Source organism: Puma concolor, chromosome E3, assembly GCF_028749965.1.
Source record: "Puma concolor isolate L17-30 chromosome E3, mPumCon1.1.hap2, whole genome shotgun sequence".
In the NCBI taxonomy this organism is placed as follows: Eukaryota; Metazoa; Chordata; class Mammalia; order Carnivora; family Felidae; genus Puma; species Puma concolor.
The window spans coordinates 20,023,252-20,145,147 of record NC_141682.1 but is presented as its reverse complement, the minus strand read 5'-3'; the positions used below and the strand labels follow the sequence as shown (position 1 = coordinate 20,145,147).

At 47.2% G+C, this 121,896-nt stretch overlaps 1 protein-coding gene, 2 long non-coding RNA genes and 1 pseudogene across 9 annotated transcripts; 2 read left to right on the top strand and 2 right to left on the bottom strand.

Annotated features, from left to right (window-relative positions):
* Positions 1–1,485: 1,485 nt before the first annotated feature.
* XPO6 (exportin 6) lies at positions 1,486–106,419 on the bottom strand. Of its 7 annotated transcripts, none has more exons than XM_086692602.1 (24): positions 105,799–106,419; positions 73,999–74,089; positions 70,635–70,747; positions 69,633–69,830; positions 64,425–64,584; positions 62,400–62,495; positions 52,364–52,817; positions 48,917–49,043; positions 43,077–43,186; positions 34,048–34,156; positions 32,141–32,293; positions 30,986–31,055; positions 24,766–24,925; positions 21,714–21,806; positions 18,694–18,838; positions 16,559–16,705; positions 15,454–15,643; positions 10,696–10,851; positions 9,506–9,620; positions 9,151–9,322; positions 7,648–7,809; positions 4,981–5,079; positions 4,618–4,848; positions 1,486–2,187 (listed from the first exon to the last, which is right to left on the bottom strand). In XM_086692602.1, exons 1-24 carry the CDS (start codon positions 105,799–105,801, stop codon positions 2,086–2,088), a joined length of 3,456 nt encoding a protein of 1,151 aa, XP_086548728.1. In that variant the 5' UTR covers positions 105,802–106,419; the 3' UTR covers positions 1,486–2,085. The 7 variants fall into 7 exon arrangements, with proteins under 7 accessions (XP_086548728.1, XP_086548727.1, XP_086548731.1 ...); XM_086692601.1 differs by having other exon boundaries at positions 32,141–32,296; positions 105,799–106,418; XM_086692605.1 differs by having other exon boundaries at positions 32,204–32,296; positions 105,799–106,418.
* LOC112857434 (U2 spliceosomal RNA) lies at positions 58,116–58,240 on the bottom strand (annotated as a pseudogene).
* LOC147573035 (uncharacterized) lies at positions 59,127–71,263 on the top strand. Its single transcript, XR_015245599.1, has 2 exons — positions 59,127–59,294; positions 66,831–71,263. It is a non-coding gene; the product is annotated as an uncharacterized LOC147573035 (long non-coding RNA).
* Positions 106,420–116,235: 9,816 nt separating the features above from the next.
* Positions 116,236–117,741, top strand: LOC147573034 (uncharacterized). Its single transcript, XR_015245249.1, has 3 exons — positions 116,236–116,251; positions 117,246–117,406; positions 117,519–117,741. It is a non-coding gene; the product is annotated as an uncharacterized LOC147573034 (long non-coding RNA).
* Positions 117,742–121,896: the final 4,155 nt, after the last annotated feature.

Sequence of the window (121,896 nt, the reverse complement as noted above, 5' to 3'; positions counted from 1 at the left end):
GCCCACCTTACTCCCCACGGCCTCTCCTCTCCCACCCCAAATCCTGCCTCGAGTTCTGTCCAAGGGTACAGCTCTCGGGCGGCAGACCCCATCCCTTCACCCCTTCCATCTGCAAGGCATTCAAAAAGCCCTTTCATTGGCTCAGGCACAGACCACACTCTGGCCTCCCCTCACGGGCAGGTGAGGTGGTATTTATAGCCCAGGAATAATTGGATGTTAATTCTTTTCTGCAAAAGAGCGACTGGAGTTTCAATTTCCTCCCCTCCGAACTCTGAAGTGGGGCTAGCTGTAACTGGGAGGCCGTGACCGACACGGAGCAAGGGGCCACATCATGCGCACGCGGGCACACACACGTACCACCCAGGGCCCCCGGGCCCCTCACCCCTGCAAGTGGTCCTTGTAAAGGCCTCAGAAGTAGAAGCCCTTCCTCCCCAGTCCTACCAACAAACCAGTGGCCACTCTCACTTTGGGTGCGCAAGCCTCTTCCTGCCAGGTGTGGGATTCCACGTTAGAATCTAGCCGAGTCCAGGGGCGCCTGTCTGGCTCGGTCAGTGGAACCTGAGGCTTTTCATCTTGGGAGTTGTAGGTTCGAGCCCCATGCTGGGTGTAGAGATTACTTAAAAATAAAATTAAAGGGGCGCCTGGGTGGCTCAGTCAGTTAAGCGACCAACTTCAGCTCAGGTCATGATCTCACACTCCTCCTTGAGTTCGAGCCCCGTGTCGGGCTCTGTGCTGACAGCTCGGAGCCTGGAGCCTGCTTCCGATTCTGTGTCTCCCTCTCTCTCTGCCCCTCCCCTGCTCATGCTCTGTCTGTTTCAAAAATAAATAAAAACATTTAAAAAATTAAACATTTTAAAAAAATTAGATTAAAAAAAAATGTTGTCTAGTGCCGTCAGACTGGTCGCTATGACCCTCAAGGCAGGAGGAGCTGCTGACACGCTATCCCAGAAACTTCCAGACAAGAACCACTTCCACACGCAAATAGCGGCCGGGCAAGGCCCAGCTCTGACGCACCAACCGGCCCGAGGGCCACCCCGCTACAGCCTCCCTCCTCTCCCCTGCGATCACTGCCTCTCAGATGAGCCACCTGTTGAGACTTCCGCCTCTCTGCTGACCTCAGGCGAGACTTTGGGCCACAGAGGGGCAACTCCTGCCTGGGTGTCTAGAAAGGATCCATTCTCGAGGAGGAGAGGAATGAATGGGATCCCGTGCCTGAGGAGCAGGGGTGGTGGACCCCAGTGGACTCCACCCCCACCCCCGCCACCAGGTGACCTGTAAGAGCCAGCTCCTGCCCTCCGCCCCAGAGAACCGGGGGTCCCGTGTCCTTCGGCTGCTTCACTGAGAGGCTGTCCAGGCGGCCCTCCTGTGTGTGCGCTCCCCCGGCACAGTCCCACGCCCCTCACCGCCCTGCTCCGCACCAGGATGTCCTCCACCCGCACGCTGGCCCAGGGAGGCCCCGAGTGGAAAGACGCTCCCTGACCGGCGTTTCTATAACAACAACATAAGCATTTTATTTTTCATTAAGCTTCTTAGTTTCTTAGTATCACAATGGAATGATGAGAAAACGGGAACAAAAACCCACGAGTCTGCGAATCTCTGACAAAACGCAGAGACTTCAAGGCAATCGGAGGGGAGGGCGGGAGAGGCTGGGCAGAAGTGCCCAGATAGTCTCGCATCAGGCCTCTCCGCCGCCGGCCGGGCGGGGTGGGTGGGGGCGGAATGGTGAGAAGGTGACACTGTCACGAGCGGTCCCCGGCGCTTCTGCCTCACGGCTGGTGTCCTCGGGAGGTGCGCGGACGGCCCACAGGATTCCCCAGGGCCTCCCTGGTGCCTGGGCGCACGAGCCCCCCGCCGGCCCCTGACGTCCGGGGGCACCCCAGCCAGCGCTGAGGGGCACCCCGAAGCCAGGTCAGCTGGGTGGGCGGCGGGAGGGGGGCGTGGAGGAGCGGGGGGCAGGCAGCCGGTCAGGGTGTGGGAATCCGAGGAGCGGCGAGGCCCGTGAGGGGGCGCCTGTGGCGGCGGGCAGAGGGCGGAGGCGGTGCAGGCGCGGCAGCAGCAGGTGTGTCCCGTGGCGGGCGGCCGCGCCTAAAGCTTCACAGTGCCGGGGGGCAGGCTGTCGTTGCACAGTCTGTAGTAGCGCAGGTCGTTGACCAGCCTGTGCACGTTCTGGGTGAACGAGGGCAGGTCCTGGAAGGCAGGGGCACAGCTGCAGCCCAGCCCCACCCCGCACCCCGGCTCACCCCCAGCCCCCGCCACTTCCGTCCCAGCACGCTCGAACCTTCTACGCCTCCTAGCACCCTCCTCGCACCGTGTCAGCACAGGCGCTGCGGGAGAGCCAGAAGCGGAGCGAACGCCCCCCTGGCGCTCCCCATGTGCAGGCCTGCGCATCCGCTCAGGGACCCACCCCCTCGAACCCCACCCAAGTGCGCGACGCACGGTGCGTTCACACCACCGTCGTAAGGGTGAGGACAGCGAAGCGCAGAGCGATCGCGGAACTTGCCCCAGGTTACACAGAAAGCAGGGAGGGGGTCCAGACCGGACTCGCTCGTGCACTGGGGCACGCGTGCCAATGCACACCTCTCCTTCGCCACGGCCAAGCCACGTCCACAGAGTCCACCCCCGCCCGGGCCCCAGGCGGGCCCGACCAGTCAGCAGGGACGCATCGGCGGCACCCACGGGCTGCAGACACCCACCGAGAGGGCCCCTCGCAGCCGGAACCCAGACCCCACCAGAGGCCACAAGAGCACCGGGGGTCAGCCCCCTCATCTTCAGGCCGGGATCACCGGTGGCCAGAGCACAGGTCCAAATGCGGAGTGACCCCAACGGTGCCTGCCACAGAGCGAGTGTGCACGCCTTCTGAAAGCCCAGTGGCAGGGCGGGTTCCGGAAACGGCTGAAGCCACCGACAGCTCCCTCGCCCACCCACGCCTCCCCCCGCTAATCTGTCCTCTTCGGCCTCCGCTCAAAGCCTGCCTCTTCTAAAAAGGCCCCAGCTGCCCAGGCCAGCACCCCTGCTCATTGCTGTCGAGCCGCCCTCGGCTCCCCCTGTGCGTGGGCAGTACACACCGGCTCCCGAGTGAGAAGGCCCAGCCGAGGGATCCTGCTTCCCGGCTCTAGCGTTCCCGGGCTCTGAACTGCTAACTAACGGCTGACCCTGCGGAGCCTGGGCTCATCTGTGAAATAGGATTAACGACAAGACCTGTATACGTTTCAGAAGGCTGCTGGAAGGCTCACGAGAGCTGGGACATGTGACGTGGCCGGCCCGGCGTCATCCACGGAGGGCGCCGCCGCCTGTCTTCCCAGGGAGGCTCCTCTGAAGCAGGGAGGGACTGAGCCCCAACACCCTCTCCGGGGCCGAGAGGCAGCCAACTTCAGGTACAGAGGGAACTGGTGAGTGGAGGCACTGATTCCTTCACTCATCCTCCAGAAAACAAACCAAGGGGTGTCTCTTAGATCAGTGGCTCCCAAATGCCAAATTCAAATTTCCTGGGGGAGGATACAAGAATATGTTCCTGTGTGTTTCATAAGCATCCCAGGTGCACTGATGCATATATAGATTTGGAAGCCCGGCTTTCAATCGAGAAGTTGGCTGACAATGACATCACTAGAAACTGACAGTTAAATATCAGGATGTGGTCTCCAGGAAAAGGAAGGAAAAATACCCAAGTGGCTGAAGTGAACTTTAAGAAAAAGTTTAGGAGGGAACAAGACATCCCAGAAAGATTCCAAGACAAGGGAAAACAGGACCTGAGTCTAAGAAAGCACTATCCTGACACACGTCACAGATGAGACGGGCAAGCGGTGAGAGGAGTCTGCTCCAGCGAGAGCGATGTGTAAATCTGAACACTAAAGGGGAACCGTGGGCAGGCTGCTCCAGGGTGGGAGGCAAGGCAGGGACGCATGAGGACGTGGGAGAACGATTTCGTTTTGCCATGTGTCAGGTGGTGAAGGACGAAAAGGACTTGTTCCGTGGGAAGAGTTCCAGGAAAAGCCTACCGGGCAAGCGAAGAAACCTAACGGCTGAGAGAGGAAGCAGGGCAGGTGAGTGCCCAGGAGGGAGGCGCCGGGACAGAAGCCGGGTGCCATGGGACCCGGACACACGGGCAGCGCTGGCTCCGTGTGCACCCACAGCCACACAAGGTGCTGCACAGGGGGCCACAGAGCCCACCCTCCCACCACGTTCCCTGAGCGGGCAGCAAGGGGGACAAGGGGGTGTGCTGCAGGGGCTTCTCCGAGGACCCGGCAGCAGGTCAGCCCACACGGAACCGGGAGGCCTGGGGAGAGCCCAGGGGCCCATCTCGAACTCTGGGGACTCAGAGACTCCTGAGCACCAGTCTTCGCAGCCTGTCTGCGAGTTCACGACCCGTGAGGGAACAGTGTCCGGATCCCGGGGGAGAAGCACAAAGAAGCTGAGGCAGTCGGACTGCTGGGGCCGGGGCCCAGGGGCTGACGTGAAGAACACACACCGGGGGAGGCGTGTGCCCCTGCGTCCAGCCGCGGCAACAAGTCGTTCAGGAGCCACCGGCGGGTACAGACCACTGCCCCTTCCTCCCTGAGCAGGCCCCAGGCGTGAGAGCCCTGGCCCGTACTCCCTTTAGCCTGGCCTCTCTCTCCTCACCCGATCCATCTTGAAATTCCGCCCCAGCACATTTTTCTGGTTGGCATCCACACCATCACAGCTGGTCAGAAACTCTGGGAGGAAGGCTGCAAAGAAGCCGTCAAAGTCCACAGAGGCCATGTTGTAAATGGCAATGCCGATCTCCTCCTGCAGAAGGTCGTGGGACTTGTGAACCAGGACCTGTAGCAGCACGTTCACAAACTGAAACAGCATGGTGGTCCGGAAGATCTTCTGCAGACAGAGAGGCCTGGGTAAGCCAGGGCACGAGGGCCCGCTCTGCCCCTGGGGCCTTGAGGAGGGTGGGACTCCACCCGCCCCCGGGGCAGCTCTGACGAAGGGCCCTTCCTGAGAGGGGGCACTGACCTTGTGGTATAGCTTCTGCTTGGTGTTGAGAGTCTCCAAGTAGAAGAGATTTTGTTTAAATAGGTGGATATCAGGCTGGAGAAAGGACTGTCCGAAAGCCTAGAAATAAGACCACTGTGTTATAAGCACCATTTAAACCACCTCAGACCAGGCCCTCAAGGGCCCCCGCCCCACACCAAAAGAATGGGCGTGCCACAGGCAGTTCCTCATGCCCACCGCAGGGCTAGGGTATCCACTGCCTTGATTCTTCTGCTCAGATCTTGGAATGTTCCTGTGTAGCCTTAGCTCTTTTTTTTTTTTTTAATGTTTATTTGGGCGGGGGGGGGGGGGGGGGGGGGAATGCACGAGTCGGGGAGGAACAGAGAGACGGAGACACAGAATCCAAAGCAGGCTCCAGGCTCTGAGTTCTGACACCAGGCTCGAACTCACAAGCGGTGAGATCATGACCTGAGCCGAAGTCGGACGCTTAACTAACTGAGCCACCCAGGCGCCCCTAGTCTTAGCTCTTAAGTCCTCCCCACTGGGCCTCACTTCACATCTTGGTTTCACCTTGGCCTTTTGGAATAAACCTCCAGATCCCTTCATGGATTCTGCCTGTGTAGCGAGAAGCTGCCCACCCTCTCCTCGGCGTCCCAGCTCTTATAAACCACAAATCCTGGGAGGCTCCTTCAACCAGCTGCCTCTGCTTGGGGTTAAGCAACAGCAAAGTTTTAAACTGCTTTGTAATTTCTGGGCTATGAGCTATTAGTTCAAGGACAAAAAGAAACGCCCCCCCAGACCTGACCAAAACCACTCCCAAGCTGATGACGTATAAGCCCCCACCCCTAACAAGCTGCTGATTGCTCCGTCATTCTGACCCCAGGCCCCTGAGCTACAAGAAGGGGGTCTTATAATGCCTGCTACAGCAGTGACATCTCCATGATGCCCAATGTTTTATTTACTTTTTTACGTTGGGTTTACTGTAGTGTGACACAGAAAAACTCCCTCTTTCGGGGTGCACTGCTGTGTGACTGGTACAGGGTCATCTAACCACCATGACAATCAAAACACACATTTCCATCTCCCCCCACCCCCCAAAAGTGTCCCTGGTGTCTCCATTAGTAGTCAGCCTTCTCCCCTGCCCCTGGGCGACCACTGCTCATTCTCGGTCCCTCCAGTTTTGCCTTTTCCAGAATGTTATATGATGTAATGGAATCATATGGCATGTAGCCTTTTGGGTCTGGCTTCTCACCCAGCACAACGTGACCTATATTGGTGTTGGTGTAAGAATGTTCCTTTTTACTGTCAAGTAGCAGTCCATTATATGTGTGTGCCTCAGTTTACCCACTCACCAGATGATGGATATCTGGATTCTCTCCAGATTTGGGCAATTATGAAAAAAGCCACTATAAATACCTGTGGACACGTGGCATGAATATGTTTTCATTTATCTTAAGTAAAATGCTTAGACGTAGGATTGTTGGTCAGGAAACTGCCAGACTGTGAAGCCATCTTCCAAACTGGTTTTTACCAGTCCCGAGCAGGGGGCCAGCCATCACCAAGAAGGCTTAAAAGCAAGGCTGAAGAGGGGGATAGGAGGGGAGCAAACACTTGAATACTCCACACCCAAGGCCCCACCGGGGACAGAAGGGCAGCAGGAGACCAGGCGTAGGGCTCGTGCTCATCCAGACTCTCCACACTGGGAGCATGTGCCCGTGTGCCGACTGGGGCCTAAAGGGGGTAAGGGGAGAATCCCTCTGCCCATGCTGTGAAGAAAACCCTGCACTGAAACAAACAAAAGGAGAACCCTCTACTCCAACCTAGGCTTAGAACAAAAAGTTCTACGATCCAGTGCAGAATGAGGATAGTGCCGGAAAGCAGCCACGAGGCAGCCTGGCCGCCCTAGCCTCCCACGGCGGGAGACCACTTGCTTCACAGGGCGGTGTTCCACCAGAATAGTGCGGTACGGGCCAGAATGATCTTTTTTTTTTTTTTTTTTTTTTACTTTATTTATTTATTTATTTATTTGTTTATTTATTTATTTATTTATTTATTTTAATGTTTTATTTATTTTTGAGACAGAGAGAGAGCATGAGCAGGGGAGGGGCAGACAGAGAGCGAGACACAGAATCCAAACAGGCTCCAGGCTCCGAGCTGTCAGCACAGAGCCCGACGCGGGGCTTGAACTCACGAGCCGCGAGATCATGACCTGAGCCGAAGTCGGACGCTCAACTGACTGAGCCACTCAGACGCCCCCTGAATGACCTTTTAAAAATGCAGATCACTGGGTCCCTCTCCAAGGGGGAGTCTCCCCAAGAGACTCCACTCAGCTCCCAGTCAAGGAGGCATCAACAGCTGTGCTGACGGCAGGCAGTCCCCTCACACTTGGGAAACACAAGTGCCAGCTGCTGAGCATACGCTAACTCATCCAACCTCACAATAAACCCATCAGATAAGCAGCATTCTCCCCACTTGATAGATGGGAGAGACTGGGGCTCCAAGAAGTTAATTAACTTCCTAGGTCGCAAGATGTAGTAACCAAGCTTCGACCCAAGACGACCTGGCTTCCCCATATGTCAGGGAAGCAAACCAAGGGACGGCCAGCCAGTGGCCCCAGCTGGTGTCCAGGATGAGGCCTGTTCGTCCCGGGATCACAAGGCAGCCTCACCGGCTTTTCCAGCACATTACCTGCATGATGGCACTGAACTGAGGCTCATTCTCCATCTGCTCCTCAGCGATCCCCCTCTGGACACTGGCCAGGACAGTGGACTTGAAGAAGTACCTCCAGTTGTGATGGAGCGTCCGGAACAGGAGCTCAAACAGCTCAGCCTTCACATCAGGGGAGGGGCGCTGTGGAGACACACAGACCCTCAAACCTTCCCTTCCTGTGGCTCAGGGGGGCCACTCACAGCCTCGGCTCCGAGCAGCAAGGAGGCCCAGGCAACGCCTGATAACAGCAAGCAGAGTGTCAGTGTCCCCCGACACTGCCGTCTGGTCCAGTCCCCTTCAGGCCAGCAGTTCAAACCAGGTGTATTTCCGCAGAGACACGATGCCCGGGCCAGTGCCAGGGTCGGTGCCCTTTTTCTGAGGGAAACCCTCAGCCCTCTAAGCCGGGAAAAAACGGCTACCAGATGGCAAAGCAATGAGCAATATAGGTTTCCTGTTTAGAAAGCAGCTGATCCGATCTGTCACCTCTTCTTGGCTGTGTTGTTCCTTCCCCCAGGATAAAAACCGCTGTCCCAGCTAACCTGCTGACCCCATGCAAGACAAGTAAGAAGCTTTAAAGGCAGTTTTGCCGTCTACAGAAGAGGAGTCACAGAGCACCTGGAAGGCACAGAAAGCAGCGTCAGGGGACCTCGGAGGAGGCAGCGTGTGGTGCTGAGCGCTCTCTGGGCCTGTGTCCCCGGTCACCGGCAGCAGGGTTCTGGGAGGAGGGGAGGCTCAGCAGTATTTTCTAACTGAACCAAAAATCTCCAAGTCATTGGAGGGCATGCCAGGTCACGGTATTCCAGATGTCTCTGTAGAATTCAAAACTGTAAGCCCCAGATATATTTAATTCAGCCTTGATTAAAATTAAATTGGGACCAGAGGGCACGAGCTCCCATGGCAGGAATCCTTACAGGGCCCAAGCGTGTTTAACGATGCAAAGCAACTCACTCACTTAAGCCTTAGTTGGGGGACTTAAAAAGGTTAGCTCTTACTTAACTATCACATAAAATTTAGTTAAATTCACACTTATTCTGGATCTTGTCATGCTGAATGTAGGTTTTCTAAGGATGTGGAGTGTTTCTTTAACAACAAAACTTTTACATGGTTCCAAGCACTGGCCTCGTATCCTTGAGACCGGTGCATGGGCTTACTAGTATGTCTTAACAAGTACGTCTTGTTACGGTGTTTGCCGGAGAAAACCACGTATTCACCTAAAGTTAGAAGCTATTTGCCACGGAGGCTGATCTTACTCGCCGACCAGCCTCGCACTTAACCTGCTGTGTTTTCCCTAGACTAGTTCCAATTAACTCGACCAATGAAAAAAGACTGGACCAAGCTAAAGGCATTCTTTCCTGGAAAAAATTATTTTACAGAAAAATAACTAACAAGCGAGCTTTAAAACACTGCATTTTCTTCACTATCTCGTTCCCTCCTCGGCTGCAGAAGCGAGGCAGCACAGGGGACCACCCCAGCCCCTCATACCTCGGCAATGATGGGGTACACCTGCTCCATGCACAGGGAGATGATGCTGGGGAGAAAAGGCTTGAACACCTGGCCAGGCTCCTGGACCACCACCTGCAGGATCTTCAGGAACTTCTCCACCACCCGGCAGCCAGTGCTGCCTTCATGGAGGATGCTCTCAGCCAGCTGTTCTCTGCAGACAAGGGGAAGCACGCAGTAGCCAAAGAAATGCTCTCTGGGGGGGCCAGCATGAAAACCAATGCTCACGGCAAGTGAAGAGAAAGGAGCAGAAAGTCCTAGGTTTTGTGGCCAGCCCCACCCCTCCTTGTCCCCTGGGAGTCTGGAAGCCACGGACAGCGGGTTTGTGGTTGGTTACCTGGTAAACATGTTGAGGAAGGTCTGGATGATCTGCTCCGTGAAAGGCACGCCCATCTGTACTCTAAGGCCTCGGAACAGAGTGAGGAAGAAGCTCAGCATCTCGTCAGTCACATCTAAGCAGAGGCACAAAGCGAAAGGTCAGAGGCGCGAGCACACGAGGGTAAGTGGAAGCCCGGGGCCTGGCTGACCTCCTTTTTTCAATCTGCACTATCCTCTCTCCCGAAGGCTTCCTGCTGGAAGAAATTTCCCCAACACCATCGGAGCCGTGATGCAAAGCGGGAGATGACTGAGGACATGCTGGGACGACGGCTCTGGCCTCGCGAACCTCTGGCTCACAACGGCTCACTAGAGGAAGCGAAGGTCACCTCGAAGCCTCCCTCGCCAGCCGGCATCCAGCGACACCGAGTTTTCACTGCAGGTGGGCCATTTTGTGCTCACGCTGACGGAGCGATTCAACCGGGTCAACACCTGAGTGCTTCTGCCATTTGGCTCTCTGATCACTAATCCCCGCACTTGGGTCAGAGGTTAAGTGGCTGAAAATGGATAATGACTGTGTATTCAGGATGCGTGGCCCTCTATTATTAATGGTCCATTATCATTAATGGACCAATAATGGGACTAATTGCCGAAAACGTTGGTTACGTTTCCTCCGGCTCCACTGGCAGATCTCAACAATCTCGTACAGTGTTCTGGCTCTAACCTCACACACTCCGCTTACAAGAGGCAATCAGTGAATGCTTGCTGACTGACAGGCCCCAATAGTCCTCTCCGAAGACTGACGAGGCTGCTGTAAACGCTCTCCCGAGAGCCAGAAAGAGCCTCTATCGGGTGAGGGAAGGAACCAGGTCGGCAAAACCCACCTTGCCATCTAAGGAAATATGCGGCACTCGTGGGAAAAAGTTCCTTCCCCTCCTTTACAGACCCCCTGCACCTCATCCACTCGTGGCCACGCTGGGAGAAGGAAAAGACTTAGAAGCGAGCCCCAGGTAGACGCCCCAAGTGACTCCGGGCCACACGACACAGGCGCAAGGCCCAGGTGAGGGCTCCACGGGGCCTCAGCCCCTCTCCCCTGCCATGAGCGTCCCTGCCCTCTGCCTTCAGAACCCGGGCCCGCACCGCCAGCTCCTTGTGTTCTGTCGAGCCGAGCAGTCGCTGTGGGCCTTGCAGGCACCTGCCAGCAGCTCCTACCTGACTGGTGGATAAAAGCTGGAAAGAGGGCCAGGGAGACTTGCACAGATTCCTGCAGCGACTGGTAGCAGATCTGCCGGGACTTGGTGGACTCCCCGGAGATGCTGTCCACGATGTCTTCTAAGACACTGAGCGTCTGGTGGATAATCACTTTGGCTGCAAATCGAGATTCAGTGCATGTTATGACTTGTCGGAAGATAAAGCAGGGGGCCGGGGAATACCCGGGAGGGGGCGAGATTCGCAGAAGTATTCGGAGGGCAATCGCAGAAACCCTGCTGAACGAACACAAGTCTCTCTTCATGGGCTTCTCCACCTCTCCCGTCTCTCTCTCCCTACACCCTCTTCTTTCTTTTTTTTTTCCACCAGGACTCTGGCTGCCTGCTTGCTCAGATTTTTGCCTCTCTTCTGCCTCTGTCCACCAGAAACAAGGCCACCCAGAGGAAAAGATAAAACGTGGCCCCCAGTTAGGTGTCTAGATTCTAAGACGGTGAACAGACGGGTGAGACTGGGCGTCCCAAGGTAATCACCCCAGGCGAGAATGGACGGATGCAGATCCGACACCCCTTCCACCCGACGTGTACCTCCCCGCCTGGCGGGACAGCAGCACCCCGCTGGCCCACCTACTGCTGCTACGTTCATGAATAAACTGCCTGTTCGCCCCTTATCCTACTGGGCCTGGGGCCTGACAATATATATGATTATTATGGTATCATATGATGTTATCAACAACATACACTTCTAATGAGACCCTGATGTAAACACGATGCCTTCAGGGAACACAGAGAAAGCAGAGGTGGTGGCCAGCAAATGGGCAGGAGCTCAGAGGACACGGAAAGGGCCCTGATCAGAGGTGCCGGATAGGAATCACAGACGGGCACTTGACGGCCCTACACCCAGACAGGCTCCTTGTCAGTACACCGGGAATAGCCAACAGCCCCACCTTCACGGGGCTGCCGCGAGGATGAGAGACAAGGTTGAGAACGTGTCTAGCCCAGTGCCTGGCACATCGGAAGGTCCAGCACAGGGAAGCTGTCACCATTCCTCAGCACTGGTGGGGCTGGCTCCTCCCCTTAGACACGGAGCTTCCCACCAGCTGCCCTAAGAAGCACCCCCATGGCTCAGCCTGAGCTCAGCAGACTCAACGCTGGCAGAGCTCCAGAGGGCGGAACCAGAGCTGGGCTGAGGGCTGGCCTCTACCTGGTGGGGCTCCCTGGGTTGCCCTGGCCCCTCAAGCTCACCAGCCTCTGCGGCGGCTGAAGCAGCTTCCAGAGAAACGTAAAGCAGAAGGAATAGATGCTCTAGAGGAGCAGGTTTGACTCCTGACTCCACTAGATTCTGTCTCCTCATCTGAAAACGTGGACAGAGAGAGACCACCACCTCACTCAAAGGACTGAGCATGAAAGAGAAGAATGGCTCACGACGGGCCTGCTTCTCTAACGGCCAGCCACGCGGACCTCGGCAAGTGCACACAGGGCACACGCATCCCATGGAAGGAGCCACTCCCTCACAGCTGCTACAAGGACCGGGAACAGGAAACTGCACTCGGGTCAGACGTTTCTCCAAGACAACACAAGGCACAGGGAAAGCAGTTTAGGGGGAAAAGCCAGTAGAGTTAAGAGACCAAAACTTGACCTCTGATGTGTAAGGAAACTGAAATAAGAACCAAAGCGTATTCACAAAAATGTGTAAGAGCAAATGGAAAGCACCGTTAAATATGTAGTAACAGGAGAGATACATAAAGTGTGATACCTTCCATGGAATAGGATGCTATCAAATCATTAAAAACAATGCTTTTCAGAACAAAGGGGTGATGTCGTGCAGGACAAGGATCTGGAAGCATTCAGAACCAGATCTGACTCCCGATCCCACCACCTTCTCTCTGATCCTGAGCAACCTACACCTGCTGAGCCTGGTGGGGGAGGGCGCTTCACAATGGAGAGACTGGCAGGCATTGCTCAAAGCAAGTGATCCCAGAGGGCATGCCAAAATGGGACACACAGAAGTGACACAACGGGAGGTACACATCATTGCCCAGGTGGTATTCACACCCCAACTGCTGGAAACAATCAGACAGAAAAGATTATGGGACATTTTACATGGAAATGGGTTTGGACTCTTCAAAACTGTCAATGTCAGAAGAAACAAAAAACCAGGAATACTTTTCTATATTAAAAGACTGAATAGGGGCACCTGTGGCTCAGTAGGTTGAGCGTCCAACACTTGATTTCAGCTCAGGTCTTGATCTCACAGTTCGTGAGATGGAACCCCATGTCGGACTCTGCACTCACGGTGCAGAGCCTGCTTGGGATTTTCTCTCACCCTCTCTCTCTGCCCCTCCCCCGCTTCTGCACTTGCTCTCTCAAATAAACAAACAAACAGAGATGTGACAACCAAACAGAACACAAGCTCCTTGACTGTATCTTGGACTTTTTAAGAAGCAAAAAAGGCCACTTTGGTAACACCTGGGGAAAACCTGAACATGGTCTATGTGTTAAATGACATTACCGTAATGTCACAACTTGGCTGTATTCATGGTGTTTGGGTTACAGGAGAGAACACCTTGTTCTCAAAGACAAAGGTTAAGGTGTCAAGGATAAAGTGTCGGTAACTTCCTTTATTTAAAGGGCTCTGCTAAAAAGAGGAAGTGTGTGGGGAGGTGGGAGGAAACACGAGTGTGGCAAAATACTAACAAGTGGTAAATCCTAGTGAAAGATACACGGTTGTTCCTTTGCTTCATCCTTCAACTATTCTGTAGGTTTGAAAACTTTTCAAAGTACTAAACTGGGACGGGAAAAAACACTCCAGGCCTGGATTTGATCACTTGCGGCAGGAGGAGAAGACGAACCTCACAGGGCTGCAGGGAGGACCGCACGACGTAACGTACATGAAGTTCTGGGACCCCGCCTGGCACGCAGCGAACACCCCACAGACATTACTCTGAGTCTGTGCACCGTGGGAACCATGGGTTCCATTCAGCAAATAGTTCCAGCAGGTGGTGGCACCCGCTCTGCAGTGAAGCCACGGCCGCGGAAGCGTATGCCCTGGCCGACGAAAAGTGAGCGGAGATACAAATGATGGGTGTCACCTGCAGACCAGTGCTTTAAGAGCCACTGCACAAGCCCCCACGTCCCTGTCCCCATGTAAGCACAGACTGCGGGGCGGCCTTCAGCGGCCTGGGTCGCTGAGTCGCCAGGAAAATAAGCAGGACGTTCTCCAACCCCCGTGGCCCCAGCCGAACACGCAGTGTGAGCGAGAAATACATCTTTCTCCTGGATTAAGCCACTACGCTTTGGGCACTGTTTGTTACCACAGGGCAAACCTACCCAACCCATGCTGGCTGACTGACATAAGCACGTGTAAAATAAAGAGACAAAAGACCACTAGATTTTCTGAAACACGACTCCACACTAGCTGTGTGTAACCCCTGCGCCAATGACTTCCTCTTACCCGAGTTTCCCCAGGGGTAAAATCAGGATAATCAACAGTGCCTAACTCGTAGGCTGATGTGGAAATTCAATGAATTAGTGAATGTAAAACACTGAGAACCAGGACCAGGCAAACACCGGACCGTGAAGGCTGGTGCCGGCTCGGCCGGAGGTGTGATGGCGGGGAGAGGACCGCCCAGGCAAGGGCCCAGCGCTCAGTACACCCTCACGAGCTCCGCTGCTCCCATGCAGCTCCAGAACTAGAAGACATACTTTTTATTTTTTTTTTTTTTTTTTTTTTTTTTTTTTTTTAACATTTATTTATTTTTGGGACAGAGAGAGACAGAGCATGAACGGGGGAGGGGCAGAGAGAGAGGGAGACAAAGAATCGGAAACAGGTTCCAGGCTCTGAGCCATCAGCCCAGAGCCCGGCGCGGGGCTCGAACTCACGGACCGCGAGATTGTGACCTGGCTGAAGTCGGACGCTTAACCGACTGCGCCACCCAGGCGCCCCTAGAAGACATACTTAAACAGAGAATAAGGGTGACAATGAGAGAATTAAAAGGGTGACTTTCTAAAATACTAAAACCAATGAGATTTAAGAGTTTTCCCCTTCTTTATACCATTCTAATATTTTTGTACAATAAGCATTATGGTAATGTCCCTGATTATGAAAATGTTTTTTTAAAAAATGCGGGTATTTATTGCTATTTTTAACATTTGTTGACATTCTATGAATGATGTTATCCAATAATGTTCCAATACTTTCTCACTGTGAAAATACTGTATTTTTTTAACATGTACTATAAAATTTGTACATCAGAGAAATCTGATGCCTTCTACTTGAACTGAGTTCTCTTGATTCATTTTTCTCTCCCTTTTTAATATAAATAATTAAACTTGAAGTGCCATTTGTGAAGATACCAAGTTCTTTCAAAGCCTCTGAAATACATGCATTTGGAGAAAGGTTAAAAATAGTTTCAAAAGACAGTTCTTAGATCTGCTCTTCCCAGTGAATTGCTTTGATTGCTTATATAAGTATCTGAAAAGGATCAGTCCCTGTACATTTTTTTATCCAAGGAAGGCACCGTTGACGGTTTACTTATTTTTGACATTTTAACTAAGAGAAGGGGTGTCCCACATTCAGGAAATAGGTCCAGCTGACGCGTTCACAGAATTCCACAGAGAAGCGGCTTCTACCGCCGAAGGCTGGCTCTCCCACTTTGCAGCTGAGGGACTACGGACAGATGAACGAATGCCTCATCGGCCACAAAGGAAGACAGCGCCTGGCCTACCTGTCTCCCCGGGCCGTCCCCGGCTCTGGGACACTTACTGTCATCCAGTGGCATCTTCCTCTGTGGGGCCGCAGCACTGGGTTTCAGATCGCGATAGTCCCGTGAGAGCGCGGAGATGAGGCTGGCGTGGTTCATGGAACGTACGGGCCACTGCTGCTCATTCTCAGGCAGGTTTGGCCACGGAAGCAGCAGGATGTTAGAGAGGGCTCGGCACACCAACACCTGAGCCTGGAAGAGACCACCCCCCCCGCCCCAGGTATCCATCAGAGGGTTAAGAGCAACAGCCGCGGCACCGGACGCAGCCTGGGCACCCAGGGCACACGTGGAGCTCAGGCCTCCGGGCTCCTTTCTCACAGGCTGGGCCTAAGGCTTCGGTCCAAATCTAAGGTAAGGCAGGGAGGAAAGTGAAAGTGAAGCAAAAACACCACGCCTCGGTCCAGCGCGTTCCAGGCCCCATCCTGGAATGTCATTTCCCGGTGCTGTCACTGCCCCTCTACTCTGGTACCTGCAGCATTACAGGGTGGGGGAGTCACAGTCACTGCAGACGCTCGGTCTAACCAGTCCCTTAGCTGCTGGCTCCCAACACCCTCAGAGGAGCCGCTGAGAACAGGGCTGAGAGAGAGAGAGAGAGGCTGCCGGAGAACCTCTTACGATCAGTGTGCCTTTGGTGCCAGGTCAAAAGCAATACTCTGCCACCCCGGGTGCGCCCAAGTAACTGCTCCGACTCCCCTCGGACACCACCTGTGTCTTGTTGGTTTTTAAACTTCCAGCCTGAGCCTCCTGAAGGATTTTGTGAAAATCCTTGTCTGGAGCTTCTCAACCCTAAGAAAACAAACGTAACAACGGACTGTTTTAAACCAAAAGGAATGCAAAGAAGACGCTGACACCAGCCAAATCGCTGGCTCTCAAAGCAGCGCCACCTCAGCACCTATCGGGAGGGTCTTTTACATCCTAATCTGCACACCGCCCGACTGCGTCGGGAAGGGCCTGACGACAGAGCACGGAGGCTGCCCTAAGTGCCACCTGGGAGGAAACCGTCTCTGGCGGCACAGCCCGTAAGCTCCGAGTGCGAAAGAAAGGCCAGACTCCTCTTGCTCAGCCTCACGGCTCCAGGGCCCATGCAGCGTGGCCCTGGGGTCTCACCTTATCGACGAGTCGCTGAGCAGAGGCATCGGTGATTCTGTTGAACACTTTCTGCACCGCGGGGATGCTGATCAGAAAGACAGGCCGCACGGTGGTGGCCAGTGAGACCAGTAAGTGGCACGCAGATAGCAGCAACTTGTCTTGGACCTGGAGACAGAAGAGAACGTGTCGGTTCACTAGCTCTCCCGCGAGGCTGCGATTCGAAGAACCCTGACGAGGCAGTCACAAGCCAGATCTGCTGCCAGGCTGTCGTTCCACATAACTCAGGATCTGTGTCCAAGAAGTTTCCGGGGATGGCGCCCAGCAACGAGGCACGCTCCTCTGTGCCACGTCACAGCTCCTGACCTCACGCCGGGAGCGCCACCTCCAGTTCCTCCTGTCCTTAGTCGCTGGCACCTCTGGGTGCGATCGCTTCTCAGCTCCAAAAATTCCATGGCAGCCTCCTTGGCATGTCATTCAAACTACTCGGGATTGTTCACCTCACTCCTCCCGCTCCAACCAAGCCAACGTTTCCTCCACCCGCCTTCCAACACTCAACCGGTCACGCCAGGCTCTCCTGCTTCCTCCCCTCCTCGTGCCAATCAAAAACCTGGTTCAAGGACCATCTGCCCTTTTCAAATTAGCAAAAGAGAAAACTCTTTATAGATACGACGTAATGCTGGTAAGACTGGTAAAAAACAGCACACCAAAGAGTCACGGGCATGCAGTTACTTTCGAAAGAAATATTATTAGAATTTCCTAGAACCACACATTATCCCTAACCTTTAACCTTTAATCCCGCTTTAAGAAAATCACCTAAAAGGATAAAGCTAAGTGCATACGTGCATTTCAGAATGACCTATGGTGATTTTTTTCAAATGCAGGCAACATTAAAGTCCAGCAATGGCTGGATACATCATAAATTATATAAATCCCCCCTCGTGGGATATTGTAACTCATTTACAAATTACAATTACAAACTGAACAAAACCTGGGGCACCCGGGTGGCTCAACTGATTAAGCATCTGACTTCCGCTCAGGTCATGAGCTCATAGTTCATGGGTTCGAGCCCCACGTCGGGCTCTGTGCCGACAGCTCAGAGCCTGGAGCCTGCTGCAGATTCTGTGTCTCCCTCTCTCTCTGCCCCTCCCTCGCTCACACACACTCTCTCTCTCTCTCAAAAATAAACATCAAAAAAAATTTTTTAACAAGCTAAACAAAACCTTACGGAAATCAACACACTGTTAAGAGGAGGACAGAATGCTACGTAGGTTAAGACTACAAAAAGACAGGGCCCAGTTGGTTGCTTGCCCAACTCTTGATCTCAGCTCACGTCATGATCTCGTGGTTCACGTGACAGAGCTCCAAGTCGGGCTCTGCGCTGACAGCTCGGCGACTGCTTGGGATTCTCCTCCTCCTGACCCTCCCACACTTGCACTCTCAAAGCAAATAAACTTAAAAAAAAAAAAAAAAAAAAGACGAACACCTATATGCTCCATAATATAAACTGATGGTTTTCTCAAAGGACAGCTGAGTAGAAGCTGTCAAATTTACTTGGGTGCACCTTTGACCCGGTAAATCCACTTTCTGGAACCCATCCTACAAGGATGTACATACCAAGAACTAATTTCCATCAACAGGAGAATTATAAAACATTCCCACTACCAAACAGCAGTGTTTTAGAATGGGGGATTAAAGAGTACCATAAATTTTCGGTCTATAATTTAAACAGTGTTGAACTTCTTCACAATGAGCATGCATTCATGTGGGACTGAGGTTAAAAACTTAAGCTACCTTTGAGTTTATATGGACCACAGCTCAAAAGGAACATGAGACGACACGTGGTTCTATGGTAGTGCTGAGAATTATGGGTCTAACACCATGCGATATTTTGATTTTATAATAAGTGGGTATGTGGACAAAAGGACAAGGACTTAGATACAAAGTGTAGCCCTTGGGGCGCCTGGGTGACTCAGCTGGTTAAGTGTCCAACTCGATTTCGGCTCAGGTCACGACCTGGAGGTTCGTGGGGCCAAGACCCGCGTCAGGCTCCGTGGTAACGGTGCGGAGCCTGCTCGATGTTCTCCCTCGGCCCCCACCCCCCCCACCCCCACAATAAACAAACTTAAAAAGCGTAGCCCTTGCTGCCTTAGGACCTTGGTGCTGATCAGAGGTGTGACGGCATCCATGGTGGTGGAGACAAGCGTAACAAACTGCTGTGTGTTCTGCCGATGAGCTTCGCTGCAGTACTGCGCTAGCCAGTGAGAGTACGCCTGGAGAGCAGCCAGGGACTGGGCGTGCCTGCAAAGGGGAGAGAAGATGCGATTTCAAAGGTTAAGGTCAAGACATATGAGCATCAAACTTGTGTCCACAGCAAGTAAGGATTCCACTCATTGCCATTTCCGTTCTAAGACACGCGAGACGGCACAGAAATCACGTACTCGCTCAGGTAGGACCTAAAAATCAAAACTCATCATCTAAATGTTGCCACCACTGCCTGTGACACAGAAAGCAGTCAGTTCTCTGTGAAGCTACGGCTCCTTTTAGTGGACAACGAATTTTAGGAAACAAGAGCCTGGGGACTTAGGGGTCTCACCGCTCCTAGGACCTTTTAGGGGACAGGGCTAGGATTCAGGCAGACACCACGTGGAAATCAAACTGGTCGCCACCAACCGGGCGGGCAAGTTGACCTCAAGCGCCTCAGACAGGACACAAGAAGGGCACACCGCCACCTATCTAGTGTTCTCGCTAAAAATGTTGACCATCGATCTCATACAGATCAACAACCAGACAAATTTCGATTTTTAAGATTTTCCTTAGGAAAAAAAATTAAGAGGGTGCCTGGGTGGTGGCTCAGTCGGTTCAGTGTCTGACTCTTGATGTGGGCTCCAGCCATGACCTCACGGTTTGTGAGTTCAAGGCCCGCATCAGGCTCCGTGCTGACAGCGCAGAGAGCCTGCTTGGGATTCTCTCTCTCTCTCTCTCTCTCTCTCTCTGCTCCTCTCCCACTTGCACTCTCTCTCTCAAAATTAAGTGAACATTTAAAAACAAAAAAATTAAGACCTAAATCTCCCCCAAAACTCCGTTTCTCTTTCCCTCATCTGACTCTCCTCCTTTCCCTCCCTCCCACCAACATGTACAATCTGGGCAGCTGATCTAGATTATGGGAGAGAAATGTAGTATGGGATTCATGATTAGTTAGACACTGGATCCAAAGAAAGAAGGACACTTCTTAGGCAACTGGAGAAATTAGAGTATGGAAAAATATATACAGGGGCGCCTGGGTGGCGCAGTCGGTTAAGCGTCCGACTTCAGCCAGGTCACGATCTCGCGGTCCGGGAGTTCGAGCCCCGCGTCAGGCTCTGGGCTGATGGCTCAGAGCCTGGAGCCTGTTTCTGATTCTGTGTCTCCCTCTCTCTCTGCCCCTCCCCCATTCATGCTCTGTCTCTCTCTGTCCCAAAAATAAATAAACGTTGAAAAAAAAAAAAATTAAAAAAAAAAAAAAAAAAGAAAAATATATACATATACACTCTTAAAAACCCCAGATATTACGGTATCCATGAAAGTCTCAGAGTATTGATAATGGTATTATGGTTATGTAGGAGGAGGACCTTGTTCCCAGAGATATGTGCTCAAGAGTTTATAGGTGAAGTGACATGTTTGCAATTTATTTTCAGTTTACTTACAAAAAAATTGTGTGTGTGTGTGTGTGTGTGTGTGTGTGTGTGTGTTCACCTGTATAAACAAAAAGGAAGCGTGAGAAACAAAAGCAAATGTGGCAAAATATCTATAACTGATGAATCTAGCTTGAGAGTATAGGGTGTTCATTCTGTTTTTCCCCTTTTCTACAGGTGTGAACTTTTTCAAGCCGTTATTTTGTATTTTACATTTAGAATGCACTGACTGTTTTAACTTTTAGCTCTGAAAGTCGGCCTTTGGAGTCTAGGACTTTTAGTCAATCTATCAAATTTACAGAGCTCCATAAGGCTTAAAGGGAGGGGCTCCAAAACTTCCTGAAATTGTGTGCAAGATGTTGTGTTTATGAGCAAATTAGCATTTTTCTCGGCAGAAGCTTCACAGCTTTCTCTAATCTCAAAAAGGAAAAGTATATATATATATATATGTATACATGTGTGTGTGTATATATATATACACACACACACACACACGTATACACACACACACACACACACACACACACACACACACACACACTCTGAAAAAAAAACCTAAACCACTAAAGTAACACCTAAGACTCTCTTTCTATCATTTACCTAATTTGCAGCTTAAGAACTGCTCCGGAACAGGGGTCAGCAGACTTTTTCTGCAAATACCAGAGTGAAAATATTTTAGGCTTTGCAGGCCACACACACTCTGTCACAGCCACTCTGCCGCTGCGGCACAAAAGTAGCATAGATGATACGTAAATGGACGGGCCCGGCCATGCTCCAATCCTAATTTACAAAAGCTGGCAGTGGGCTGGATTCGGTACAGGCCATAGTTTGCCAATGCCCGCTCCGGTCCAGAGCAAGCCTTCCAGGCAGTGTGATCCCTGGGATGTGGCCCCGCCTCCAGTCTCCATTCTGCTGTCCCTTCCACAGTCACTTTCCTAATAGCTCCCCACCATCCTGAAAGCTTCTCAAAGTGTGGTCCCTGAATGTTCTTCAGAATCGCCTGAGGTCTTGCGTAATCCGCAAATACCCGAGCCTCACGCATCCTGCTGTAGTCAGAATCTCTGATGGAATGTGTTCCCCAAGTAATTCTCTGGGCCCTACAGTTGCAGTCACTGGCCCACAGGAGAAGATTCACGGCACTCGAGCTGTTTCCACCATAGTCCTACCGTGCCTATCCGGCCTCATCTCCCACCACACAAACCACACACCACCCCCTAATCATGGGGCTCTGCAACACATCTTTGTCTTGGCTCATGCTGTTCTTTCTTCCTGAAATGCCTACCCCACATACCCTCTGCTCCCAGCTCTCATCTGCCTGATGAATTCCACTTATTCCAACCACCCCTGCCCCCAAGCAATCTTTCTCTCTGCCTAGGCTTGGAGGAGGGAGTTTTTCTCCTCTTCATGGCAGGCACAACTGTTCCTTTCTATCCAGAAAATTCCTGGGGGCCGGAGGACAAGGTCCCTCCTGAGAACGCACCAACAGCTAACTCTGTACTTACACATCAATGAGGTCAGGTTTCAGTACTGACGGCACAGCAGTTTCAATGTTGTACAATTTTATCTGAGATCCATACAGAGTGACTTTGACCAACCTGTTGGCAAAGAAGCAGGTAAGAGAAAACATTCAGCTTATGGGCTAACATAGACAAAATGGACAAGGTACCAACAAAGGTCCCAAAGACAGACTTTTTTCCATCCAAAGAAGAATCAAGACCAGACCTTCAATTTTATCCCAAAGCTACCTGAGATGTGCATGAAGATTTATATAAAGACATTAACTAAAGCTGACTTACAGAATCAAAAAATTTTGTACGCAAAATAAGTATCTAACAGGGAAATATAAGATGATAGAATATATACAATAAAAGTGACTAAGAAGTAAATATTTCATGGTGTGTATTTTACCACAACGAAAAAACACTGGACAAGAAGTAAATGTTTCAGGTAGACAGATATATGACAAAGAAAATACAGCAAAATGTTCACTGTAGAATCTAGGTGACAGGTATATGGGTGGTCCCTGTATAATTTTTCAACTTTCCTGAAGATTCGAAGATGTTCATGATAAAATGTTTGGGGGAGAGGGCAGGGCACAAAGCAAAAAAGGTTTTAGAACAAATCGAAGGGTTTTTGACATGAAGCACAATCCTCCCAGAAGCAAGCCGCTGCGCCCACTGGTGGCACAAGGGCTCACTGCACGCAGACAAGCCTTCAATCCAGTAACTGAGAGCCGGCAGCACAGAGAAACGGAAAATGCCTCTTTCGTTAGAGATGGATGCTCCTTTCTGAGCAAAGGGAAGAAGCCGGAGACACGGCGAAGTTCTCCCCGTGCCTGCTCTTTAAGGAAGCCTGGGAGCAGGTCTGAGGCGGGCGCCAGGGAAGACAATGGGTGTTTCTCTCCCTCGGTGCCACGGCACAGAGCTTCTCAAACTTCACCGAGCGGAACACTCAACTGGGGAACCTGTCACAGTGCAGGCTCCCTGGTCCAACCCCACAGACCGACCCTGCAGCCGCGAGGAGGAGCCTGGAAATCTGCATCTCTGGAAACATGCTGGGGCTCCGTGCGCGTGGACCACACTCTGGAAAGTGCTGCTCTCTGAAGGGACCAGAAAGCGGGACTTCACTAGAAAACCACAAGCTTGAGTCCCAAAGTACTGAGGGTCAGGAAGCAGTCAGAAAGTGAGGGTGAAAGTGCCAAGGGTTCTCGACTGGAAGCTCTGGAAAGGGGCCGGGGTGATAACGTAAGCGACGTACCAACATGCACCCGGTGTCTAACTCTTTAAACTGTTCTCCATTCTTCACATTCACATAGTAGGTATACATTTATTTAGTGGCACTGAATACATACTCCGAGCGTGCAGCCACCCGGTCCTGTCTCCTTTACCTTTTCATCCTATAAAACTCTAAGTCTGGACCCACGAAAGAACAACCCCACCCCCCGCCGCAGCCCTGACCACCGCCATTCCCCTTTCCCTCTGGTCCGGACTATTCCATGGGCCTCACGTTAAGTGGAGTCACCCTGTGTTTGATTTTACATTCCGCTTTCGCGTTCCCCAGCATCCTTTAGTGCTACTCTACACAGAAAATGGGCTTCTAAACGGGTCTTTTACGATTTCTACGTGCAGCAGTTTAGCTAGGAAGTTTATTGTGTGGAGCCTGAGTGAAAAGCCGGCTAATCACACCGGCTATGAAGATCAAATAGTCGTAACAAGGAGCCTTCTCTCACACTTTATTCTGAATGAAGACAAGACTGCAAAGTACCTGTAAGTACTGAGCCTCAAACCTAAAAGCAGTGCAGAAAGATGTATATATAAGGACCTATGAGCTAATGACGCAGGAACTCTGAACTCTGAAAAGATACAGATTTCAAGGAGGAAGAACGCGTCCCATTCCGCTAACCATCAGTGGAGTGGGAACAGGCCTCACCCAGGACGGCGAGGAAGGAGGATGCTGGAGGTGACAGCTCTGTGGTGTGGCAAGAGCACAGCATCTGGACTCAGGAAGATGGTCAAAAACCCACGTGCTCCCTCTTGTGAAGTGTGGCCTGAGGAGAGGCACTCACCATCTCTGGGCCACGGTTGGCTCACAGGGAACGTGACATCCCCATCCCCCAAAGTAAAGAATGAAATGATACGTGCAAAACCACTTTGAAAGTTTCCTACCACGTGCTACTTTTACTATTTATTGATATTAATCTGGCTTTTAAAGATTTATTCAAAACTCTTTGTTTTCTCTGCTTTTAAGCTAAGAGTAACAGTTAAAGACGACTCTGGTGCGCAAGTCACCAGGCTTGGGGCTTGGTTTCGCTTGGCGTGTTATCAATGATACGGCGAGTGGGCCGGTGAAAGAGTCCGGTGGCTCAACTGTGGGCTGGACCCACATCTGCCCAATTTTGATCTAATCGATCCACCGGTTACCCTGAAACAGTCTGAACCTCCAAACACATCTGAAGCATCTGACTCGTTAAGTGCCTGAGTTCATGGGAGGGGCGCAGGGAGAATGGGGCAGTCAGGAGCGGTCCTCAACACACGCAGCCATAAACCCGAGGAGGGACCCGAGGGGAGGGGTAATGACAGAAGCCTGGTGGTGGAGAGGTTGGGAGCCACCTCTCCAGTCAAGCTTCAACTCCTCAGGACCCTCCCAGGGCTGGAAAAAGTCCCACCTCTAGCACCTGGCTGTCAGATGCCGACAGACTACCTGTTTGTCCTTCCACTCCCAGGGCTTTCCCGGTGTCTCTTTACCTGTGGGCAGAGACAGAAGACTGACCCCACGTGGCTTCTTCTGGGACTAACCCTGCCTTCTCATCCACAGACCCAATCTGCAATGAAGTGAACGGCCTACGTGTACAGGCCGCTAACCCCCGGCCGCTGAGCTAAGTGCCATATCTCGTGAACTCTCACAAGAAGCTACAAGGCACCAGGTCCCCTCCATGTCACAGCGAGGGACCTGAAGTCCAGAGGGGTCCGGTGGCTGCTCCGCGTCTGCCTTACAGCCGGCAGCACGCCGCCCTCACGCAAGAAGGAGCGGCGCCGTGACGTCACTCTGGCCTACCTCTCCACGACGGTGAGGGCGTCGCTGAACCGCGCCGCAAACACGTCTCCGATGAAGTACTCGGCCAGCCGGCCCACGGCCTGCAGGAGGGAACTCAGGTCTCTCAGGGAACAGTGCAGTCGCCGGCAGTCATTCTCCGCTGTGATGTTCAACCTGTGGCCTGGAACGTAACACCGCAGGCGGTTTTCCACGGGAAGGACGCGTTTAGTTACCACTATGGACAACAGCTCCTACAGGCAAGCTACATTTAGCAAAACCAATTGTTGAAACACAGCAACTCACAGGCTGCTTCCCAGACACGAGCTGGGAAAATGGGCCCAGTCCTCCACGTCAACCTGTACCCACACGCACCCCGGGGCCAGAGAGAGGGACAGCGAGCACAGACAAGAGGGACACACGGCCTGGTGTGCCAACATGGACGGAGCACCTGACGTCATTCCTCTTGTGACGCTGAGGTAGTGACACCACCAATTTTACACCCAGGGAAACACACACAGGGAGGCCCAGCCACCCGCCCAATGCGGGTCCTATTTCTGGGGCAGAACCAGGCTAAGCCTCTACAGCTGCAAACCTGCCTGCCTCCTGCACGTGGCCTGTCTCACAGAATGGAATCTCCCTGGGCCGACAGGATTCACCCCTGTTCAAAGAACCGGGGGTAGCTGGCACTCCACCCCAGAAGGTCTGCGGGTAGCACGGTCTAGAATAAAGGCACGGGGCCTGGATTCACAAGACGGGTGCCCTGCTACCCGCTGGCTCCGGGCCTCAGCAAACCCTTCTGAGTCTGGTTCCTTAAAGAGGAAAATAATGCTCCCATTAAATTCACTAGTGTAAAGGCAAAGTTAGAATGAACTATGAAGCATCCTTCAATGTTTTAAGAAATAGGTGTAACAAAAAACTTGTGATTTTCTACGGCCTGAGACTTTCTTACTTTTCCATACGATTTCTTCAAGCCGAGTGATTTAGGTGCGAAGATGAAGGACAAAAACATCTTCAATTCAGCCCATCTCTTTGCCTTGCGGACCCCTCTCCCCACAAAGGTCCACAAAAGACAGTGAGAAGAGCCAAGCCAGGAGAAGGCGCTCTGAGTTGGACAGAGTTCTCCTCCTCCATCCAGTCGGAAGGAGGGAGGGAAGGGCAGTAACAGCAAGAGCCCCCTCCCTGCCCACAGGGCACCTACAAATCCTACCACTCCCTAGATACCAGCCCCCTCCTGCAGCAATTTCAGGGGTTTACTCGTTAGAAGAGAGGAACTGGCCAAGGGCAACCCTGCTCCCGTGGTGTCCCACAAGCATCTTCCTAGAACCCAGACCTACAGATGCAGCTCCCCTTAAGCGAGTGTCAAACCCCCTGGGGCTCTTCCAGTTAAGGCAGGAGAACCCGGACCACTCCCCCCTCCCCCCGCCTCCATCAACACCAGGGCTCTCGTGACCTCACTGCCTCCCCCACCGCCCCCCCCCCCCACCCGTTCCAATACCTCACCCGGACCCACTGTTAACCCCCAGCGCCTCAGGTCCCTGCCCGGACTGTCCACTGCATCCCTGACCACTCACGCCCTGTATGCTCTTCTCCAGATTCATATAACCACCACGTCTTCTGGGAGACCTTCTCTCCACATTGCCCAACAGAAGGAATGTGCTTCCCTCCTTTCCTGCATCCCCCTCCAGGGTACCTCAAGTACACATGCAGATAAACTAATGAGCTACAAGTCTCCTCACTGACCATGAACTCCTTCACGGGGAGGGGCTGTGGCCAACACTCTGCACAGCGCCTGGTACGGAAGAAGTGACCACGACGAACGAATGAATTAGATACGGCTGAATACAGAGCAAACTAGAGCAGTACAGGGAGGCTTGGGGAGCTTGAGGTCCTCGTACTGCCCTTGGGAATGTTCCCCTGATTATTTAAATGTGATTATGGATAAACAACACCTGTGGCGAGACAAACAGCAAAGGCTGCACACCTAAGAAATTGCCGGATGAAGCGGCAAGTTTGATGCCTCAGATCCTACGCTGGCTTCCACGTGATGAGGCTAGAAACAGACCTGTGACAGCCCCCAAGGGTAGACATGGGTTTGGAAAAAGGTGTGGGTCACATCCTCAGGAGCAGGAGGACAAAAGGAAGGGGCAAATCAAGGAAGGTCTTTACAGGGACAGAGCCAGTGACAAAGGCCAGCTTTGGCCCACCCCTGCCTTCCTCACCTGGTCCTCCACCCCCAGCCCCGCACAGAGAGGAGTGCCTCAGTGAGGAAAACACCAAGCGGTGGGATTCACGGCCTGCAGGCACCCTGCCAAGGTCACTGGGGTGTGCGCCTAAGTGACCTAGAGTGAGCCAGCTCCTCTAGTCAGAGCAAGAGGACGACCACCCCACGCCAGCCAGATGAGCCCACAAAACAGAGAGAACCAAGAGGTATTTTTGATCATGCGAGAGACAACGCTGCCTCTCCTCCTCTCCCAGCTAACAAAAGCACCACAATCACGCACTTTCTGAATGTCAAGGATTTTCAGGCTTACAGCTATATAACTGACTCCCAGGGTAAACTAAAACCTGTTTTCCTTTGCACACCAAGCTTTAGGGCTGTGGGAAACAAAGCCTTAAGAAAAATCTGCCCTGGAACTGGGTGTGGTGCTGCTAGTGTCGGCCGAAAAAGAGACCAGCCTTTCTCTCCCCGGGGCAGCGAGGACAGATTCTGACTCCGCACTCGCCGCCCGCGCACCTTCATCGCCTCGCCCTCGCCCACGAGGCTCTCCACCCTGCCGACTGCTTCCCAACTTCTTGTGCCCTTAAGTTTACCCAAGAACGAGGTTCTTGAACAGTTTTAAACATGAAGGGAAACAAAAACCAAACCAAGATACCACCCTAAATCAGGTTTCCATTGGCGTCTGGGTCCTAACAGTCCTGGAGTCATTGTGAGCAGGCCTCCCCGCCTGCTCCTGAGTCCACCTGGCTACAACCGGTGTGGGGCCTCCTCCCAGCCTCTCCCCACAAGCCTCTTCGGGGAGTCCTCCGTGTTTAAACAGCTTGGCCAGAAACGACAGAGAAAAAGTGTCCCTCCCCCCACAATTCCTTATTGGCATCCCTGGTCCCACCCCGAGGGAAGAACACAAAACGAGCCTAGGCCTGCTTACGAACGGCAGCCTTGGGGAGAGGCAAAGACAGAGACTCTCCTCGCGGCTCAAATACACCCCTGCATCCCTTCATTTCCCGTGTCACCCTCTGGCTGAGAATCCCTGCCATCCTGCTCGTTCCCTTCTAAACCTGCCCGAATTTGTCAAAGAGCAGTACTTGGAATGAAAACCAGCTTAGGACCGCTGTGATTTTAAACTATCAGTTTGAACCATAAGAAACTGCTGATATGTGTCCACTTCTGACAGAACAAAACTGCAATTCCGTATAATTCAACTGAAGACACACGTACCATCTACAGCGCGTGTCAATGCAAACTGCGACTGCTGCTTGCCTACTGTCTGCAAGACAGATAAGCACACAGGCAGGGGGCACCCCAAATTAAAATCTCTGCGCCCACCCCCGAGCCTAGAACCTTCACACCGCCAGCAGCACCAGATGCTGCAAGCAATCACCTGAGTTCCCACTGAGAAAGCCGTTCAGAACCACCCCCTTCTCCTCCTATTTGGCTAAGGCTTGGATGTCCGCCTAATAGCAAAGAACAGCCACAAAGGGGAACCCTCAGAAGGACATCACTGCCACATGGAGGTTTGCGGGACAGAAAACATCGCAGCCGCACTGAAGCGCGATCTTCCATCAAGCAAGTCGCCCTGAAGCCATCTAGGTGCATGCGCTTTTTACCACGTCCAAAGGACAGCTCCCTGGCAAATCAATGCCCGGGGGGAAAAACATCTTCATGTTAAATATAACTCAGTCTTCTTTTGTTGGGGGGGCTGCGGAGGTAGAGATGTGAAAATCCCCATTTGAGGAATTCTACTCTGAGAGAACAAGTAGGTCATAAATGAAGCCAAGCAGAACAAAGAATAGAAGAGACACAACAACCAAACATGGGATCTTTCAAACCACAGACGGTTGAGAAAGATAGGCAATGTGGGCGAAGGATGACCTCCCAGGGGCAAGACCCGCACACAGCCACTGAGGTGCCACAGCGACCTCAGGCCTTGTCTCCGTCCTAATGAGGAAGTAGAGGCAGGAAGATGAGCAGCAGGTGTAAACAGTCAGTCTCCCATCCACACAGCCTCCAGGGGAGATTCGAGAATTAAAAGCTGGTGAGAAGTAAAGCACATGAATGGAGGGGCCACCCTCTCAGAGGAAGATGCCACAGTTTCTGTTAAGAGGCAGGAAGGCTGCTTATCCAGCATGGAGGTTATTTGAGAGGTTAGATGGCCATGGGAACCAGGGAACAAAATGTATTCAGAGTTTCCATTTTTTAATAGGCTTTGCATTGGAAACTTGGCTTTGGAGCCACCAAGGGATGGGGGGAATGCTTCGTCACGGATAAGAGAGATCGTTTTAAAAAACTAAGCATTTCTCCGGCCTGAGAGGAGTATGCACCAAGGAGCAGTGCTAGGGATGAGATTTATAAACAATCTGGAAAGGCCAGGCACACTGGGAAACCGCCAGTAAACGGGCTTCAGTGAGAACAGGTATATGATATTTCATCCAGGGAAAAATAAATCAGATTATCCTTCTCAGATGAGAAACTCTAAGTTACCAGTATGTCTCAGAAAAAGCATTTAGGAGTCGCTCAGATTTTTCTCCTCAAGACAGACTCAACGTAAGCTCTATGTAGGGGTCCATTTGGGGGGGTGGAGGAGTACATGCTCAATTTCTTAAAAGATCGAGAATAAGATCAAGACCAGGTCTTTAACATGCTGAGCACATTCTAATTTGATGAGTGGCCCTGAGGGAGAGACCACCAGGGTACAATTTTCCCCAAGAATGGATGCTGGAAACATCTGTAGCATTTATACAGTCAAATGATTTTTGTTAATGTTGACAGCATATTTTACAGGCATGTTTGCTTTGAAAAGTGATCTTTTTAAAGTTCTTTGTAAGCTGTTCTTAACCTATCTACAAACTTAGGGGCATGCCAAGTCCCATCAACCTCCTGGGGCCCAGCGGATTATTTAGAAGCTAATAATACAGTCATGGAAACAAACCGTCACAGGCCACCAAGAAGGGCAGCCCCAGACAGAGCCTCTCGTGGAGGCTCTGCCATGAATAACAAGCTCGCCCAGGAGATGGTCTCTACCCTGAGCGGCTCTGTGCCAGGCTGAGACAATTACACAGCAGAGGGGCTGGGGGCCGGGGCCGGGGCCAGGCAGGACTCCTGGAAGGAAAACACTGGGAAGAAGATGGGGGAGGCTGGAGGGATACGGGGAAGCACGGGTGCATTTGTAGGCACAAGAAGAAGTTTTTGGTGTTTTCAACTAGCTAGCAAAAAATGGACGGCAGATTTTAGTTCATTCAACTTTCTAATCCTTCCCTATTATACCATCTTGGGACAAAGTGACATCTCTGGACACCCATTTCCTCTTCCATAAAATAGAAGACCAGGACAGGTTGAGAGAGTTAAAGACAGCGTAGGCAAAGAATACAGTGCCTGGCGTGTGACGTGTGTTCTACACACGGAAGCTGTTATCGTTATCAACCAAACAGCCAAAAACTGCTGACCCTAAACCCCAAGCAGGTGAGTGAAGCCACCTACCAAGGGCAGCCCAAAGTCTTCCCAGCCAGCTGCAGCCAGGCCTCCCGCGGGCCAACTACGGGAGGAGAGCTAACAGCCACGAGCTGTCGGCGTGTTCCCACACAGGTCGGCCGACTCCAGAGCCGCTCCTGGGTCCTCTTACTGCTTAACACCAGGGAGAAACGAGCACACGGCAGCAAAGCCCAAAGCCATTTTTCCCTAGCGTGCTTGCTGGTTTCAAAGACATAAGGAAATAGCCTAATTGCTGGGTTTTTGTTTCTTTTTCCCCCTCTAAGTCCCCCCTCTTTGCTCCAAATCAGCTGCTTCTTTCTCACTGAAACACCTGTTCGGAATGCACTGTCACAGCCTCATCCTTTACCTCCCCCACGGTTCCTTTTTTGTCATTGACTCTTTAAGAAAGTTTTCCGTTTAGGAGTGGGGAGAGACAGAGCAGCGGGGAGGTGGCAGTGGAGAAATCATGTTGCGACAGCAAAGAAGGCAATAATTAAATATTAGCCCGGTAGTTTTCTTAATGTCGGTTAAATTAGAAAATAAAAACCAGTTTACCTGACCCTGAAGTAACTATAAACTGCTGTAAACCCAGATAAACTTCTAAATTGTCCTGAAGAACTGGGAACTGAAAACAAAAAAACAAAGATTAAAAAAAAAAAAACAAACATAAGTCCAACTTTTAACAGCATTTTAACATTAAAACATTACAAGATCTATGGGGGGGTGGGGAGGGGCATCAGATTAAAAATACCCTTTTCTCTGAGAACTGCCAGCTAAGGAGCGGCTCCCTTCAGTGCCCTGCCTTCAACAATTTCTACAATTCACACCACCAATTAATGTTTGGAATCAGAAAAGAAAAAAAAAAACAAAACAAAACAACTTATCAGGTAGATAACTCTTTTCTAAACAAAGCAATGGATGCTGGGTTTGACTATTACGGTTCCTAAAAGAGGACACCAAACCCCAAATGATCTACACCTTCTAGAGCTTAAAGACGGAACCTATCTCCCTTCAAATCCAAGGGAAATCCTATTCTGGAAAGAACTGTCAGATAATCTGCCTTATTTAAGTGCATGGCAGAGTGAAAAGACAGGCCCAATTTTTTAGAAGTCTGATTCCCTTACTCATTTGGCAGACAGGACCCTCATAACCAGAGCTATCAGTATCTTTTCTTTCTAAAGCTGCTAACTCACCGTTAGGACAAAGATCAGACTTCAATGTGACAGGTCCCTACGAAAGGCAGATGGCGAAACACAACAGAACTGTCTACAAGAGAACACAAGACCCCCCTCCCCCAAATCATCTTGTCCTTGAAGAAGAGATAGGCTTAAGGAAATCTCCCCAAATAACAAGCACCACTGAGTGAAGGAAAGCGGTCCTTATGACTAAGATTCTAGCACATGAATATACGCAGAGTGCTAGCGACGGGCTTTACAAAGGCTCACTTTGCAGCAATGCGATCTTTAGCAGGAAGTCCTCTGCGTGGCCTGGTCGTTTCTGAGCTACTGATGCAGGCCTGAAGGCATTAGTAAAATTCATATTACATGTGAGAGTTCAGGAAGAAAAACAGGGCTTCCAAAAGCGGATTTAAAATATTTGGGGACATGTTAGCACTTGTTAAACTTTGAGGGTCGGTGATGGTCATCATTATTCTTTGTTTAAAATGTATACCTATGTATTTTAAAAAACCGGTGAGCAAAAAAGCCTTACTACTCGTGCTACATGTGCAGGGAGAGAATCAGGCTCTTCGTTCCCCTCCCGATGGTGAGTTACCAGTGTCGAGAAGGCGTGTGTGGGAAGGAGCTCCATCACTTTGGCCACTACCTCCAAGCTCTGGCGTAAGTACCGCTGCCACTCTGTCTGCTGCTGTGGGGGAAACACAGAAGGATCAGCTCTCCCGGAAAGGCAGTCCTGTCATCTTCCCTGCCCATCTAACCTCAACCTCAAGTCCACTCTCGGACATAAAATCTTGAAGAAGTGGCAAACGACGGAACCAGGTCATTTGGTACTTTAAAAAGGCCAACCTGGAATCTTTTTTTTAATCCAATGAATTCGTTTCCTAAAAAGCTGTTTCCTCAGCACATGATCCAGAGAGAATGACCTACTTCTTCCCCCTACGGTCACAGGGACACAGAGATTTTAAAAAGCCACTGGTGAAATGCTCAAGGCCCCTCTATGAGAACGCAGCTATAGGAACCGGTCGCTCGTTCATTACCTTCTGAAACAGTGCATTACTAGGTCCCTAGCAGTAGAACGGACTGCGTCAGTGCCACTCAAAGTACGGTCCACAGACACGGTAGCACCAGCATCTCCCACGGCCTTGTAGGAAACGTAGATTCTGTGGCCCCCACCCCTAAATCAAAGTCTGTTTAACAAGCTGTCCCAACGATTTTTACCCATGCTCCAACGTGAGAAGCACTGAACTATATCGTACAGCTAACAAGAAGTGAAGCTAAAGTTTACCGAGCACCCACGACGTAGCAGGCATGCAGCCAAGCCCTTCCACACATTACCGTCACGTAACCGTCAGCGCAGGCCAGTCAGCCACATCGCTCCCCTTTTGGGAGAGGAGAAAATTAAGCTCAGAGAAATCTAAGGCCCAGACTTCTATCTCCTTGTGGCCCAAGGTTTCAGAGATTCAAACCCAGGCCTCTGAGTTCCAAGTACAAGGCTCTTTCTAACCCAAACACGGCCACCCTCAAGGTCTCAGCCATGCCACGGGCACAGTTATTTTGAGAGCCCTACCAGTGACTTGAAAATTCTAAAGTGCATGGTGCTTAAGAAAAAGGAACATGGGAATTGTGTCCTTCAACACATTTGCCTTACCCATGTTGGGCACACGAGTGTCAATAAATTCAAGATTGATTTTAAGATACTGATTGACAAAATATACTCAAAAGAGACTTCTTTTCATCCTAGCCTTACCATTTCAGGAGCTCTTTATGCCCTGTCCCTCACCCCGCATCTAGCTAGCTTTTATTCGTTGCCTGGAGTGGGGAGCAGAGGTGTGGGTGCAAGGCAATACAGAGCCCTTGCTCAACCATTTCTCACTGTGCATATGGTGTCTCTACTTATCTCCCTAGTTCATACAGGTAAAAACGTCTGTCAACTTCTTTTTACAATCAACAAACCCCAAAAGACGAGTAGGATATATAGGTGGCCCTTGAATGACACAGGTTTAAACTGGGCATGTTCACTTACACAGGATTTTTTGTTTCAACAAACATAGTACAGCGCTGGAAATGTATTTGCTCTTACCACTTTCTTCATGACATTTTCTTTTCTCCAGCTAACTTTATGGTAAGAATATGGTATAGAACTCATGTAACATACAAAATATGTGTTAATCGACTGTCGATAAGGCTTCCGGTAAACAGTCAGGCTGTTAGCAGCTAAGTTTTAGGGGAGCCAAAAGTTATACTTGGGATTTTCGACTGCACAGGTCGTCAGCACCCCTAGGCCCCACACTGGTCAAGGTCAACTGTAAAGTTCAAACACACAATTCAAACTGTAAGACTACTCTGGCTCCAGAGCAGAGAGCTTACAGGTTCCAAGTCTCCGTTTGGACTCACACCGAAAATGACAATGACTACGGTTGATTAGGCCACGCCGCTTACATCATCATCCAGAGTCTCGTCATCCAGCTCCTCCAACTGGGCCTGGTTGTATCTGAACTGGATTCGATTCAACACCTCCGTGAGCAAGAGGACTAGAGCGTCTTCGTACCTATGCGGCAGGGAGAAATTCAACAACAGGTGACAGCAGGCTTTTAGCCTGGGTTTTGAAAAGGCCTCCTACACTCTGAAGAAGAACAGCGTCCCTGCTGGATTACCATATACAAGCGGTATCTGAACTAGATTTAGCTTACAGACTGGCAAGTGCATATGTGAGAGTGGAACGGTGGCAGGGGTATTTCTTTATTTTGCTATGTTCCAGACACCTTCTTGACGGATGGACCCTTTATCATTAGACGATGTCCTTTGTCCCCGGCAGCCACTCTTGTCCTAAAGTCTATTCTGTCTGACACTAGCAGAGCTGCCCTGAATCTCTTTTGGTTACTGTCTACATGGAGTAGCTTTTTCTATCCTTTTACTTTCAACCTGTTTGTGTCTCTGAAACCGAAGTGAGTCTCTTATAGACAACATGTAGTGGGATCATGTGTTTTCAATCCATTCTGCTAATCACTGCTCTTTAAACTAGAGAAGTTATATTCTTTACGTTTAATGTAATTACTGGTAAGGAAGGACTTCTGCCAGTATCTTTTGTTCAGCTCCTCCATTAATGCCTTCTTTTGTGTTAAACAGATACTTCTTTTCACTCCCCTGGCATTCTTTTCACCATATACTCTTGAGTTATTTTCTCAACGGGTGCCCGAGGGATTATAAGTAATAATATATAAATATCAATTTACACCGATTCAACAGAAGGTTCAACTCCATGATTCAATCCTTTTAACATCTGTGAGAGGTAGGTATATTATTGGTGTTTCTCCGACAAGGAAACCACAGTTAACAAAAGTTAAACAGACTGCCCATGGTCACCAAGCTAGGTGATTTGAACCTGGGGCTCCCTAACTCAACATCCTATGCCCTCCTCTCTATGCATAAACCACCAATGGTCTTCGAGCCTGCTCCGCTCACTCCCCCAAAACCTTCAGTCAGAACACTTAAAACCTAAAGGAAGAAATGGAAAAGGTCTGGAGGAACCCTGCCCCTTCTCAAAGAAACACCTAAAGCTCCAGGCCTGGCTATTTCCCATGTGTGATGACAGCCTACCTCCGAAAACACCAAGTTACATGCAGCAGTCACACCCAAGGGCCACCAAACCCTAATTTTCAAGAACAAATCCCAAAGCCTAAATGTCTGTCCCGAAACGCTTCCAAGACAGGCTCAGGGACTGCTCCCACTCACAAAGCCAGGCACTCGCGCCAGGCGTCCGGCGCCAATCCAGCCGCACGCTTTGTGACGTCGGGGCCCAGGCTGCACAGAGCACACCTCTCCTCTGCCTGGAGGCTCTGCAGCAGGGGCGCTGGAGGAAGACCAAGAGGCAGCAGGAGCACAGGGATGCCATTCTCCTGGTGGGCTCGCTGCCCTGGCAGTGTCACCCCAGTGACGGTCACCTGGAGGTAAGAACTGGTCCTACTTTCAGCTTTCACATTCCTACAGCCAGCCGCATGCACTCTCAGAGGTGCCAGCAGCAGCCAGGTCGCACCCCGTCCTCTCGGGAGTGAGCCCCAGCTCCAAGCCTCCACCCCCCTGCCTGGCCGATCTCCTGGGTGCCCTCTCTTCAGAGACCTGAGCTGCACGGGTCCCAACCCTGCGATCCAGATTTGAACAGCTCCACTCTTTTCCTTCAGCCCTGGGGGTGGGCTGCCTCCTGTAGTTCTCATCTGCTGAATCTTGGTGTCTCCTTCTTGCTCTTCCGGCCCTCCAACGCCGGTTTCATCAATCTCTTACACCGAATTCTTAAAACAATTAAGTGTGGTGTCCGTTCTCCTGACAGGACTCTACCTGATGAACCATCTAATCCAACACAGGTGAGTACCAGACAAGCTAACCACAGCTAAAAGGAATCCAGTGCCAAGATCAAATACAGTCAGTCCATCTAGTCTGCTACAACCCTTGTAACGACTCTGTACACAGTCTCGAGACTACTTGGAAATCCTCCTATGCTGTCACACTGCAGAGTCTGGTGGGCGCAAGAGTTCTTTTTTTCACTAAGACAGAAACACGGACCACCCCTCCCCGCAGTGTTTGCAAATGACTTAACAACCCAGGCTGGACGGGCAACCAAGCAAGGCCGCCCAGAAACTAACGCTGGCAGGGAAGATCACTCACAAAATAGGCAACGTCTGTGGGAAGAATTGCCAGCAGCCTCAAAATCCTATTTCAGTCGACTTCAGAGAAAGGTAAGATCAAACACTTAAGCCTGGAGCTTATATTTGCCATTTGCTCAGACATAAATTCCTAAAGTTAGTTACACAAGGTTTATGCTATAAATCACTACGATGGACCAGTGCATTTTCACAATTTTGCTAGGAAAGAAAATCCACTTCAGACCAGAGGACAGATGAAACCCATCATCTACAAGTTGTCCTGCTGAGCTCAAAAGGGACTTTAAAGACTTTGTAAAATGCACAGAATAACCCTAAATTAGACCTAAACCCCTACCGGCAGTTAGCAGCTCTGGCTGCCAAAAAAGCTTATCCCATAGAAAACGGACCCCAACCAGGAACCAGGCTAAACACACTCAGGTAGTAACTGCTCTCCCCAAGTGGCTGGTGAAGGTGGGCAGAGTGTTCGGGTGTGGCAGACTCCGGCTCCCTACCCGAGACCCGTTCTTCCTTTCCTCCTCAGCAAGACAACACTGGGCGCTGAGGCCAAGTGGAAGACCACATTTCCCAGCCTCCCTCGCAGACGGCAGTGGTCGAGGACATGCTAAGAGGAGTCACAGGGCAGAGCCTCCGGACAAGAGCCTTTTGTCCAACTCTCCCCTTCTCATTCCTGCTACCTGCGTTGCGGGTGCGAGGTCTCTACATGCAGCATCTCTGAGCATAAGGTGACCGTGGTGACGGAAGCCATGCCTGAGGCTGGTTCACATAAAGAGGTAAAAGCATTCGAGATACTAGTCAGCATACAAAGAATGAGGAGACACTGACCATTAATCAAGGGAAAGACGATCAACAGAAGCCAACCTCAAGACACCAGTACCCTGGAATTATCAAAGACTTTTTTTTAAGGCAGCTGGTATAACCATCCTCCGTAATGTTCTTCGGGCAGGAGGTGCTAGGCACTGAATTGAACTGGGTCCACTGGAAATTCTTATGTTGAAGCCCTATCCCCCGTGTGACTGTACTTGGAGATAAGGCCTATAAAATGGGAACAGAGGTTACGTGAGGTCATAAGGGTGGGACCCTATCCAACGGGACAGTGGCCTTACATGAAGAGAAAGTGACAGGGGAGAGTGCATGCGTGCCGCTCGCTCTCCCATGCAAGCACAGAAGGGCCACATGAGGACACGGAGAAGGCGAGAGTCTGCAAGCCAGGAAGAGTCCTCACCAGGAAGTGAACCTGCCAGCACCTTGAGCCGGGACTTCCAGTCTCCAGAACTGTGACAAAGTAAATTCCCGCTGTTTAAGCCACCCGGCCTGTGGTATTTTGTCAGGACAGCCCAAGCTCGTTAATACAGTAAGTAAATGATCATAGGAAAGAAACCTGGAACTTTAAGAACGAAGGACAAAAGCAAGAAATTGAAAATGTCTGGGTAAATACCATTTCTCTAGTGTTCTCCAGACTATTTCTCTCCTCTTCAGATCCTTAAAATATGAATGATGGATGAAGGCAAAAATAAAACACTGTCTGCTGGGGTTGTCCACGTATATAGACATAAAACATGTGGCAACTTCAGTATAAAGGGAGGGCAAAAGGACCTATGTGGTGACAAGGCTTCTTCTACATACACTCTCAGTGGTGAAGGGTTAAAAGGAAAAGTAGACATATTGTAATACCAGAGCAACCTCTTAAAAACCTCAGATAAAGACAGAGAGTCAAACAAACATACTGAAAAGGGAAACTAAATTTGTGTGAAACTCACAACAGAGTCTCAAAATAAATGAAGCAAAAACTGATAAGGGCTGAGAGGAGACATTGGTAAACCCACAATTACACACGGAGAGCTTACCTCTCTCCCGGTCACTGACTGAACATGACAGAGGACACACAGAAATGCCACCTGCCAACCCGACCTAACCAACATTTACACAACACCCCATCCGACAACAGCAGAATACACACTCTTTTCAAGTGCGCGATGAACAATCACCAAGAAAACTAAGTCATAAAACAAACCTTGACAAATTAAAAAGAACTGAAATTAAAAAGAACACAAACTACGTTTGCAGATCATGGTAACTAGAATATGGTAACAAGACAGATGGAGAATCTCCAATATCTGGAAGTTAAACAGCAAAGAGGAAACCCCAAGAGAAATTAGAAAATATCTTCAGTGAGGGGTGCCTGTATGGCTCACTTGGTTAAGCATCTAGCTTCAGCTCAGGTCATGATCTCACGGCCCATGGGTTTGGGCCCCGCATCGGGCTCTGTGCTGACAGCTCAGAGCCTGGAGCCTGCTTCAGATTCTGGGCCTCCCTCTCTCTCTCTGAGCATTCTCTCTCTCTCTCTCTCTCTATGTATCTCTCTCTCTCTCTCAAAAACAAACTTAAAAATTTTTTTGGATGAAGCTAAAGCAGTACTCAGAGAGAAATGTGTAGCATTAAATGTTTAAACATGCAACGGTCATAAACCTACAGGCCTCTGTGACTGGAGCCACAAATGTGATTCCGAAGCACCCCAACTTCTGAGTTAAATAAAACTGTACACGTTAGGACAACTACAGAGTAGGTGTTCAGTAAACAAAGGACGGGTGAAAGAACAAATGAACAAAAACATGAATAAATGCAGGCAATAAACAGACAAAAGTCCAAGTGAGAGAGGGCTACAAAGGACAGGGGTGGGATGCCGGCCCAATTTTGAAATTACTGAGACCCCATTCACTTGCTCTCTGGGGCCGTCAACAGCATGAACTTCTCTTCCTAGGAGCTAGGAAACGACCGGAGCCCTGATAGAAACCTAGTTGACACCTTTTATTAAGTGTATCAAAATGTCACGGGTCACAACAGCACTTCCTTTTTGTTAAGCAGAAAACCCACCCGGAAGGAAAGGGCAGCAATTGTTCTCACGCTCGCCCACATGTGTTTACAGTCCAACCCGGTGTCACTCGGGATCCCTGGCTGCTCTGTGGCTGGTCCTTGCCAGCACTCTCACGACGAAGCGGTCACAGGACATGACTCGAGAACTTTAGAGGTTGCTTAACTCCCTTCAGGTTTCCTCCTCTTCCTGCAAGAAGTTCCTACACAGGTGGCTCCTCTCACAGTGACAAGCACAGAGAGAAGGGAGTGAGAGGCAGCGAGTAGAAGAGAATCAGTTCTTCACCAAACACCTACTGTCGGCCAAGCTACTCGACACGCACCGGTTCACTTCGTTTACTCAACAACCTGTAAGTCGGCATAACCTTCCCCAGAGTACAACGGAGGAAAAGGAAACCGAAATTCAGGTCTTCCCAAACCACCACCTGAAGATGGCCAACCCGGACCACGAGCTCCAGCAACGGCTTTGTTCTGCTAAGTTACAGAACACAGTCCTCGCACAGAGGGACCCAAGTCCCCAGCAGCTCTGATCAAGAAACTCTGGAGCATTCTCACGGAGTGAGGAACATGAGGAGCTCCGATTTCCAAGCTCCTAGGTCCAAAAATAAACTCATGTACATTTGTGCTTCTAAATTTGTAGCCTACAATGCCTACACCACTTTGTTGTGATGGATGATGCAAAACCTGTAAACCGCAAGGGACAGGAACTGAGTGACTTAACCACACCTACGTTTCCCATTTAAGACACCAAGAAAACATTCTTGACGAGTTCCTGCAACATCAATTGCTTCTGAAATTCTGGCTTAAGCCACAAATGTGATTCCAAAAGCACCTCAACTTCTTTCAGATGCATTTTACCAGCCGAAAAACATTTGATCACATTTACGTGCTTTAGTTAAAATGAGTGGGTCACGACCAGTAGCCAGTGGTCTTTATCAACTCTTTTGCGAAACAGCACATCTCTGACGCATCAGGGTCTCTTAGAACCTAGAACAGTGGTTGCCACACTTCAAAACTTTCATTTAAGGACTTGAGCGCACACCTACATAAATATACAGTGTTTAAGAGGTGACCGGAAAAATATAGACGTTAAAATTCAACTATTTTCTTTGTGCCCCTCAGCGGACTACCTTATACAGCCCTCTTTGTAATCTGTAACCCAGATACTAAGTGATATCTGCTCAACAAACAGTTCCCTGGTGATGGTTAACTAATAGCAAAAAACCCCAGACCAGCTTTGAAGATTTCAAGGCTTTTTTTGTTTTTCAAGGGCATAAAAGTGTTGTAAGTATATGTTTGGGGGAAAAAAAGTCATAGGGGCACCTGGGTGGCTCAGTCCAACTTCAGCTCAGGTCATGATCTCGCGGTCTGGTCCATGGGCTCGAGCCCTGCATCGGGCTCTGTGCTGACAGCTCAGCGCCTGGAGCCTGCTTCGAATTCTGTGTCTCCCCCTCTCTGCCCCTCCCCTACTCACACTGTCTCTCTCTCTCTCTCTCTCTCTCAAAAATAAACATTAAAAAAAGTCATGAAGAATTAGAAAGCCTCATTTAGGATGATAATCAAATGATCAATAAAAAAATTCTTAGGGACATGTGGGTGGCTCAGTCAGTTAAGCGTCCTGTGCTTGATTTCAGCTCAGGTTTCACCTCATGGTTTTTGAGATTGAGCCCCAAATCGTTGGGCTCTGTGTTGACAGCACAGAGCCCACTTGGGATTCATATTTTCTCTCTCTCTCTCTCTCTCTCTCTCCCTCTCTCTCCTTCCCTCTCTCTCTCTCCCTCTCTTTCTCCCTCTCCCTCTCTTACTCATACACTCTCTCTCTCAAAATAAATAAATAAACATCAAAAAAAATTCCTAGTGTTGAAAGTGATCAGCCATCACCCCTGACAACCCAGTGACATCAGATGACAGATGCCTGGGCAGACAGGTCAACATTTGAAGGTGGACTAAAAGGCCTTTAGGCCACCTGGGGGCCCTGATCACTGAACTCCATGGTCACCACCACAGTCCGACGGCAGCAACGTCTTCTACTACTTATTATCATGGTTGCAGTCATCACTGCGACCATTTACTGAGTGCCTGATACAGGCTAAATACTGTGCCAGGCATTTTATATATGTGATTTCCTTGAATCCTAACCATCCTGAGAGAGAGGTCAACATGCACATTTTGCAAGAGGAAATGTGATCAGCACATAACTTGACCAGAAGTAACACTGCTCCCATGAAGCAGAAAAGGAATTTAAATTGTATACCACTGCTCCTTCTGTCGGTAGGTTGGTGTGCACAAGTGTATCTTTAACACTAATAATCTGCCAGATTAATACTAAAATCTATTTAATACTACACTCTGCAGATTTTCTCAATGGAACCATATTCTCCACACCTAAAACACTTTTGTACTGTGCTTTAAAAAGCATTTTCATATTAATCATTTCCTCAGTTTATTCTTCCAACAAGCGTGAGATGTCAAGTCTCCCACTAAACATAGCAAAATCAAGCACAGTCCCGGAACTACAGGACCCAACTGTTCAGCATACAAAATAGAGAATACGGCAAAAATACCTTTCCTTTGAAGAATCTCATTCAAAAACACAATAACTAACTTTTAGTTGGCAAAATCACCAAAAACAGGATCTACGGTTGTGTAAGAGTTTCGGATACACGAATATACACCCACAAAGCACATCTGACCTGACAACAAAGCAACTTGCAAGCTATTTTGCAATCACACAAATATGTTTGGGAACAAAAGTACAGATTTTTAACTTGAAATGCAAATATTCAGTTTAAGATTATAAAAACTCATTAAAACTTCAGCAATACAAGGGTGGGTTTCCAGAGGGTCCGATCTCTTCCCAGGCCAGGATTCTCCTCGCCGCCCCCCACGGGGCACATTGCTAGGAAGGGGTGTTCACTCACCACCAACCACTGATGCCATCTACTGAGCGAGCATTCGTAATGTGCCAAGCGTTCTAGATTCATTAGCTCAATATTTCACTTCTTAACTAAATAACTATGGTGGACAGGAACTACACTTTCTGCCTGCAAGCAAGAAAAATGACCTTGAGGAACATAAGGGGAAAAACATTTCCCCATTTTCTGTTTTTTAAAAAATACAATAGAGTGGCGCCTGGGTGGATCAATCGGTTAAGCATCCGACTTCAGCTCAGGTCACGATCTCGCAGTTCATGGGTCCAAGCCCTGCATCTGGCTCTGTGCTGACAGCTCGGAGCCTGGAGCCAGCTTCGGATTCTGTGTCTCCCTCTCTCTGCCCCTCCCCTACTCGCGCTCTCTCTCTAAAATAAATAAACATTTTTTTAAATTAAATAAATAAATAAAATAGAAATAAATACAATAGAAAGTACAAAAGTAATTATCGCTGGACTGTGGGATTATGGATATCTTTTCTTTATATTTTTCTATCTTTTCCTAGTTTTTGAAATACTTATTTTTCACAGCAGGTATTTACTATATTTAGGGAATTTTCACACACATACAAAAGGAGCTAGCATATAATGAACCCCAAGTTACCATCAATAAAGGTCAACATCAATTATCAACACACGGCCAACCCTCCTTTCCCTCTATCCCAGTGGATTATTTTAAGGCAAATCCCAGACGTCCTATCATTTCATCCATCCAATAAATACTTCAGTTTTTAATCTCTAAAATAAGGGCCACTTAAAAACAAACCCTTGAGACAGTTATCACAGCTAAAGAACTATACAAATTACGTTTTTAATCAGAAAATAAAATGTTTTAAGAAAATGAAATATTTAAAGGGGGAAAAAAATATATGAAAATACTCAATGACATTACTACCTACCCAGCTTGTGTGACCCAGTTTCACTGAAGAGGTCTGACGGCCTGGCTGTCCCTTTAAACCACAAGAAAAACGCAAAAATGTCTATTTCTATTTATCAGTATTTCTGAGGTTTACCTGTTGAGAACTGCTTCCTTGTCTCCCAGACGGCTTTTAATTTTACTTGTCAGATAGTCCAGAAAGAGCGTCCAGATATCCAAACAAGAGAAGTAACCTTCATGAGTAGGCTATGATGCAAAAGAAATCCAGACAATGAAATTACTTAATGCAGCTCCTCCTGAGAAACATCCCCACCAGTGTTTATTTCCATCAGAATGGTACAACCCTAAGCCTAGATTCCCTCCACTTCCTGTAACCACAACTGCAATCTTTCAAATGGTTTTCATGACTGGGCCCTGGTGAACCTAACAAGACAAAGGTGCCATGGAACATATCATTATTAGGGAGATTCTATGCAGGACAAACTTAATTACAAAATAAGCCAAGCAGACACCAATCTTTAAATCTGAGATTGATGGGGAGGACTCTTACAGATCATCCCATTCAAATCTGTTTTAGAGAAAAAGAAACTGAGATCCAGGGACATGATTTATTCAAACCAGGTCCCTTTACCACCCCCTCCCACCCCAGTAAATGCTCCTTCTACATATCATTAGGAAACCAGAAGTAAGTTTCGATGGTTCTGAAGGTGACAAGTTTACATATTTGAAAGTTAGAAAAGTAACATCTGCAGTCTTCCTACATAACAGACTGAAAATTAGCTTAAGTCTGACTCTCAGGCATGATCTCATCTGCAGAAGGAGGGGTGTCCAATGGGCTAAGAGCAACCTTTAACCAGGTGTTGACAAAGACAAAGTGAGGAGAGAAGAACAAGTCTCTGTAGGGTCCAGTGCCTGACTCATTGCGCTCTGATTCCTCACGAGCCTTGAGATTCTATTTCATGTAAACTCCAGGCACTCCATTCTCCAACGTCTAGTCCTTCTCACGCATATTCAATTTCAACTTGTGCCCCCCCCCCCAATCCCTTCTATATCCACTGAATTTCTTGCTACCTATAAGAGCTCTTTGGTTTTGTGATTGCTTCATTGAAGCAATGTTGGGCGGCAGGACCAGATAGGGAAAGAAGTAAGACCATCATCTTCTTGGATCAGTTTCCTTGCATCTCGGATCCACAAGGAAATCCAGAGGCTTATAAGGGTATGTGTGGGATTTGCCCATTGGGTGGTAGCAGGAGATGGGAGTTCTGTACGCAGTCTGAGACAGAAAGCTAACTTTTTCCGGGGCAGACTGGGGCAGAGTCCAACCTCACAACTCACAGGGTTGCCTTGGAACTGACAATCAGGACCTGACAGGGCCATCCTCTGAAAAGAAAATGACCATTTCCTGTCTCCACTTCATCCTTTGCAAAATCCAGGATGTCCATGACATGAAGTGAACCAGAAGAATAAGCACAGAAAACAATAAGCCACGTGGAAATAATATAAGTAGCCTGTAGACAGGCACTCAATTTGCACAGCCAGGAGATGGGAGTCTTCCCTGGCTTCAGCTTGCTGAGCTCCCTGTGAGTCAATCACTCAGTTGGCCTTCCTAGGTTTAAAAACACCCATGTTCTCCTCCACAGAACATAGCTGATCAGGAAGTACTTTTGGGGGGCGCCTGGGTGGCTCAGTCGGTTAAGCGTCAGACTTCAGCTCAGGTCATGATCTCAGTCTGTGAGTTTGAGCCCCGCATCGGGCTCTGTACTGACAGCTCAGAGCCTGGAGCCTGCTTCAGATTCTGTGTTTCCCTCTCTCTCTCTGCCCCTCCCCTGCTTGTGCTGTCTTTCTCTCAAAAATAAATAAAAACATATTAAAAAAAAAAAAAGAAAAGAAAAGAAACCAAGGCTCCAAAGCAAAGTCACCTGCACAAGATGAAAAGATAAGGAACAGAAAGAGAACCAGAATGTGGAACTTCAGACCCCTGGCGTAGAGCCCCGTTCCCCGGTGCCACACCCCCCCAGGCACTGTTTCAGGAAAAGGGGGCGGGATAAAAATGCAAGGCCCAGAAGGAACTGCTAAGGATGCAGTAAGAGGACCAGGAAGACAGAAATCAGATGCTCAGAGGGGACACCACAGCGAGGGGAGCAACGCTGGAGGCAAACACCTGCTGAGCACTAGTGGCCAGAGGAGCTGTGGTGGGACACTTCGGTGAGAGAAAAAATGTAGGACAAGAAACGAGAGAGAGGAGATGCTTATAGAAAGATACTAACACCACCTTTGTCTTATTACTATTCCTTCAACACATGATGACCAGTACTAAAATTTCTTATGAAATTTTTTTTAAGTAATCTCTATACTCAACACGGGGCTCGAACTCACGACCCTGAGACCAAGAGTCAGATGCTCCGCCAACTGAGCCAGCCAGGCACCCCTCTGAATTTTAGAAACAAAAGGCAAAAATACTGAGTACACTCATAACCCTCTAGACAAGAGGAAAGAACGTTTTCCAGCTTTGCAGATAATTAAACCATGATAAAGTATGATCACACTGTTAATGACCAGATGAGAACTTAAAACCGTCTCTCGAGGGCACTTCATTTCTTATTCTTAAGTCTTACCCCGAAGAACTCCCCTACTACCGCCAGCTCCTGACCCTGGAGTGCACCCTGCCCATTTACGATAGGCAGCCCAGCCTACAGTAAACTGCACAGAACACCTTCTAGCTTCCTGCCCCTCTGCCCAATGCTCAAATCTGCTTCTTCCTGGACCTCAAAGGACACTGACTCCCATAGTCCAAGAGCCCACACCCAGAAAGGAAGGGCCTCCAGATGAATGGATAAAGAAGATGTGGTGTGTATACACACACACACACACACACACACACACACACACACACACACACACACAAAATGGAGTATTACTCAGCAATCAAGAAGAATGAAATCTTGCCATTTGCAACTACACGGATGGAACTAGAAGGTATTATTACGCTAAGCAAAATTAGAGAAAGACAAACATCATGTGACTTCACTCATATGAGGAATTTAAGACACAAAACAGATGAACATAAGGGAAGGGCAGCAAAAATAATATAAAAACAGGGAGGGGGACAAAACATAAGAGACTCTTAAATACAGAGAACAAACAGGGTTGCTGGAGGGGTTGCGGGAGCGGGGATGGGCTAAATGGGGAAGGGGCATAAGGAAGACACCTGTTGGGATGAGCACTGGGCGTTATACATAGGGGATGAATCACTGGAATCTACTCCTGAAATCATTGTTGCGCTGTATGCTAACTCGCTTGGATGTAAATTAAAAAATAAACAAATAAATAATTTAAAAAAATTTTTTTAATGTTTTGAAAGAGAAAAAAAAAGAACGGAAGGAAGGAAGGTCCTCATACAAGAGACCAAGAGAGTACAAGGAAGCTCAGCTGACAGTAACCTCAGGTAAAGGACAAAGAAAGAAGCTTGTTGTCTGCTTCATGACCATATTCATTTCTTTTCCCAGTATATATACATGTAATATATAAACATACAAAACCACCACTTTGATTTCAATGGAAAACCAACACCTAAAATTCTAGGCAAAGGACCACAGAAGATGAACAGGGGCAAGACTGTGAAGATGCCCACCACGGTCGATCTCCTTAAGTGAAGAAACTGAAATCGAAGGCAATTAAAAAGACTGCTCCAAGGATGCAGACCTCATAGAAACAACCAGAGCTCCAACACAGAACTGTTTGTTGGGTTCAGATCCAAAAAAGTAGGCATAAGACATGCATACTTTAAAATTTGTACTTAGCTTTCTTCTATGTCATATATAAAGGGCAGATATAAAACTTCACAGGCAGAGCCAACTGCAAAACATTTTCATTCCACTTTCCCCAAAACCCCTTCTTTGTGACCTCAGCACTGGCTCCCCATCTCTTTCATTTCTGCTACACTTATTCTAACGTATCTATTGAATCCTTTCTTCCCGGTCCCCTCCGGGAGGTCTCTGGATCCATCTCAAAACGCTCCTACCCGGAATGCTTCTCTCCCACCCCCTCGCCCTCCCACATCTCATCACCTCTCCCATCCCTTCTTAGGTCTGGTGAACTGAGAGTGCTGTCCTTCCTGCCCTGCACTCATTGGCCCCTCTACCAGACATCCTGATACTTCCTCAACCCTAGTCCTCCTCCACCCCCACCCTCCCTGCTGCACCCAGGAGGGGTTCACCCTCACCCACTGGGGGCGCTTACTTTTATGTGCCAAGTACCCCCCTGAGAAAGGCTAGCTCACACACCAAACCCTCGCTCCAAATCCCCAACCACACACACAACACCCCTCCCAGCCTAGGCCCTTGTCTCTCTTCTACCCTCGTGAAGCTACATCATCGGTGGTTTAAACTTCCACGACACGTAAAATCCACAACTTATAAAATCACATGCCTTCCCTGACCCGGGAACGTCATACCCAGGTTACGCCAACAGAAAGAGCTACACGGGTGCACCCAAAAGCATGTATGAGAACGCCCACTGCAAGAGAATTCATGATCACCAAAAACCGAGCAGCTCATCTGCAGTGGGACAGATTTTCAGATAATGACTTACTATAAAGCAATGAAAACAAACTACTGCCACACACACAACACAGGTGAATCTCACAAACATGATGTGGAATGAAAAAGCCAGACAAAACAAATATATACTGGAGACATCCACTGAGAGAAGTTCCACAACAGGCAAAAGGAATCTGGGACGTTAAGGTCAAGATCGGGGTGACGCACGGGAAGTGAAGGGGAAGGCACCCAAGGCGGAGCTGGCAGTAACGTTCTACTTCTTGACGAAGGTGGTGGTTACATGGCTGTGTTCATTTTGGGAAAATTCATCAAGCTGTCCACGCAGGATCTATGCGCTTCTCCAAATGGGTGTGATACTTCAATAGAAAACTTATTTTAAAGACACTCACAGAAGGGTGAGCGCTGAGTAATGTACAGAACTGTTGAATCACTCACTATATTGTACACTTGAAACTCATATAACACCGCATTAATTATACTGGAATTAAAAAATAAATTACACACACACAAATGCACAAGGGAGAAGACACGACAGAAATGTCTAAAACCAGGCTGATGATGACTGCACGAGTCTATAAATCTAGTGAACACCATGGAGCTGTACAATCACGATGGGTGAATTTCATGAGATATATAATTCTACCTCAATAAGCCGTTTAAAATATGTATATAAAGAGAAGACATTGGGCCACAAAATGTAAACAAGGCACAAGGACTTTGCTTGTGAGGGTTTATACGCCCAGCTCCTGATACACAAGGAGCTCAAAAAGTATTTGTTGAATGGGAGCAAAAAATCCGATCCGCCAAAACTTAACTCCTCAGAACTTCAGTATTAATTTTTTTTAAATATTTCTTTTTTTTAACGTTTATTTATTTAAGAGAGACAGAGAGACAGAGAGTGAGTGGGGGAGGGGCAGAGAGAGACAGGCAGACAAGAGAATCCCAAAGGGCTCAAACCCACAAACCACGAGGATCATGACCTGAATTGAAAAACCAAGAGTCGGACGCTTAACCCACCGAACACCCAGGCGCCCCGAGCTTCATTATTTATCATCTCCCTGTAGGAAGTTTTAGTGCCAGTTACAGAAGGAAAGGCCCTAATTTCAGACTATTTCTATCTTTTGCTTCTCCAACAAAACAGTGGTTAAGAACACAGACTCTAGGAGTTCAAACGCCTGGCCCCACCACTTAATTAACTGTATGACCCTGAGCCGGTTACCCTGCGCCTCAGTTTCTTTATCTGGGAAGTGGAGATGATGATAATAACACCCACCTCAAAGGGTCATTAGGAAGGACAAACGTGTTAATCTTCACAAAGCCAACACTATATAAACGTTCGGGAAATAAACTCTTTACCCTGGAAACAACAAAGCGCGCTTTTTCAGGAGGAAAAGGATGAGCGGTGCTGGTGCTTTACCTGATGAAATGTGTACTTGAACAAAAGCGTCAAAAACTCCACCACAGGGAACTGGGAGTAGGACTCGATTCTTCTCAGGTGGACACTCACGAAGAGCCGCAGGAAGTCAGTAAACTTCTCGACATAGCTAAGTAAGACAAGAAGACGAGAAGAGACGATCAGAAACCCAGCCACCTCCTTAGAAGAGAACTCAAATTCAATCCAAATTTCTTTCAGTACAGAACTACACAGATTTAAAACAGCTTTTCAGTTAAAAAGATAAAGGCCTGCAACAATTACCTACAGGTCAGGCAACCCTTCATTCCATTACCACCTGAAACATAGCAGAAAAGCAACTTTAATCCTCAGGCACTCTCTACTAAGACATCTTATAAACTAGGGCTCTCGCGGTTTCTAAGTCCTTCACGTTACAACCGATTCAAGGGAAAGAAAATGATACTAAAAAGTCAAGGGGAAGAGCATGTGCGTCATGTCAATGTGGCAAGTCTGGAAGGCCGGTTACCTTTGCTAGGAGCCCAAAATATTAACGTGAATGTGCTAAGAACAAAACAAGGCTATACCAAAGGCATGGCATCTGGATAACGTATATGCAGACTTGGAACCTAATGCTCGTCCCCCCCCCCCCCCCCCGCCCTCCCCCCCCCGCCCTCCGGCTCCCAGCACTCAATAAACGTAAGCACATCCCGATCTACTCAGAAAGTGACTGCAAATATAAGGGAGGGGAAGAAGCTGCCCGAGCTGGACAGGCCTCGGGGACAATTCAGTCTGGCGCTTCACTGTACAGACGAGGCCCAGGGAGAGCCAGTGACCCGCCCAAGGTCACTGGGCCAGCTCGTGGCAAAATGGGACTACCGACTACCATCCACTCCCAGGCCAGTGCTCTTTCCTTTCACAGCACAGTGGCTCCCCAACTCATGTGTATGTACAATATCATTTCCCAGAGGAGTGTGGGTCCCAGCTGCAAGGATAAGAGACTGTTGTTACTAGACACACAGCACATCATCACTCTCACATGTCACAAACTGTCATTTTAAGCCCCTAAATACCAAAAGGTGATTCGAAAATGAGATGGACGTACCTCCAGAGATCACATTGCGGACACCGATAAAGACTTACTTATGGGCCTTAGTCAAAAATTAAATAATGGCTAAAACCAATTCTGAAAGTCCTAACTGCAAAAAGTTTTGTTTTTTGTTTTTTAAAGCAAGGATCTATGCAATAATAATGGGGGAGAAAAAGACAACTACGCAGAAGAGCAAAATTGCCCCATAAATAAAATGTCCCACATTGTGCCTGGGACCCAGCACCCTGAGGGCGGCCAACCTGCCTGCCTGACCTCCAAACGGCTAGCTAACACACATGTAAACTTTTTTGCAGTTTAAAACAAAAACAAAAACATTAATCTGCTTGATCAGGAGAATGGCCGTCTCTGTGGATCATGGGACCAAAAACTTGAAACACAGTTAAGGCGTTTGAATCAACTGTTTTTAGAGAGAGTCAGGCGTGAAGAGACTTCTCTCGATGCCTTTGACCACAGATACTCAACAGCAGGGGCTCCTTATTCCTCCTTCTGCTTCTAACGTGACAGTCAGAGCCGTCACCCAGTTTACTGCTCTCTAGGAAGATGCACTCAATTCCCTGCCACCCATGAAATAAAGAGAAGCTTGGGTAAATGTCACGCAATCTCGATTTTATTTCACTCTCCAACCCAAGTTTTTGGGCACACAAACAAGGGCCTTTCGGCAGCTAAACCTATAGATTTTATTTCACCTCATTTTCTTTCCCTTGCCCACCTTCTGGTACAGGTGCTAATGAGCAGTTGAAAGATAGAAACAGGCAGGAAAGGAGAAGAGAAGCAAAGGCCCTGGGGTAAGTAGCCCCTAAACAACCGAGAATGGACTTAGCTGTTTAGAATTAGTGGTCAGGGGCCCAAGAGCCAGGAAGCAAGCACACAGTATTGTTCATGTCACCTTTCTGCTTCCAGGCACCTCTCAGCTTTCACAGGGCAATAGGAAGCATAGGATTAAAATATAAAACCAAAAGCACAGAAGTTACACGTAACAAAATCAGTACATAGGTAGCCCACGACGACATCTCTATGCCATCAGAACGTCAGCCATCGCGAACGTTATGCCTCACGTAAAACTCAAAACAACTGATACCTGATGGTCGGTACGAGCAGCTAGACTTTTTTTTAACATATAAAGTGCAGCCTTTCTTAACCAAAGCTAGAAAGGATATGAAATTGTCTGTTTGCATGCCGATGCCTCTGAATTCATACAGAAAGCTATTATAAAATGAAAAATAAAACCAACATATCACCATAAGAGATTATGAGCTCTTTTGTGATTATACAAAGAAAATTTCGCACAAAGCTTGTTTACGATGGACCAAACCAAAACAATCTTAGGCATCTATGTTTTTAACTTTAGAAAACCTTAACAAAGTTGCTAAATTAAAAAGCACTAAAATGGTCTGTAAGCACTTGACTTTACATTCTGCTACTTACTCTAAGGAAAAGGAAAATGCCTTAACTCTACGCAGCTTAATAGCAAAAAGCAAGCCAAGGAAAGTGGATTAACATATTAACAACATTTGCTGCCCAGCGCTCTAGAAGAATTTTCTAACTCAATACAATGTATCTGCCTGGAAGTTTCTGAACAGTCAACATGATGCTTTTATATGTAAGTTTCTAATTTGCTCTCTTGCTTTTACACAGCAGTAGCCAGCGTCACATCGATGAAAGCTCTAAGACAGATAAATGACATCATCTGGAGGGAGATACATGAGACCACGCCTCAGGGTACCGTGACAGCGTCATCTGTGTGAGTACTTCAGAAGGAAAAGCGAGGTAATTTTCAGCTCCATTCAAGGGGAGGGTCACAAAGAAACACGGTGTGTGCCACGCTAAGACGTGCCCATATTCCCATCTCTTGCTTTTGATGGAAATGTGCCGTGTGTGTAAAACTCACAGTAACAACGACATGCCTACACGCTGCACGATGTGCACTGGGGGAAAGTCACGGAGTCAAAACTGACAAGCAACGTCAAGTGAAAAGGGGGGATTAGAACTCCTGTACCTCCGCGGCCTCCTCCCACGTTCCTGGCTACGCACGAGCAGCAGACTCGGCTCCTGCGCCACTCAGACCTGCAGGCGAATCGTGAGGACGAAGGGAGGGGGTGGAAGGGAGGACAGGAGACAGACGGGGGAAAAGACAACAAACCTGCACAATTCACAGTCACTTTCCAAACGTGGCTCGCTCCCCTCTACCACCCTAGCCCTTCCAGCTAAGCTCAGACTTACTGGTACACACCTACCTGTCCGTTCCTCATCAGGAGCCCCAAATTCTGAAACCAAAGAGGATTACAGACACCATGCGGCACAACACGGTAAACGGTCAAGGCCCCTTCTTAGGGCGCGGCCGGTTCCACACCCGTGTTCATTACCTCTCATCAAGTTCTTCTAGCCTGCTCTTCACCGTGTGGGCATTGTTATCCTTGGTGATTTTCTGCAGGAGGTAGAAAGTCTGCTGGAACATACGCAGTAAATACTCTTCGAATTCCATAGGCACACAGTTCTTGGACATGAGTTCATTGATGCAGGACATGGCCAGGACCCCAAGACGGCCACGCTCCTGACCCAACACACAGTTCTGGCTGCTGCCGTTAACTGACGCCATCTTTCTGGCCCGGATGTCACAGCCAAAGCGCGCAAAGTGGAAGATGGTGGTTAGGAGGGACGGGGTGATGCTGGCAGACAGAGGAATCCAACTGAAGAGATGGGCCAGGCACTCCAAGGCCAGGGAACACATATACTCACTCTCCGCATCAAGGATGGGGATTGGCTGGTTCAACAGTTTGGCTGAACTAGGACTCTGCAGCAGGTTACTCAGTAAGTCACCTGGAAATACACAAAGGTTTTAACAACCACCCTACCAAGTCTCTTACAAACCAATTTAAGTACAACAAAGAGAAAACAAAAGCCACCTTTCACCAAGCTACACATTAAAGATACCTGTAGAAACGTAAAATAATGCCACTCAGGAAACTTTCGTTTGCTTCGGAGAATGCATCTTTCGTTAAAATACACTCTTTGTTCGTATGTAGAGTTCATCACAGTTCTTTTTAAATGAATTAATGTAAATTTCCTCAGTGTTCTGTCAACAGATACAACCCACAAAGCTCTTTGAGGACCATGGCGACTTTTAGGAGTAAAGCCATCCTGGGTGGCAGGGTGGGCAAAACGGGTGAAGGGGGTCAAGAAATACGAACTTCCAGTTAGAAGATACAGAAGTCCTGGGGATACAATGTACGGTGGTGACTACGGTTAGTTAACGAGACCGTACTGTACATTTGAAAGTTGCTAGGGGAGTGCATTTTAAAAGTTCCCATCATAAGAAAGACAATTTTTAATCGTGTGGGGTAATGGATATTAACTCCACTTTCCGTTGCCATCAGTTTGCAATACATACACCATGACGTTGTACCCCTGGAGCTACAGTGTTATAGGTCAATTATATTTCAATTAAATAAGGGGGTCCAGAGACTAAAACACTGAGAACTACTGCGCTGCTCGAGGTTAGTCTGTGGACCTGTATCATCAGCACATCTGGCAGCTTGTCAGAAATATAAATTCTCAGGCCCCGCCCACACGTGCTGCTGGGGATCCTGGAGGCGTGTGGTCGAGACACGGGTTTTTACATACTTTCCAAGAAGTGATCCTTGCACATGCTTAATTTTTTTATTTTTATTTTTTTAAGTTTTTATTTTAATCACCTGGCACTCATCACAAGCGTGCTCCTTAATCCCCGTCACCTATTTCACCCAACCCCCACCTCCCCTCTGGTTACCATCGGTTTGTTCTCTACAGTTAAGAGTCTCTTTCTTAGTTTGTCTCTTTTTCTCCTTTTCTCATTTGCTTTACTTCTTAAATTCCATATATGACTGAAATCATATGGTATTTGTCCTCCTCGGACTTATTTCACACAGCATAATACCTCTAGCTCCATCCATACAGGTCATTGCAAATGGCAAGATGTCATTCTTCTTTGTGTGTGTGTGTGTTTTTAATGGCTGAACAATATTCTATTGAATAGACATACCACATCTTCTTTATCCATTCATCAACTGATGGGACACTTGGGCTGCTTCCATATCTTGGCTATTACAAATAATGCAGCTATAAACATAGGAGTGCATGTATCCCTCTGAATTGGTGTTTTTGTAATTCATCGGGTAAATACTCAGTAGTGCTGCTGGGTCCTGGAGTGGTTCTTTTTTTAACTTTCTGAGGAACCTCCAACAGGCTTCATTTTTGAGAAGCATGAGACTAACGGAAAGCACGCAAGACGAAATGGGGATTGCAAAAACAAGGTATCATGATTTTAGAGAAGACGGACATTCAAAGCTATAACAAGAAAACTTTCCTGAAAAAAAGACGTGCATATGCAAAATAAAGGGGCTTATTCTGCCTCAAGAAGAAATGATAAAGACTAAGAATCTTAGGAATAAGGAAGGAACATAGGCAGAAAAAGCACAAGCACAGAAGATAAAACACCACACTCAGACTTCTCCACAGTCACGCAAGAAACCAGACAGCAGTGGTAGAGTACCCACAAGTTCTGAGGCAGAAAATGACTTAACCCAAAGCTCTCCTTTGAGTACAAAGGAAGGGGACATTTTCTCAAACACAAAAACTCAGGTAACATACTGCCCACGGCCTCTTAAGGAGGATCCTGTTCGTGAAACCATGCAAATAAAGCAATAAACAAAAACGCAGAATTAAGGAATGGAGCAGCTGTGGCAAGGGGACTACAGCAAGCTTGAATTAAATATAGAATCAAGACTAAACATATGTAGGAATCACAGAGGGTGTGCTGCCTAACTCCCTCTTCTTTCACAAGCACGTTGTCTCAAAACATATGGGCTAGGATTAAAACATGTAGTAAGAAAATGGTTTTCATAATCTTTTTTTTTCTTCTTAATCCTAGAGGTGTCTTTTACAAACTAATATTCCTGTGGCAAAACCACCCCAAGGTCAGGAATTCCCTTAGGGTTAATACTTCCCATTCAACTCAGGTAAAACTACAAAAACTACAATTTGTTGCTATGAAAAATAAAAACTACGGCACCTGGATGGCTCAGTCAGGAGAGTATGTGACTCTTGACCTTGGGGTCATGAATTCAAGCCCCGCGTTGGGTAGAGATATTACTTAAAATTAAATTTTTAAAAAAATTAAAATGTATGATTATGATGCCACTTTGTCTTTTTATTTAGCTTAACCTCTCTGTATCTATATAGAGAGAGGCATCTGGAATGACGTTATTTCTGGATGGTGGAATAGTGGCTAAATCTTTACACTGTATTTTGTGCTTTACAGAAACAATTCTCAAACATTTTGATCCCAGAACTTTTTTACGCTCTTTAAGAATTATTGAGGGGGCGCCTGGGTGGTTCAGTCGGTTAAGCATCCGACTTCGGCTCAGGTCATGACCTCACAGTCCGTGAGTTCGAGCCCCGCGTCGGGCTCTGTACTGTCAGTTCAGAGCCTGGAGCCTGCTACGGATTCTGTGTCTCCTTCTCTCTCTGCCCCTCCCCCCCACTCACACTCTTTCTCTATCAAAAAATGAATAAACGTTAAAAAAAACATTAAAAAAATAAAAAAGAATTATTGAGGATGCAGGGGTGCCTGCGTGGCTCAGTCAGCTAGCTGAGCATCCAACTTTGGCTCAGGTCATGACCTTGTAGTTCGGGAGTTCAAGCCCCGCATCAGGGTCTCTGCTCTCCACACAGAGCCCGCTTTGGATCCTCTGTCTCTCCCCCTCCCCCGGCCCCCACTCTCTCAAAAATAAATAGGGGCGCCTGGGTGGCTCAGTTGGTTAAGCGTCCAACTTTATAGCTCAGGTCATGATCTTGCAGTCTGTGAGTTCGAGCCCCTCATCAGGCTCTGCGCTAACAGCTCAGAGCCTGGAGCCTGCTTCAGATTCTCTATCTCCCTCTCTCTCTGCCCCTCCCCTGCTCACTCTCTCTCTCTCTCTCTCAAAGAAGATAAACATTAAATTCTTTTTTAAATTTTTTTAAATAAATAAATAAATAAATAAATACACATTAAAAGAAAAAATTATTGAGGATGCCAAAGAACTTTTATGCGGGTTATTTCTATTGATATTCATCACACAGAATTTAAAACTGACGTTTTCAAATACTGTATTTTAAATATTCATTTAATAATATTAAACCCATTACATGTTAGCATAAAATATTTTTAAGTGATAAAGTGTACTTTGCCATCAAAAAATAAGTGAGAAGAGTAGCACCGTTTGTACATTTTTGGAAATCTCTCTAATGTCTGTCTGGCTTAAAAAAAGATCGCTAGACTCTCTCATCTGCTTCAATCTGTTGCAATATGCTATTTTCACTAAAGTATATGAAAAAAACAGCTTCACAGAGATACACAATTGAAAAAGAAAGCAGCTCTTCGGCGGCCTTTCTGGGTAACTGCAGCTATCCTCCAGTATTAAACTTTCACTTTAAATTTCTTCAAGGTTAACTGCAATGTGGGATCTGATTGAGTTCTATCCAGTATACTCATGAGAGCATGCGTAAAAATGACAAACAACATGGGATGCCCGGGTGGCTCAGGCGCTGGAGCGTGTGACTTCAGCTCAGGTCTGGATCTCACAGTTCGTGAGTTCGAGCCCCGCGTCGAGCTCTCTGTTGTCAGTGCAGGGCCTCTGATTCCCTCTCTTTCTGCACCTCCTCCACTTGCACTCTCTCTCTCAAAAATAAACACTTAAAAAAAATGTCACAGTATTTTTATGAACATATATTTGATCTTTGGGACGCCTGAAAGGGCTTGGGGGACTTCCAGGGACTCCCAGACCTACTGAAAACTGCTACCTTAATACTAATGTTGAATGAATACGAACGGATTAATCTTTCTCGGCCTCATCTCCTCTGCCAGTAACATGAGGATTTTGTGATTTATTAATAAGGGGTTTAATTTCTACTGTTAAAAGTAGATTAACAAGTGGGGCACCTTGCTGGCTCAGTCGGTGGAGCATGCAACTCTTTTGATCTCAGGGTCGTGAGCTCAATCAAGCCCCACCTTGGGCAGGGAGCCTATTCAAAAACAGGCAGATTAAAAATCTGTCCCCTGGCATTTTATCTGGTAGGGTGTTCAGTGGTCTCTGCTCTGAAAGAGCTGCATTTAGTACTAGGTAAGACTCATCATGATCTCAGCTGCTCACACTGATCATCAGAGGACCTGGTTTCAAAGAAGAACGCAAGAAGGATGTTCAAGTACAATCTGGGCATATTTCAGTTTGTTGCTGGATTAATAAGGTTGATTTCTGGAATTGTTGTGGTGGCTGTCCACCTGAGTCATATGTTCAACTTTCTCTCTTTCAAAGATAGTAACTGTTTCTGGTGTCGCTCTTCTCGTCATTCATGGACTGGGGCCATTTATGAAAGATGTTGGTGTTAGAGGAAACCACCACCACCCAACTAGAAGGATTAACGGGGCAAATAATTAACCAGGATCAAATGGACACTGAACCAACAGATACCATCTATGTTCTATTAGACCTGGACATCTTTGGGCCCTTGGACCTTTTAAATCTCTTGAGCATTTTTCATTAGAAATAAATCCTGGCTTTAAAAACGAAAGCAAAACAAAAAAGTTGTCTCTCTACGCTTTAGCTCAGAAGAATTTTTCCAGACGAGGATTGCCAAAGGGGGAAAAAGCAAAACAACAGCAACAATTATGTAAGAACAGCCACCATTTAATGTGTTATTATTTGCTTAGTGCTGCATTAAGCACTTTACATACATATTCTCATTTCATGCCCACAGCTCTAAGGTAGATATTATTATCTGCATTTACAAAACTGTTAGAATAAGACCCAGATAGATTAAGTGTTTGCCCGTGTTCCTCAGCTCCTAAGAAGTACAGCTGAAACGGAAACCCAGGTCTGGCCCCTAAGCCTATGCTCCTTCCCAGAAAGCAGACCCACTGGAAGGATCAGGCAGCCAGGCAAAGCGATAAGAAAGCTAATATTCAAATACAGGAAAATATGTATGCTCTAAAGTCCTAATTAAAAGAGCGTGCGCACCAGGGCCACAACTGTAGAAAGACATAAACCCAAAGGCAAATGCTGAATGGGATGATGCAAAATTCTTTAAGTGTGTAAGATGACCTATGATTTTTGCCCCTCAAAATAAGAATCTTTTAAGGTTGTTCTCAATGAAAATGATTTTATTCAACTTTAAACTGATACAAACAGATACTACACTTGATCTTAGCCAAAAGGCTGAGAAGTGATGATTTTATTCGACTTTAAATATTTCAAAGTATTTTAGTAGACTACAAAGAGCTTTTCAAAAACTGTATTTTTTTAAATTTTTGTTGCTGTTGTTGTTGTTGACAGAGCAAGCAGGGGAGAGGCAGAGAGGGAGACAGAGGACATGTACTGTCAGCACAGAGCCCAATGAGGGGCTCAAACCCACAAACCACAAGATCGTGACCTGAGCCACCCAGCAGCCCCTCAAAAATTGTATTTTAAACAAAGGGGAAGGAATTACCACAGAACAGACACTGCTTCATGCTGCATTTCCAATGCAAACTTCAGAGAGCCTGACAAGCTACCTATGCAACAGGGTAACATCTTGGTTGTAGAGCCTGTGAACGACCGGCTTCTCTGAATCAGGCCAGGCTCTGGCAGCAATGTGCATCCCTGCCGAGAGGTGCCTGGACGACTCTGGTGCATTTACTCACTTGGAAGTAACCCAGACAGGTCAGACATTCATGCAAAGATCCCCTGGGCTTTTTTATTTTTTTATTTCTTCGTTTCCTAATCCAGGGTTTCTCGACCTCGGCACTACTGACATTCGGGGCTGGATAATTCGTTATTGTTCTGCGCATCGTAGGTATCTAGCAACACCCCTGGCTTCCATTCATCAGATGCCAGCAGTACCCTCTCCTCTCTTACGCTGGCCAAAATACTTCTCATGTTGCCAGCCAGATATCCCCTGCAGGGCAAAATCACTCCCCACTGAGAACCAGGGATCTCACTGCAGCCTCGGTCCAGCGAAATGGAGAGAAAATCCAGTCAAGGAGCCCTTAGGCTAAGAAAATGAGATCACAGGAGTTGAGTGACCCTCCCGAGAGACATCTTCCTCTAAGCAGCTTATAAGGGAATACGTGACAAGATTTCCAAGTGCACAAAGATCTGCAATCTGCAAAGTGTGGGAGAAAACAGGAAGGCATAAACTGGTCCCCACCATCTGAGCTCTCTAACGTACCTGCACCCTGGACTCTTGCCATCACTGGTATCCGCACAGACCCACACTGGACAGTACACATCACGCCGATGAAAGGTACGGTCTCAAGTTTTATTGCAGAACAGTGAAAGCTAACTCGGAGCTGCAGTATTTACACCATTTCATTTTGTTCCCCGCTTCCCCCACCCCATCTGTCCAGGCAAGGAGAGGGGAGGACGAGCAGAGGCTCTGAAAGCAGGAGGGCTGAGGCTGCCCGGGCGCAGCAGGAAGCCGCAGCCCCAGCGTGTGGAGGGCACGGTCACGTTCAGTCCTCAGAGCACTGCTCCTCCTCTCCTGCTCCTCTCACAGCCCAGGACGGCCGCAGTCCGGGAAGGCGCCCAGCAGATGCGCCCAGCAGATGCGGGGTGGCCGGGGCTCTGAACCAGGGGGAGGGGGAGGCAGAGAGACGTGGGGTGAGCGGCCGAGAAGGCAAACTTCGGCCGAAGACCGTGCGCCGAGGCCGCCCCTGCTCCACCACTTACTGGTGACGTGATTTCCCCCATGAGCCCCAGTTTCCTCATTCGTAAACGAGAGATGAAACCGTCATCTACTTCACAGGATTCTGGTGTAATGAGGCAAGTTTCAAAGATAAGGCAACAATTTGAGGAACTATTCTGAGAAGCAGACCACAAGCACCCTTCAAAGCTTTTTCTATCTCCAGACTGCCAGAGTAGCCACCGCAGGGACTCGTCCGCGGGCTTTGTTCTTTGAAAATGATCAGACAAAAAACGATGTTACCAGAAAGTATCCGGGGGGGGGGGGGGGGGGGGGGACTCCCCACCGCGGAGGGATTCGGGGATTCCGGCAGGGATTGCCCATTAAATAAAGGTTGGGTGGGGTGGGTATAGGAATTATCTGCTTTACTCACTGGGCTCTAAGGTTGCTCAGAATAATTTTTGTCCCTAACAGCAAGTTTATTAGGTCAATAAAGCTCAACAACTTTTTAGAAATTTTACTGCTTAACTTGGTGTCTTAAGTGCACAAAGGCAGTTGAGCAAAACCATCAAAATAAATGTTAATTAACTCCTCAGCATCATCCAAATAACGGAACAAGATCCAACAGCTTCACTTGCAACTGTCAGAGAAAAAGGCATGTCAAATGAACATGCAATCCTGTATTTTTTTTAATGTTTTATTTTTGAGAGAGAGAGAGAGAGAGAGAGAGAGAGAGAGAGAGAGAGAGCGCGCAAGAGAACATGAGCAGGAGAGGGACAGAGAATCCAGAGCAGGCTCTGTGCTGCCAGCAGCGAGCCCAACACGGGGCTCAAACTCACAAACTGTGAGATCGTGTCCTAAAGCTGAAGTTGGACGTTCAACTGACTGGACCACCCAGGTGCCCCCTATTTTTTTTTTTTTAAGGGGAAGTATACCAGCTTGCTTAACTTCCCAGGCTCCAAACAGTCTCCATTTGTTTTGTTCTTTCTCAAATACTAAAATTCAAGACTTCAAAAATGTCTTAATACTGTCTAAGAGGCAATTCTCAAGAAATACACACATTTTTAGGTTTTGTTTATATGGAAATGTCAAGTTGGTTCATACTGTATTTTACCTAGCCTCATAAGCAAAACTTAGGCAACACAGAAAACAGGCAAGAATGTATTTTTGATTTGTATTATCTGATATTCCCCAACCTGGCCTCCAGGAAAATAAGTCTATCAAAGCATAAACTGAGTTCGCTCAGAACATGTAGCTGAACAAAGCCAACTAAAACATACCACTTTTGGCATTGGAAAATGATCTCAGAAAAACAAGTTTTACTAGAGTAAACTGCTAACGAAACTGGATGCTAAGCCACTATTCAACCACCTAAAACCAAATCCAATTCAACAGAACTGATCTTTGCAAGCTACTATTTAAACAAAATGACATATTCTAAGATCAGCTAACCTGCAAGAGATTCCAAAGTGTACCCTCATGAAAGCAAGGCTCTGCCTCATTTGCAGTTTTTCCTTTAATCATCATGTATTGCAAAATTTAAATCTGCTAAGTCATCTCAAATATCCACGTTGAAAATGAAAGTCTGCCACCAAGTACAAATAAAGTTCAAATCCCTGTTGGCTTTTAAAACACTCTAAAGCTCTGTAATAGTGTTTCATCTAAGAAGTCTGACAAGTGGCTAACAGTTTTTAATCCAAGTATGACAAATGGAATTTGGAATAAATTGGTAGACTATGGGCAGTCCTCAAAACGTCATGCTGTATTTTCAGCTCTGCGAGAATTTCAGCTTCCACATACTAACAATAACAGGCTACATGAAACAGCTCGGGCTTAGAGGTGTCTGATTTCAACAGCCCATTTCCCGGGGTAAAGGAGAAAGATGGAGAAATATTTCCCCTCAGCCATACCAACCAACCTTTACAGCAGAGGAAGCAACAATATGCAATTCACAGGATATACTCTAAGCACCTGTGATCACTTAGTGTAAACACAAGCATTCAGAAACGAAAAGTTTCTGCTCAGACACATTTCCTCTTTCTATCCTTGAAGTAGCCATTTTTAGGCGAACTGCACTCACTTCTGAAAGACTGATTAATGTAACTGTGGATAATCAGCCTCCAGTAAACCACTTAGTGACACTGTAAATATAGCCATGCTTTATCAAATTATTCTGAACTGATCTAAGTTGATGGTGATGTGATTACTGCACACTGGCCCCATCTTCCCTGAGCCCCAAAGGGAAGAAAGCATTCCACATCCTCTTCTCCCGTGTGTCGTGCCGCCCCCCCTACCCACCCCCCGGCTTCAGGAAGCCAACCAGCTCCTCGGACCTTGACCCCTGCATAACTGCAAAGCAGACCTTTCAGGCTCACGGGCTCATGCCAACGTGAGCATGAGCAATACAGCCATGAAATCTGAGAAAAAGCAAAAAACAAACCAGGAGGGACAACACAGTTATAAGCTGAAGGGAACGGAAGTAGATGACAGAACATCAAAGGTGCCATTTTTCTGATGGGTAAGGAAGAAACAATGTATGTTGTTCAAAACGTTACATTAAGGAAGTACAAGTACTTACAAAGAACCAAGTAGAGCTACCTACTCAGAAAACGTGGGCAGAGAGGCCAAAAAGTGATGAAGGAAAAATCAGCATCTGTATCTGGCATAGATAAGCAATCGCTACCCCATCGAGCCCCCCAAGTGCATTTAAAAAGAGGAACAGCATACGTGGTGGGCAGACCGTACCACTTTCTCCTGAGGTCGGGGATGGTGGTGGGGTGGCAGCAGTGACACTGTGCTTGTCCCAGACAGTCTCCAAGATACCTAGTGAGGAAGGAGAAATGGAGTTTAAGAGAGAAATGAAGTCTAACCTATGAAAGTCAGATTTAAAAACAGATCTGATCCCTTCGATCAAACGTCAGTATTTAAACCTCCCTCTCCCGTAGGTCCAACTAGACGCTCCCGGACACCACCACCTGGATGTCCTAAACTCAATTCATCTTCCCCCACAAACCTGCCACTGCTGCTCTTCCGCCCCTCCCCCAGCCAACAGCGTCACCCACCCATGGAACATGGCTTCCCTCCGGCCTCCGCTCTCCCACCCGGCCCCACCCCCACCTCCATTCAAAGGCTGCGCACACTCAACGGGGTGCTACTCCTTCCACACCAGCTTCTGAGCTGCTCTCCTCCTGCCAACCCGAGCTGGACCTTTCTACCAGGCTGCTGCCTGTCCATCCCTCAGAGCTCCACCCAGCCGCCATCGTCCCCAGGAAGTCTCATCTGCTCGGTTCTGCCTGTGAGTAAAACACACCTCTACTGAACTCTTAACACACTGGCTTTAGCTGTCTTTCTCCCCAACTCAAGTACCCCTCATTAGAGACAGGGACTGTGTTTTATTCCTCTCTGGACCTCTTTATGAAACCTACTGCATAAGATGATCAGCTGTAAAAGCTTTTGAAAGTACGGTGTTTTCAAAACATTTAATACTATAACATGGATGGGCTTTGAAGTATCCCACTAAGAAGGCCACATAGTGTATGATTTTTTTTTTTTTAAACGAAAAGGCCAAATAGGAAAATCCATAGAGATGAACAGATTAGTGGTTGCCAGGGGTTGGAGGGGGAAAGGGCAGTAATGAAAGTGTTCTGGAATTAGATCGCGTGATCGTTGCACAACCTTGTGAATGTATTAAAAACCGAGTTGCGACACCGTCAGATGGTGGATTTGACGCTACGTGAATTAACCCCAACTGAAAAAATTTTAACGTCTTCACGGCAGGACACAGAGGTATCAGACATGATCCTTAACTATAGAAATATAACATCTAGTTGGGGGCATCACTGAACGTGCTCTGAATGAACAAATGCTCTGAGGTGTGGGTCTCCCCTAGGGACGTGGGGAAGGACATGGGGCAAACGACAAGTTTACTTTTGATCGGGCATTCTCAACCGATTTTAAGTGACCACTGCATGCCCAGCACTTTTGTAACACAGACAAAAGAAGCAAGTTCCTAGAGATCCGAGAGGAAGTCTGGGCAGAGGAGCTGCAGATAAAAACTGTTTTTTTCTTTTTTTTTTTTTTTTGCGCTGCGGCATTCCTTCAAGCAGCAAGCGGGCCCCCGGCGCCTCAAGGGCCCCGAGACTAGGGCTGCACCTGCTCCTCGTACAAGCAAGCGGCAGGGCCCTGGCGAGCCAGCATGCTCCACCCTCGTCCCGCCTTCCTGTCTCGTTGTGCGGTTTGCTTTTGCTTTCTGTTTATTCTTACTCCTCACACACGGTTACGAGGCTCTGATAAAACAGACAAGATGATGAGCAAAATGCTACTTACAACCACGACCAGGCGCACGGGGTGCGGATGCCACATCTGGTCTCACCTCCCTGAGCGGATTTTGAAATTTCCCCATCCCTCCTCCTCCAACTTCTCCTGATCTTATATTCAAATTATTTTACATGAAGTGCTCGCCACCCACCTTACTGAGCATGCAGCGCTTGGCATTTCAATCACATTCCCATGACCTGATCTCTACCTCATTAACGACAGTGACAGTGAGGACCGATTCATAAAGACAGTAAAAACAAGTAGGTTACGAGCATCTGGGGAGGTCCTACCACGTGCTGGACACGAGGCTCAGTGCTGACGGCACACGCCACCACCACATTCTTTGTTTTTCAACTCGGCCACAGTCACAAGCAAAACTGCTCAAAAGTTCAGAGCACCACCGCCAGTGTCCCTTGCCTCCACCGAACGGCTCACCTGTCAGCAGCCCGAGCACAGTCTGCACCTGGTCCAGCAGCAGCTTCCGCAGCTCCTCCTTCCGAGCCACGCTGAGGTCCTCACGGGGACAAGCCAGCTCTTCTGAAGTCGTCTTCAACATGATCAGCCCGAGGGGGGTTGTCACAGGGGACTGGATCAACTGCAGGGAAGAAGAAGTTCTGAGCAGACTGCCCAGCCGATGGAAGGACGAGGAGGACCACGAAACATTAAACCCGTGAGTCCCTCCATGCGTTTAATTTCACAGGAACGGGCCGCATAAATCAGTGCTTCAGAGTGCATTTCTGTACGTTTTTTACTGATTCAAAGTACGTTCTCGTTTTATTCTAAAGACAAAACTCGAACCATGAACACAATGCTCTTTTACACCTAACACGACAATTTTTCTACATGTCCAGATTCCCAACAAAGCCCTGGTCCCTTTGCCCAGATTCGTGTATTAGCAACAAGGAAATGTGTGTTATCTTTTCAACATTCAGGGGTTAAATCAATGTTACGTTTCTAAGCTTTGCATGCTCCATGCAAGTTCAAGATTAAACACGTGGCAGAACAGAAACATGCATAATGAGGGCTACGGTTATAATTTTGCAAATACCTACATAGAGATTTGAGTTCTTTTTCTACCACCTACAATATCCACTACACTGTACTAGTCGCCTTAAGCAAGAGACAGAAAGAAAGGTACACCTTCAACAGCATTAACACTATTTATGTCTCTCTAGTCAATTTCTCAAAAATTCAGTGTTACTCACTAATTCAATTTACTTTTTAGTTTCCAGAAATGGTAAAAAGCTGCCACGAAAATTCTGTGCAGTTCTATGCTACAATCTATACCAGAGTACGTACACAATTGAAGGAACACTTGACCATCTTCTTTGATCACAATGAACTTTAAAAATCACTCATTCTCTGATACAAATAAGTTGTTTATTTATTCAGTCCACAAAAATCAGAGAAGAGGAGGGCACCAGGAACTGCAGCCGGACAGGATAGAACCCACCTTCTCCGCTTCAAGCAATACAGGGCACCTGCCTTTCCCTTGCAAACAGCTCTCCCCTCTGAAGACTAAGGCAAAGCTCATCCCAAAGAGCAGGAAATTCAGGGAACTGAGGATAAATTCAACTGTCGTTGGGAGCAGCGTGATGTAAGACAAGTGGCAATAAAGGGCATGCTGAAAATGCTCTTATTAAATCAATTATCTTGGACACTGAAACTTCAGATACAGCCTCCACAAGTTTTCTCTTCTTTTTGTCCAAGTTTGGGCTACTTCTAACAACGTAAAAGAAAACGCAGCAGGAGGAACAGGAAATCCCTGAAGCAACTTTTCTTTACTGACCCTTCATAAGCATCTCTTCCCATCCGGAGGCCTGTGGGTTATCAATCTGTACTTTAAAGATTCCCATTACGTCCCCCTCTTTCACTCCCGTCTTTCTCCTCTACCTCTTTCTGTGTCTATTTTCCCCCACAGCCCTCATTCTTACTCTCTTGGCTGGGAATGCTTCGTATTACCGACTCTTCCAATTTGGCAGTAAATTTTTCCTGTAGGTGTGAGATGCTCTGTGCTCCCATAGGAAAAAAAATCCTACGCTATGGAAAATGTATCCAAAGCCCTCCCTTCTCTCATCGTTTGGGAAAAGGGGAGACAGGCAAAAAGCCAACTGAAAACGAAAGTTATTCTTTCCTGAAAGAACAGCCTGATCAGGGGTGCCCGGGTGGCTCAGTCGGTTAAGCGTCCGACTTCGGCTCAGGTCATGATCTCGCGGTCCGTGGGTTCGAGCCCCATGTCGGGCTCTGTGCTGACAGCTCAGAGCCTGGAGCCTGTTTCGGATTCTGTGTCTCCCTCTTTCTCTGACCCTCCCCTGTTCATGCTCTCTCTCTCTGTCTCAAAAATAAACATTAAAAAAAAAAAAAAAAAAAGAACAGCCTGATCAAATATTTTTCTCCTCACCAGCTTTGTGTCCAAAAAGCTTGTTTGTAAACTAGCATTTCTCTCGACCATCTTCACATATATAATTTAATCTTGTAACATTGGTAATTCTCTGCAATTTACTTTAACAGAAAATAAGCACTTTTAGGTTGAAGATCAAGTTCAGATCCTTTTTTCCCCCCTCAAGTTCAGGCACTTAGTGTGAGCTTCTGAAAAGGCTCAATGATTTTTATTACACCACCCAACCAGAAAAGAAATGGTAATTTTTTTCCTGTGCTGCTTACCCCTTAATTACCTGGTGCCAGGCACAATGTGACCACAGGTTGAGCTTAGGAGATTTCAGGAATCTGAAGAACAGACTCTACAAAGCTGTGATATTTGGCCTAGTGTATGGGTGGGAGGTGGAGGGCAGAGTGGGGGCAACAGAGGTCAGTTTCAACTTCAGCTATTTCCTTTTCCAGTGGCCTAGAAAGGGCAAAGCCAGCACAGAGAACTCCAAGTATCCCGCTGGGGCCCCAAATCAACTCCTCTCTGCCTGGTATGGTGGTCACCACAACAATGGCATGAACTGCATAGAGGTCCACCAAACTGTCAGTTAAAAAACAAAACAACAACCACAAAACGATGCACCCCAGACAGCAAGCGGACCGTGAGGGAACTGAGCCCGAAAAAAACCTCTTAGAGATGGCTTATTCAAAGGATCAGAGGATGGTGAGGATGGTTCCAGAACTGGGCAGCTCTCTACCTGAAGAAAAGCTTACTTTATTATCACTACCAGACACGTCTGCAGCGGAGCACCATTATTCTTGACCTGGCTTTCACGCCACTGACTGCTTCGTACGGATAAATGAGAAGAAGCAGAGCGCTACTACAAGTGGAAGGATTTGAGAGATCACTTACTCCAATCCTCTCGTTTTACAGAGAAGGAAAAGGAGGCTCCCGGAAGCAGAAGGAGTGGCGAAACCCAGAGATGATTTGCGACAACAGACGCAGACCCCACACCCGCTTGCCCCCTTCGCTGCTCTTTCCGCTATGGGGCGTTCCAAAGTCACAAAGGCTGCATGAGGTAAACGGAGTCATTTTTGAAGGGGTGCAAAGAGGGAAGTGGTAGAGAACAGAGGGCAACAACTAGCCTTTCTAAACCTCCCTGAGCACTTCGCCTAAAAAACGCTCTTCCAGACGGTCATTTGTTACCATTAATCATATTTCAAGGATTGACAGGAAATCTGTTCTCCATCGAAAGGAGTGATCCCAGCCGGGTGGGAACACGGCTCCCCCGACTGCTACCGGCAGGACCGGGGGCCTCCGGCTCACAGTCCACTGCTGCTTCTCACGGGACCTGCCACTAACCGACCCAGGAACGCAGTCTCCCTCCAGGGAGGCCGTGGAGAGTGACCACAACTGTCCTCACCTTGGAGTGAAGGCAAATATACCACAGAGAGCCAGCAAAACCTCTCCCCTCGTGTCCTACCCCTTCGGGCCCGCCAGCCTCCTTGCCATTCTTCAGGGTCCTTGCACCTACTATTCCCTCTCCCTCCAACACTGTTCCCCTAGATACCCACATGGCTCACTCCATCACTTCCACTCAGGCTTCTACTCGAATGGCTGCTCCTCAAAAAAAGCCTTCTCATCACGCCGTCTAGACAACACCCCCAACGCTCTCTTTCTCCTTGCCTTGGATTTAATTTTCTTCATAACACTTAGAAGCACCTATAAGTCTATTTGTTTATTGTTTACGGATGTCTCCTCCTTGAGATTATAAGCTCCAGAAGGCAGAGCCATTGTTTTGTTTCATTACCATCTCCCCACACGTTTAGTTAGCGCACGGCTGGTATTCAACAAACAACTTACTGAGTAAATGCATGAATCTCCTTTGAAGTATCAACCCAATAAACCTTTAGATAAATGGAGTCACTACACAAAACAATACTGAATGAAGAATTTCTGTATCACTTTGAGGCAGTCTGAGAGAAGCAATAAGGATGCTCTATTTTTTCTTAGTTGCTAAGAAAGAATTAGTTTCTAATTCTTTGTAACAAGAGCAGACAGAATGTTAGAAAATCCTGAGCCTACAGTCACCGAGACACTAACTTTCAAAGAATTTTATTCTATAAACGATACCTAATGCCCATTTCCTGTATACCCGTGACTACCTCAATAATATGAAAGTGTTTCCAACTTCCGCATAGGATTCAAATGAACAACGGCATCTCCCGCTTGGCTTTTGGGTCCCACCTTTTGCCCTGATGACTTCCAAATCCTGACCTGCGCCCCGACCACCTTCCCGAGCCCCAGATCCACAGCTCCCAATGTCTCAGGTAAAGAAGGAGGGCACAAATACTAAGTGCCTTTTCTGCCAAATTGAATTCCCCATCTTCCACCCCAACTCATTTCCTCTTCCTTCACCCCTGGCCTGGAGAATCTGCTATCTGAGCCAGAAACCGGGAAGGCATTCTAGATCCCGCCCTTGCCTCACCTCCACCACCCAGTCACTAACCACAGCCTCCTGACTGGGTCTCCTAAGTGCCCCGCCTCCACCCGCCAGAGTGGGTGGGGGGGTGGGGGCCAGGTCCTCACGGTAGCTCCTATCTTTCCAACAGCAGCGTCAGGGGTCCAGCCTCGCCCCTCTTCGATCCACACCCCATACTGTTCCAGAGTTGTGGCTCCAACACGAAAATGTGGCCCTGTCTTCCCCCCTTCTACACACTTTTCATTAGCTCCCACGGAAGGACTATAGGTTACAAATTGAAGCCCCCTGCAAGAGCAGGGCCCTTCCCGGCCTGGCCCCAGCCCATCAATCTGGTCTCTTACTCCAGCACCCCACCGCTTCACCCAACAACACTGAGGACACCTCAGCTTCTGGGGTCTGCTGGCTGTATGCCACCGTTGCACGCCACACACACTTCCACAGTGTCGGACGATCGTTTGCACAGCTATCTTCTTACTAAAGCGTAACCGTCAAAGGCCTCATCCATGCACCCCAACACCTGGCACAGGACCTAACAGGCTTTCAGATCTTTGCTGAACAAAATTTCCCATGAGGTTAACAAAGCGACTGGGTTATCCACCCCCCCGGCCCCGTCCCCGTTCAACAAGCACAAAGGTACATGTCTCAAGAACACGAAGTGGATAATTTGTCCTACGATGACCTCACTACCGCAGTTCCAAAATGCTAATCTGAAAACTCCCCCTCAAGACAAGGAAATAATCACTTCTACAAACAAACAGTTTATGAGATGAAGTTTCCTTAGGTATATCCTTACCTGTAAAATGTTCGTAAAAAAGTCATGGTAGAACATGGGCCAATCTTGACGGCCAATATCAACAATAACTTTGCAGAGCTTGTTCCGGATAAAGTAAGGTAAGGTTTTGTGGTGAGCCAAAAGGAGTTTGGGCAGGCAGCTACGGATTTCCATCTTATCTTGAGATGGGACCCCAAGCCACATTTTATTGATCAGATTCTGAAAAACAAATACACATCTTCTAAGTGAACCATCTGTACACAACAATAACCGGCTTTCATCCAACGGTTAGCTACATCATCTCAAACAAAAGACCCTGCTTTTAAACAAAGGTTTAGGGCAATTTAGCAATAAGAGTACTAGGAATATTCAAACCCTATAATACAACAATCCCATCCTCAAAAGATCCACTAAATAACTTCACAGAAACAAAAGGCTGCATGTGCAAAAACTTTCTATTACACCACTGTCTCTGATGGCCACCAAAAAATGAAGAAAACAACTATAATGTTCAACAACAGGAGGACCACTTGGTGAATAATGGTATAACCACTTATATAGGAATATAATATAAAGGCTAAATGGGGGGGCGGGGGGCAGAATACAAAGAGGCATGAGCAACATGATTATAATTAGGTTAAAAAGAAAAGATATACACAGGAAGACAAAATTTGGAAGAGTTAAAATAAATGAAAATGTTTCTGGCTGGGTAACAGCATTATGGGTATCACCTCTCCTCCCAAACTGTTTCTCTTTCATTACCTTTCTCTTTTAAATGATGACGTGAAAGGCAAAGTTACACGTTACCAAACCAGCCCTGCCTCACCTTTCTGGGCTGAAGATGGAAAGGTGCCCCAGAAGCCAGACATCTTGACGGGGGCGGCGTGTGGGAGGAAGTCCCTGAGCTGAGCTACTGCTGTTTCCCTGTCAGCTGCACCTCAAAGCTAAAGTCTAGTGCCAATGACCTGGCGTCGTGACTACAAAAGACTTTTCAGAACAGTATAAAGGCATCTGACAACTCACCTCAAACACCGTTAAACTGTACATCATGACATAGTCATTCCTGGTGCTGGAGAGGAAGTACAGGCAGAGTCTCCAGGCTCCTATTTGCTGGGCAAAGTTATCAAGAAGCTCCTCTGAAAAAGTTAAATAGCAACAAAGAAGGCTATGAAAAAGACATGAAATTAACACATGGCTGGGCTGTCTCATCAGGTTTTTAAACACACATCTCTCCATATAATTGAATGGCCCCCAAAACAATAGCAAAATCCAGCTGCGTCTTCGAGATAGAAAGGACAGACTGTACAACATTTTTCTGACTCTGAGGTGACAATGAACATGGACAATGTGTTCAGCCATCTACAATCCAATAGCCTAAGGGCACTAATTGAGGCAGAGAAACTTTCAATGATAAAGTTCTTACTTAGCCTAAAGTGATCCAAGTATCATTTTACCTTATAAACGAAGGCTAATTGTTAACCTGTCTCCTCTGGGTTACAGGCTATATGTATTTCCTCAGGACTCAACAGTGTTCACACAAACACACACAAAATGATGGCTAGAGAAGCGGGACAAGAAAACATTAAGGCTAACCTTATAAACACGGGACAGGAAAAAAATGCAAGAGGATTACAGACGGCTAATTCTCTGTATTTGGTATTCGTGTGGTTTCATTCTAAACTACCACATGAAAAACGGTAAGTAAGAGCAGCAATCACGGGAGTTACCACGAGCAGCCCTGTCCACATCAAATCAGTTAGAAACGGTTTTCCCCCTCCTGAGGCTCCTGGTACCGCCAGCCAGAAGCCCAGGACAGCAAGCACTGAAAGTCTGTCACCACGTTTCCGAACACACTGCCCCTTAGTCATCTTGACCTGCTACACAGGGCATGAAATACAAAACAAAGGGGGTAAAAAAATTTTAAATCAAAATAAACATAAATTTAAAAGGTTAAAAAGGAAGTTTAAAAATAGAAAAATTTTGAAGAGTAAAAGGATGAATAAAAGGCAAACAACCCCCAGAGATTCTAGGAAGCCCCTGGAAAAGCAGGAAGGACCCTAAGATCACTGCTCTGCTAGCAGAAGACCTCACTGTAGCAGCCTTATGGTTAAGTATAAGCTTGTATGAATCCCAGAGCAGGAGTCAAACTGGAAAGAACGAGCTCTGGCTAGAAATGAGGAACGCCGGGCTGGAGACTGTGCTGCTCACTCATGGAGTCTGATTCCGAGGGATCACTGCTCCTCTTTGATGCTTCGGCTTCCTCCGCTGTGAAAATGACCAGACTGTCCCTTGAGGTTCCCTGCTAACAGCTGTACCTCTAGAGTACTAATAACGCGCCTCCTTTCCGCCACCTCGCCAGGAAAGTTAGTTTATCCTAAACTATGGAAAAGGAAGCACGCGGTTCCAGCCCACACACTCAAACAAAGCTCCAAAGACTAGGTACAAAGAGAAGCCAACTGAGACACACCCACCATATAGAACCAAACCCCTGGAGACTCTCCTTAGCCTGTGTTTAAATTAGACATTTGTAGTATCTGGTTATTTAAAGCTATTTTAAAATCAGATTAGAATACAAGTTTAGTTAAGAGGTTCCACTTTAAATTCATGAACACTGAAGGTGAGCAATATTTGCTTGGCAAACCAAAAACTGAGAGAAAACCCAGGGTGCCTGGGTGGCTCAGTCAGTTAAGGGTCCAACCCTTGACTTCAGCTCGGGTCATGATCTCACAGTGTGTGAGTCCGAGCCCTGCATCGGGTTCCGTGCTGACAGCGTGGAGCCTGTTTGGGATTCTCTTTCTCCCTCTCTCTCTGCCCCTCCCCTCCTCAAAATAAATAAATACTTTTAAAGAAAAATTGTTTTAATTGAGAGAAAGACCAAAACCACTTCAATTATAAGCTAAAAATAGGACTTCAAAGATATTAGTGTTGGGATATAGCAGATTGATGTAAGAGAAAGATCCTTCACCTGCTTTGGTAAAAATCACCAGTTGTATTTTTACTGTTAAGTATAAGGTACTTTGGCAGCATAAAACTAACAACGATCCCTTGTTTATGAAAGCTCTGGTTCTCTATAGACACTCCGTCAGAAAAGACAGGCATATATGGGGCAGGCCCAAAAGAGAGCACCAAGTTTAAAAGTAGAAGAGTAAAGAGGCGCCTGGGAGGCTTAGTTGGTTATGTGTCCAACTGTGGCTCAGGTCATGATCTCACGGTTCGTGAGTTCGAGCCCCACGTCGGGCTCTGTGCTGACAGCTCAGAGCCTGGAGCCTGGATTCTGTGTCTCCCTCTCTTTCTCTCTCTGTCCCTCCCCCACTCACACTCTGTCTCTCAAGGATAAATAAGTAGTAGTACTCTCAAGGATAAATAAGAAAAAAAAAGTAAAAGTAAGAAGTTCAACTACCAGAAGCTGATATGATGCTCAAAGAAAGCAAGAGAAAAAGGTCTACTGGCTACCTGGAAATCCAGACCTTAGTCAAACCTTGGACCAAAGGCAGAAATCAGCCACAACACCCAACTGGCCAACATGACTTAGAGAAGCCAAGTGGGGCAGAGAAATGGGCCTCCAGAGTCCTAGAGACACGCAAAAAGGCCTCCCTGGAGGTGAAAACAATGAATGTAAAGTTATAACCCAGCAGTCAAACATCCGAGGGAAAAGCTTTTAGGTTGGGACAGAGAAGAAAACATTTTCCATTTTCAAGTTCAGGGGTTAAGTGAGGACTCAGAGGGGGGAAAAGAGTGCTCTAGGACCACAGTGCAGCATGTCTCTGAGGCAGAGATATGACAGTTCACAGTGTGCTTCAATGGATAATGCTCATGTAAATGAATATGAAATTCAAAAGGAAATTCTAGAAGGTGCTGAGGTTCCCAGGAGACCCAAGGTAATTATATCTTCATCTCTGTTGTTTGAAGCCTTTATTCATCACAACTTGCAGAATAGGGGAGACAATCATAGAGATAAAGATGTAGCAGCAGCCCCCAAGGGAATACCAGTTACATAAAGGACCTCTAGGCACCAGATAAGGTTTGGATTGGACTTCTACACACCAAAACCATGTCGTTCTGACACTTTTAGGAGCTGTTTTCTTAAGGTAACAGTCACGGGCTTCTGTGACAGAAGTTCAACTTTGCTGAAATTAAGAAGAGAGCGGCAGGAGGGGTTTTCCACACTTGGCCAGAGAGAACCCATCACCGTGGATTATGGAGGGCTCCGTGAACCACAGCCCTTGATTTACAGACGCCACCGACCAGCAAAACAAGAGCCAAAAAAAGCCAAGAATTTAAGGGGAAACAAGCAGGCCTGACCGGCCCAGGCAACCGACTCCTTCCTCCTCACCACACACTTTGTGTGTTTGAAAGGACTCTTGGCGACGCTCAGCACTTCACTTACCTATCTCACGTTTTCTTTCGTTGGTTGTACAATCGTGGAAGAATTCTGTCATCAGACTTTCCAATGCCCTGAGGGAGGCTTCTTCAGAGGCCTAACAAAGGTATTTAGGAAACAAAAAAAAAAAAAAATCAGTAACCGTGTCTCCAGTTCTACTTTTCTCAGTTCCCTCCAGGTCACATTCAACAGCAATAGTAATTTACTTCCTCAAACATCTTGTTTCAACATTCTTCAAATACATGGGATTCAGAAAAACTGAAGGGAATTTCCCAGCTGGCTCAAAACCCAAATTCTGAGTGTATTCTACATATCCATGCTACCGTGCAATCGATTTTCAATTATTTATGCTAAGGCAAAGGGAACAAATGACTCAAAATTTAATTCTGGAAGTATATCGAAAGCAAATTACCAGCCCCTGGCCCTGACTGAATAGGCAGAAGAGACCCAGGGAGAAGGTCAGGGCTCCCTACAGACTTCCTGTCAACTATACATTTGCCCCAAGTCTAAACAATTAGCCATATTTTGATTCACAACAACTGCAATCAAACTGCTGCATGGATTCCTGGGGATTGTTGTTGAAGGCCCTTCAGAAGCCACACGTTCTGACAACTGTCCGTCTCGAATGAGCAGCCACCAGAGGCTAAGGCGAAGGCAGCTAGGAAACACACTGAGCAGCAACCCCCAATCAGCACATCCCAGCCACGGACCCACAGACAGGCAACCGCTGGGCAGAACCGCTCAGGTGGAGAATGAGAGGGGAGGTGCTGTCAGCCCCAGAGCCCACCGTCTCCCTCTTCCCTCTGGGGCTCCAAGCCCACTCCCTCTTCTCCCACTCATGTAGGGGCATCGTTTGCAGCAATGAGTTTGGGTCCGCCCTCCTTCACTTGCCCATCTGCGGGAAGGCGAGCATTCCTAGACCATTTCTGAATCTGCGCTGGCATTACGTACCCAGAGACCATCAAGAGCCAAGAGCAGTTCTGATTTCTTATCTCTTCATTCTAGTCTCCCCGCTCCTCCCTCCTCCATATCCTCTCCACTGTCCCCACAGTTAAGAGCTGATGATAAAAATTGCATTTTAAAGCAAGCCCACACCCAAATGTGTTATGTAATCAATCTGTAATGTTACCAGAGGCCTCCACCTGGCAACCGACTTTTGAAGACCCCGAGGAACTGGGGCCATCTCTGTGGCAACACCGGCATTTCTTGGGCCTGGTACCAATTACAGGGGCCGAGTCAGGCTTACACCAGCCCGTCCACATCAACTGGCATGCACAAGCACACCACAGAGCACACAGGGGTCACGTTCAAGCAGTGCCAGGCACGGCTGTCCCTCCCATGCCGCAGTCATACGTGAACGGCTGCGTGATGTGTCATAATGGCACGCTGAGTGAGGAATTACTGTACAATAGTTATAGCACTTGGGATTTGTCTGAAGTTTACAGCTATGATCAGGATTGGCCCCTCTTACTCTGTTTTCAAACCGATGCATCAGTTCAACTGAAAAATATCCTTGGATTGCAAATTAAGCTATTTTCTTTTTAACATTTATTTTTGAGAGAGCGCAAGCGAGCACGACTGTGGGGGAGGGGCAGAGAGGAGATAGAGCATCCGAAGCAGGCTCCGAGCCGTGAGCACAGAGCCCGATGTGGGGCTCGAACTCACGAACTAGGATATCGTGACCTGAGCCAAAACCAAGAGTCAACCACTTAACCAACTGAGCCACTCAGGTGCCCCTGCAAATTAAGCTATTAAAAACTACGTATTTTAGGGGGCCTGGCTGGCTCAATCGGTAGAACACGTGACCTAATCTTGGGATCATGAGTTTGAGCCCCACACTGGGCATGGAGCCTACTTAAATATGTGTGTGTGTGTGTGTGTGTGTGTATGTACATATACACACACATTTTTTTTTTCAAATGGAGAAATAACTGGAAGGTCAGACTAAAATAGCCCACAATCTTTTTTAACCTGTTTTCAACTTTTTGTGTTGATCGAAACATCTCACTGTTCTCGCTTTCTAAGTAAATGCTAAATATTCAAATTTCTAAAATGAATTGATGTAAGTAAAAGAATGCTTTGATCTGTTTCATAAATCGACTTGGTATACCCATTTGATTCGGGGGAAAAAAAAAAGATTTGTTGGGGCACCTGGGTGGTTCAGTCAGCTGAGCATCAGGCTCTTGGTTTTCAGCTCAGGTCACAGATCTCACGGTTCCTGAGTTCAAGTCCTGCATCGGACTCTGTGCTCACAGTGCAGAGCTGGCTTGGGACTCTCTCCCCCTCTCTGCCTCTCCCCTGATTCCTCCCTCTCTCTCAAAATAAATAAATAAATAAATAAATAAATAAATAAATAAATAAGCAAGCAAGCTTAAAAATGTTTTGTGAAAGAAAAAAAATTTGTTGTTTTATTCAACGTTTATTTATTTTTGGAACAGAGAGAGACAGAGCATGAACGGGGGAGGGGCAGAGAGAGAGGGAGACACAGAATCGGAAACAGGCTCCAGGCTCTGAGCCATCAGCCCAGAGCCTGACGTGGGGCTCGAACTCCCGGACCGCGAGATCGTGACCTGGCTGAAGTCGGACGCTCAACCGACTGCGCCACCCAGGCGCCCCAAAATTTGTTGTTTTAAAAACAGTCTGTGGGAAAGATCTGAAAGAATCAAAGGAAAATCTCACCATTTAACTTACTGGCAAAAAAACAAAACTTAACATAAATTAAGAGATACCTGTTGAACCTAGGTCATCTATTGAGTTAAAAACAAATCAGTAGTGGGGCGCCTGGGTGGCGCAGTCGGTTAAGCGTCCGACTTCAGCCAGGTCATGATCTCGCGGTCTGTGAGTTCGAGCCCCGCGTCAGGCTCTGGGCTGATGGCTCGGAGCCTGGAGCCTGTTTCCGATTCTGTGTCTCCCTCTCTCTCTGCCCCTCCCCCGTTCATGCTGTCTCTCTCTGTCCCAAAAATAAATAAACGTTGAAAAAAATAAATAAATAAAAATAAATAAAAAAAATAAATAAATCAGTAGTTCCTCTGGAGTCAAAATGGGTCCTTGAAAATTAAGGACACATCTTCAAATCACACCTGCTCCACAACTTTTTCTTGTAGTGAATCATTTCAGGGTAGATCCTAGAAAACACCCGAGCTCAGCACACTGAGGCAAACCACCACCAAGGTCTAATTTGTACTGGTTCTTCAGGGACAAGTTTGTGAACTTGACAATCACCAGCCTTGTATTAAATGCTGCTGGGACAAGTTCAGGACAATCTCTCCAAAGAACGCACCTCTAACTCCACTCCCGGTCCCATCCACCCTCACTGCCCAAACCCAAGCTAACCTTCCAACAGAAAAGTGGACAGATGAAAGCATCCACATGGATCACAGGATGGACGCTCCCCACCGAGTGACGGTTACACGAAAAACGAAACTCCAAAACCTAACCCAGTAGTATCACCAGGAGCTTGCCAATAAAAACAAATAGCATGCTGTTTACATTTTCAATCACTTCTACGACAGCAATATTAACACCTACGTCACAATGACCCACGTAAAGCTACTATGTAAACTCTAAAGAATTACCTAATTCATAGTTATGGCCGCTATCATTTTTATTTGGTCTTAAATACCAAATGAAAACAAACCAAAACAAAAAATTGAAGTGGTAGGCCTCCTTTGAAACTGGAGATTCATGCCCTCAGGCTTTACGGGCTTTGTCCAAACATCTCTAATGAGGCTTTTCCAACTGGATTTCAAAATGAAACTATGTAAAAGTTTACAGGAGACAAAAAGGAGATCAAAGTCATATACACAGAACAGAGATGTAAAGACAGAAAAGATAGGTTCAAGACCAGCAGACAGCTCGAAGGATACTGGCGAATTCCTCCCGACTGGCAAGAAGGCTACTGGAACCTTTGCCAGATGTTTCAAGGAGGGGATGAAGTCAAAATCCAGATTGCTGTGGGTTTAGGGATTAAAGGCAAGTAAGGAAGTGGTAAGATTCCGTGCAGACTTCACTTTCCAGTAATGAAGGAACAAAGGACATAAAACAAAACCCACGTGCCATGATGTGGTAGGAAGAGCAGGCTCCAATTCCCAAAGCCTACTCAAGCCCTGTAGTGACTAACTTATGAAGCACACTCAGGACTCAATACACCCAACTGCTTCCCAGCTTGTGCTTGGGATGTAAGATCCGGATCTTGAAGAACTAAGGAAAGACAAGATTAAATTAAAACCAAGTAAGACACATTCACACAAAACAATTACAGTTGGACAACAGATATAAAATGTGAGAGAGAAAACAATAAAGCTTCTAAAAGATAACGTAGAGCATCTTCATGACTTTGGGGTAGGGAAAAATTCCTTGAAAAGGACACATAAAAGCACTAAACAAAGGGAAAGATTGATAAATCAGAATATTCATCAAATGGCATAAGGAAGAGCACGCAAAAGCAAGCCACAAAATGGGAAAAGATATTTCCAACAGAGGACTTAGAGTACAAATCAGTAAGGAAAAACAAAGGATTCAACTTTTTGACAAATAGTTAATTCTAAGAAGGTATTCAAAAAGCCTATTCAGGGACACCTGGGTGGCTCAGTCAGTTGAGCATCTTACTCTTGATTTCACCCAGGTCATAATCCCAGGGTCACGGGATCGAGCCACACATCAGGCTCCACACCAAGCATGGAGCCTGCTTAAGAGTCTCTCTTTCTCTCCCTCTGCCTCTCTCTCCCCCATTTGCACTCTCTCTAAAATAAAAAATAAAAAATGTTAAGCGTATACAGAAAAGAAGTGCTCAACCTCATCCGTTGTCAGGAAAATGCAAATTCAAACCATGACGGCACTATGCATCTACCAAAACGGCTAAAATTAAAAGGACAAGAACAAGAGTTGGTAAGGCTGTTGAGCAGTTAGAACATGCACATACTGCTGCCGGTGAAGCATACACTGGCACAACCACTTCAGAGAGTGGTTGAACGGTGGAACAGAAGAAGATAATTTGCAGGTGACATGCCCAATAAAGGGTGAGCATCCAAAATATATAAAGAACTGATACAACTCAACACCCAAAAAACAAACAATCCAATCAAATAATGGTCAGAAGACATGAACAGACATTTCTCCCAAGAAGCCAGAGATGGCTAGCAAACACATGAAAAGCTGCTCACCATCACTCGTCATCAGGGAAACACAAATCAAAACCACGATGAGATACCACCTCACACCTGTCAGAATGGCTCACATTAACAACTCAGGGATGTTGGCGAGGATACGGAGAAAGAGGAGCTCTCATGAACTGTTGGTGGGAATGCAAACTGGTGTAACCACTGTGGAAAACGGTATGGAGGAGTATGGAATATTACTCAGCCATAAAAAAGAAAGAAATCTTGCCGTTTGCAATGACATGGATGGAGCCAGAGAGTATGATGCCAAGTGAAATACGTCAGTCAGAGAAAAAGACATGATTTCACTCTTATGTGGAAGTTAAGAAACAAACAAAAATGAGCAAAGGAAAAAAAGAGAGAACCAAGAAACAAGACTCTTAATTATACAGAACAAACTCCTGATTACCAGAAGGGAGGTGCATGAGGAGTTGGGTGACACAGGCGACGCAGATGAAGGGGGGCACCTGTCACGATGAGCACCGGGTGACGCAGGGAAGTGCCGAATCACTCTATTGTACACCTGAAACGAATGTAACACCGTATACTAACAATACTGGAATTTAAAATACTTTTTTAAGAGAGAAAACCCTTGGCAGCTGAACACATGCTTCCTTTATGATCCTGCAATTCTACTCCTTGAGAACTCGAACAGAAATTGGTACACGTGTATCAAAAAAACTGTACACAAATGTTCACAGCACCATTATTCATAATATCCAAAAAAGCCAAAAGAACCCAAATAAGTATCACCAGTGGAATGGATAAATTGTGGTTCATTCAGCAGGAAAATATTATAAGACAATAAGAATGAATAAATATCGCCACATGCAACAACATGGATGAATCTCACAAACACAACGTTGAGTAAAAAGAAGCCAAAACACACTCTTCATTATTCGTTGTATGTTAATTTTTAAAACAAGCAAAATAATCAGAACAGTGGTTACCTCTGGGGAAGAGGGATTCTGAGATGCTGGTAACATTCTGTTTTCTTGATCTGAGTGTTAGCACACAGGATGCACATTAGGATTTGTGCACTTTTCTGCAAGTATACATACACCATTTAAAAAACTTAATGGCATACTTATTTTTAGCATTCAGGTTGTTATTTTCAGCCAGTGAGTTTAAAAGTTGTGTTTTTTCCTCTATCAGCACAACTACTGAGAGCAACTGGGGGCCTGAAGGTCAGGTCTGAGTGGGAGACTCCTGGATTGCTGGGAACTATCACTTATGTTTTCAGAGCTGTTAGGGGGACAGCATGAAGGATTACAATCCCAAAAGCCTGTGTATACTTCCCCCAGACTTCCTCGGCTTACGTCAGTAGCAAACTAAAACCCTGAGGCAGGATGAGAAAATAAACCTGGCTCAGAAAACTCTCTCGGAGTGTATGTATCTATCTAAAATAAAGTTTTCTGTTCCACAAAGAGTTAAAAACCTGCAGCGCGGAGGAGCTTTCAGCTGTGCCTGCTCTGACTTTATCTGTTCCTTTTATTGCACTGCTCACGGTTCAGTGGTTCAGAGACCTACCTACTACTGACTCATTTATTAAGGAACAACAAAGTCAACCAACACCCATAATCACCTAACTACAAGGAAAACTTGAAAAGGGAAGGATCACATCATCTGAAATCTTTGACTCTTCCTTCTATCTTCTAAGATCACCAGGCCACCTGGTTCTTGCTTTACACTGTCTTTCAGATTTGCACCTTTTCCCTCATCACTTCTATAGGCCCTGATCCCTGCCTGCCTAGATTACTATAATTTCTCTTCCCTGGTTGCCTTGATGTCGGCTCTCCCAATTCCAGTCCAATCTGTGCTTCACCACCAGATGAATTCTTCTAAACATGGATTCTCTGTCCCAATTATTCTAAATCTAGCTTTAAAGGGCCTTTGAATCTGGACTGAGAAACTCAGCCATTCATTCAACAAACAAATAAGCCCAATGCTCACCAAGTAACTGACTCTGCATTAAGCCCCGGAGATGAATATCGATAAGACTAAGATGAACAAGACTGACTGACCCCCTGACTTCAAGGGACTGGAGGTAGCCTGGGGGAGAGAAGGGCAGAGCCTATGAAAAAAAAAAAAAGTAGAATAGGATGGTTTACGAGATCCAGTAGTGACAGATGTATAAATGGCTTCCGGATCCCAAGGGAACGAACTCGGTCTGAGGGAGAGAAGGAAGGCTTCACAGAGAACATGCGTTTTGGGTTTTGAAGAACGCAGAGTTTACTAGGATGAAAGGAGGAAAGCACGCCTGACTCACCATCACTCACCACAGGAAGCCATCCCTCCATTTTGAGCACGCATGGTCTCCCCAGCAAGTGTCTCCTCCCATCCTGCACCTGCTCCTGGGTCTGCAATTCATAGCTCTACCTTCATGACGTTTCTTACAAAATGAAAGTTCACAGCATGGCTCCCTTCGCTGTGTGTACCTCGTGTTTTTATCTCTTGCAATCAGTACCAACAGTTTTGCCCATGGCCCTGTTCTCTGGTCAGTTCAGCACGGCACAATTCAAGCGCACGGGTTCCGAGACTGCATTCCTCAGGTTTGAGCCCAAATGCACTTCAACCTCGGCCTAGTTATTTAATCTGTCACTTTTTTTCCTCTTGTGCACAACTAGGGATAAGAGAACCTAACACATGGGATCGTTCTAAGGATTAAATAATCTGTGTAAAGCACACGGTGAACGTAATGCCAGGAATAAAGGGCTGAGAGCCCCATCTGCCACTGCTAATACTTCATAGGTAGTGGGCCTCTCCATAGGCAGAACATAAAATGCCTGGGAAGACACTCTGCCTAACACATTTGTATTTTCTACCACATCCAGCATGGACTGGTGCTCAAATGTCTTACAGTCCGAATTCAGGAGAAAAAAAGGAACAAGGAGACAGTATCACTTTTAGTTTCTCAGGAATACTGGTAATCCTTCCGAATTTAAAATACACGTGACTATTTAAAATTCCCCCTTTAAGGCCTCGGACTCACATGCGTTCAATAAACATTTCTGGAAAAAACGGGAGAATGCTAACCATTCATCTTAAAAAGACACTGAGACCCAAAGCGGATAATATGGTGCTTGGTCCTTAACTTAAGACACGTACATGGCAGGTTTCTCAAACCCCACCTAAAATTTGTAATGTTTTATGTACTTGCCTCTAAAATGCCCCCCACCGAAGCATAATCTTTTTACAAAATCAATACCGGGGGGAAAAAATGACTCTTTTCTCAAGACGCTTTTATCAAGCTTCCTGGCACCTTTCCCAGTATGTTCCTCCAAGGAGGTGACTCAGATGAGCCTCCTGCACTTGGGCTCATGGCCTCCTTGCCGCCAAACCCAAAAACATGAGGACCAGCATCCCAGAGTCCCACTCAAATATCCTGTGGCATATCTAGAACAATGCTATCACTCTATTTGCCTGTATAGAAAGGTTTCTGAGAACAAGGATTCCGCACTAGCCTCGGACCAAGGCTCAAAAGTATGCGAGGCATACCTGATGCGTTACAACAGATGCCATTAGTGAAGACATTTCAATCTCTTACAAACTTTCTCAGAAGCTAACAGGATTACCGTGGGTGTTCCGACTCTGAAGAGAACACTCCTTCTCCCTTACACTCTTCTTCACGGAAGAGGAAACAGATGAGGAAAGAAGGCCCTCTGGCCTTCAGGCCTGTCAGAGCATGAGACGGAATAAGCAGCTTAAAAGAATGTGCGACGGGAATCAACAACGTGACATCTACGTGGCCCCTCTGAAGTCACTCGGCTCAAAAAGCCAGAAAGCAGGAAAGCCTGGAGAGGAAGCCCTGGTCAGGAGGGATTCACAGGTCTTCTCCCTCCTTTCCTGTCTCTGCTCTGTGTGTCTCAAATGGCAGATACTACCCTAAAAAAAAAAAAAAAAAACCCTAAACACATCCTAATGAGTAGAAATCTCGCTTTACTTCTCTAAAAGCAAACTGTTGAAACCGGCTGGACCTCTGAAGTCCAGCCGTCAGAAGCGCAGGCGCTGAGGCCGGGGGTGCCGAGTGCCTGGCTCACACGTACGCAGCTGGCACGCGCCACAAGCCGCGTCTCCCAACTCAGCCGCATCTGTGCCCGAGTCCAGGTGTCCCTTAGCCCATCTGTGATGGGAAAGTAGAGGCAACGCTAAGAAGAGGGGTTGTCTGGGACTACAGATGTGCAGTGCAGTGATTAACTTCAAAAATTATGTACAGGGGCGCCTGGGTGGCTCAGTCGGTTGAGCGTCCGACTTCGGCTCGGGTCATGATCTCGCGGTCCGTGAGTTCGAGCCCTGCATCGGGCTCTGTGCTGACAGCTCGGAGCCTGGAGCCTGTTTCGGATTCTGTGCCTCCCTCTCTCTGACCCTCCCCCGTTCATGCTCTGTCTCTCCCTGTCTCAAAAATAAACGTAAAAAAAAAAAAAAAAAAAAAATTATGTACAGAAGTTGCAGGAAAAACAGTTTTCTACTGCAGGAAAGAAACGGAGACGCACCATGTTCCAGGAGAGCAAGGCCAGAGCAGATGCACTTACCATGACTCCACGAACACATGTCTGGAACTTAACTATTGGTGCTCTGCATGGGGTGCCCGGGTGGCTCAGTCGGTTAAGCATCCGACTTCAGCTCAGGTCATGATCTCACAGTCCGTGAGTTCGAGCCCCGCGTCGGGCTCTGTGCTGACAGCTCAGAGCCTGGAGCCTGCTTCGGATTCTGTGTCTCCCTCTCTCTGCTCCTCTCTCTCTCTCCCTCTCTTTCTCTGTCTCTCTCAGAAATGAATAAACGTTTAAAAAAAATTTTTTTTAGGGGCGCCTGGGTGGCGCAGTCGGTTAAGCGTCCGACTTCAGCCAGGTCACGATCTCGCGGTCCGTGGGTTCGGGCCCCGCGTCGGGCTCTGGGCTGATGGCTCAGAGCCTGGAGCCTGTTTCCGATTCTGTGTCTCCCTCTCTCTCTGCCCCTCCCCCATTCATGCTCTGTCTCTCTCTGTCCCAAAAATAAATAAACGTTGAAAAAAAAAATTAAAAAAAAAAAAATTTTTTTTTAATGAAGTTCTGCGTTTGCCTCAGAAGGGCTCCTCATTGTTGCCTACAGCTTAACTTTGAAAATATTCGCCCTTTGGGAGTAACGACAGATATAACTTTGTATAATATCATCATATAGATAATTATTTGATTAAAACATATGGTTTAGCCGCATCTAAACATAATTCTAATCACTAAAAGGTACTTTTCTGCTTTAGTCTAAAGCTACCATCAAGCTGATCAATGGCAAAAAATACCTCCCAGTATTTTTTGGGTTTGCACAGTATTTCTCGGGTTTAGGTCAGATTCTGTCTCTCCCGTGAACAAAAGGGGTCTGTTTACTGCTGAAGACTGGGAGGTAGAAGCAGGAAAACGGCCAGGCATCTGGGCCAGAAAGCCCAACTGGTCCCACTGTGGCAGTGAGAAGGTCGAGGCAGCATTGTCTGTCCCCCTGGGGACCAGTTAGAGGAAACATCTTGTACAGAGAGGACAGTATGTTTTAATGCTGGGAAAACCTATCCATGTACTATACTGGACAATACAGTAAAACAAGAACCACCAATTAGCTACTAATGGACAGGGGCACTGGTTTCCAAAATTTAAAACAAATCTAAAGGAGATTAACGAGTCATGACTAGTAAATGCGATACTCGATTCTAAGGCTAGATCCTGCACCAAAGTGGGGAAAAATACTACAAGGACATAACTGGGTCAAAGGACAAAACTGGAATACCAATGGCAGATCTGATGAAAGTACTGAATCAATGTTACATTAACTGAAGTTGCTAACTGCATTGTGGCTCCGTAAGAAAATACCCGTTAGAAAATACACTACATAGGGTCAAGGGGCCATGACGTAGGCAACTTACTCTCAAACAGTTCAGCCAAAGAACCTGTGTACATATATACGTGGAGAAACTGTAAATAATAAAGCAAACAGGGCAAAATGTTAACACTGGCAGAGTTTGGATAAAGGGTAAAAGAGTTTTCTTTGTACTACTCATTCTTTGCAATCTTTGTGTCAGTTGGAAATTATTTCCAAATAGAAAGTTTTTGAAAATTTCATCTGTTGAGGGTGCCAGAGTGGCTCAGTCGGTTTAGTGTCCAACTCTTTTTTTGTGTTTGTTTTTTTTTTTGTTTTTAACGTTTATTCATTATTGAAAGAGAGAGCCAGAGCATGAGCAGGGGAGGGGCAGACACAGAATCCAAAGCAGGCTCCCGGCTCCAAGCTGTCAGCACAGAGCCTGACGCGGGGCTCGAACTCAAACCATGAGATCATGACCTGAGCCAAAGTCGGACGCCCAACAGACTGAGCCACCCAGGTGCCCCTATGTCCAACTCTTGATTTTGGCCCGTGATCTCATGGTTCGTGGGATCGAGCCCCATGTCCTGGCTCTGTGCTACCAGTATGAGGCCTACTTGGGATTCTCTCTCTGCCCCCCCCCCCAAAATAAACAAATAAACATTAAAAAAAAACTTCATTTGTTGGATTGGTACCCCTCCAACTTTGCTCTTCAGTGCTCCCAGCGGGCTGGGCAAATAGGAAAGAGAAAGCAAGAAAAGGATATGACAGGCAAAAGGGACTCATCAACCTCTCAGATGCCAGGGTTACACTAGCACACATCATTTGTGAACAAGGATAGGATATAGCATAGGCATTAAAAATTTTGCATCTGCTGGTTGGGCAACAAACATATCCCACTAGGAGCTAAAATACATGTAAGTTCTATGCTTATTTATTTATATTACAGTAGAAGGTTTCAATTACACAGCCAAAAAAGCAAGTGATAAGAATAGTTATTCGGCAAGAAACTGTCTAAAATAAATGAGTAATACAACCCAAAATAGGCTCTCTCGTCACAATTCCATCTGCTTCTTTTTCCCAGGTACATATCCCAGGAGGATGGGTATTTTTGTCTGCATGCCTAGTCAATTAAATCCAAAAGATGCCGAGACCATCAACACAAGGCATACTATCAACAACTCCTAAAACAGGACCACAGAATCTTAAGAGAGAAATACAAACCCCAGAGAACAGCAAGTCCAACCTCAACATACAGAGGAGGAAAATGAAGAGTATCTTGCCCAAAGTCGACCAGCTACTGGTCAAGTGAAGGCCCTGGAGCAGGGCCACCAGAGCCCTCTCCCAGTGACAGCTCCTCTATCCTTTAAAGGAGGATACCGAGGGGCGCCTGGGTGGCTCCATCGGTTAAGTGTCCAACTTTGGCTCAGGTCATGATCTCACGGTCTGTGGGTTTGAGCCCTGCGTCGGGCTCTGTGCTGACAGCTCAGAGCCTGGAGCCTGCTTCGGATTCTGTGTCTCCCTCTCTCTCTGACCCTCCCCTGCTCATGCTATGTCTCTGTCTCAAAAACAAACGTTAAAAAAAAAAATTTAAAGGAGGACAGCGAGTTCTAGGGCTGTAAGTATGATGAGTGAGCTGGCATTACCTCGCATGGGATGAAATCAGGCAATGAATGAGTGTGAAGTTAACAGGCCCACTATATGCGTGCTGCAAATCTAAAATCCCAAGTAAAGGGGCGCCTGGGTGGCGCAGTCGGTTAAGCGTCCGACTTCAGCCAGGTCACGATCTCACGGTCCGGGAGTTCGAGCCCCGTGTCAGGCTCTGGGCTGATGGCTCGGAGCCTGGAGCCTGTTTCTGATTCTATGTCTCCCTCTCTCTCTGCCCCTCCCCCGTTCATGCTCTGTCTCTCTCTGTCCCAAAAATAAATAAACGTTGGAAAAAAATAAATAAATAAATAAATAAAAAATAAATAAAATCCCAAGTAACACTACAACTCATACATAAAGAATCCATGGCAGCTGCTCGTACTACCTGTAACTGTTTAAGAGCAAGTCTTGAAAAACCTGTACCACCTTCATCCTGAATTATTCCCAGACACAACTGGCATTTTATTTTTAATGTTTATTTATTTATTTATTTTTTTTTTTCAACTTTTTTTTTTTTTTTTGGGACAGAGAGAGACAGAGCATGAACCGGGGAGGGGCAGAGAGAGAGGGAGACACAGAATCGGAAACAGGCTCCAGGTTCCGAGCCATCAGCCCAGAGCCTGACGCGGGGCTGGAACCCACGGACCGCGAGATCGTGACCTGGCTGAAGTCGGACGCTTAACCGACTGCGCCACCCAGGCGCCCCTATTTATTTTTGAAAGAGAGAGAGAGACACCATGTGAGTGGGAGAGGGGCAGAGAGAGAGAGGGAGACAGGCTCTAAGCAGGCTCCAGGCTCTAAGCTGTCAGCACAGAGCCTGACGCGGGGCTTGAACGCACGAACTGCGAGACCATGACCTGAGCTGAAGTCGAACGCTTAACCGACTGAGCTGCCCAGGTGTCCCAGAACTGGCATGTTACATAACAGTTTAAATAACATTTATTTCATTTTGGCAAAAATCTCCAGATTGTATTCCAGCCTGCTGGGATTTGAAGGGGCATAATCACTTCCTTTCTCCCGCCCAGGTCTATCGCTTGCTACAGTCTCAAGCAACCGAGTGCGATCAAAGTCCAATATCCTCTTCATGACTTGCAAAGCTGCAATGCCTCCTCCTTTCCATCCTGAATTGACCTGATCCAGCCAGGCCGAGCAACAATAGGAAGGCAGGACGAGGTGGCAGGAGACAAGCTTCTCTTGAGGATAAGCAGGTGAGAAGTCCAAGGACAAAGCTAGGAGGGTTCTGATGCCGTGACCTCACACCTGGGAAATGTGGGCCAATGGTGTTGGGCTCTCCCCAGTGCACCCATCATAAACAAATCAGGAACTACATCCCTCCTGGGGGAAGGAAAAAATGAGAGGGGGAAGCCAGAGCTCAGAAGAATGTGCTCCAATACCGTTGCCACCTAGGTTACACAGGACAACTGCTCGAACGCGCACCAAACTAGGAATGAGGACACTGGCGGCACACAGTGAACATACCTACCTTAATGTCACGGAGTCGTACATTTTTCAATGGTAAATTTCATGTTTATTTTACCACACACACACACACACACAGAGAGAGAGGGAAAACTCTTAAGGCTGTGGGGAAAAAGTATGTTAAGGCACCATTTCTAATACATTAAAATAACTACAAAGGATGCTTAAGTAAATAATAAGTAAACATTAAATAAACCTATAAATGTGACCTATAAGTCCTATAAAGAGACAAAAATAGGGAAGAATGTAGGTAGCGGAAAAAAAAAAAACAGACAAAAATCGAAGTTGGTGATAACTTTTCTTACCCTTCCACCCCAAACAATATATTACAATGAAGCCGTTTTTTAACCTATTAAATTTGCAACAATTTTCTTAAGCCTACCCAATGCCAAGGAGTGTATTTATCTACAGCTGGTAGGAAGAATAAACTGGTATAAACTTTCCAGAAAATATCTGATGACGTACCTTAAACGTGTACATACTAAATCTAAAACTATGTTAAAAATAAAAGGTTTACTAAAAAATCGTCACACCCTTGGGTCCTTCTGGGAATCTAGCCTAAGGCAATTTTCTGAAATACAGAAAAAGCTCTTTGCAAAAACATGAATCACATATTATTTACAATGGCAAAAAAAATGGAACAATCTAACTGCCCAAAAATCCATGCAATGCAATATTACACAGCCTCTGTAAATACTTATGAAGTATTTGATGATTTGGAAAACCACTTCTACTATAACATTACATGCAAAAAGAAGAAAAAAAGTGCATTTATCGTGATCTCAGCCATGTTTAAAAAATACATAGGAGGGGTGCCTGGGTAGCTCAGTTGGTTAAGTGTCCGACTTCGGCTCAGGTCATGATCTCGCACTTCGTGGGTTCAAGCCCTGCATCAGGCTCTGTGCTGACAGCTCAGGGGCTGGAGCCTGCTTCAGATTCTGTGTCTGTGTCTCTCTATGCCCCTTCCCCGCTTGCAGTCTGTCTCTCTCTGTGTCTCTCTCTCTCTCTCTCTCTGTCTCTCTCTCTCTCAAAAATAAGTAAACATTAAAAAAAATTTTTTTTAATTCTAAAAAATAAATAAAAAGTACATAGGAAAGAAGACTAGAAGGAAACAAAATCCGAGAGGTTGAATCCGAGGATGGTGAGCTCTTATTTATTTTGTACTTATCACAATAGTCTACAACAGAGTTCAAAGTCCTTTTTACCATCAGGAAAAAACAATTGACTAAGCAAAATCAAAAGGTGGCAGAGAAGCCTTTGTGACAGCACCAGCACCTACTTCAATTACCAAATGGTACAAGAAAGAAGACGCTACAGAAACCGACCTAACTCACTGGCCACAGATCTTGGAAGGCTGGATGACTACAGCTCTGTGTAAAAGTAAATCCCCACGGGAGAAAAGCACACAGGAGCCCCACACACTATTTGTGCAACCCTTCTGGTCTAAAATCACTTCCAAATACAATGTTTCAATTAAATACATAAATCCTTGATAGATCCCTTACGTTGTCTTTCTCTAAAATCAGAATGCAGGGGCGCCTGGGTGGCGCAGTCGGTTAAGCGTCCGACTTCAGCCAGGTCACGATCTCGCAGTCCGTGAGTTCGAGCCCCGCGTCAGGCTCTGGGCTGATGGCTCGGAGCCTGGAGCCTGTTTCCGATTCTGTGTCTCCCTCTCTCTCTGCCCCTCCCCCGTTCATGCTCTGTCTCTCTCTGTCCCAAAAATAAATAAACGTTGAAAAAAAAAAAAAAATTTAAAATCAGAATGCAGCACGTACGTGAATAATTTCCTGGGCTGTACAAAAGCACAGAGCTCCTTTCGTCACGAACTAAATAAAAGCCTCTGGAGTCGCAGTCGTCACAGAAATCACCAGTGCTGCCAGGCGGGCGTCCTGTTCTTCAACATTTCAAAGCTTTCGTTGCTGTAACTGACCCCTCTTCCACATGTAGCTGTGGCTCCATCTGCCCGAAATGGCCCTTCTGCTTCTGCGCCTCAAGCCCCAAATTCTTTGCCTAGTGACTTCCTCCTTCTGCTGTGAAACCTAGCCCCAGGGTCACCTCCTTCCAGAAGCCTTCCCGGTTACAACTCTCCAATTTGGCCAGGGTTTTTATTTTATTTTTAAAGTACAGGTGTACCTCTTACAAGGCTCCCCCAGGACAGTAATCATTTGTTGGCATGCACATCTCCTCATCCAGAGTTACAAACTTCCAGAAGTTATAAACTTCTAGAACTTTTCTTCACCCTTTGCCACCCTCACATTCAATAACTGTAGACCAGATGAGTTCCCAATTATTTTGCAACTCTATCACAAGCAACTCTCCAAACTCACCTCCCGACTTTCCATTTGGGTAAAGTATTACAAAGCACACACACATCCGTGCACAGACTTCACACCTGAAATTAAATGTCTTTTCAACTTTCCTTACATCATCAGCAGGATCTTCAGAGGCCTAGCACGCCACCAGTATCATGAACTGCTTTCCTTTCTTTCTACACCTAGGGCATGGTGAATCCAAGACACCAAACTTAACATTCAACTCTTGAATTTATCCATAACTTCTATTTCCTCACTAAGAACTTTAACTTCTTATCTTTTCATTTGCATTACCAATTCCGTGAGTTGAATTTCTTTGGGGGACTATCTTCCATAAAGTAGTGAAGACTTTTATAACGCCCTAGTCACAACCCTGAATGGTAAAGAACCCACAGGCTGCACTGAGCTAGGAGGTCAGCTGGGCCACTCACTAGCCAGCTAGGTAACTTGTTCTAGACACTGCAAGACACATCTTTAAAAAAAAAAAAAAAAGACTTATCAAAGGCTTTGAAGGTCACCGACAATCATCAAAACCACAAGTGTTAAATGTCAAGGGTCCTATGGAGTGTGCCGATAAAAGCGGTCCACGCAAAGTCCTTTCACTTTCAATCTGTTCACTATCAAGGTATAAAAGGGGATTCTTTTTCTCAAAATGTCTTCTGATATTTCTTCGAGGTCTTTAAAAGCCTTAAGTTTCTTCTCTTCGTAAGAAGTCTCCTTTACAGTTATACGAGGATGGGATTTGTTAGCACTTCTCAGCAAAGCATGTCTGTCCACAAAGGTCTAGAAACAGACCAGTCGTCCCCACGGCAAAATGAGCGGAAGGCCACCTGGTGTTATCCTCAAAGATAATGTGTGTGCCTGGGTCTTTAATTTGCTTGTGAAGACTGGGGAGGCCAGCAAGGTGGGGAGAGAGGAGAGGAAGGAAGAAAGAATACATACATTGATTTTTAAACAGTATATGTTTAAAGTCAACCCAAGAGATTCAAGACATTTCAGATTCACAGAGAGCGGCTATGACCTATAGCCCCAGGACAGGTACCTTCCTTCAACCAGGTATAGGTGTTCTCTGCCATTAGGGGAATCTCAGTAGAAAATAGAGAAACCCTAAGCATGACTGGTAAACTCCCTTATGAAATTACTTCATATATCCTTTAGCATTCTAAATTCACACTCTGGTTCACAAACCCAGTTAACAAATGATTACCAGAAAAATCTCTTCACCAAGGTGAGCTCCGCAGCTTTCTGGCAATGGAATTGCTTTCCTACAATTAAACTTGTTCTTACGTTATGTTATGACAAACATGAAGCCAAGCGGGGAAGAGTATTGTCTTAACCATATGGATCATCAGACAAAAGTTTAGAAAATGATGAGATTACACAGTCCCATCACTAAGACAATCATGTTAGTCAGGTCTACAATATTAGTATATGTGAAATGTCAGTGCTCTTATTCTGACTAAAATCAGCAGCATGAGAGCCATCGACCAAATGTGCAAGCCATTCCAAACATAATTTTATCGATTCTAAAATTCAGCCAAATTACATTCTTTTCAATTGTTGGCTGACCCAACAGAAAAATGTACAAAGATCTGGAGACCAAAAATGGTCAGCAGACATGGGAAAAAATGCACATGGCAATAAAATATCAAAAGATGTTCCATTTCACTTACAAAGAAAGGATCCCACATGTGATTCCTGATATGCCATTTTCACCTCTCACATTAAAAAGTTTTAACGGTTGGCTGGAAGATAGGAAAACAGGAAGTATCCCATTAATGAGAGTAGAAACTCATAATTTTGTAGGAATAGCACCATCTACCAGAATTTTTAAATACACGGTTTGCCCCACAATTCTTCTAGAAATTTATCCTACTATCTCACAAAGTGGACAAAGATGTATTCAATGTGTTTACTACAGTATTAGTACCAAGCACTAGAAATCTAAAATAGCCAACATTACGGAACTTATGCCTTAAGGCAGGCATACCACGTTCTAGGGCAAAATGATAACAACAAAAAAAAAATAATCCACACTAAAAGATATCCTAATTGAGTTACTGAACTTCAGCAACATAGATTTCTTCTAACAACCATGCAAAAAAAAGGCAAGCTATCTCTAACTGGGGTAAAGGGACAGCATTATATGAATTAGGCTAAACACACTTGTCCACACAACATCATTCAATGGCAAAAAAACGGTGAGTATCAACAAAATTCTTCAGAAAAGAACGTATGACCCATGAGTATTTATGGATAAGAACAACAGGCAGGCATTTTCAAACATGAAATAATTTAGGGAATACAGCAACCAAAAACTCTATGAAAAGAAATTATCAGCTAATCGATGCTGAACAGATTAAAAGGATCAACAAAACACTCAATCCCAGAATATCTAAGAATCTGAAGGAAAGAGTGCAAACCAAGAATTTTATACCTAGCCAAGATATCCTTCAAGTATAAAAGCAAGCATTATTTCACCAAATAAGTCACCCTTTTTAAAAATTGACAATCAAATCTAGCCAACAGGAAGATGAATTAAAGATAGGAGATATGGAGGGGCACCTGGGTGACCCAGTTGGTTAAGTGTCTGACTTTGGCTCAGGTCATGATCTTAACGGTTCATGAGTTCAAGCCCCACATCGGGCTCACTGCTTTCAGCACAAAGCCTGCTGCATTCAGATCCTCTGTCCTCTCTCTCTCTGCTCCTCCCCCCCACCGGCTCTTTCCCTCTCTCTCTCTCTCTCTCTCTCTCTCTCTCTCTCTCTCTCTGTGTGTGTGTGTGTCTTTCTCTATTATTTGTTAAATAAATAAACTTAAAAAGAAAAAAGACTTCAGGTATGAAAAGACCACAGTTCAAAGAACCAGTGGAGAACAATTAATCCTTAAAATCTAAAACTAAAACTAAATACTGAGGAAATTATGGTTACGGAACAAATTGTAAATGCTCTAAAGTAACGTAAAACAACAATCAACAATCCCAATGAGAAGGGGAAAATAGAAGAAGTGCAAATGTTCTTATTTTTCCAATTATTAAGGTCACTGATACTGCCTAGAACTGAAACATGGAATATATTTATTAAAAATGATGCTATCTTGGGGTGCCTAGGTGGCTCAGTCGGTTAAGTGTCCAACTTTGATATTGGCTCAGGTCATGATCTTTCAGTCGTGGGATCAAGCCCCATGTCTGGCTCTGTGCCAAGCATGAAGCCTACTTGGGATGGATTCTCTCTCACCCTCTATCTGCCCCTCCCCTGCTCATGCGTGAGTGTGCACACTCTCTCAAAATAAACATTAAAAAAAATGGGGGCACCTGGGTGGCTCAATTAAGCATCTGACTCTTGATTTCCACTCAGGTCATGATCTCACGATTTGTGAGATTGAACCCCTCACTGGGCTCTGCACTGACAGCACAGAGAGCCTACTTGAGATTCTCTCCCTCTCTCTGCCCCTTCCCCTGCTCACACTCTTTCTCGCTCTTTCTAAACAAATAAAATAAACGTTAAAAAAAATTGATGCCATCTTCTTGGGATGCCTGGCTGGCTCAGTCAATGAAGCATGGGACTCTTAATCTTGGGGTTGTTGAGTTCAAGCCCCACGTTGGGCTGTAGCTTATTTAAAAATAAAATAAAATTAGTAGATAAAATAAAAATGACTCCATCTTGTTGAAGTCTTTCATAATCTTTTCTCTTAACCTCCACAGATTTATCAAAAGCTAATAATTACTGAAGCAAAGATTTACTTGAAATCTGACAAGTCCTTATTCAGTTTCATTGCTTTCTTTATGTGCTATGAAATGCAAGTGACCTCTCAAGGGCGCCATGCTTATGAAAACAGTCAATCTCTTAAGGTCACACACGGATTACACTCCTACACTGTCCTCAAACTGACAAAGCTAGAGGGAGAGAGAGATGAGTGGATGCTGGGGGGTGGGGGCAGGACTCAGAGAGTACTAGGCTTCAGGAGTTCTGTGGTGCTGGGGCAGCTCTGGACCTTGACTGTGGTGCAGTTACATCCATCAGTACATGGACCAAGCTGCACGGAACCATACACACAAGTGAGTGCAGGTTAAAAACAGGTGAAAACTAAGTAAGGTCTCCAGGCCAGTCGGTAACTGACAGGCACCAATGTCAACTTCCTGGTTTTGCTATTGCACACAGCTATGGAAGATGTCACCACTGGGAACTTGTGGTCCTCCTTTTGCAACTTTCTGTATTTAATTACTCCAGAAAGTAAAGCTTTAAAAAAAAAAAAAATGCAACAGTTAATTGATTTTTCTTTTATTTTAAAACTTACATGATTCCTCGGGGGTGCCTGTGTGGCTCAGTCAGTTAAGCATCTGACTTCAGCTCAGGTCGTGATCTCGCAGTTCATGAGTTCGAGCCCCACATCGGGCTCTGTGCTGACAGCTCAGAGCCTGGAGCCTGCTTCGGATTCTGTGTCTCCCCCTCTCTCTGCCCCTCCCCTGCTCACGTTCTGTCTCTTCTCTCTCTCAAAAATAAACATTAAAAAATTAAAAAAAAAAAAAAAAAAAACGATCCCCCAAATCAGCATGATCACTTTTAAAATGAAAGAACTTTAGGATTCCATCTCGCCTATCCAGATAACACACATCTACAAAGACATACAGATATTTATATGACGCTAATTGTACTTTAGGGTAGTAGGATTAGGAGTGATTTCTTTTGCCATATTCTTTGCACCTATAACGCCTGATTTTTAAAAAGCACATGTCATTCTTATAAAAAACTATCCGGTTGTTACTTTTTTTTTAATTTTTTTTTAACGTTTATTTATTTTTGAGACAGAGGGAGACAGAGCATGAACGGGGGAGGGGCAGAGAGAGAGGGAGAGACAGAATCTGAAACAGGCTCCAGACTCTGAGCAGTCAGCACAGAGCCCGACGCGGGGCTCGAACTCACGGACCGTGAGATCATGACCTGAGCCGAAGTCGGACGCTTAACCGACCAAGCCACCCAGGCGCCCCTGGCCACTCTTTTTTTAAATAGAGAGATGGAACGATCTTCCCAGGTCTACTTAATTACTAACCAATTTAGAAACCAGTGATTTTTTGTTTCCCCAGCTGCATTTAGCTAATAAAATACCTTTACCTTTTCAGGGAGTCTGAGACCAGAGATCTTTTTCATGATAACCCTTATGTAAAACAGCAGCAGGCTACTCTAATGTAAATGAGCTCCCACATATGCTAAACCTAACGGACTTAGGTCAACTGACCTGCATAAAGAAATCAAGCCACTGTCCTTTCTGCTGATGTGCTGTGATGGGATCCAGCTACCACTGTGCCCTCAAGAGTCATGCTTTCTCTAGTCTATCACAGTAGAGGACATGCAGATACCTAGTTTCCCCTCAGTCATGAGCAAAGTTTTGACCATCTTGCCCTATTACTTTACAAGTTTTAAGGTTAGATGACTAGATGCACTGTTTTTCCTGGGACAATACACCCAGCTGGACTACATTTCAAGTAAATACGTCTCTGCAGATGTGCACTGGCTTAAGAAGAAACCTAGTGAAGGAGGAGGAGGAGGAGGAGGAGGAGGAGGAGGAGGAGGATGAGGAGGAAGGGAAGGGGAGGGGGAGGGGGAGGAGGGGGGAGGGGGGAGGAGAGGAGGAGGGGGGAGGAGAGGAGGAGGGGGGGAGGAGAGGAGGAGGGGGAGGAGGGGGAAGGGGAAGAAACAACCTAGTGATGTCAAAAAAAAAAAACAAAACACGGGCTGTGGAGTTAGAACCTTGGGTCTGAATCGCATTTCTATCAACCTGCTGTGTAATTTTGGACGAGGTACTTACATTATCCTCCCTGACCCTCAGTGTCCTCATCTTCCCAACTGTGCGATGAGAACAGAGAAGACCCACCTTGCAACGCTGTCATTAAATTAAAGGAGGTACCGTATGCAGTGTACGTGAGGGCCCATCGACAATGGCTGCTGCTGAGTGTAATTATGAAACACACACAGACCTTCTGCTCCCTCTGACCCCCAGCTTCCTTCCTTTCCCATCAGCCTCCTGCCACCTCCCTCACTTCCCTCTGCGCCGTGAGTTTCCTCAGTATCCACAACCCCTCCCTCACCACACCCCATCCCCACTGCGCCCCAACAGTTCTTCCAGCAGCGATTGGTGGCTGGAGCCTCCCCCTAAGCACACCATCTACACAGCATTTCTAACAACTTCCCCGGCTTGCTGTTCCCCACCTCTATGCGTCTAGGGGGAAAATGCTGTCATGCGAGCGTGCTGGCTTTGGAAAAACAGGGCGCCTGATTGTGAGCGTGTAGGTTTTGGAAAAACAGGGTGCCTACTACATTCATACTCTATTACAATCTTACCACACTCTCCAAAAACTGCCACTGTCATTTACTACAGTCTAGGGCCTCCCTGACCTTCTTGAATTTTTCTTTTAACACCTGACTCTTTTGACTGCCTCAGTATCTACAGAATGCTTACAGATGCTGGAAATGCAAAAAGGCTGGAAAAGCAAAGAGGCCTAAGACTCACCCTGACACAGACTCTTAAAGACAAAGATCTAATCCTCCCCACCCGCAGACTTGAAGTGGGACTAAAAGAAAACGAGTTGAAGATCTCACACTGTGCTCCTCACGCTTCTGAAGTGACACTAGAAGCATGTAGTCCTGTAATTCCTATATAATAAAAAACAATATATCAAAATAATAAAAGTCAAAAGAAAAAACATAACTGTATTCAAAGATGATAAATGCTAAGCTACTAGCTGAAAAGCCTTAGAAAGGTGTTTATGGTGACCTTGAAATGGTGGGGAAGGTGTCACCTGCAAAAATGAAGAAAAGGACATTAGAGCAGAGGGAACAGCACTGAGCAAAGACAGAAGTATGAAGAGTACTCACTGTTCTGGGAATGACAGGTGGTTTGCTGTGGCTAGGGAACATGTATAATTTGGCAAGTCTTTAAAAGATATTCCAGGGGTGCCTGGGTGGCGCAGTCGGTTGAGCGTCCGACTTCAGCCAGGTCACGATCTCTCGGTCCGTGAGTTCGAGCCCCGCGTCGGGCTCTGGGCTGATGGCTCGGAGCCTGGAGCCTCTTTCCGATTCTGTGTCTCCCTCTCTCTCTCTGCCCCTCCCCCGTTCATGCTCTGTCTCTCTCTGTCCCAAAAATAAATTAAAAAACGTTGAAAAAAAAAATTTAAAAGATATTCCAAATACATCACTGTAAGCATTTAATACATCATCTTCATCTGTACTGAGAGGACTAAAAGTGAAATTGTGAAAACCCAGGGCCCAAGTGCTTCCTGCCGCTCTGTGGAAAGCTTGGGTCTCTGCTCTGAATGATTTGGGGTCGAATGGCATGCTTCCATCTGAGCTCCAAGAGGTGGCTCTGGCAGGAATACAAAAGACGGACTGGCAGAGGGAGAACCTGGAAGCTGTCAAGACACCAAGACTGAAAGCAAGAGACAACCCTGACCGAAGTGGAAGGAATGGAGGGAAGGGCGGGGGTCAGAACACAGGTCAGCAGAGCATCCCCAAGTCTAGAGGCATAAGGTAAAGAGGAAGTTAAAGATGACTCAGGTTTCCCACTTAAGTGTACAGCAAATAAGGTCATGAACAGAACCAGGGCAGGTGGGAGGAGGCACTAACCTGAGATAAAGACGGTGGACTTGGCTTAGACAGGCTTAGAGTGCCTACAGGACACTCAGGTGGAGACCAACGGCTAGAGAGTGAGGCTGAGTCCTCACTGGCACACAGGTCCTAGCTGAAGCCATGAGAAGACCAAGGAAGACTAAACCAGGACAGTAATATCATGGGGGGCAAGGGAAAAAAAGTGTTTCAGAAACGAAAAAGAAGTCCAGGGGTTGCCAAAGGCAAGTCAGAAAGGCACAAGGACTGAAAAGAGGTCGCTTATACTGGTGTCAGCACCCGCAAGTTACAGGTGATCTCGAAAAGTGGTGAAGACGCACAGTCAGTCTGCGATGGGTCGCAAAAGGTGCGGGAGGACAGCAGCCACAAGCTCAGGAGCCCCCTCCCTTTTCACCCAAGCCCATGCTGTCACATCTTCCTTGACTTGGACACGTATGTCAACGATTCCGCTTCGTCAATCGTCAAGACTTTTGTCCTGCCCGATGCCAATCACCTGCATCTCAACGCAGCAAATGCCCACCTCCTTCCAGAGCAAACCCCTTATTTTATCTGCATGGGGCCTCTCTCCTGTCATCTTCCTGTCCGTTTCTTTACCTGTCACCTCCTCCATTCCACCAAATCCAAATCACCAATTAATTAAAACCTCCACTATTCCCAAACACCAGTTTCCCAAAGTCACCTTGAGTTTTTTCCCTTTTCTTTATCCCTTAACTCTGGAATCCACTTTTTAAAAAATGACAACTCTCTCGCTCAAGTCTTCCTCACTCTAATTCCACACCTAAAAACCGACCTTTGGCACAGCCATACAGGCAAGGTGTCATGTCTGGTTTCCCACACCAATCTAACCTGTACACGGCAGATGGTTTTCCTTTAAGGAAAAACCAGCCAACAAAGCCAAACTCCCTACGGAAGGCCCTCCATAACCTGGTCATAAACCACCTTTATGGCTTTCTCTCCAACTATTACATAACACAAACCGCCATGGCCAAACCGGTCTATTCAATGGTTTGAACATTAGTTACACCCTCCTCTTCTGAAATATCCTCTCTCGGCAAGTTCTATTGGGCACAGGGAACCTAGCTTACTCCAGCTCTCTAAAGGCCCTTTGAACACGCAACACATCCACAGCATTCCTACAATGTAACTGTCTACTCTGCCAGAAATTGTTCCAGATTCTTGCCATTCATCAGTGAACAAAGTGAAGATCCCCAGCTCTATAGAGTTAACATTTTAGCAGAAGGAGATAACAAGAAATAGACCTCATAAATAACATCAAGTATATAAAATGTTTTAAAATGGTCAATGTTACACAGGGCCTTGCTGGTTCAGTCCCTAGAGCACTCGACTCTTGATCTCAGTGTCATGAGTTCAAGCCCCACGTTGAGCATAAAGCTCACTTCAAAGGGGAGGGAGGGTTGCCTGGGTGGCTCAGTCAGTTAGGCGTCTGACTTGATTTTGGCTCAAATCTCAGTTCATGAGATGGAGCAAAGCCTGCTTGGGATATATACTCTCTCTCTCTCTCTCTCTCTCCCTCCCTCCCTCCCTCTCTCTCTCTCTCTCTTTCTGGGCCTCCCCTGCGTGCATACTCTCTCTCAAAAAAAAAAAAAATTTTTAAAAATTTTAAGGTAAATGCCACAAAAAGCAAGCGAGCAGGATGTGAAGGCGTGGGAGCCCTGGAGAGGGCTTGGGAACTAATCATCTCAGCTGTAGCACCAGTGGACAGAGGAACCTTGATGCACCTTGATGTGCGAGGCAGACAGAATGGAAGGTGAGGCATTAGAGAGCACTCTTCCCCAGAGTTCTATTGCAAAGGGGAGCAAAGAAACGGGGCAGAAGCTGGCCTGGGCAGCAGAGGTAAAGGTATTTACAATGAGAAGAAATAACACGTTTGTGTCCTACAAGTACCTAAAGCCCTACAAAGTCGTAGGCACTCAACAAATGTTACCTTAATTCCTTCCTTCACTTTCCCTTGACACCTGTTTTTGGTTATCTTTAGGGATACCTATCTGATCTTTGTAACTATCTGCAGACAACTTTTCCTAACCCTTCAAGATTCCAATACGCTTCCTGGGAAACCCTCCCTGGCCCCTCTCCTCAGTGAGTCTCCCTCAGATATGCTGCCTTTTTGCACCAATGCATTCTTCTACTATCACCCTTATCACAGTCTCTTGTAATCACCAGGAGACAGTCCCATCTGCCTCATTAAACTGGCTCCTAGAGGACAGGGCAATACTAACCCTCTTGGGGTCAAAGTGTAACAGTTATGAGCTCTGACTCCGCTCTGACTCTGGAGCCAGACTGCCTGGCTTCGAATCCCGGTTCCACCACTCAGTCACAATGTGACCCTGAGAAGGTGCCTAACCTCTCAGGGCTTTGAATGTTCTAATCCATAAAATGAGAAATAAAAATAGCCTCTACCTCCTGGCATTGCTTAGAGAAGTAAATGAGTGAACATATGTAAAATATGTGGTGTATGCTAAGCCCTATAAGTATTAACTATTATATTCTTATATCCACAGTACCTAGGATTGTACGCTTGACATAGGAAATCAATAAATTATTTTATGAATGAACTGAGGCACTAAAAAGCTCTCGCTCACTGTAGAGAATTACTTCTCTATGTATTACAGAGTTTGTGTTTTTCCCAGTAATTCCATCATTTGAGCAATGTCATTTTTTGGCTAGTTAACCTGCTTCCCAGCCCAGCTCTAGCTGCGTTGCGGACGACAGAGCCTGAGTACTTCTGAACCTTTCCCTGGCATCTCTCCGCACCGTCATGGCTCTTCATACCTCCCAGGGCTCGGTGCACCACGTGACACCATTAACGAACAAGGGGATGACACACCATTTGAGTGACCAAACGGAAGGTGTGATTTTGCCTCCATTTTCGGGACCACTCACAGAAGGCAACATTCAAAAACATAAGAAGTCTTTGTAACCAAAGCACTTTTCTAAGCAACTAGAAAAACACTAACTTAAGCAAGAACTTGATTTTGCACAAAACTTCCACAATAACCAACAGCTCATTCGATGTGAAGTAACCACTTTTCAGAGGAGTGGGAACCTCAAGATATTACATCACTGCAGGACTCGCCGAAATTCAACAACACGCCAATGAATTAATCAAATGTAGTTACAGTATAGCTGTTCTAGTGATTCTGTACTGCAACTACAAATCTTGTTTTAACTGGCTCTAAATTTGCAGGTCAAGATACCTCCTAGAGGGAGGGTTTAAAGGAAGTATCCATACTTCCCGGCCCCCATCACTATCTACCTCAGAACCCAACAAAATGTAGTCGGATGACATCCCCCCATCCTGTTCCATGATCTTCCACGTGGAGCAGCACAAGGCGCAGACAGTCCCCGACTTACAATGGTCCGACTTCAGGAGGACGCAAAAGCGATGCGCAGTCAGTCGAAACCATACTTCAAATTCTGACTTTGGATCTTTTCCCAGGCTAGTGACACGCGGTACGAAATTCTCTCCTAATGCTGGGTGGTGGCAGTCAGCCACTGCTCCCAGTCAGCCACACGATCAGCGGGGTCAACAACTGCTACACCCACAACCATTCTATTCTTTTCAGTACGATATTCAGTAAATGACATGAGATATTCAACACTCTGTTGTAAGACAGGCTTTGTGTTAGGTGATTTTGTGCAACTGTAGGCTAACTTACATATTCTGAACATGTTTAAGGTAGGCTAGGCTAAGCTATGATGTTCGATAGTAAATGCATTTTGACTTACAATATATTCGACTTACGTTGAGTTTATCAGGACACAACCCCACTGGAAATCGAGAAAGATCTGAACTACCAAAAGCACAGGCTCTGGAGTAGAGCGCCTTGGTCCAAATGCCAGCTCCACCCAGGTACCTCCATCAGGTGTCATTCCCCCCCCTCGTAACAATGTGACCTCGCAGGGCTGGTCCAGTAAACCAGACCAGATACAGATACTGAATGACTGACCACAAGAAAAATGAACAAATGAGAAACAGCTAGCTTATAGCAGACACACAACAAATGGTGGTTTTCTCCTATTACACCATTTTCATCTCATCAGAATTGAAGTTTTACAAAGAAGACATTAAAAAGGCTCAAACGTGTCAACTAATGCCCTTAATTAAAAGTAAAAATGTTAAGAGTGAGGAAAAAGTTCCCGGAATAAAGAAAGAGCTGTGATCCCAGGGAAAAGCTCCTCCTCCTGTAAAATACACACCTGGCAACAACTTCCTTGCATTCTGAGGACAAGGCCTGCCCCGTCCACACCCGACCCTGGGATACCTACAGGATATGAACCCCTGGTGTCAGAACTGAAAAAATGTTGTGATTAGAAGGTCCTAGTCTCGGGGCACCTGGGTGGCTCAATTGGTTAAGCCTCTGACTCTTGATTTTGGCTCAGGTCATGATCTCGTGGTTCATGAGTTCAAGCCCCAAGTTGGGCTCTGTGAAGGCACAGAGCCTGCTTGGGATTTTCTCTCTCTTTCTCTCTCTCTCTCTCTCACTCCCCCTCTGTCCCCTCCCTCCCTCTGCCCCTCCCCACTTGCACACTCTCTCTCAAAATAAAGTCGTTTAAAAAAAATTTTTTTTTAAATTTAAAAAAAAGATCCTTTTCTCATCACATCCACTGTGGCCACCCCCTGGGTGCTTAAGTATGTGAGCTCTAGGTTACAAAAACCTTCACTTGAAACTTACCCCCCCCAGAAAAAGACATACAAGGTAAACATGAAGTCAACTACTTTACAATAATTGCTCCCAGGTGGCCATTTTCAGGATGCTCTGCCTGCCTATTAATGAAATCTGAATGCAAGGGTGCTGGGCTAGCTTAGTCAATAACCAATAAAATTGTGCCCGGGGTCCTAAAGCAACATTCTTTGCAAACTCCCCGAGGGGAGGAGCTTATCTGCTTTTTCATCTGACATTCCCTAGAGCCTGCCGTATAGTGGGGACTTAAAATCCACTAAAAGATTTGGACACCCCTATGCACGGCAGCATTACTCACAAGTCAAAAGGTGCAAGTTAACCCAGGTGTCCATCAACAGATGACTGGACGCACAAAATATGAGCTTATAGGAGTTTTATGTGAGTTTACACCCACAATAGAATATTACTCAGTGTTAAAATGAAGGAATTTCTGACACATGCCACAACATGGCTGAACCTCCAGGACATTATACTCAGTGAAATAAGCAGTCACGAAAAGACCCAATACTGTATGGTTCCACTTATATGAGATACAGAGTCAAGTTCACAGAGAGAGAAAATAGAATAGTGGTCACCAGGGGATGGGGGAGAAAGGAATGAAGTTATTGCCTAATGGATGCAGTTTCAGTTATGCTAGATGAAGAAAGTTCTGGGGATGAAAGCACAACCATGTGAATGTACAGTGACCCTTGAACAACGTGGTTTTGAATGTATTTCCTCTTCTTTATGATTTTCTTCTTGACTTTTTCTCTAGCTTACTTTCTTGTTAAGAATACAGTATATAGGGGCACCTGGGTAGCTCAGTCGGTTAAGCGTCTGACTTCGGCTCAGGTCATGGTCTCCCGGTTTGTGAGTTCGAGCCCCGTGTAGGGCTCTGTGCTGACAGCTCAGAGCCTGGAGCCTCCTTCAGATTCTGTGTCTCCTCCTCTCTCTGCCCCTCCCCTGCTCATGCTCTATCTCTCAATAATAAATGTTAAAAAAAAAAAATACAGTATATAATACACATAACATACAAAATAAACGTTCATCAACTGTTATCAGTAAGGCTTCCGGGGAAACTAATAGTAAAGTTTCGGGGGAGTCCAAAGTTATACACGATTCTCCACTGCATGGAGGTCAGTGCCCATGACCCCCATGTTGCTCAAGGGTCAAGTGCGCTTAATGCTGCTGACCCGTACGCTTAAAAATCATTAAAATGGGGAGCACCTGGGTGACTCAGTCAGTTGAGCGTCCAACTTTGGCTCAGGTCACGATCTCACAGTTTGTGGGTTCAAGCCCCGCATCAGGCTCTGTGCTGTCAGCTCGGAGCCTGGAACCTGCTTCCGATTCTGTGTCTCCCTCTCTCTCTCTGCCCCTCCCCTGCTCTGCCGGGCTGTCTCTCTCTCCAAAATAAATAAATGTTAAAAAAAAAATTTTTTTTTTAAATCATTAAAATGGTACATTTTATGTTCTGTGTATTTTACAATCTAAAAAAGAAAAACAAGAAAATTAATTTGAAAGAACAAATGAAGGAAGAAATACTGAGTATTATTTTCATCACTCACTAAATGTCTTATCTCATACCTTTGGATTATTCATTAGGGCGTTCCTAGCTCCACATTTTACAGATGAAATTGGGACTCAGAGAGCTTAACTGATCTGCCACTCCATTACACATAGGACCTACTACACAGTGCTGCTCACCATTAATGGCCTAAGCCCCACGAAGACAAGGCCTATGCCTGAGGTTGTCCCTCCATGCCCAGAACCTAACACAACACCCACAGGCTCCTTGAGTGTTTTAAAAATCCCATTGGCCTGAACGTCTAGATCACAGATGTCACTGTGTCCCTTTCTCCACGAAATCCCCAACAGGGGTAAACTGGGCAGCCCGAAGAACACTTCGTTCTCTGGAAGCGCACAGACACAGGCTGAGCAGTCAACCGCTCCCCCAAGGGCTTACTATGTACCAGGAGTTGGGGCAGATAAAGGTTCAATTTCATCTTTGGGGCACCTGGGTGGCTCAGTCGGTTGAGCGTCCGACTTCGCTCAGGTCACGATCTCACGGTCCGTGAGTTCGAGCCCCGCATCGGGCTCTGTGCTGACAGCTCAGAGCCTGGAGCCTGCTTCAGATTCTGTGTCTCCCTCTCTCTCTGGCCCTCCCCCCGTTCATGCTCTGTCTCTCTCTGTCTCAAAAATAAATAAATGTTAAAAAAAAAAAATTAAAAAAAAAAAGGTTCAATTTCATCTTTGAGAGAACTGAATCTACTGCCGTAGAGAGATAAGGCTCAGAAACAATTACAACAAAAAAGACAAAGGGCTTAATAAATAGACAGGAGTACATAAATCTAAGGGAATACTGAGTGTCTATGGGTCTGAAAAACGTGGCAAGTATCTTCAGAAGAGGTGGCTTCTGAGCTGGATGTGGAAGGATGAATAGTTTTCCAAGCACTACCAGGGAAAAGGCCAGAGCACGAAGCAGAAAGAACAGCAGACTGGGTGTCAAAAAAGCACCCCTGTTCCCGACTTTGCTGTTATCCAGATCAGTGACCTCTGCAAATCGCAACCCGTTTCCTCGTGTACAAGCCTACAGCAAGCCCCCAAGTCCAGCTCTGTGTGTTCTACCTAATACAAGCTCTGAAGTCAAAGTGCCTAGGTTCAAATCGCGCCACGGTCACTTAAGAGTGACCTTGAGCTGGGTTATTAGTTACTCTGTGCCTCAGTCTCCCCACTTCGGGAGAGCTGGTGTGCTCATTAAATAACACAGGTCACTCAGCACATAGTAAGCCCTCAATAAATACAGGAAAGCCCCCGTCAAACATGCCACATTGTGAGAGAGGCAAACGCCAGATGCAAGGGGAGCGCCGGCTGCGTTTCCAGGTCCCTCCCAGTCCTGAGACATCCCGGGGGGGGGGGGGGGGGGGATGGGAGCGCCGAGCCGGGGCTGCAAAGCCTGCACGCATGTGTCACTGCTGGGCTCGGCACGCGCCTCTCCCCGCCCCGAGGAGAAGCGATGGCTCAGCAGTCCCGGGGCCCGCTCCCACCCCTCGGGCCGGGCACCGGGGCGGGAAGGGGCTCGGACCCCACTTACCATGCTGGCCGGGGGAGGGGCGGCTCAGGTGAGCTGGCTCTCGAGCTTCGGACACGTCCCGCTCGCACAGTTCAGGTCATGGTCCCGGCAGGTTCGGGAAGTCCCCCGCCCATGCAAAGACAACCGCTGCCCCACCCGGGCCCCGCGGGGACCCTCTAAAAAGAGCTCGGCCCCCCGGCCCGCCTCGCCGGGGACCCCCGGAACAAATTCATCTAGACCCACCCGCCCCTCCCCAAGGAAACTGAAAAAGCAGGAAATGGGGCTCAGAGGCCGGCGAGGAGGGCAGCGGCTCGGGGCCCCCCGCCCGGGCCCGACCCCCGAGGGGAGGCTCCGGGCCCAGGCAGGGGCTCCCGGCCTCCGCGTTCAGAAGCGGCTGCGGGCCGGGCCCCGAGGCTGAAGGGGCGGAGGCTGAAGGGGCCTCGGCGGCGCAGCCCCGGCGGCCGGCTCAGGGTAGAGGCCCGGGGGCCCGCGCTGTCCTCGCCGCCTCAGCCCACACGGCCGCCGCCGCCGCCCCCCGGAGCATCCCTGCGCGCGCGCCCGCCCCGGAGCCGCCCGCTCGCGCCGCGCGGCCGCCCCCGACCAACAGCCCCAACGCGCCGGAAGTGGCGAGCGCCCGGCGCGGCCCCACGGCGCGGCCGCCGGGCTGCGGCGCTGGAACCGGACCAATCCGGAATCGAGCGGGGAGAGGGTGGGGGGGCGCGGGGCGGGGCCGCACCTGACGGCTCCCGCCTGGCCCCGCCCCCGCCCGGCCCCGCCCGGCGCTCGCCGCCCATCCACGCGGGCCGCCGGCCATGTTGGTAAAGGGCCCGAGCCTGCCATCTTAGTAAAGGGGCGGTTTCCCTTTCGCTTCGTTGGCCCATTCATTCCGCAGAGCTTTAGGGAGCGTCTTCGCGCCAGGCTCCCCGGCCGGGAGCCCGCCGCCTCTGCCCTCCGTGGAGCTTCCAGTCCTTTAGTCCACGCACACGTTAGCCAGCCCTGCGAAGTAAGGACCCAGGCGCTAGGACCAGTGCAGTCAGCACGGCTGCTGTCGTCCCGGCGCTGGCGGAGGCAGAGAAACAAGGAAAGGGCAAATGAACAAACTAACTGCAGGAAAGGAGTGCTGTGAATGTTAGGAACCCAACAAACACGCAGCTGGCCGAGATTGCAAGGAAGGGAGGGGATGAAAATGCAGACTGACACCTGAAGAATAAAGTCGGATAATAGTGGAAAGCGTGATCAAAGCTGAAGGAGCAGTAGGGGGCCTGGCTGGCTCAGTCAGTGGGAGCATGCTGGAGGACTCTTGATCTTGGGGTTACGACTTTGAGCCTCACGGAGTGTGGAGATGACTTTAAAAAAATAAAATAAAACCTTTAAGCCTGCTAAGTTGGTAGAGATGCTACTCTTGATCTTGGGGTTATGAGTTCAAGCCCCATGTGGGGTGTAGAGATTACTTAAAAATGAAATTTAGAGGGAAAAAAAATTTTTTTAAGCTGAAGTTAGCAGCAACTGCAGAGGTTCTGAGAGGGCATAGAATGTGATGAGTTCCTGTTCCTATCCTCCAATGCGCTTTCCTTGTGAAAGTGCTGATTTTAGGAAACAGGAGGAGAGGCGCCTGGGTGGCTCGGTTAAGCCTCTGACTTCAGCTCAGGTCATGATCTCACCGTTTGTGGGTTCGAGCCCCACATCAGGCTCTTTGCTGTCAGCACAGAGCCTGCTTCGGATCCTCTGTCCCTCTTTCTGCCCTTTCCCTGCTCACTCACTCTCCCTCGGGAAAGAAAGAGAGAGAGAGAGGAGGAAAGAAAGAAAGGAAGGAAGAGAAAGAAAGAGAGAGAGAGAGAGAGAGAAAGAAAGAAAGAAAGAAAGAAGGAAAGAAAGAAAGAAGGAAAGAAAGAAAGAGAAAGAAAGAAAAATAGAAGCAGGAAAGAACCCCAATCCACAGAGGCTAAGCCCTGTGTGCCCACTGCATAGACTAGAGCAAATCTGTATAACCCAGTGTCTTTCGAAGTCCTGCAAGAACCTGAATGGCCTGAAGGGCTTGTTAAACACAGATTGCCAACCCAGTCCCACTCTCCGAGATTCTAACTCAGTAGGTCTGGAAGAGGCCTAATGATTGACATTTCTAACAAGTTCCCAGGTGATGCGAATGCTGGCAGGTCCTGGGACCACACTTGGAGAATTACCAATAGAACTCCTGACCACAGAAAACAAGAGCTTTCATTCCTTCTCTCATCAAATATTTATTGCCACCCACTACGTGACATCCACTGTTCTGAGGATTCGGTAAGGTGAAAACAGATACCTATGTGCCCTTATGAAATAGACAAGCTATTTTAAAAGTATTATCCAATAATAAATCAGTTATACTTGGGATAAGAGCGTGGAAGAAAGGGGTGCCTGGGTGGCTCAGCCGGTTAGGCATCCAGCTCTTGATTTCAGCTCAGGTCATGATGTCTCCTTTCATGAGATCGAGTGTAGAGCCTGCTTGGGATTCTCTCTCTCCTCTCTCTGCCCCTCCCCCACGTGCTTGCATGCTCTCTCTCTCTCTCAAAATAAATAAATGTAAAAAAAAAAGAGTGTGAAAAAAAAAATACAAACCACCATGAGAATTAATGGCCAAGGGATCTAAGTTAATCTCCAGGGTTGGAACGGGGAGAAGGTCAGGAAGTGACATTAACTTAAGCTGAGGCCTGAAAGATATGTTGTACTTTTCTAGGCAAAGAGAGGATGCATAGAATATTCTAGGCAGTAGAAACTGCCTGTATTAGGGAAACCATATCAAAAGGTAAACGGATGAATCCAAACCGAGACCAAGTAACTTGACCTTTCTTGGCTCAGTTCAGTGGGATGAGCAAAGGCTGTAGGATAAGACAGATCTGGAGCGGAATCCCAGCTCTTACCATTAGCTGAGGTATGTTAAGCACATGACGATCCAAGTCTTGACTCCCTCGCTGTGTAATTGGCTGAAATAGCAGAAACTCAACCCAGACTCAGAGGTATGCCTTTGATTCACATAACTCCCATAACTGGACATCCAGAAATAGGCCAGCCAATAGGTCTACCCATAGCTGGCTCAATTGGTAGAGCATGGAACTCTTGACCTCAGGGTCCTGGGTTTGAGCCCCACGTTGGGCGTAGAGCTCACAAAAAAAGAAAGAAAAGAAGAAAAGAAAAAAGGAGAAGAAAAGAAGAAAAAGGTCACGTTCATGCTGGGAGTGATGGAAGCCCTGGGTCCATTCCGCCAGGATTTTCTTGGCTCTGCTCTCCTCAGTGGATTGGCTTTGTCCTCAAGATGGCTGCCGGGAACAGACAGGGCCACACACTTCCGGGTTCACATCCGGCAAGAGAGAGCACCTTATCTCACACCGTTTCTCGTGGCAATAAACTTTAGCCTACTGGTCTTACTTGGCTCAGGCCTACCCATCCCTGAACCAGCCACATGGGAGGAGGATGGAATTGCTATTTCCCTGGAGCCGATTGCAACTCCCCCATAATAAAGTGGGTGCGGTGGGGCCCCTACACGATCAGCACACCTCCATTGCCAAGCTGGAGTTAATATTAAATTGAATGTCCGCAGGACACCTAGCACACGAGGCATATAATAAATCACAGGTATTATTAATTTTGCTCCAGGGATTGTGTCCAAGTCAACTAAATAACACTTTGTTATTAATATTAATCTCGATCCTGTCTATTCCAAAAAAAGATTTAAGGCTGCTATTGCTTTCTGTTGGCACCGCGGAGATGGCCCCCATCCAGCTCCTCCTGCCCATTCCTTTTGCCGCTGCCTTGGTCTCATTCAATCAGTTATTCATTCAACAAACACCCAGCATCAACTTTACGCCAGGCCTTTCGCCAAAGACCAAAAATCCCAAAATGAATAACACTCAGGCAAAGTGTTCGCTGCCTCACGGCAGAAACAGCACCCCAACAATTACCGCACAATAAGGTGCTATAGGAAGGGTGTGCGCAAACTTTCTGGGTGCACAAGAAAGAGGGGAGGGCGCAACCAGCTACGGAGAGAGACGTGGTTGGAGGATTGGATGATGATGGTAACATTTTCATCGGGTCTCGCCGGATGAACAGAAATTCGCCTGCCTGCTGCAGAGTGCCCCGTCCTCTTCCCACTCCCAGCTCTCTCCCACTGTATCACGACTCTTTCCATGGCAACTGACAAGGTCGTGACCCTGGAGTGGGAACGCTATCACACAGACTTTATCGTCTCGTGTGGGAGGATCATCCAAAGGTTTAGGTGGATTTCGGACGCGGCTGGATGCAGAGTCCGAAGTGGCATCACAGAACTCCGTTTCTCTCCATTTATTGGTTCTGATTCCTTGATGGGGGGAGGGGGGGGCTTTTATCCACACCGTCACCCCTGGCACGTCCATGCTTTATCTTCTCTGGTAGAGAAGAAAGCTTGCCTCTCCTACCAGTGTTTCAGAAAAATAGTCCCGTTGGCTTTGATTGGATCACTCCTGAGCCAATCACTGTGACCAGGGGGACTGTGGTGCTCTGATTGGCTGGACCTCAGTCACACCCTCCGCCCCAATTTCCAGAAAAGCTCTTTCTATGGCAAAAAAATCTCTCTGAGCGCCACCACGGCTCTATGAAGCCATCGGAACCTGAGGAACTCTCATTTTTCCCTGCAAGGAAGCACCTTGGTTTCTCAGGAGGCATAGGAGTATCACCCAGTGTGGATTTAGTGAAAAAAGGAAGAAAGGACAAACATCTGGTACCCTCTATAGATGATAGGAACAGTCTCTGTTTAACACGGCACTTAAGGCCTTTGAAGGTCTTTGGCGCTCTCTAGCCATACTCTGCCTGACTCTTTACTCTTATGCCATTGTATGGCTTGAGCAGGTCACCTCAACTCTTTGTACCTCAGTTTCCCGATCCATAATATGGGAGCAATACTGGTACCCACCTGGTCAGTTACATACCTGTATCAGTCAGATTCTATCAAGAAATTCTAGTTAGAATGTGAGGAATTGATAAGGGAGCTATTTTAAAAGGGGTGTAAGGAAACCGTACAAAAGACAAGACAGTACCCCCAGTCTCGTAACACCAGGACTTTGAGTGCCCCTAGGGCTGAAGAGGCAAGTGGAGGAACATTTGCCAGAATCTGTCTAGGGGGAATCGTGCGAGAGCAGGTGAAGGAAGCAACCAGCGAAGGTGCTCCTGTAGGGAGGAAGCCAGTGGAATAAATACCCTGACCACACTCTCTTCCCTCCATCTCCTATTGGGGCTCCCCATTGGACAAATCCAACCAGAAGCCAGAGAGCAAGGGAGCCTGGTGATATAGTGGTCGGGGCCAACCTCCTGGACACAGGGCGAGAAGAAGGACACAGGAGAGAAGAAGAAATGGGACCCCGGAGGTGCAAATGGAAGAGATTCGACAGAACAGTACCATTACTGTGGCGAAGCACGTGAAGTGTTTTGTGACGGGCACCTTAAAAAGATTTTCAATAAATATTACTTATTTATTATTGTTTCCATCCTAGTTACTGCCGCTCTTACTATCTCCTCTCCCTCTACAAGCCCACCGTGCTGGACTCCTCATGGGTCCTGGAAAGCAGCAGTCTCTTCCACGTCTCTGAGCCTGTGCTTATGTCATTCTATCATTAGGAATGTCCTTTTGCTCGTCTCTTTCCCTCCCCTTCAAATTCCTACTCGTCCTGAAGACCCAACTCAAATGTCGCTTACTGAGTGACCTCCTCATGTAGAATAAAGAGCTGTTTACAAACACCCATTACTATGATTAAGGGAGAAATCTTGTCTGAGGTCTTACCTAGCTGTGACACCCACCAGAAATATCCAACAAGAATTACCCATGGGCAGGGTATGATGGGAGAGAGACTTCCAGTGTTCAGCGATATCTGCCTTGGCTCGCTTCCGAGTACAAGGGAGGTTTATACTTCCCCACTTCCTGTGGTTGGATTGGACAAGGCCAGCTGGCTGGAAGTAACCCACGTCATTTCTGGGACAGAGCATTTCCTTGGCTAGCATTTCCTTTCAAGTCCCTCTGATTCTGTTCTCCCCTGCCATAGTGCCCTGTGAACCATTATGTTGGGATTGGAGCACCATAAGGTGGAACGCTGCCCTCTACTACACCGGGTCAACAGAATGAGCAAGAAATAGACTTTGTGTTTTGAGACACTGGTATTTAGGGTGGTTTGTTTCTGCAACAAAACCTGACATCTCCTGACTAGCACATGAGACCGTGAGTGGTAGCTGGTCCAAAAAAAAATGCCCTCACTGAACCATGCCTGTCGGAATGCACATCCTCGTGTAGTCCCCTGACCTTGATTCTGGGTTGGCCCCGTGAATTCCCTTCTGACCAGTAAAATGGAATGGAATGGAGCCTGACTTCCAAAGTTAGTTCCTAAAAAGCTGTATAGTATTTGCTTGGGTTTCTTGGGACATTATCTTTGGGACAAGCCAGCTACCATGTAAGAAGTCTGATTACCTGAGAACACCAAGCTGTGAGGAAGTTCTAGCCAGACAAATGGAAAGCCCATGTGAAAAGAGAGAGTACTGCCTGACCAGAAAAATCCATCACAGGTAGCTCAGCTGAGGTACCAGCCATGTAAGTGAAGAGGCCATCTTGGACCGTTGAGCCCAGTCATGACTTGGGAAGACTCCAGCCCACAGCACCTCTCTAACTGCAACAGTATGAGAGATCCCAAATAAGAACCACCCAGCTAAGGCCCCATCAAAACTGTGTAGAACTATGAGGGATAATAACGAGTAGGTATGCGAAGTCATTATGTTTGGGGATATAACAGTAAATAACCAGAACACTATAGTAAGGGTCTGACCTTTTATTTTAAGTTTATTTATTTTGAGAGAGATAGAGATAGAGCATGAGTGGGAAGGGGCACAGAGAGAGGGAGAGGTAGAATACCAAGCAGGCTTCGCGGTGTCAGCACAGAGCCCGATGTGGGGCTCAAACTCACGAACCATGAGACCATGACCTGAGCTGAAACCAAGAGTCAGATGCTTACCCAACTGAGCCACCCAGGAGCCCCTGGATCTGACCTTTAAGGAAACTAATGAGGAGCCATCACAGCTTTCTTGAAGGGCTGTGAAAAATCAGTTCTCCATATCCCCAGTCAGCTGCTGGACAACCCCCTCATATAAGTCCTGTGCCACCTCTGGGGACTGCATCCTTAAAGGACAGGAAGCACCTCATACAAGGTCATTCCCTCCCCATCCAACCCCAAAGCACACCCAGGTCTCCCAGCCTCGGTGAGCCCCAGGCGACCTTCTGGTTAGAGACCCTCCAGCTTGAGCCCAATGCCCCACTTTCACCGTGAGCTAGATGCTGAAATGGATTTCTGTGGGCATGGCAAACTTCGGAAGTAATGACAAAGTGCTAAAGCCAGCCATATGTATAACTAATAGAAGAAAGTCCAAAATTGCAATACTTTGGTTGTGAACAGTGTGTGTAATAGTTATTTTTATCGAAAATTATTTCCTCAACAAAATCTAAATTTAGGAAACCCAGTGTGTTATTGAACAGTAATGGCACGCAAAAATGGGGAAGGTGATAAAAGTTCACAAACAGATCCAAGAATATGGCACTGACAAAGGAAAAGATGAGGCCGGGTCTGTGGGCCAATGGATACAAATTGAGTACAAAATACCTCTGTTTTATATGCAGATTAGAACTAACAAAAAATAAGTGTAAAATGCAGAAAGTTAAAAGAACAGCCTATTACGAAGCAAATGACAAATGGGGAAATAAACTAAGGCTGCGATGAAGGAAGCTATAAAAAAGACTCATTAAGCAGTGATTATACACATAATCCAAATCTTAAATACAGGTGCGATGCAGGTGTCAGTCCTTTGTCCTCTGGCTCCTGTGTGCTTTGGTTTTGCCCAACCTCAACCTGGACCCCAAATTCTGAACACCTTTAAGTTTCCCCAAACAATCCACTCACACCACAGCAGCGTTTCCAGTGGGGGTGCGACCGGCCTCGTGCGAGAGACATCTCACCAGGTAGCGTCATCCTGGTCACCAAGTCAGTAATGACCATGCCTCCACCTCCCAGAGGTCATCAGGACAAGAAAAACCAAGCCCACCTGTTTCCAAGTGCTCCTGGAGGCAGTATCACCCTCAGCAGGGAAACGCTACAGCAAAGCAGTAGGGACCCTTCTTTACTGAAGATGTTGTACGGAAGAGAGGACTTACATCGCACATCTCATAGCAAAGACTCTGAAGCCTTCATTCCCACCATCTGCAATTTCCTGCAATCCCTCATCAGCTGGGCTGCTACTGGATCGCTTTTTTCCCTTAGCGCCTCCCCGCCCCCATAATGCCTGGCTGTCTAGTTCATCGTTCTCCCCTCTAGAATTTCATCCCAAATCTCAAGCCTCTCTCCTCACTATGACGCAGTCACCTCAACATTGCCCAAGATGCTACCCCATGTTAGTATATTCACACGCATCATGGGTGCTCAGCAGAGCTAAGGGCCCTCACATTGATAGAACCCACTGCCCTTAGAAGGTAGTTGAGACACCACCACTGGTTCCCCAAACACATCTAAATGCTGTATCACTGTATTTGCTCTGGAGCCTTCCAGTAAAGGAAGTTGTCTCCATCATGTGACACAGGAAGGGTATAGATGATGCAGGGGACATCTGTTGGTTTTTTTTTTTTTTCTCTTGTCCCTTCCGATAACTCCAGTTTTTCTATGAAGGATCACCTTTCCTTTATACTCGGTTTTTGGAGCTTGGATGGGGCCAACCCCACTCCTCAGTATCAGAGGTAAGCATGTGACCCAAGAAAACGCGGTTTCCGTTCGTTCATTAACAAAACCAATGCTGTAAAAACTTACCCTATGCATACACATAAATGCGCGGGTGTATCCATAGGATAAACTCACAAAAGTAGAATTACTAGGTCAAAGGGTAAATGCCTTTGTGATTTGATGGATTGTCCTGAAGAGTCCTGTAAAGGAGTTGTACACTCTTACCAGCTACACAGAGAGTATCTATTTCTACACAGACCGGTCAATAGTCAATAGTCAATACTGTCAGCCTTCTGGATTTTTGCCCATCTGAGAGATGACATTGCAATTTTTTTGTGAACTGTCCAGTTTTGTACTCTGCCCCTCTTTGCCATTGAGTTGCTGGGCTCTTTCGCTATGTTTCTAGGAATTCTTTATGCCACAGGGAGATTAACTCTTTGTGATATTGACTTGAAAATATTTTTCCCAGATTGCTGCCTTTTGACTTTGCTTATGGTTTCACTCTTCCACAGAGAAGTCTTAATTTATTTTTTATAGCTGAATTAATCGATCTTTTATGGCTTCTGATTTTGAGTCAAACTTTATAAGGTTGCTCCCATGCCAATACTTAAAGGAATTTGCTCATGCTTTCTTCAAGTGCTTTTATATCTTTAATTCAAAAATATAGGTAAATCTTTGATCTACATAGATTTTATATTGGTATACAGTGCGAGGTATGAACCCAAGCTGTTGTTTGAGACGGGAGACGCCAACCCCAAACCGGGCACTGAGTAAGGTGACTTAGTTCCCAGAAAGAGGCCAGACCTGTTGTCAGAAGCTGATGCATGAAACAAAAGATGTGCCCAGAACTGGCCAGGACAGCAGGAGCAGCACCGTGTCCCAGTAGGGTGACAGCAAGAAGACAGCAAGCCCCAGTAGGGTGACAGCAGGAAGACAGCAAGCCCAAGTTCCCCGTCAGCGTGAAGATACAAGGAGACCAGGAAAAGGGACTGGGTAGCTGCCCCCGCATCCAGAAAAAGCCTAGGAAAAAAAAAAAAAAAGAAAGAAAAGAAAGAAATTCAGTCGTCTTTTGCATCATTCAATAGCATTCTACAGTTTCCTTCATATAGATTTTTTAAAGTAATCTTTACGCCCAGCATGGGGCTCAAACTTACAACCCTGAGATCAGGAGTTGCACGCTCTACTGACAGAGCCTGCCGGCTGCCCCTCCTTCAAATAGATTTTATGCATTTCTTATGAAGTTTATTTTTAGGTCCTTTATCTTTTGTGTTGCCATTGTAGATGGGGCCACCACTCCATTATCTCTTCTAAGCAGTTGTTGTTAGTATAAACAGGGAAGCTATCGATTTCTTTAGTTAAATTTTGGACCTAGCCAACTAAGTGAATATTTTTATTGTTTTGTTTTGTTTTGTTTTGTTTTGTTTTGTTTCTTTCCAACAGATTCACGTAGGTATAATACTGTACCACCTGAGGGGAGCCTGGCTTGGTCAGTCTTTAACGCGTGCAACTCTTGATCTCAGGGTTGTGAGTTCAAGTCCCACGGTGGACATAAAGCTTACTTAAAAAAAAGCAAACAAACAAAACTGTATCATCTGTCAATCATGTTGATTTTAGCTCCCTTTTTCCATATCTTAGAGATGACTGAAAATCAAAGAGGATGTTTCCCCTGATTCCAAGTCCCTCATGTTTGGGGAAGAGGAAGAAAAGAGAAATTCGCCTCTCCTGTGGTACCTCCTAGCCATTACATATGCTCTCTCCTTTGCCGCCCCCTCTCCTTTTACATAGTAGATTTCTATCACACTTCAAACCCCACATCAAATGTCACTTCCTCTGGGAAGCTCTCCCTGACCTCTCGGCCCACATCTGGGTGGCCCGTACTTGTGCATCATGGAGATCACCCCAGTCATTGTGCTGTGCTGCGGGAGGACCTGATTAGTCCGGGCCTCCCCTTGGCTGGAACGCAAAGAGGGAAGGAAGTGTGTTCATTTCAGGGAGTGCTTGTTTGCATCTTGCCCAACGTCCATCGCCCCCTCAATTCCCTTCTGATGTTTCCATCCTCTCATTAAATACAGTGAGTAGGGATTGAAATCAAAGATTTTCTCTCCTCTAGCCAAGGGAAGGAGCATATGGCCCAAACTAGGCTAAGTGGAGCCCCTTCCCAGAAATTTGAATATTGGGACAAAAAGAAATGTTTGGACTATTGTTCCGGATGTGTGGACACATCCTCCTTCCTTAGCCTCTGGAGCTGCCCACTTCTAAGGCTCCTGATGACCCCATGAACAGCCCATTTCCTTCCAAGAAATTCACTTTTACTTAAGTTGGCCACAGTTGATGTCAAGGTACTCTATGCTGCAGTAACAACCTAAAATCTCAGTAGCTTAGGGGCGCCTGAGTGGCTCAGTCGGTTAAGTGTCCGACTTAGGTCGTGATCTCGTGGCTCGTGAGTTCGAGCCCCGCGTCGGGCTCTGGGCTGACAGCTCGGAGCCTGGAGCCCGCTTCAGATTCTGTGTCTCCCTCCGTCTGCCCCTCCGCTGCTTGCACTCTGTCTCTCGCATTGTCTCAAAAATAAATAAACGTTAAAAAAAAAAAAAAAGGTTTTTTTTAAATCTCAGTAGCTTAACACAGTAGTTTACTTCTTGTTCGTGTCACAGTTACAGAATGTTGGCAAATCCTTCAGGGTGCCAGGCCCTTTGATCTTGGCTCTCAACACTCCTTCAGGTCCCTGGAGTCATCAGATCTTCTGCATCTGCTGGCAAACAGAGAAGGTAAAGGATTCCCCTGGACGTGCGTGAGGAGAAAGGTCACATATCACATCACTTTCCCCCCAGATTCCATTGGCCAGAACTTAGTCATACGGCCCCACCCAACTGCCAGGAAAGGTAAAAAATGAGGTCTGTGTGTCAGAACGAAAAAGGAAACAGTGTTTGCTTCTTCTGCTTACCACCAACCAGAGTATACTTTTTTTTTCTTACTTTTTCTTTTCTTTTTAAGTAAGCTTCATGGCCAGAACAGAGCCCCACATGGGGCTTGAACCCACGACGTCAAGATCAGCACCTGAGTGGAGAATCAAGAGTCAGACGCTCAACTGACTGAACCACCCAGGCGCCTCTCCAACCAAACTGTATGTTGCCTGTTACACTCGCCATTGTATTTTCAGCCCCTAGCCCCATGCCTACACAGAGCGCCCACTCAATAAATATTTACTGAAGGAACAAACAAACGAATGACACGTGATAGTCTGCGGTCTCCACAATAACCCTGCTAAGGCTCGGAATAATTAAGCGACTTGCTGAAGGTCACCCAGCTAGTAAGTGGCAGAGCCAGGATCCAAAGCCAGTGTTCCTTCCATTGTCCCGTGCTGCCGCCCAAAAGTTCCATCTGTCTGCTGAGCCCTGAGCTGTGTGGGAAAAGGAAATCAATAACAGCCAGCCCCTTGGCCTGGCGGAGTTCACATCAAGAAAGAAAAGCCGAGGGGCGCCTGGGTGACTCAGTCGGTTAAGCGTCCGACTTCAGCTCAGGTCACGATCCCGCGGTCCGTGAGTTCGAGCCCCGCGTCGGGCTCTGGGCTGATGGCTCGGAGCCTGGAGCCTGCTTCCGATTCTGTGCCTCCCTCTTTCTCTGCCCCTCCCCCACTTGTGCTCTGTCTCTCAAAAAGAAATACATGTAAAAATGGAACAAATAATAAAAAAAGAAAAGAAAAGAAAAGCCGAAGAGCAGCCCAAGTCTGCCAAGATTTAAAGACCAGAACAGGACAATAACAGAATGAAATGGCACACAGTCCCATGCCAAAGGCACCGCACAGACAAACGTGGGGAGTGGAGAGATGTACTTTGGGTCGAACCCAATGGTCTGGGAAATCCTCAGAGACAGGGCAGAACTCAAACATCAAGAGAAGCTGTGTGCACACATATTCTCCTGGGGACATTTTGGAGTCAGGCTCTGGCCTATCAGTGCCTTTCACTGGATCTGACAGCAGGCAATTTGGGATTTAGGCCTCAGCCTAACTGCTCACCTGCCATGCTGTTTGTCATGGGCTGAAATTCTCAAGACTGTTTTAGTTTGTATAAGAGACAAGCAATTCAAATCGGCTTTAACGGAACAGGTATATATTCTGGTTCACATGTATTAAACGTCTGGGTGTCAGTGGTCTTCAGGCATAGCTTGATCCAGGGACTCCTGGCAGGTCCTTGAAACTTGATCTCGCTTTCTCTTAGTTTATCATTTGCTCTTGGCTAAGCTCTCCCCTAGTGGCGGACCCCGGCTGTACCGGACTCTTACCCTCTCAAGAATAAGTCTAAAAGAGAGAATGATTTTCTTCCTGAATTATTCCGGAAAGCGTCCTACAACTTACTCTAGGTTAGCTTCCGTTGAACCATCACTTTTGAGCTGGGTGGAATCTAATCTGAAGTCCTGGATGGTACATATCCACGCTGTCACTCCTCTATTTCCAGACCTTGATGACCTCCGGCGAGGGAGGATACAGAAGGGACAGACTAGCAAAGGGACTTCTCACGTAAAGGGAGACCTCAGCCCGGCACCTCCTCTTGGAGCAGGGGCCGGCCCAACATATCATGACTCACGTTGTTGAAGACCTTTAGTAGACAGGTCTGGCTTTCCTTCAAACATTCAGTGAATGGAGGCCTCTGCTGCCCAAAAGGGGGCCGAAAAGATGTGGTAGGTCCCAAGGTTGACAATAGCTAGTGGACTATCTCCATCCTCCAGCCTGCTTGAAGGACCTACCTACAGAACCTACTTGAAGGTTCTGTTTAGGACCCCTGGGCAGTATTATCTTATCCACATGACTCACTCTGACAGAGTCTGGCATGGGAACCACCGGGACAGAACTGGCGGCTGGGGCCTGGGCTGAGCAGGATGGAGGGTGGTTAGGAACTGTCTTGCATCCACGTGGTCCAGAATTCAAGAGGCTGTCACTGTTTCGGCACAGTGTGTGACAAGAAACAGAAATCCACTCGTGCTAATTTATTTATTTTTTTTTTTATAATTTTTTTTTTCAACGTTTATTTATTTTTGGGACAGAGAGAGACAGAGCATGAACGGGGGAGGGGCAGAGAGAGAGGGAGACACAGAATCGGAAACAGGCTCCAGGCTCCGAGCCATCAGCCCAGAGCCCGACGCGGGGCTCGAACTCACGGACCGCGAGATCGTGACCCGGCTGAAGTCGGACGCTCAACCGACTGCGCCACCCAGGCGCCCCCACTCGTGCTAATTTAAATAAAGTGATAGTGTACGCATTAGAAATGCTTTCAGCAACAAGTAACAAAGTCTCAAAAATGAGGACTGGCTTTCTTTCTTTCTTTCTTTCTTTCTTTCTTTCTTTCTTTCTATATTTCTTTTTTCTTTCATGTTTGGTTGGGGGTTTTTTTGTTTGTTTTTAGGTTTGTTTTTTTTTGTTTGTTTTTTTGCTTAATAGTAAATAAATGACACTGTGTAGACTCAGTTGCTCAATGGTGCAATGGCATCTCTATGATTCTCTTAGCCTTGCCCTCATGGTGGCAAGATGGCTGCTGCAGCTCCAGGCATTGTGTTCACATTCAAAGTAAGAAGCAGAGGGAAAGAGAATGTGTCAGCCATACCCGCCCCCCACTTGGGGGGGATAAAGTAAAAGCCTCCCTATAAACCTTGAGCAGCCATCTGCCCCCGTCTTATTGATCAGAACTGAGAAATACAGCTTCCTTAAGCTGTGAGAGAGGCTAGGAAAGAAAATATTTAGTTTTTCTAGACTACAGTGGCAGTAGAAGGTGAGGAGTGGGGAATGCCAAATAGTGTCAACCACAGGAAAGTTTACTGTAAATACGGTAGGATAATCTTTTTAGGACATCGACCTATGTTGTTTTCAATTTCCTGATATTTTCTTTTTTAGTTTTTTTAAGTAATCTCTATCTCTGATGTGAGGCTCGAACTCGCGATCCTGAGATCAAGAGTTGCGTGCTTTACAGACTTCGCCAGCCAAGGCCCCCCCCCCCAATTTCTTGATATTTTCTTTTTTTCTTTCCTGCCACCAAGCCAAAAGCTATGCTTGTCACCTCAAGAGAGGGATGTGAGTGGGGCGCCTGGGTGGCGCAGTCGGTTAGGCGTCCGACTTCAGCCAGGTCACGATCTCGCGGTCCGTGAGTTCGAGCCCCGCGTCGGGCTCTGGGCTGATGGCTCGGAGCCTGGAGCCTGTTTCCGATTCTGTGTCTCCCTCTCTCTCTGCCCCTCCCCCGTTCATGCTCTGTCTCTCTCTGTCCCAAAAATAAATAAATGTTGAAAAAAAAAATTAAAAAAAAAAAAAAAAGAGAGGGATGTGAGAGGGTGAGAAACAGAAAAGGCCATGAGCCTGGCTTTTGTGCCCCGATACCTTAAGTCCTTACTGGAGACACGTAAAAGCCAAAAGTAGGGCTTGCCCCCTTCGGCTCAGGAATATTCTCCCGGGGTCTAGGGAGGAGGAGGAGAGGTAACGAAAAAAGCGTTTGGGAAATCTCGGGAGGGCAGGCCCTGAACCCTACCTCTTGTGGGGACAGCAGCAGGACTCCAAAGCGAGGTTCGTGAAGTCCAAGTGCAGATGGAAAGAATGCTTCCCAGAGTGACTTCGTTCCCAGCAGGCATGAGAGCAGCGGGATATCCTGATCGCGGAGCTTTGACGATGGTCGAGAAGAGGCCAAAGGAGCTGCACAGACAGAAACGAGGTGGCCTGTGTAAGCTCACGGTCGGGGGTAGACAGCTCATGGACAGAGGAGTTCAGGACAGGCACGGCCCACCATAGCTAGACGCCTCAAAAGCCACCCAGGAATTAGACACATTCACACAGGAAGGTATGCGTGCCATCTTGGTTTGCAATAAAAATCAGAGTGAACTATGTCAAAAGCGAAGAAGGCTACTCGTGCACCCTTGAGTACGTGGACTGGAGTGACGGTCTGCGACAGACATGGCTGGTTGCCTCCCCCCGGCACCCATTCTCCCCTTGTTCCTTAGGAGTAAACCCTTACTTCTAGCTGAACACATTTCCCAGACGCCCCCGCAGCAAGGTGAGACGTGTGACCGCGTGGTGGCCAGAAAGATGTCCGCAACACTGCTCTGGGGGACTTACACGAAGTCTCCTTAAAAGGAAGGGACCCGCATTTTGTCCCTTCTTCCTTGTTGCCATCCGCAATGGGCAGCTCCAGCAGCCATCTTGGTGCAAGAGGTGACCTTGAAAACAAAAGGTGGGAGAGGAAGTGGAGCCTGGGTCTCTGTGGCCTGGCCTGACCGGGAGACGCACTCTGTCAGTCCGCTCTGGAGGCTGCAACCAAGTGTCATAGGCTGTGCAGCTTAAAGACCAGAAATATGTTTTGCCACAAATCTGGAGGCTGGAAGTCCAAGAGTAGGGTAT

Excerpts from the sequence above, each read along its gene's own strand:
- XPO6 (XM_086692601.1), bottom strand. Across the intron at positions 21,807-24,765 it reads GCCCTCACCGTCGTGGAGAG|GTTGGTCAAAGTCACTCTGT; the intron begins GTAGGCCAGAGT and ends CTTTGCCAACAG. Across the intron at positions 5,080-7,647 it reads AGTTCAGTGCCATCATGCAG|GCTTTCGGACAGTCCTTTCT; the intron begins GTAATGTGCTGG and ends TCTTATTTCTAG.